Genomic DNA, 144179 nt, shown 5'->3' on the forward strand with positions numbered 1-144179 from the left:
AGTTTTCTATTAGGAAATTTAGATAACAGTCTATGCATGTGGAGGTATCATCTTCAGAAGAGAAAGTCCAGATTTGTTGCAAAATGGGTATTTCTGACAGCATGGCTGACTGTAATAGTCTGCATTATACTAATGAAAACCCAGCTCTTCCCATGCTGCCTGATAACCTGTACATAATGTCTGTCATGGGTTATTGCCATAGTGCCTGTCTACCCGAGGGTTTGATTACGCTCCCCCATGGTCTACCACTTTCCCTTCAGGACAGTGAAATCTAAGACCTAGGCACTTCAGGAGGCCAGGACAGTCCAAGGAGAGGCCAGGGAACAGGTGGTGACCCTATACAGCTTGGGAGTATATTATTGACCAGGGTCCAGCGCCAGATTGATTACTTTATTGTATTGCCATGAACCTCAGTGGCCAGAGACCTCTGGTTGACCCTGGCTGGACAGAGAATCACAGTGACCCTCACCTTAGGAAAAGAGTTATGTGGCTTTGACCTGCTCCCTAATGGGGAGGTCTTGACCTGCTCAGCCACTGGCCTGAGTAGAGAGCAAAGTGGGCCTATACCTCTCCCTCTCTGGTGTCAGCCTTGGTAATTTAGAGGCTGGGGGTAGGCCAAGGTCTTGTGGGGGCTACCTTGTTTTTGGACTGCCTGTATCCTGACTTTAGACCTTCCTCTGACCCACCAGTGTTCATTGTGTCAGCAGGATGGGCAGACCAAGGGAAAATGCTAATTAATCTTCACCAAATTACGCCAAAATGGTGGAAAATCAATGTATCACTATCGTATGTCCTCACTTCCAGCTAATGGTCCAAATAGATGACTTCTGGTGAAGGAGAGTGATAGTGTTTATGCAACACGGTAATGATAAAAAAGGGTTTTATTTATTACCAATACATTTAAAAAGGGTGTATGGAAACTACATTGAATTTTTGATTTGACATTCACATAGTAAATAAAGCCTCTCAGTGCCTTGTGTGCTGTAGCACTTCTTTGCTGAACGCCATGTAGACTAACCTTGTGGCCTGTATAAAGAGGGCAAGACAACAGGCAACACCGGGGACACAGCCTTTAACAGAGTAAATGCTGTTTCCCCTACCATCACTTCCTTCTTCCATTTAGCTGACGGACAGAATATCTGTCAGGCAGGTTTTTCCTGTGCACTGCAGCTTCTCGTCACAAAAAACAACCATGCTCTCATCAGGTTGGCTGAACAGTTTATATCTGAGCTGCCGATGATAAGCAATCTTGCCAATTTACAATGCAGATTTATTTTTCATCACCTTCTTTAGCACTTGTTTCTTCCCGATAAATAGGAGGCATGGCTGTTGAGTGGAGAGGAGCTGATTTGCTTTCTGTTTGAAGTGGATACTGTAGTCCTGTTCAAAGCAGGATGTAAAGGCCACTTTTCTTTAGAGCAAGTATCTCCTCACAACTGAGCTCGGTCACTATGAAAACCTCTTGTTGCATTTCTTTTAGCAAAGGAAACATTCAGTTAAGTGAACAGTCAACACTACCCAGTCACCCATAGTCATCATTGCCCAGGAGTTAGCCTAAGACCACATTTGGTGCTCTCGTATCGTTCTCACCTATTCAAATTAATGCAGCTTAAAGTTCAGCCTTGTAATAAACTAAGTGATTGTTATGCAGTGTTAATTCCTAAATACATGTTAGAGAGACCTACTTGCAGGTGGATATGTGTGACTCATGAGAAAAGTAGGGGGCTGGCTACATGAGACAAGAGGTAGGTTGTGTGTTTTATAGATGCTCCTTGCATACCTGTCCAAAGAGGGGAATGTATGACCACACCCATGCAACTGCAGGCGTTGCAGCTAATTACTGATAATCATATGGTGATGGGCAGAACAAACAGATGTTCCCCTCTGTACTGCCACCTCAACACGCACACACCATCGTTCTTCTTTTGTTGTACAAAACATTTCTTAACCAAGCAATTAAGCAAGCATGCTGTCAACATTACGCAACTTTCATTAAGTCCATGTACACCGTTTCTGTTGCTTCTGCAAAAAGCGCATCATGCTCCATCACCCACCCTCCTCTCACCCTGCCCCAATTAACACTCAGCCCCCATTAAATTGATTGGCAGTGGTGTAGTATTGGCTAGGTGGACCATGAACACATTGATCACATTGACCCACCATGTGAGCCATGAGAAAATGTTGAGCAGCAGATTTCTTACTCCCAACGAAGGAATACAAAAAATCCAGTGGACATAAAGCTGTTGTATACTGTGTGTATCTATATTGTTTGAGTGTGTGTACTTATATATATTTGCCTATTTGTATTGGGCGTGGCTGTGCTTGCTTGTGACAGGTTTTAGTACTTGAGCTTTCATGTGGTGTTTAGAACCTAATAGGCACACGCTGCATCTAAGCTTTATTCATCTGGGGCCTTCGCTATAGAAGTGTGGTCGGAGTGATAGGGGTTAACCCTACCCCCCCCCCCCCCCCCCCCCCCCCACACACACACACACACACACACACACACACACACACACACACACACACACACACACACACACACACATCTAATCCTGTTTATCACCTTGCATGCACACACACACACACACACACACACACACATCTAATCCTGTTTATCACCTTGCATGAACACACACACACACACACACACACACACACACACACACACACACACACACACACACACACACTCCCGTATAGCCAGTCAAAGGGCAAACCACTGCCCCACCTCCTGAAGGTGCACCTGGCATCTTCAAGTCCACTCCAATTACATCTCCCCAATTACAGGTTATGAACCAATTAGTCACCCTCTCATTTTACACTGCCCCTATCACTCCCCCTGATCACAGCTCAAATATGGGGGCATCTGTTAGAGATGAGGTAGAGGGTCTTATTATTGATAACATGAAGGAGGTTGCTGGGTATTTGCTGGTCAGGGTAGCCTGGGAGCTTATATAGTGTTGTTCTTTTTTTTCTTTTTTTTTTGAAGAGATAATGTTTGACATGTAAATCCCTCATTCAGAACAGCTGTCTGGCAGCAGTTGTCTTAGCAAACTCCAACATGCACATACATTGTAAGAAACACACACTGGGGATAATTTAAGCTGTCAACTTGTAATTTGTAGTGGCACTCAACTTGAACTTTCAGGGTGAGCCAGTTGGCCCTGCTCTAAATCTCACCTCCTTGCTAACATGTTTTTCTGTGTGTATGTGCAAGGAGGTGAGTAGAAACGTGGATGAGCAAGTTTGCTCATGCACACATGAATGAGTGGGCATTTTTTTATTGTTGGCTTGTGTGTTTTATGCTTTGTTTCTGTCTGTGGTATGTAGTGGATTGTGTGTGTGTGTGTTTGTGTTTGTGTTTGTGTGTGTGTGTGTGTGTGTGTGTGTGTGTGTGTGTGTGTGTGTGTGTGTGTGTGTGTGTGTGTGTGTGTGCGTGTGTGCGTGTGTGCGTGTGTGTGTGCGTGTGTGTGTGTGTGTGTGTGTGTGTGTGTGTGTGTTTGCAGTGTATATGTCTTTCCTCCCAGCTTTATGGCTTCATTCCCACTTCTATTTGGCATGTGTGAAGACTTTTAGCAATGCCCAGTACACTGGCAAAGCAGCCTGAGTGGAAACTCATTGCTCCATAGCAGGAATTCATTCATAATATGGCACTGTGTCTGGCTGCCATGTAGTCGCAGATTCATATGACATTACACATTGATGCGTGTGTGTTCACACACACAGTGTGGTGCCGAGCTATCAGCTTGGTGCTGTGTGTAGTATATTCCCTCATCATATGGGGGATTGAATGAAGCTGTCTAATGACCCAGGGTTAAGATTCAAAGGAGATCTTGTTTATCTTGTTTGCTGGCATGCTCTTTCTTTGTCAAAACAATGACATCATTAATTAAATGTGTATTAAATGTGCAGTTCTCAAGGACTATTAGGCAGCACTGAATCTACTGCCACAGAGTGAAGTTTATTTCCCTGCAAAATGTCTGATGGGTTTTGTTTTAAGTCATTGCATTAATATTATGTGGATATTATGCAAATGTGTTTTATCAATATTTGTATGGGGTCACATATTATCTACTTTGAAAAATATATTATTCCTGTGGTCATGTCTGTCATCTACTTTTAAAGATCTGAATAATGATATAATACTCTGTCTTCACTTAATGCAACCATCCAGATGATTTCAGTGTCAGGGTCCTGTCCTTTTTCCCACATTTGGAATCAGATTTTATGGTATGTTACGCATCTCTGCCAAAGATAACCTTACATCCATGACCTGATAGTTCTGTATTCGATACAGCACATATAGCAGCTGTATGCCCTTGACACATGCTCACTATGACAGACTAAATTAATGAATGTTAGGTCTCATAAAAGCAAAGCTGTGGTCTTCATGCTTCCTTTTTCCCTGCAAGAGACATCTGTCATTGGCTTGAGCCCCTGATCCTGAAGCTAATTACGCAGCAATGTAAATTACAGCAGGGTTGAGTTGAACCTGGACTGCTTGCACTGTCGCCTCATCTCCATTCCCTTTGTTCACTTTTCTGTACTTTATTCCCTTGTAATCAACCCTTACTCCACCTCAGCCCCCCAGCTGTCTCCTAGCTAAGCAGAACATGGCATCATATATTCCCATTTGTGAAAGCCCACAATCAAACAGCAGATGATAATTCTTTATCCTCTCTCTTTAGCTTCATTTGTCCCTTTTTCACTCTTTTTCACAACACTTCCCTTCAACTGCGCTCTCTTCCTGCCTTTGTGACTTGTATATCTGTCTGAGGACTCATCCCATACATGTAAAGCATGAATATATTTAATATTCAAGTACAGAACTTTTGGGCTTGACTGGTGGGTTGGCAGAAAACTGGACCACTTGCTAGTTTAATATGTTTACATATGCATACATCCAAGTCTAAGCAAAGATATGTGCCTGTCCTCTGAGGAATGTGTTGGTTCTCTTGCAGTGTTTGACCTTCAGACCCCAAACTCACGTGACTGAAATTCCACTCACATATACACACATATACATGTAGTGTGCTCACACAACACACATGCACTCAGCTACTTTTATCTCCTCACTCGGAAATAGAACCTACACCACTTAAAAACTATAATAATACCTACAAGCTCCCACAGCTCACAGATAAGAAAGCCCAAACATAAATAGCAGCAAACAACACCCATTTAAATTTTTTATTTTTATTTTTTGAGGCTGTTGATCCCAGTAATTGGGAGTCTTACCATGAATCCATGTAGCATGGGTGCTCTATTGCTCCCCTACCTAGCCTCAGCTGTGATACGCTGTGCTCAGCAGGCTGCCCAGCTGGGGCCCAGATGTGGCAGCCATGTCATGCGGAGCTGGGAGGCAGAAGATAAGAGGCCAATGTTGGGCCTCCTCCTTGGTCTTGGGTCTGTTGCGCAGCAGTTCAACTATATGTTGCGGTTGGTGCGATCTGAACTTTGACAGCCCATGTCATGCTTAATGCCTCACTTCCCAAATACAGCTTGGTAGGGCTGATTTATATCTACCAGGTGCTATAGTGTGCAAGCAGCTCTGGGATGAGAGGAGGCATGTGGCCATTTCATTAAGGCAGATGAACAAGGGCTGCAGTGTGTGTGTGTGTGGAGATGAGGGGCAGGAGGCTGGTCTTTCTCAAATATAGCTCCACACCACTGTAGCTGTCACAACACTCAGAACAGGCTTGGAGAGGAGAGGAAGAAGAGGAACTTATTAACACACTCTGCATTTCTTAAAATATCACACCAGTTTTTGCTCTCATTTGTCTGTTCCCTGTTTTTTCCCCCGAATTCAGAGAAATAGGATTTTTGAATGTGTTTTCAGCCCATGGGCATCTCCCTCCCCAAATCCAATTGCCCAAACACTTGTAGAGACCATTGTGCCACATTTTGGTGCATGAATTGAGCTGCCAAAAGCTTTAATGGTCATATATTTGTTGACTTTCTGTCAGCTTTCGAACAGGTTCTGCTGTGCAGCAGAGATGCTTTGACCCTGCCCTTGCTCTCCTTTTGTGGGGTTTGTCACAGATGGCTATGCCTGCCACAGAGCCTCATCTCTCTCTGTGCCACACAAACACCTTCCAGCAATATAACTCAGGGGTATACGTTATCTATAGAAACTGTTTTATTACTTGCAATTACATTTTATAATGGAGTTATTCTCTTTCAGTTGTAGTTTGATGGCAGCAGCTTTCCTTCAAAATTAGGACGGGGTCTCTCTGGAGGTCTGTGGCTCAGAACAGAACTTATGATTACTACTGCAGGCAGTAGTAACAGTTGTCTTTTAGTCACATTTAACCTCTTTATTTCCTGCCAAACAGCAGTGTTTTTCTTTACAAAGGGTCTCTGAACACTGTGGTTGGCTTTGTCAGTACTCAGTGTAGCTACAGAAATGCTGTTTGATGTTCCTTACACACTTCAGAGTCAAGTGTTGAGGTGTCTTTTAGCGTTGCCCTCCAGGCCACCTTGTTATACACTTAACAAGTTGTTTTCTTTTTGTTTTTCTTCCCCTTTTCCTCTGTTGACAGTTCCTCATCACTGCTCCACTCAGAAAGAATGCACATCACCTTCCAAGCTTTGCCTTTGCCTGAATCTGTCCTTGTAAACCATGGGGCAAGCACAGCTCTCCTTTTAAGATGACAATTGCATCAAGATCTGATTTATGAGTGTTCTGTTTATAAACCACATGTGTAAAGATTAGGCATCCCATTGGCATTTAAAGACTGAAGACACATTTCTTTTTCATCTCAATGAAATACTCTAATGAAAATGAGGTTTGTTCGCCACTCGCTCAATACATGATGTGGCTAAATGTGAGCCCTAACTAGTGATGTATGCCTCTGTGGCTCTAGAATAGCTATGTATTATAAGTCAGTGACATCCATTAAAATGGAGGACTTGTTAACCCTCCCCTTTGTCATTCTCAAATATGAAGCAGTCTTTGTTTTTAGAGTTTGAGACAATTGTCTCTCTTTGCTTTGTTTTTCTTGTGTTTTGACATCCAATGTCCCAAAATGTATTCTTTCACTTCCTCTTTTAAAAGACAGATCACATTATTCTTTTAACTTTATTAACTCCCATAATTCAGCGGGGTAAGGGGGCAAAACACTTTCCCCCTGCAGTTCTTTCCCAGGATAAAGGCTTCAGCTAAGCAGAGAGGAATTTGGGCCAGTCCTCATAAAAAACGTATTTGTGTACCAGAAAGATTTTCGCTTTTCCTTTCTAAATCTTTGTCATTAATGACTTTAGCAAATGTGAAGGGGGGAGTGAATGGTTCGGCTATGCAAGGTCTTCAAAGGAACCCTCTAATTATTTACCCAGGATATCCTACTCTAGAATTAGAGGCCAGGTCACCATTGGCTTTCATGCCTTTTTTTCTGAAAAGAAATAATTTCCACAGAATGGTTTCACTGGGACACCCTCTAATCCCTTCTCTCTCTCTCTCTCTCTCTCTCTCTCTCTCTCTCTCTCTCTCTCTCTCTCTCTCTCTCTCTCTCTCTCTCTCTCTCCTTTCTCTGCCCCCCCCCCCCCCCCCCCCCCAAGATCTTGAGATCTTGAGGACATGCATATTTGCATGGGACTGCACCACTCTTCAGTATGAGGTATATAAAGGAGATAGTAAGTTACTATTTTCCACACATAACACTGCATGACTTCCCACATCTCTGTTCTCACCCTAGACAGTTTTCACCCACATTACTCAGGTTTCCTGGTCATTTGGCCTTCACATGCCTTCTAAAAGGGATCTTATCACCCTACTCAGGTTTATACACTTAACTGAAGACTGGGCCTAACTCTCAGGCTTATGGCACTGCTTCAACATTTCACTGCTGAGCCTCTGTGTGACTTAACTTATCCCACCATACTTCTGCAAATAGTATTTTTGTGGTGGTTTTTTTTTTTGGAAAACACCACATTAATCCACGTATTGATGTCCTCTAAAACTTCATTTAGTCTTTTGCTAAGGAGGAGGAGGATTGTGTCCCTTTAAGAATGCTCTGCATTGGATTTTTGTCTAATTCCAGGTGCCAGTGGAGCCAGTGTTTTACCAGGTGCAGGGCTGGGTCATTACTAAGGTATTTGTTTTCCAGATTACACAGAAAGGCCCAGGATTATAGACATGTTATCCATGTCCCCTGTCTGTCTGTCTGTCTGTCTGTCTGTCTGTCTGTCTGTCTGTCTGTCTGTCTGTCTGTCTGTCTGTCTGTCTGTCTGTCTGTCTGTCTGTCTGTCTGTCTGTCTGTCTGTCTGTCTGTCGGGGTATGTTCCCTGCATGGAGCCTGGGTCCTGCTACACTGTATTCTGTCATGCCTGCTGGAGATCCCTGAGACCACACCCCAGAGCTACTAGGTTGTTCGGGGGGTGAGAGGTAGACCCCCTTCTCCCATCTCTCTGTCAACAGGGGCTTGGTATGCTGATCAGTGTCAGCTATCCTTAATGGAAGTAGAAGTAGTGGTAATGACATCTCCCTGTTCACCCCAATCCCTCCAATCCCTTGGGTTTTGGATTGCAGAGTAAGGGAGCAGGGAGGGGGGCCGCATCAAATTTAGCCGCAGCCCATGGACAGCTGATGGTCTCTCCAAAACATTTACATAAAGCCCCACAATTGTGATAATAAACCATTTTTTCATTGGGCTCCCAATCAATAATGCGGCTTCTTAAGGTTTAATATTTCAATGGTATTGATCATTTTAACAACTGTGTTTGTGGTTGGCTTGCCTTAACTGCAGCGCTGCTGGAGGACTTGTATGTGTGTGTGTATGGTACCATGGAGTCTTGCCTTTTAGGCAATAGTTCTCTATAATAACATGAATTAGTTTCCCACCTCAAAAAATTAGAGTAATTCTATATTTCTCATTTTACACAGCATTGCAGACCTTTGTACATACTGTTCTGTCCTTTACGTTCATAACACCAGCCTTTCCAAATAAGCTGCGGTCATTGGCTCACTTAACCCCCTATACTGCCCTCATCCTGTTACTATAGAACACATGAAATGGTGCAAACAGAAGCTATGAAAGCACTGTAGTTAGCAAATTTCACTTCCATCCTCTCTTGAGAAAACGTCTCCATCCCACAGATATAAATAGGGGCAGATTTTATAATTAGTAGAAATGAAGGTCCTGGGGCTCAAAGACTTTGATCAGCACATTTCCCCCTTATCCCTGACCTTTCATTGGACATGTGTCTTTAGCTCTCTCACTTTCTCTCCAACTCCCATCGCAATTCCACTTTTCGTATCATTGTATCTTTCTCTCTCTCTCTCTCTCTCTTTCTCCCTCTCTCTCTCTCGCTCTCCCTCGCTCTCTCTTCCCTGTTAACCTGCAAATATTAGAGAATGATATATATCTCCATCTGTCTGGGTTTTTTTTTTTAAACATTTTACATTTAGAAATCTTCCAGAGGATCATGACTGGTATGTTGTTTTCTGATAGATTAGTGCTAGTGTCAGACAGACCAGTGTACAGTACAAAGTATCAAGGGTCCTCTGTGTTTCTGCATTCCTCACTATGGGAAAGTCAGCACTGCATGATAAAGGATACAAGGTTCCATGTCAGACTGTTGCAAATCACTCAATATCCATGTCTGTTGGTCTAAAATGGCGATGTGTATCTAACTAATCTGATAAGTATTTTAAAGACACAGCTAGAAGTTATAGAAATATCTCTCTATCTCACTTTCTCTGTCTGTTTTGCTGTTTTACAGACTACCTACTGTGTACAAGTGTATACTGTGTATGTGCTCTGTGCACTGGGTTGCCTGGGGGCGAATGTTAGTCTGTGCCCGAAAGCCCATCTCTGATTATACATCAATACCTTAATTCCAAGGATAATTTATGCTCTTATAAATTACAAAGCTTTCTAAACAAACCACATGGGACATAACAGGAAAATAATACAGTGAGTCTTTCAGTATGGTCTGTAAATGAAGAAAGATGGCTTGTGGCTGCTATAATACTTTTGTAGTAATTAAAATACTCACATTTTAAGAATTTTGGTTGTTATTTTATTTTTAGTATCACTTTTATCACAAGTCTTTTTGACTTTTGGGACTAATGTGATTTTTGGAGGTTCTTTTTTTAAAACATTTTTTAACCATACGCAGTCTCTAAATGTGCGTATATTTAAATAATGTATTTTGTAGCTGCTCTCACTTTATCTCTTTCCCTGCACTGAGGTTTGAGCCTTCTCACACTTGTACTCCCAGTCTACCACACAAGCCCCCCCATGCTGGTTGCTAATTGGCGGGAGACTGGGAGCTTCCTGCTGTGTGTACGCTGCTTCCCTTTGCTTTGCCACCCCACCAGGTCTTTCACCAACACTCTGCAGAACCCAGTAATTAACCCACAGCTAATTAACTACTTCTAATTACACCAGCACGCTGTTTCTATCACACCCTCCAAAACTGAGGAAGCACTCTAGTGCCATGTGTAAATCCCTTCTGGAGGGTTCTAGAAGTTAGCGGAGATCTGATCAGATCATTTAATCAGTCTTCCCGGTGTATGAGTAACATGTAGGTCTGCACTGTGATTTCACTGCTGCTTTGTCTTAAATCACTTTTCTTCCGTTCTGCAACATGGAATGGATTAGCAGAATTTGATGGTGTTGCGTAAAGGGTAAAATCATTTTCAAGGTTCTGTTTCAAGTCTATTAACAAAGGAGGCAATTGATACTGCAAACAAATCAATTTTGCCTTCTCTGGCCAGTATCGCTAGTGCAAAATGTTTACTAAATTGAGTGCTGTGAAACTACAACAATCAGCACATTGCCTCCTGGGTATTTGAGTTCTCTCATATAGTAATCAGCCAAGATTATTTTAGCTGTAGTGATGCAGTATATTTGTTTTAACAGTAGATTTTTTTATGCATAAAGTACACATAAAAAACAACAGTAATGAAATCTGGAAGCTGTAGTCCAGTCTGTATAGTACCCCACGCTTTGTCTGTAACATGACAGAAGCTGCATGCCTCAGTTCTGCTATCCCTGAGAAATACTCACAGACATGCAAGTGACTGGCCCCCTCTACTCACACACACTCATGTAAACACACTGCACTGTTCTTCCCCGCCTCAGACTCAACACAGCCATGGCTATTTCTGTTCCACAGACTGATAGCTCCTACTGAAGATCATTGATTTTACGGGAAGCCCTGTTTACAGGCTGAGTGCCATCGACCTGAGGTGACTTTTTGCCTCCTGCTGTTGGAGCAATACTGGAGCACCCTTATGTCTGCATTAGCAAAATGGTAGACAGAATATTTACAGCACATAATAAACAACAATGCTGTACGACTACACATGGTTAATTGTCAGATTTACAGTGTTGTAGATCAAATAGAACACCAACTCCATGTACCTAATACAACTGTAATGGTCCATTGTCCAGCAGTGGTTAACAATTTGTTTGGCTCACAACTCCCAGACAAAGTGACCCTGAAACAATCTATGACACTGAAAGACAATATGCATCTTTCCCTTTCAGACTACATGAATTATTGACAGTTATTATTTCACAAAAAACATTAATCACACAGAATAACAACATAGCATAAGCACAGAGTAAAGCATAATATTCAGATTTGTACCTTCATTATATTATGTAGTGCTTAAAACTTTTTTTCTGTATAGTAAATCATCTTGTAACACCAGTCTGTCAGTTTAGGACCACACTTGCACAATGGTATGTAACAAGGTTATTCTTTTATTTGAACCTATTCTGACCTATACCTATTCTTTAGGTGTAGACCAGTAGGTTACAGTTAGTTTTGACAGTGAGCGGATTACACAGAAAGGTAGAAAAAAATTGCCAACTTACTAAACCATGTCAGGCATTTAAATAGACTTATGTTACACAGTGCAATGCATGCATGTCTTTATTGGTGATTAATTGGTACTAACCTAGGAGATAAACCTGGGCCTCACTCTGCCTGAGGACTACAATGGTTCCCCCATCAATGAGCATGTCCCTAGTGCAACATCAAAGCCCTTCCCCTGCTTTATCAATAAGAACCCTTCCTTCCCACATCTTCCTGTAACTTGCTTAGCTTTCACGTCATTGATTTTCCAATTTTCAATAAGCGCCCCTTACCCTGCGGTGGCTGGCCAGTCTCTGTGATAGTTCAAAAACCAGACACGGCCAGGCAACATCACTGAGGAACAACTATAAATCAGATCTTGTGTATTGTTTGGGGTCCTAGGCACACTAAGAAACTGTTTTTTTTCCATTTTAAAGAGGTGTTCCCTCACTGCTAAAGTGAATGCGGGTAGGAGTAAGGGTCAACTGCATCATGTCCATAGCCCAGCTGTATTCACAGAATCAGATCTAATTCCCTTAGGATCTCCCGGAGAGCAGGCTCCTCTGGAGGCAAGGCCAGGCCTTCAGGCAGGTGATCGGGCATGCTTATAATCAGATAGTTCCTTAGCCTTTAAGTCCTCCCTCAGTTGGCCGGTAAATCTCCCCTAATGAAAGGACCCATAACTTAAAACTTATCTCATTTACCATCCCTACCAAATGACATCCAGACCCACTCTCTGACAGTGTTCATTAGGACTGAGGCCTTTCTACAAGGCTCAACTTCATCTGCTCTGTTAGGGTGGTGGGAGGAGGTGGAATATGACTTTTTTATTTTTTTGTCAGAGGAGGGCAAAAAAGAGAAGGGAGAGCCTGGCATAAAGTCTTCGAAGGCAGGTGGCAGCAAGAGTGTGAGTTATACTGTCAGGATCTTTCCATCAGAATGCACTCCCTCAGATCAGCTCAGGAATCCTGCCTTTTCTTCCCTCTGATTATCTCTTATTGTCAACTAAGGCTTGTTGTGGCTGCATACAGTCTGCTTTTTGTCAACTCAGTGGGCCCACATTCAAAATTACGATACAAGTCAAGGGTAGAGGCCATGGCAAGATCTCTTGTTTAGTGTGGTTAACGGAAATACTAGCATACAAAAGAAAATGAGAATTCTTACACACATTATAGTATATAACCTGACATAATACCACTCAGCAGTAGTGCTTAATAACACAGTCAGCACACAGAGACACCGGCCTCCTCCACTTCCCCTCTTCTTCGACCGCGTCTCTTTGTCTGACTCCCGGACTTGTTTAGTGCCTCCCAGAGATTAAAGCTTTTCCTGCCTTAAACAGGTGTCACTGAGCCAGGCAGACCTCAGAAAGACAAACAGCGTTATATCAGTTGGCCCATCTGCGACTTGCCGACTCCAGACAATCCCATTGCTCATCAGTTACCACTGCAGGTTATTGAATTACACCATCTTGATTTTAAAGGGCAATCCTGTTTTCTGTAAGCAGTGGACACACCAAGCTGGCGCAGAGCTCCAGCACTGATCAAGAGTCATCGTGTTATCCTGTCTACTGCTAATTGCTTCAGGTATCTTACAGCAGTAATAGGAATGGATGGGTACATACCCGCAGTACAGTACACTGTAGCTACTCTGTTCAGACTCATCAAGGCAAAGATGAGAGTAGAGAACTTTAGAGGTCATTGTGAACTAGCAGTCTTAACTACTAGTTGTGCATATATGTTCAGTGTTTCCAGGCCTGGTTGGGACAGGCATTGGAATTTTGGGGAAGGGCTGTTAAAATAGATTACAGGAACAAGGTGCAAACTCTCTTTTTCATTTCATTTTTTAAATTTTCTGACAGGACAGAGACAGTCCTTTTAGAGACATTTTCTTAATTTTTAAATTGTAATTTTGTGTAGTTTATCCACATGCTTTCAGTTTGGAGAGCCACTGTCTGTTTGACATGCAGCATTTTTTTTTTTTGCACTACTCTCACTCCCCTCAGTCCATTTGTGTGAGATGGCTGTTGAGCTCATAGCCTCTTATTAATGGAGCAGATAATAAATACAGACCAGTAGGACTAGTATCCCCTTACTCAATATGGCAGCCATCTGTAAATCATGTCTGGCTGCATAAAGCAATCTTGTTAATAAGCCAGTCAGTCTAATATCTTTCATTTTATATGCAAAACAAGACAGGGGTCGTTAGGGTTAGTTCTGTAGAGTGTAAACAAAATAATCAGGTGAACCATTCAACAGAAAATATCTGTCTCCTGGTATTTATGACAATACTGACTACATTATCTTTGCAATATGCTAAATCTATAAGATTTCCTTTACATTTCCTTAATCAAAGACGTTGCTTTCATTGTAGTAATTCTTACTGTATTATAATTTTTCCCAATATACTACTATTTTTTATACTGAAGTCTAAATATACACATATTTAAGATGGGAGTCCATCATTTTTGTATAAAGGGTGCATATAAGATGGAGAGGTCTCAGGTATATGTTGTGTGTGAGGGGAGCTTCATCAGACATTCATGAAGAGTGAGGCAGACATTATCAATCTCTCCTCTCCCCCAGTGGTTAATATGTTAGGGTGTGGGGGTAGACTCCATTGTGATCAGAGCTGAAATTTGCATCCCTAAGTAAATAAGTAAATAAATCAAGTGCAAGCAGTGAATGTGCTAATCAACCGGGACATTGCAGTGAGCTTGGTGCTGGGAAACTTTGCTCATGTAATATTCAGCACTGGCAGGTTAAAGGGCAGCCCAGAGTTATTGGTTTCAGCCCGATTGCCCCCTTTAATCAATGTTGGCTGCATCCCTTTAATAAAATTATTAGCTCAGCAGTATCTTGCGTTATCATTTTATCTCTTCTGCACTCTAAATTGCAGGCCTGTGTTGGGCCTCTCAGATGCTCGGGGCATAGCCAGCTCCCGAAAGCTCGGCTCCCATTTATTATTTCAGAGGCGGAGGATGGCTGGACTGTTTGAAACCAGGCTGAGCATAGAGGTTATTGGATGCAAGATCTAAACACAGCTGTGGTGAAGTCCCAGCTTATGTATTTTGGGCTCATAGAAAATACTGACTTTATTCAAACAGATCTATTTCAATAATGCACATGTAGTATATGCTACTTGCATGTATGCAGCTTGAAGACTGAGTGATAATGGTAATACTGTTAAGAATTGTGTTTTTAGATGCATTTTTTGCTTTTTCTTCAAGTTATGTAAATGTTCGATGTGCTGATGGGTGGCTTCTCAGTGTCTAATTATCTCACAATGAATCTATTTGATCCATTAAGTTAGCCTGTTTCTCCTTTTTTCTGACTGCAAGTTAATTAAAAACGGATGTAGGATTTGCAGAATATAAGATTAGGGGTGTTGTTTGGAAGGTGAAGATAAAAGATGGTACCTTCCTGATATGGCAGGAAGATGAATCATCGACGGCTTATTAGTGCTTGTCTCAGGTATTGTGTTTAAGTACCTAATCTAGTGTAATGAGCACGGTGTCATTTTTCCAATTATATCTTGGAACTTTTGCTCTCACCCAATGTGCTATACATTTTATTTTCTGCTTTTAAGGTTCCTATACATAGTGTTTGTTTCATATTTTCTGTGTCTGATCTTTTCTTAATAGGTATAGTCATGCTTAGGATAATTTAGACATTAATATTTCCAACTTTCATATGGTAAATTAATTGTATGTGTTCATGTATGTGTGTGTATGTTTACATTGAACATTCCAATTACAACAATAACCTCTTATCTCAACCCACTTGTCTCTCTGCAGGCCTGGATGCGATGAACGCCTCATGTAGGCATCAGCATGGACAGCTGTGAGTCTCCCGTGGTTTCTGGGACAGACGATGGGCTCAGCTCCTCCCAGCAGCAGCAGCAACAACCACAGCCCTGGAACGAACACTCTAGCTCGCAGGTTCCTTGCACCAACCAGGTCCCTTCCCTGGACCCCCTGTCTCTGTCTGCTCCCTACCCTTCTCAACCCCAAAACCTTAGTGCACCTCATGACGGGGTGAGAGAACTACAGTCCCAGCAGCAGCAGCTAAAACAGACATCACCCCAGGCCCACCGTGATATCTCTGCCACAGGCCAGCTGCATTCTAGAAGAGAGGGTCTTGAGGAAGAAGAGCAAGAGGGAGTGAGCTGTGGAGAGGAAGACGAATCTGAAGACTTAGATGAAATGGAGATTGACAGCTGTTTCCCAAGTCTTCAACCCTTTCCTGGGGTGCCAATGGCTCCAGGGGGAGGGGGAATGCCCACTCTTTTGCATCATCAGCCCACACGACAGCAGGGAGTGCCAGAGAGTGGGAGTGAGGAAGGAGAAGAGGAAGAGGAAGAGGAAAGCAGTGATGTGGAGAACCTGGCTGGAGAGATAGTCTACCAGCCAGATGGCTCAGCCTACATCGTAGAGAGCCTCAGTCAGTTGATCCAAAGTGGTGGGGGCATGGTACCCGGCATGCTTCCCACAAACTCTCTCACCAGTGGGGGAAAACCGGGAGAATCTGCTGGGACTTCATCCTCAGTCTACCCTCAGATCATCAACACGTTCCACATAGCCTCGTCCTTCGGGAAGTGGTTTGGCAATTCAGACCAAGGTTTCCCCAATACCTCAACCATGGCAGGCCTAAGCCCTGTCCTGCACACTTTCCGTGTCTTCGATGTGCGGCACAAAAGCAACAAGGATTACCTGAACAGCGATGGGTCTGCCAAGAAGTCCTGTGTATCCAAAGATGTTCCCAACAACGTGGATTTCTCCAAATTTGATGGGCTGGCCCTTTATGGCAAGGGTAAGCCCATTCTCATGTGTTTTCTCTGCAAGCTGTCCTTTGGCTATGCGCGTTCCTTTGCCACTCATGCCGTCCATGACCACCGCATGACACTGTGTGAGGACGAGCGGAGGCTGCTAGGGGACAAGCATGCATCTGCCATCATCCAGGGCATTGGGAAGGACAAAGAGCCCCTCATCAGTTTCCTGGAACCAAACAATAAGAGCACTCCTCTGCCATCTACCCTACTCCCCATTAACTCTGGCCAGAGCTTCTATGGCACATTTAGTGGTGTCCATCTGGAGCCTGGAAGCAGCAGTGGGGGCAGCGAGACTCTCCTGAACAAAGACTCTGACTCTGGCCCCCAGCAACAGCAGCAGCAACAAACCCCACTTAGCTCTGTCCTCTCTCTTGGAGGGTTCAGCATTCCCAAAGCATCCGCTCTTACCTCATCACCCGGCTCTGCCAAAGACTCCATTGCCCTGCCCAAACAGGGAGGGAGAACAGAGGAGCCTGGTGGGAAAGAGTTGACATGCAAGGGAGAGGATGGGGGAACTGTGGGACATGAAAGCAAGCACCTATCAAGTCAGATGGGGGGCTCAGAAGAAGAAGAGGAACTGTTGGAGGAAGATGAGTTGGAGGCAGAAAGCACGGCAGTGGCCTGTGGTGGTAACAGTAGCAGTGATGGGGGTGAAGCGGGGGAACCAGCTGTCTCAAACCAAAGCATTTCCAAATCTCCTTTATTAATACCTAGTAGCGCTCTCCAGCCTTCTGCCTGCACCTCTGCGGTCAGTTCCACACTTAACAGCAAAGCCCCCGCTTCCACTTCCTGCTCTGTCAAGGAAGAGGGTTCAGCTGCAGATGGTGGGGGGAGGACCTCAGAGCTCCCTCTGATTTTTAACTGCCAGGGGCCCACTGTTCCCATGGCAATGGCAGCAGCCGCTGTCAGAAGGAGCGAGGATGACGCTGCTGGCACTTCCTCCTCACCTCTGTCCTCCAATGCTGCTGCTGATGAAAGTGCCAATCGAGATAGTGCCACAGCTCCAGAACCAAATGATTGCCCGGCAGAAGGAGAGGAGGAAAATGGAGCCTTTCTGCACCATCACCACATGCACCACCATCATCATCACCTGCACCTTTCATCTCATGGCCACACTCACCCCCTCTCCGGGGCCTCCTGTGACATAACAGGGATGGGCGAGTGTTCACAGAACCATGGGCCTAGTGGCAGCGGAGGAAGTGGGGTAGAATGCCCCAAATGTGACACCATTCTGGGTTCCTCACGCTCCTTGGGTGGTCACATGACCATGATGCATTCACGCAACTCGTGCAAGACATTAAAATGTCCCAAATGCAACTGGCATTACAAGTACCAGCAGACGTTGGAGGCCCACATGAAAGAGAAGCACCCAGACTCTGGAGGCTCCTGTGCATACTGCAGCAGTGGTCAGAGCCACCCTCGTCTAGCTCGTGGAGAAAGTTATACCTGTGGATACAAGCCCTTCCGGTGTGAGGTATGTAGCAAAGATATGTGGTGATTTTTTTACAATAACTTTTTTTTGTGATGTTGATTGATTGAGCCATTTAGATTAATGTAAGATGTAACTGGTATTTTAAAGTAATGTATTTAACACTTGATTTTCACGCAGCTCAACACATACTGTCTGATATTTTCCAGGTGTGTAACTATTCCACCACCACAAAGGGCAACCTAAGCATCCACATGCAGTCAGACAAGCACCTGAACAACATGCAGACACTACAAAATGGAGGCTCCATTGGTTCTGCGCAGGAGCAGGTGTTTGGACATGCCCCCGGAGGAGTGGTGGCTGTCCCCTCAGTGACCCAGGCTAGCAGTCATCACCCTCCCCATCACCACCCTACACAGTCCTCCACCCATGTGGCTGGACCATGTGGGGCCCCCTCGCCAACCAAGCCGAAAAGCAAACCTACTTGGCGGTGTGAGGTATGTGACTACGAGACCAATGTGGCACGGAACCTGCGTATCCACATGACCAGCGAGAAGCACATGCACAACATGATGCTACTCCAGCAGAATGTGACTCAGATGCAGCATGGCCGGCTGGGCTTGGGCGCCATGCCCTCACCCTCTGAGGCTGAGCTCTATCAATATTACCTGACCCAGAACATGAGCCTTCCACCTGGCCTCAAGATGGACCCAGCTGGAGCTGAAGCCCAGTTCCTCATGGGGAGCTTTCACCTGGATCCCAACATGGCTGCCTTGGCCCCTGCACTTGGTGAGCTGGGACTCTCCTTTTACCTCTCTTGCTTTCAGAAATTCCCCTTGTTGACCACAAAATCACCTAGTACAGTTCAGAGCAATTTCTTCAATGTGAATCAGTTTCACTTCAACTTGATCTTGAATGTTAATTAATCAAATTACAAGGCAACAGAACACTAAAATAATGTCATTGAGTTTTTATTGACTCAGCAGGAGTACCTAGATCTTATCTCTATACACTGCTATGTATACTAGGTATATCACAATTTTAAGTTAGGCAGCTGGATTTCTTCCTTTGCTTGAAGGTATGCCTGGCCTAGTGAACTTGACATAATTTTCCCATTTTACAAGCAGAGTGCCAGTGAAACATAAAAAGGGAGAGGGAAAGAAATCGGATCCATCTGAGACCCGTGTAAAGGGGGGCATACCCAAGACCCTCAAAATATTTCCTTACAGATGATGTACACGATAGTAATATACATGACAGTAGGTCTATGCTCATTGCTTTAATCACACGTCCACAGTAAAACCTTCTAGTGCACAAGACCAGTTTGGGACCAAGTAGCAGGCAGAAGCCTTCTCTCTCACACAATCCTTAACAGGACACCTTAGTGACATTATATCTAAGCAATTTTGACTGAAGTTCACTTTGTGACATCCAGTTTTTTTGCTCACAAAGGGTGAGTTACAGGGCCAACACTCAGTGTTCTCTTCTCGCTGCCTTCCCCCTCAGGCAGCCAGCTTCATCCTTTTTATGTCATTATTCCCAAACTGCTGCTGAACTTCACCACTGGAGTTCTCTGTTTTTTTCTAACTTTGTAATTGCAGCTATAAATTTTATCTTGGTCAAAGAAGGGAGGTTAGAGGGCCCGGCATGGGTAATTCAGCAGCATAGCAGAGTGTTTGGCTTGCCAGTTACAACCCCACAGTTTGTACAGACTTGTCTCCAACTGTCGCCAGTTCAAAGACACAAACAAGAATTGATTGCTGTGACTAATTCCTTTTTCCCTCTGCTGCCATCTGGTTCATTTTCCTGTGAGGTGAGTTTCTAATAAGCATGTTACAAGGGAGGCAATGATGACACAGTCTAGGCCCATAAACTACAGTAGTGTCATCCTTGGTCACACTTAAGGAACTCTTTGAGCCATCTTACACAAACACTCTGATATTAACTCTACAGTTTGAAACATAAGGTTCAGTAAATCTTTGAGAGAATCTGCCATCACAAGAAGATGTCAGACCAGACGGTTAAAGTGAGAGGTGCTCTTTCATACTCTCACTATGGATTTTGAATTCCGTATGTCTTGCTAAAGAAATAGATGACATCTGTTGACCTCACATGATCTCAGCCTCCTGGTAATCCTTGTTCCCATGACTCAGCTACAGTAGTGAGAGGAAGATGTGAGATGGAGTGCAAAAGAGATAAAGAGAAGGAAGGGGATGTGACATTAAGCCATTTGTGAAATAGTTTCTGAAATGTGTTGTCTGTCATTTACTGTGAATCAGCAGACAAATTATAGAACTATTCACTAAAGAGTTAATTTTGGAAAACACATAAACAAAAATGATTATATGTAAATATATTTGTGTAAATGTGGGCATGGATTGACATATTTACTTTTACAATATTTAATATAAAATAACTTGTGTTTCAATATAAAATAACATATTTGGAAATTGATGTAAAGCTACAAATCAGTCTTGGTCTAATGAATCAGAATTTAGTGAAGAACAGGATCCAGACTTGTCATAAATCATTGAGACCATAGTAACAGATCATGAGAACCAGATAGAAATAAGATATGTCAGGTGCAGGAAAAGACACGACTAGGATACCAGTTGTGTGTGTGTGTGTGTGTGTGTGTGTGTGTGTGTGTGTGTGTGTGTGTGTGTGTGCGTGTGTGTGTGTGTGTGTGTGTGTGTGTGTGTGTGTGTGTGTGTGTGTGTGTGTAAGAGAAAGTGTGTAAGGATCCATGACTGGGGAGCTGGGTCTGTGAGTGATTTCAGAGGGCTTCTCAAAGGTCTCCCTCTCCTGGCTATAAAAACTCAGGTAATGGAGAAAAGTCCGAGAGCAGGCTGCATACTGCAGCAATAAATAAAAAAGAGCTGCTGGAATTAATTTAGTGTAAAGCCAGGCGGGGTCAAACCTGCATGCTCAGTCTGGGCAGTGAAAGAATAAAGATCAGCAAGCAAAGGCAAAAACTCCGGCTGCTCCTACCTCATTTTTTTAGCATTCATTTTTAAAGTCAGCTTCCCAGACCATATACACATCAGTTCTGTGGTTGGTGTCATAGGATATGGGCATGCTACCCCCTGTTTACACTCAGTACCAAGCAGAATTAATCTGTTAGGTGTCCATATTGATTTAGAGGCAATCTGGAGAGAAAGCAGCAGAAGAATATAAGCAGAGAAGTGGATTTTGTTATTATTTAGTGAATAAGGGCGATTTACAGTAATGTGTGCTTGGGAACTCCTTAGATATTCAGTAATGACAAAATAACTTTTACTGTGAAGCTCTTGGCCTCTGGAGTTGATTTACAGACAGGTCATTAAAATGCACCAGCCCAAACATGGTGACATTTGCTCTCTGGATGAGTGAGGTTTTGGTCCCTATGGGAAAGTCCAGGATGCTTTTTCTTATTTTCCTAGCTACAACAAGGATAGGAATAGATCCATAAATACATAAATGCACATTATTCTCCATGCAATATCAGACTGACAGACAGGAGAGCATGTTTTTTGAAGTTGAGGATTCTTATTTTCCCTGAAATGTTAAGCATGAGAGTGGTTCAAACTAATACTTTCTTTGGGAAACACTGTACTTCCACCTGGAACAAACTCAGACTAATAAAATAATATTTGTCCACATCCTGAAGTTAATAACTGAGAGATAAAGTGATCTGTAAAAACTTTACAATTATTTAGACCGGAAGCTTGAATATGTCGAGCATTATGATAAGTGTACGTATGCAAGCATCTAAATTACTTTCTTTGCCCTTTTCCTCTTTCTTTCTGGCTCTCTTTGTGTCCCCTGCACATTCTAGTAGGTGGAGAGATCCCTATGGACGTGCGGCTGGGTGGTGGGCAGTTAGTGTCCGAAGAACTGATGACCCTGGGAGAAAGTCTATCACAAACAAGCGACCCCTCCCTCAAGCTCTTTCAATGCGCTGTGTGCAACCGCTTCACCACTGACAACCTGGATGTGCTTGGTATGCACATGGGAGCTGAACGCAACCTACCAGAGGAGGAGTGGCGTGCTGTGGTGGGCGACTCTCACCAGTGCAAGTTGTGCCACTACACCACTCAGCTCAAGGCCAACTTCCAGCTGCACTGCAAGACAGACAAGCATGTTCAAAAGTACCAGCTGGTGGCCCACATCAAAGAAGGAGGCAAAGGCAACGAATGGCGTCTGAAATGTGTGGCCATAGGCAATCCAGTGCACCTGAAGTGCAATGCCTGCGATTACTACACTAACAGCCTGGAGAAATTGAGGATGCACACAGTCAATTCCCGGCATGAGGCTAGCCTCAAACTCTACAAGGTTAGTGGTTTTCAAGCTCCTTCATCACAAGTACTACTCAACATGTCTTTACAGTGTACCACAATTTTCACATCATCACAAATATATACCATGGGGATAAGAGCATGCAAAAGAGATGGGATGTCTGACTTTTACAGGCAGCAAAATAGCCAACCTGTGGTATGTTAATGCTGTCTGTATTATCACATCATTTGAGGTGCTATAATATGACTGGAATAAGTAGTGTTTGTGTCATATTTGGGAATATTCATCATTCAATTGAACTACGGTGAATTTTACATAAATGGCCAAATGTGTCTTTAATCCTCTCCCTGCTAACTTGATACTCCTCCACAAGACAATAAATGTTCTAGTGCGTGCCCACTGCACTAACCTCGCTGCTCTACCAAGGCATGGATGATAGCTTTGTTGAGTAACCCTTACTTTCCCAGTAGTGATACAGAAGTAGTGCCACACTGCTGGCATGAGAAGAACATGGCAGGTGAAGCTGATTTGGAGGCTTAGGGGTGAATCACTTGGAGACGAATGAAGAAGTGTGAGGAGACAGAGGTTTGGTGCTAATACTCCTCGGAGCAGGAAAGACTGAATCGTTCTCGACAGCCGTATTGATTTTTGCTGGACTTGGAGCTTCACCTTCTCCTCTAATCATTCCATAATAGCCAATGGATGAACACTCTCCGAACAAATGGCCATAAATCTAACAGGCCTGATTCCACTTAGGTACCTATCCTGTGTGTCTGCGGCTTCGGCTACTCTGCGCTTAACCCAAACTGGCATAGCTGCTCACACACACATGTAGACACAAACACACACAACAAAACACATACAAACACTGAAAACACATACTCCTGGTAAGTTTACACTACATACACACCAACAGAATCTAAAATATAATCCACTGTGATGTGCACTGTCTCCCTCTAGTAGGTGTGGCTTTTTATTTACAGTAAGCCTACTCCATTATCAAGTGTTTGACTCTTACAAAGTAAACACAGAAAACAATTTAAGCTATTTTATTGCTTGCCATTTTTGTATTCTTTTATGGTATGACCTATTTTAGAGAGGAGGTATTAAAAGGCACATGAAAGGCACATGTGCTTCTTTAAGCATGGTGATTTTAATCACATGAAAAACTTAGGTGAAGAGGTCCATTTACTGTAAACCCACTCAAAAAGGCTGTCTATTTAAAAATCAGTCAGCATTATGAATAGTTCCTCAGAACCACTGACGTGGTAGAGAGGTTTCCTTTTTCACAAGACCTTTGTACTAAAATAACAGTGAAAGAGAGAAATCAATTTGCAGTGTTTTGTTAAAGGGGAAGGTGAGATGCAGGGCTCCTAGTAAAGTTGTTGAAGAGGGCCAGGGGACACAGAAGGTGTTGAAGGTAGTATGTATAGTTTGGCTTGTCGGTCTATGGTTTGCACAAGAGAGGACAGCAGAAGCATTTCCATATGCACAGGGCAATTATGGACACATACAAATATTCAGCATATATGTGAATGTGTTGAGTAATTTGTGAGACAGCAGAAAAGCATATGTCGTTGTGTTTTCCAAGCCCATGGTCATCCTCTCCTGGACATACCCTGGCCCACATTCCAATGACAGCCTCACATTAGACCAAAATAGACAGGCCCTGGCATCCTCTCTCTCCTCCTCACACCTTTGGAGGGGAGAGACTTGTTTTGTCTCACAGGATATGGTGCAGTTTATATTACATTATATGCATGGTTTCCACTTTGCTGTGAGCCCAAAAGGCAAAAGAGAAACAGCTTTTTTTCCTCCTCTGTCTCTTTTTCCGCTCAAGTTTTTAAGAGAGAAGAGACATATGTCATACTGCTGCTCAGGCTGTGGGGGATTAAATATGTACAACACATCCAGGCATGATCATTTTTTATGACTTAAGCCTCTTAAGTTGGCTCCATATTTCTTAAAACCAATTGATCTTCTGAGTAAGAGTGTGTGCATTTGTCCAGAAATTACCTGCTCTCTCACCCCGAAACACCCCAGTCCTCCTAAGCTCGCTTCATCCCAGACACCACTCAAAAACAAAGATGTACACTAGTTGACAAGAATTATTACAGAATTTTATGATTCACAAATGTGATTAGTGGACAACAAGTACATGGTTGTGAGGCTTCTTGGGAGCACTGGCTCCCCACTTGACAATGTCACAGTCTTCGCACTGCATTTAATTTACTATCCTGGTAGAGATACTGACAGGCAGAAACCCACAGTGGGCCACAAGCCTATAAACCCAACTTGGTATATTATGCAAGGACGGAAAAAGGAAAATCACCATTCATTTATTCCTCCCCAAATAAATCTGATGCAAATAGCACAATTTTTAACCTTTTTGGGGAGAAAATAAATCATCAAGTCAGCATAAACAGATGTATGATGTGGGAGATGCTTGGGACACTTCACCCAAATCAAACTGGTTTGCATTAAACAGGCCCTTTGTGTGCACAGCTCCATATAAATTGGAGCCTGTAATTACTGGAATTAAAAAGGAAGGTTTAAACTGAGGGCTAAACTGGATGGGATAATTTGAGAGTCTGTGGTATGTGGCCCATATTAGGGCTTTCTAAAAATATCACCCCCACCACCCCATGTATTGGAATGTTCCAAAAGACCACAGAAACATCCAGCAAGTCATCCTGACCGCTCAGACCACCACACAGTGGGGGGTGATGCTGTCTTCCTCTGTGTACTATGTTCTCAGCTGAGAGATACCCATTCTCAGCTCTCTGTGTTCTGCCAATACACCCCTGTGCGCCGAACACAACTTTCACCTTCTCTTTTTCCCATGGACCAAACGGTTTTAAGTGGCTCTGATGATAGCATGATGGTCACCCATCTGCCCCAAGAATGGTTTATTCACAAACACAAACAGATGGGCTCTGTTATGGTGTCCAGATTCCAACCTAAACGTTAGTTTGTGTACTTTGCTGTTAGAATACTCTCTTCAACTTGAATAAACCCACTTTCTGCTCTCATTTTATAGCTATTTATGTTTGTAATATGTGAAGATGATAGCCCTTATACCACCAGCAGCAGGCCTCAGTGTGGAGGTGAGATGAATGGAATTAATCCAGCTCTCAGGCCCTGACTGCTCTGGCCAGACAGAATGGGTGGGGCCTAAACAGACTCAGCCACAGGCCTCAGCTTCCAGTCAAGGGTAGGGCGAAAGGGGAGGAGCATTGAGGGGGGGGTTAGCTGGCTACCTTCCTTGTCTCGGGGGCCGGTGCAATCGGCGGTAATTGAGATTGATTGGATGTTATTTTTCCTCTTGCAAATGTAGTCCATTAGCTTGGCACATGCATAATCAGTTTAGAGCGCAGTTAGCCGAATGTAATCATGTTCCTCGGTGTCTGCTCACACAAAATCCACTCCAGATGCCGCTTGGCCACGAAAAGAAAGGGAGAAAGTGCCGTCACTATCAAATGGGGAATCTTTAACTAAGAAAGTCCTGACACCGCCCCGCCCCCGCCCCCCCGTCCTGGTCCAGCTCTATTGAGCACACACATAACTGTACAAACTTTTCACCTATCTCTTTCCTTGGCTTACACACAGTCAAATACACTCTCTGCTCCTTGCATATGAGAACAGGGCTTTCAATCATGTGTTCTACACTTTTAACTGCACCATCATAGTGTTAAGTGGAGCCCAGCGGCTGGACCATTAACGAACACAATACATCTGTATCTTGGATGGAGTTACTGCTCTTATTTTACCCTTCAGTGCAATCCAAAAGAATTAGTGAACACTGAGGAAAGAAAATGTCTACACTCTGCAGAGAGCAAATAGACGAAAAGAGGCTGTAATGTAAATGAAGGGATTAGTGGTTACTTGAAAAGGAATTAAGGTGTTTCACTGATGATCCTACTCAGCAGAAGCACTGCCTTCTCAGACTCAGGAATTCAAGCCGTGATGACCTCTCCACATTAATGAGTATAACTACCAGGATTGATTCCAATCCTCTTGCACTATACTATAATCTGTAGTTGGGGTACAACCACAAATAGGTTCCAGCTCTAGATAAATATTGCAGTTTTGCTATCAAATAAAGCTAAAGCGTAATTTTGCCTCAGGCAACAGACAAAGTCGTGTTTGGATCAGTTGTGGCCTTTTCCCCCTTGGGTTCTTTTTTTGCGTCCAGAGACAAAGACTTAGGCCAAGTGACTGCTAGATGATAAGATAGCTGATTTTGGTTTACCAGATAAGTTTAACACATCGACGTGATAGCGAATCTTCTGGCCTCCTGCTATGGGTCAGCACATCCATGTTTAAATCGTCTCCCAAGCTACTCAATTGTTCTGGGATGTCCTCATCATCCCTGTATGTTTTTTGGTAAATTATCCCAATTGTCACGCTGGCCAATGTCAAGACAAAAATTACGGCAGGTAATGTGAGATGTCCTCTGGCGAAATGATGTCTAGTGGGCGCCTGGCCTTACCCACTCACCCACCAGACATTTCTAAGAAGAGGAGAGGTAAGAGGAGGATGGAGAGACAGACAGGAGAGAGAGGGGGGGGGGGGACAGGAGGGTTGGAAGGATAGATACTCTGCTAATTATCATGGCTAGCCTATGATTGTTCAGTAATAGTGCTCAGTGGGAAAGGTTGCAGCAGTTCCAGGAAGAGCTGAGCTCTGATTTACTGGTACTACCGCTCTAATAAAGCGCCCGCTGCACATCCTGGGAGACAGCCCATTCTCTCCTTTCACATGCCCAACCGTGTGAATGCACACACAAATAGACACAACCCCCCCAACCCACTTGCACGCACGCACGCACACACACACACACACACACACACACACACACACACACACACACACACACACACACTAAACAATCTTATAATCGAAAGTGCTGGAACATGACAACATAAAGTTTATGAATGCCATTTTAAACACTCATAGAGATGTTCTTATAATATGATTCTATACAAGTGATGTACATGTGAGCAAAGGCATAACATCACATTAAGGAAGTATTTAAATACTGTTTGGGCCCCTGTAACACCTCTTCAGTCAACACAGCCGTGATCCTAAACCCAAGTTCCCCATATTTGTGTCAGTGGTTGCCAGTGGGGAATTAAACCATAGTTTCCTATGTCAAACAGATCTCAGTTTCTTTGAGTGGTGGGTGGAACAAGGAAAGAGTGGCATACAGCAAAAAATCAGGGTGGATTGCAGAAAGTTGCTGTCTGGCAAGTAAGGGGGGCTAGTAGGGCTTAGTGTTTGGCAGTGTGCAAGAATTTCACAACTATTCTAGCTCCCACCTCTTGAGAAGGCCAGGGAAAGGGTCAGGCTCTGACCCGTGGCACAGCTGCTGATGCTGCTGCTGCTGCTGCTGCCTCCGCTACTGGTTATTGAATGAGCAGTTGCCCTACTGTGTGTGTTGCTGGGACTTTAAAAGTGACAGTGAAAGAAGGCAAAAGAGGGTAGAGGAAGGTTGCTTAGACAAGGAAGCTTGCTCATTCTTGGTAATTTTCAACAGCTGTTTACCGTGACTGTTATGCCTAAAAGAGCCCAGTGCATTACAGACAAGATTGTCCGTACTGGGTCTGTGATGGAGATGGAGATGCATTTTCTGAGTTCCATCACACTGAGCCATTGTAGGACTAGAGAAAGGACCAAGAGGCTGTGTTACATTGTCGGAGAGTTACAGACCCTTGGTCATTGTGTTAATGATTATTTGATTTGATTTGACTTTTCTTTTTTTCTTTTTTTTTTGGCAGAAGCAACAGAGCCAATATTGCAAGGAAGCTGTTGATCTTGTTATCACCTGCCCAATAAGCTGAAAAGGCAGATTGGTGTTTGAGGAAGGGAAGGAAAAGGAGGCACAGATATATTAGTTTTTGTGACAGGGTTGACCACAGTTTAAGGTGAAGTTCCACTTAGTGTTGGCGATAGGCAATTATATATGTTGATATATATATATATATATATATATATATATATATATATATATATATATATAGTTATAGTTATAGTTATAACTATATAGTTATAGTTGATATAGTTTGTATCTACCACTAGATTCCCCCTTTTTACAGACAAGAAACAGTTTCTTAGACATTCCTGTCATACATGCTAGACTCTAAATCCTTCCACTCTGCTCTATCGACATTATTTGACTTTTTTCCACCCTTCTCTCACCATGTATCCTTTTTTGTTTCTCTAGAAAACTTCATAAACACAACAAATACACATCACCCACAATACAAACCAGTATGGATAGTGAAACAATGGGTGGTCTAGTCTGGTGATCTGCTTAAGGTTAAATATCTGTAATCTCAACTAAATTTTCATCTGCACCCCCATCCCACTCTCTACTTTTACCTTTAGTCTTAGCTTGTTTCTTGCTCCTCGCTAAGGAGCAAAGTACTGCTAATGTTATTGTCAACACACTGATTCTCTTATTGAATGAACTGATCCAGCTTCCATAAAAAAGAAGACACTTGGAGTTTTCCCAGCTTAAATTTCTCTTCAATCTCTCTTGTAAAGATGTTATTATAGCCACATCAGTCATGGTCCTTTCTTTTTTCCACAGTCTCTACAATTTCCTATCAACTTATCATGTATTAAGTAGTCACCCCAAATAATTAAATTGTGATGAATACCCAGATTTAAGTTATTGATAAAGACCTTTTCATTGTTTGCAATAACCAAACATCCCTGTTAAATACGTTTTGCCTGTGTTGTTTCATGATCAAGCTAATTTCTAGAATTATGGGTGGTAGTCTACAGGCTCAGGAAAAAAAAACATATACTGTAGTAGTACTAATACTGATATTCCTTCAATTACTAATTTAGGGCATTTACTAGTCTATAAAGCACCTCAATACGACCCTCATTCCTTGTATTCTTAGTTGTAAGATGAAAGCTTCTGCATGTGTTTCGAAACACTTAACTGCTCATATACTTAGTAATGTATAGTAATGTGAAAGATAAAGCTGTTATAAAGAGAGCCTTGCTTTTGTCTGGATATAGGTGTATTTTTAGTGCTTGCAAAGGAACTGTGCGGTCATTGTGACTTGAATGAAGTGTTGAACTGGTCAATGCATCCGGCAACCTGTGGCCACAGCACCTGAAAGACTAATAGTGGCAATTGGCAGGTAAACTCTGCTTTGATGAGGCCAGGTGGAGACTCCTGTGAATCTATATAGCGCCTAAGCTGAAGGGATGGAGAAAGTGAGGCAGGCAGGCTTACCAGCTCTGTGCCATCAACACATCAGTGGCTTAGCCACCAGATTAATGGCCTCCGAGTGGTCAGGGCCACAAAAACTACTCAGCTCTGATGTCTGTGTTCATTGGAGCTGTACATGAAAGCAAGCTAGGGTGAGACAGATGAGGAGAAGGGAGGAGGTCTTAGGTACCAGGATGAGTACACAGTGACTTGTCTTCTGTTTGGGTTTGGCCTACAGAGTAGAGTTGTGGGACAGATACATTTTACTGAATGATGGATATGTGGCCCTGGCTGTTGTTTAATTTCTGTTGCCTTGTAATGTTCCACTTGTATGACCAAAAGGATGTTTAAGTAGCAAAATGTCACAATAATGTAAGGGGTGTTAAGCAATTTTATATACAGGGCTTGTATTTAGAATTATGGTAATTGAGCACATTAAACATCTGACAACATACAAAGCTCTTTGCCTAACTGTCCAGTCTGTTGGGTTTGTTGTTTGAAGGCAGCCAGATTCTAATCCAAGCTTGATTTACAGTTCTGCAGCCATTTTAATTGCCCCTAAAGGCACAAAACATGTGCTGTTTTTATTTTACCTAGCATTTTCTTTGTTTTAGCAAATCTGCCCTTAAGGTCTTTCCATTTTGTACTCCATCAATTACTGTTGAATTGCAGAACTTCAGTAATTTCTCGCCTGGATTTCATTGGCTGTTTGTTGCTGTTGATGGGTCTTTGAGATGCTGATGCCTGCAATCATGCTTTCCTCAAAGTAGTCTATTTTGGATGGGTTATCTAGCACAAAATCTGACATGAAATAGTCTGTGCAGTGAAAAGTTAGCCTCACCTCTTTATGACCACTATTAAGGCTTGAGTGAAAATGAACCATCCACCATGTGGTCAATTCTCTGGGTAGAATGTTTATTTGAAGCAGTGAGGCCTCAGATGCATTTTCTGTTGTGCCAACAGAGAATATTCATCTCTTCCTGAACTTAATGGCACTGGTTGTCCATCCATGATTTGGCTAATTGCTGTGCGCTGGAGTCCAGGGTTAGAACTGGGAGCTGTAAATCTATCAGTGTTATGCAGACAATGTTTTCTCCAGATGTAGAAGAAAAGATTTCATCCTTTTGTAATTAAGCGGTGCAGCCCAGGGTGTCATGCGGTTTTTATTGGGGCCTCTGGAAAATATCATTTTGCACCTTGTTTTCTCATCATGCCTTTTATTCTTCAATACAAAAGATGGAAAAAAATGAAAAGATGAAAATGAAAAAAAGCAGCAGAGAATAGAATCTCTTGTTTAAATTATTATATGGAAATGACTACGTGGTGATGTAAGAGGTATGGGGAGTGTGGGATGGAAGCTCAAAGGGGACAAAGGCATAGTCTTGGAACCAAGGCAATTACATAGTCCTTCAGTTGAAGAATATCAGGAAAAAAAGTCCTTTTTTAACACCAGGAATGTTCCCAAATGTTATCTTTCCCACGGGTGTCGTCTTCTACACCTGTGTTCTACTTTAAACTTACTGCGGGAATAAGAGTTGGGGAAAGTGATAGTGACTGAAAGAGAGGGAGACAGCTTTAAGAGTTGGGGACAAGAATGCTCTTCAGCTTTTCAAGGGCGCCGATACTTTATGGCCTTCACATTCCTTCATGACAAACTGATGCCCAGAATAGACAGAGTGGTGTTGGAAGAAAAAAAAACTTTAACTATCATGCCTTTAAGCTCCACCCTCCACATATCATCTCCGTTCCTTGCTCACCTTCACTTCACCCTGATGTTTTTATGTGGCAAACCTCAGGGTCACACTGTCTGAAGTTTTTCTTTACTAGCCAAAGCTGGTGAAAGCGAAGGACTGAAGTGCAGGATTTTGTTCAGTATAAGCAGTTTCACACATTTGTGTTTTATAAAGTCCTCTTCAATCTCATGCTGATTTACAGAGGCCTCTTTCCTCTGAGATCTCTTCAGAGAAACAGACAGCAGAGGAAGTCTCCATAGCCACTGAACTCCGAGGCTCACTCCTAGATCATATACTATCCCTCACTGCCTTCCCTGCCCGCCCCACAAACTATTTTTTATAATGTCAACACATTCAATCAACACTGAAATTAAGGACTGCTGAATAATTCAAACTTGAATCCTCCCTTCATATGGCCTATCTCTGTCACCAGATAGGAATTTCCTTAATTTATGCTTGTTAGGTTGGAGTAGTCATGTTGAAATAATTTGAACCATAAGGACTGTCTGTGCAGCTACTGTTTAAATGAGAACTCTGGGAGCTGTTAAAGTTTGAACATGAAATTGTGAGATCTGGAATGCAAATTATTATTCAAATGATCAATGTATTAATTTGCATGCTGAAAGGCGCAAGGGGGGTGGAGAGAGAGAGAGAGAGAGAGAGAGAGAGAGAGAGAGAGAGAGAGAGAGAGAGAGAGAGAGCATCTTAATAAGTTCAGTAATGCAAAGTATTTATGTGTTGATGTTGCAGGAGTAAGGGTGTATTAATTTTGCAGTTGTGAGTTCCAGTGTGACCTAAATCTCTCTCTCTCTCTCTCTCTCTCTCTCTCTCTCTCTCTCTCTCTCTCTCTCTCTCTCTCTCTCTCTCTCTCTCTCTCTCTCTTTCTCTCTCTCTCTCTTTCTCTCGCCCACATACACGTATCTGTCACTAGCATGACACATTATCATCATTTCACACACATGCATTCCCTCTCTTTTCTAATATATTTACCCCTTACTGTACTTATCAAGAATAGTCTTCCCACACAATTTAGATATTTTCACCTTCATGTTTCTTGTTCTTTTTGAACTTTTGGGGAGATTAAATGTCAAAACAGCAGGAGTTATGGGATATTAAATAGACTTAAAACATACACTTAAGCCTTAAGCTGTTGAAACTGTTGAAGTGAGGAGCCATATAAAGGAAAACCCTTCAGAACATGAAATTACTCAGATCCCAAAACCTGGTCTGTGTACTCTGATTTTCTACCATCTTCTCTTACACATCAAATAAAGCTTATCATTCAGTGTTCCTCCATTTACAACTTTGTCTCCTTTTTCTAAGGCTCAGTTCCTAGTCTGCACTGTCATCACTGACTGGTTGGGTAAAAAGGATGGAACAATTCAGTGATAGGTCTTTTGGTATTTAGGATTATATTTGATCATAGGGGATTCTTGATTCTTTGAGTGGTCTATTTAAATCAGGAGATAGTTTCTGACTGAGCAGCCTACAAAGATGTGCACTGTAAGATGAGGCCTGATTGAAATGTCTAGATAACATAAAATGGGGGAGAGTGTACTGTATGTGTTGTCAATTTCATTCTAATAATTTATCATTTAAGTATCGAGTGGCTTATTGTAGAATACTAACCACGAGTAGTGCATGTAGTTAAGAGAGATCAGTTCTCACATCTGGAAGGGAGTTCAGGGCTTTTTAAATGAGAGATCCAGCATTGGAGTATTCCCAGTATTCAACTTAACTTTTAAATCATTAAACATGATGAAGCCATCTCCACAAAGTCAGGGGTTTATATACAAAAATCAAACCCCATCTGCCATCTCTGATCAGAAGCAACAGCCATCAGGCCAGGGTTACCAAGGCAGAACAGGAAAAGCCATTAACTGCCAATCACTGCATCGATCGACAAGCCAGTCCACCACTACCATCCCCTCTCTACCCCCTCCACCCCCTGCCCACAGACACACACATACAGTTTATCAGCTCTTACTGTACACTGCAAACACACACATACTCACACACATACAGACTTGCATAAAACTCAACCACATTTGGTAGAATTTGTCTCTTTCCCGTTTTAACCATATTATCTTTTAAATTATCTAGAGTATAGACTGCAGGATCAACATTCTGTTCAGTTTAGATAAAGGTTGTCTGACTTTTTTATATTGGCTCAGCAACCCCAATGTGTTACGTGAAGGACAGTCAAGATGCTGTTCAAAAGATATTTCCTTCTGAGCATAGGTTTGTAATCTCCTCATTACCGAAATGCATCTCAGTAAAGTCCATCGGCCTGTCAAAATGAGAGTAGTCACATTCTGCTCAGGCTCCCACCACATTTTTGGAGTCAACCCTCAGATAAAAAGGGAACTAATAGAGTCAGCGAAGGGCAAAAAGGAAAAAAGAAGATTGATTTTATTTTCTCCTCCATTTTCAGTGGTGTCGCTAGATCTGAGGGCCATTAGAAGAATATTTACCTACTTCCCAATTTAATAGAGATGTTGTATATCAGAATGATCTGGATCAGAGGTCAGGGCTGGGGGGAGCAATTAAAGCGTATGGATCCAGAAGCTCTGGGTCTGTCCCATTGTGTGTGTTGTAGGCAGAAACAGATAGGTGAGCTTAAAGGGAGGCAGAGGGAATATGTATTGAACATGTAAGTATTAATTTATTGAGCTTTGTTACAGATGAACTAGTGATGCATTAGTCAGGGGCACGAATGCATGCTTGTGAGAACAAACCACATAAAGCGAACAGTTACATTGACATGCATGTTTTTTCTCTTAATTATGTGCATATAGTGCACTCACATCATACTTGTATAACTATTATGCATCATTTCATAGGTTTAACCAAGAATGTATGCTACTTGTCTGTAATGGTGCCATATTTTTGTAGTTTTCCCTTTTATTCATACTAAATGCGCTGTCGCTCTTATTACTCGGTCTGGATAGGTCAGCCTTTTCTGGGGCCACACAATAGCCAGAGACAGAGCAGATATGATGGATGTGGCCTGGGGCCTATACTCTCGCTCTGCGTCTGCGGTGGCCTCATACACACATCAGCCACAGGGAGAGGGAGGGAACACAGTAGGGAGGGAGGGAAGGAGGGCAGAGATACAAACCAGACCAGCCATTTTCCTCGTTCCGCTCATAAATATTTGTGTGGCTGATTTATAAACAGTGGAGCAAGAGAGGAGATCAAAGTGAACTGTAACGCTTATATAAAACTGGGGCTTTTTCATGACACTGCCCTACACACCATGCTCATACCTATTAAAGACAAAGCTATATATCATGAGACATATTGGCAAGAGTACTGAATGGCCACTCACACTCTGAGAGCTTGGTCTTCACCCAGTTGTGAGTCTAGTTCTTATAGCGCTACCCTCCAAGGTTCTCAAACACTAGTTAAAGGCCATCAGTATGTGTTATAGATAAAACTCAACCTGCTCTCAGCCTGTGTAAACTCCCCCGAGGTCAGTGGCTTCTTAGATGGATTTTAAATGGCTGTAGTAATGCCAGGCAGTCATATTAAAACATAGCAGCGCATTGAAGAGTCACTGTGTCCTGATGGCGGTAGAGTAGTGTTCGTCACAGTAGACAGCTGCACATGCTGATTCTGGCAACCAGCTGGTCAGACGCAACACAAAGGCCAAGTCTCCTGTACAGCAGTGAGGAGGGATTAGGGTGGGGTGAGGCAATGTGTGTATACTGTGTATGTGTGTGTTTGTTGGAGTAGAGTACTGGCTTTGCATAACTTCATGTGTCCAAATACTGGCAGGCATACACACACACATCCACCGTTATAACACTTCAGGCCCACTAGGAGCAGAGACATTCTACACCTACAAGCAGTGTTTACCAAGTGCCCCCCAAAACATACATACACATATATATCTCCTGTCCTACCCCAGCCCCCACCCCTACCATTCATTCCCAGCCTGGGTGCAAATGTGGGGGAGCAAGAGGTGCTCTCTTCTGCCTCTGGCCCTCTCCCTGATTAATAACAGTTATAGCTGGCAGATGCAGAGGAGCGCCATGAAGATGGCTGTTCACTGACCTCTGTGGGAGGAAGAATAGTATGGGTAATGGGAGAGAAAAGAAGGCCTTTTTTCAATGGTGATTCCCCCCTTTGTCCACCAGCAGGACAGGGTGTGCTCAGTGTGGAGAAGCCTGGGACAGTTGCTGCTTAAACAGCCTGTCTCTCTGTCAGTCTGCGTGAATGCCAAGAGACATCTGGTTCTCTAGCTGTGGGAACACGGTGGCATTATTTTTGTAGGCACTTCACCTAGCACTTACGTAACACAGCAGTTCAGGTATGCATTTGCTCTTAAAGGAGGAATTTTTGCAATGTGCTTTTTTGTACAACTATGTGGTTATTTTAATTATTGCCTTATGTATTATAAAGATATGATTTGACAATGCCTATCTGTGTTTACAGGATGTATTTACAGTCATTGAAAAAATACATATCCAGATATCTTCCTATAGCCCTCTCCAGTAAAATAAAGGAATGCTGCTATAATGAATAGGAGTCAGATAGTGCGTCCCTTGTCCTGTATGCAGCTGTATTTTTCCTTAAAATATGTTGTATATATTGCATATGTTGTGCGAGTGTGATCAGGTAGGCAGACATTGTAGGGGGGAGTCGAGAGAGAGAGAGAGTAGACCAGATTATTTTACCCCTGGTGTGTCTGAGTTTGTGTGCAGGGAGTTCAAAGTCCTGCTGAACATCAGAGGGCTGATGCTGAGTGAGGCTGACTAACTGCAGCCTGTGGTCTGGGAAGGGTTACTGAATTATTACTGATGGTTCCAGGGGTAACTGTCCGACCACAGGACTGGGGAATATTAATCATTTATTTGATTGTCCGCATGTGCTGATTAATCAATTTGAGTAGGATCTGCAGGATTAACTACCCTATTATTACCCTGTAAGAACAGATAAGAGATAAGACTTTAAAATATCATATTCCATTTATCATTTATTTTTAGGTCCCTGCTGATGAAGGTGAAATAAAAACTGAGGTGAGATTAGGCAGAACAGCAACATGGGGAAAGTGTTGGCACAGGTGGATAAGAGAAAGAGGAACGAGGAAAGAAAAAGTTTCTTAACAGCAGATTTTACTATTTCAGAAGATAGGTGAAACATATAGCTTTGTATTTCTTCAAACATGGCACAGAAAATCAGGTTGTGCAGCTGGGAGTGAGAGAGCAGAGAAAAAAGGGGGGGCGGGGAGACAAGAGGAACAGGAAGTTGATGGGAAAGTGATAGCTGTCTCCACCTGGAGTATAGCCTGAGCTGTGTGTTAAGAGGGAAGACAAAGCAAGGGAAAGGAGGGAGCTGCTGCTGTTGACTCCTACCTTGTTCTCTGGTTTAGGTAAGTTTGGCTCTCATACCGAGTATAGCTAGCTGAACTGATCCAACAATAGCACTATTCTTGTTTACCCCACTCACTATCTATTCAGTCTATAAATTCTCAATCTGCCAACTGTTTAATGTGTTATGTCATGTGGTAATGCTTTTGATTCCAACATGCCTCCGTTTGTAAATACAAGAGGCACTCAAAAGGCTGTGGTTTCTTTACAAGCATGGCGCCCCCGGCGCTTTGGTCGGGAATGCACTGAGAGGGAGAAGGATTGAAAGAGTAAGGCAGGGAGTGAGAGGTGGTTAGAAACTGTATACACTTCCCGTTGCTCTTCTGCCAACCCCTCTCCCCTCTGCCTCTGGTTGCGCAGGCAGGCAGTGAGTGAGAAATGTGAGAGGGAGGAGTATATTCTCTCTCCTGGCTGAACACAGCACTGTAATTATGCACTTTTCAGCAGGTTTTACCTTTAACACTTTCCTCCCGGGGTTGAGATTAGTGCTCACCATGCTTGATTTACTGCACAATTACTGAACAAGAGCTCTGTCTAATCAATAAACAGGAAGGGGAAAAGTGGTAGGCTTTGAAGTATAGTTTGAGATGTTTTGCACGATTGAGCAGTGTATATGGTGTAGCCAGTAAGGACAGCTTGGTTGTGATGCCAGCCTGTGAAATATCTATTATATCAGGCACGCCTCTTTGCTTTACCAGCTCTCTAAGCCTCTTTACAGTGCTCAACTGCTGGAGTGGAAAATGACATCTTTTTTTTCTGACCAGTGCTTAACACAGAGGTCAGCAACAAATTGTCTAATAAGGACATTCCTTCAAAACATTAGATTAAAATCACAAGTTGTCCTATAAAATTGGGGCTTAATGTGATCTTATAACTTATGGGCACAAGTTACATGAGAAGGGATACAAAGCACTCTTGTGTAGTAGCTTGCTATGCCCTGTATTGGATGTCCCCAGATGAGGCAGCCAACACAATGACCTCCATGATGACACTTGCTAATGGCATGAGCAGTTATTTTAGGAAGCTCCAGTGAACGGCCATCACAAGTCTTTCTGGGGCTTTGTAAAGCTTTTTGCCAGCATGACCAAAGCAATGGGCCTCTTCCAATTAGTCTGGTCTGTGTTTGATTTTTAGTGATGACAACTATATCTCAGCTGCAATTATGTTGCACTGGGAATGATGAGGGTTTAGGTTATTGATCCTAAATTGATCAACCTGATCAATGAGCACTTTTGTTTCTTTTTTTATGAAAAGTGTTATGTTTTTTTTTTCCTCTGGCTAATGAGCAGACCCAAAAGAATGCCCCTGTAAATAAATCTGTGTTACCAGGGCCCATATGTATTAGTGATAGAAATGGTTATGCTCATGGGGAAAGGGGGGGCACTGCTGAGTGCACCATTTTTCAACACAAGTGCGCTACCTCCCTGTGGGCATAGGTCGAAAGGCTACCATGGGTCATATGAAGACAAAAAAAAATCTAAATTGGGCCCTGTTTGGGGGGGGGGGGGGGGGGGGGGGGGGCAGACATCTGTGTCTTTTCTGCATTTTAATTATAGATTTGTAACTCAAAAAGGCAAATGCTTAATGTTCCTCTTTCTGAAGAATGAACAGGAAGGTTCAGAGGATGTGTATAATGAAAGTTATTGAACAAAGATACTAACACAACATAATCCAAATTGTGAAAGCAATGGTATTTGTCATGCCACTTAAAAGTATTTAGCTTTTTATCTGTAGTTTATAGTCTTGTGGACTGCACTGACAGTGCAATGTCAGGTTTTCAGCCTTTAAAGTTGCAGCTCTTTAGTTGCTGAGTACAGAATAGTTGACAGTTGAAGCTGGTGGGTGTTTGGTGTATGAATTGCTTCAAGAACCCTCAATAGCAGTTTCACTACAACAGGGTACTTCATGTTTCATGCAAATAAGCCCATATATAGAACCACTCTATATTTTCACCTCCACTCAACCCCACTCATTAATTTTCATTTTAAGAAGAGGACCTCTCAAACGCCATGTCGCTCCTTTTGTCATTGCAATGCTGCTAATAAAGATATCTGTGTAAGACTGGGTTAAATATTGACACTGGCTAAGCACATCATCACTGTTCTTAATTAGCTGCTGTCTCTAGCGAGCTCATGCGAGGGAAGTGCATGAACAACTAAACATTTCCCATCACAAGATCTCAAACACCCTCTCCCCAAAACACATTTCTATGAATTTTACATAAAAAAGGATACAAGATAAGTCATAAAACATACAGTGTTACAGCTATCACAGCCTTATTGCGTAGCCTGAAGCAGCAACCAATTATGTGGTAATGAAATATTTACACTACCAAACTGAGAACGCCAGGGGTGAAAGCTAGATAATACAAGCCTGAGGAGACTGTATTCTGTGTCTCCTCTCTGCCGTTATGTCAGCAAAAAGGTGGAACGGGAGATCAGCTAATGACAATAGGCTTAGAAGAAAGAGCGTGGGCAGACCTGCAGATCAGCAAGCATAGCTTCTGGTCATCCATACCGCTAACGGCACATTTAAGGGCTTTTTTTCTAGGTCACAGTAACCAACAAAGTGTGAAGAGGACACATAACCGTAACATTGACTCCACGTCAGACGTATTAGGTTTTACCTGCAGTGTATGCCAGTCCTTTTGACATCTGATGGCTACTTCCTCACAACGATATAGCAATGAATCTGCATTCACGGCAGAGTGTGATGTTTGTTCTTGAGGACTAATTGTGTTTGGGTAATGTTCCTGCTCTGAATTTAATTCTCACTGACTGCATTAATCATTACAAGTGGTCTTTGCCTGTATCTTAATCCAACACCCTCCTATCCCCTGAGTCACCATCTCCCTAACTTTTATAGAGCTCATTCCCCACTGTCCTCTCCAAACTATTTTTCATCCTTCGTCTCTGCCTAACAAGCTTTTTGCTGCCCACATTCAGAGCTGCTCCGCAAGGCCATGCTGCCATTGTCTAGCTGGCAAGTGACAAATGGGAGTCAGTGAGGTGTTGGAGACTCTTGTCAACTGTGTGGGTGCAGGGCTGCCTCTGCCTTTACCCTACTAACACAGCAGTGACCTGCAGTACAGCAAAGTTCAGATCTAGGTAGTCAGTCATCTTGTTCTTATCTAGTATGCATACACACTTCTATTAACGCACCCTACAGTATATAGAGTAGGTCTGTTCAGACATCCAACAAGGTGTCTTTCATACATTCCTGAGATTTTCTTGTTAATCACATGGAAGTCATAGATGTGCAAGATGGCTCTGTTTGATTCATAGCTGTATGTGTTCACAAACTAGCATTTGATCAGGTGTTGTTTCGCTTTCCATTATAAAAATGATCTGTAGCAGGAAGCATATTTGAAAAAGCTGTGTACTTAAACATTCAATCCAAAGCATAGTAGTACAAAACTTGTGTCACATTACAGTAGATAGCTTGTACTAGTAGTACTTCAGATTTCAATCTTTTTTTGTTGGCCCAATTTCATAGCCAGAGGACAGGGAGTTGTTTTTAGTGTAATATTAGTGGCCTCTGGATGCAGTCATCTTTGTCTTTGACTACTCATATACTGGGGTGAAGTATTGAGAAGTTCAGTTGTTTCTGTAGCCTTTATTTTTTAGTCCCGGTCAGCCAAACGACATGTTACAGCACAAAAACCTGTTCCTTTCCTACTGGATGACATCAGATATTATTTGTAATAACTGATGCAATGCACAAGTATTCAAAGTCACAATCTGAACGCCTCAGCCTGGTCTGTACGTCCTGTTTTGCTGAAAAGAAAATCAAAAAATGTTCTTGTTGTCACCGCTGTCCAAAATGGAGGGTTGTGATGTTGACGCAGTGCTGTGGGTAATGGAGAGAAGGGCCAGGGCAAGTCCTGATTTGCCCCATTCAGCTTCCAGATGGTACCTTGCCAGTACACATGTCATCAAGTGGCTGTAACAGTTGTTTGGGTACCCCCATGGCTCCACCCTGCTCTCGCCTCCTGCAGGCAGACTTATTGTACTGCAATTTTGGCAAGCTCCTCCCAGCATGGCTTTCATAAAAGCACCAGGAGGTTAAGCTGTTAATTAGCTACTGAAAGAGGAGGGCAACAGCTTGCTGTTAATTTGCTTTACTCTTTTTTTTTTTTTTCTTATTTGGGGATTGACATCATTTCCTGCCTGTTTTGGAGTCAATGCTGTGTGTCACAAAAGCAGGGCCTAACTCATTACGAAGGGGGAAATGTGTTTATCTGGCTACGATTAGAAGTGCACATTATGTATGTATAGCCATGCTTATCCAAATGTTCTTAATGAGAGAGACCCTGGACGCCAGTGTGGGGCTCCTGTGGGCATAGGCCCAGGCTCGTTATCACCACACAGGGCATTGATCTCTCTACCGCCCGCTTGCTTATCCTCCTTCTCCTACCCTTTCAAAGACAGTGACTCGCACATGAATTATGTGGACACATTGATCAGCTGATTGAGAGCTATTGTTTAGATCCCTGGGTCATTATTGAAGGAGGGATTACCCAACTCTTGTTTTGTGCATGCGTATGGGAGAGTGTATTACTCAGCTCCTTGTCACAGTACATACTCCCCTTGGCTCACCTTAGATTTGCAACTGCTACACAAATGTGCACACGCATACACACTTAAATGCACACATACGGAGCACATACAACAGCCTACACAATCAACATGGACCAAATGACTGCCTGCATTGATTGCCTTCCCTCTGCAATTATGTTCCCATTGTTTACTTTCCAGCATCTTACTCATTCAAATGGAATTCAATAATTATTGCTTTATTTAATGTTAAAGTAAGTAAGAGTGGTGGGTGTGGAGCACCAGTAGCTGTATTGTCTTTAAGTGTCTCTATGACCCCTCCCAAGCTACTCTGTTTCATAGACCTGTGTTAAGTCATCCTCTCCAAGGACACCTAAAGTGATCCATCTTTACCTCGCTGCCCCCCCTTACGACACAGAGGTCCGTTTTGTTTCTCTCTTCCCTCCCAGAGACAAATATGCAGTCTGTTTTTATTCACCGCTAGTGATGGATCATTTCTACAGCAAGGCAGTAGAGGAAGCAACTTAGCATACTTGGAGATAGAGGGACAGGATGCGGTGGAGAGGGGGCAGGAATTTAGGAGTAAAGGAGAAGAAAGGACAAGGGTGGGGATGAGGTACAAGAAGCAGTAAGTAGGCAGATTGAGCCTAGAATACGCAGTCCTCTCAGCCACAACCTAACTTTCAGGCATGTTGCAGCTTGCAGTGGCTAATTCAAAGCAGCCACCACACTTGGCACCCAGTGGGGCCTCTGTGGTTGGAGCTGTTGTTCGTGCTGCTAGCAGACCTGGTATCACAGGCCAAACTGCAGACACTCACTGACTCCAGTCACTCTGCTTTGCTTTGCTAAATAACCAGCTTACGTTCCAGGGGAATCCCAGAGTGCAGATTTATGAGAATCAAGTCCCCAACAAATCTCTGCACATGTACAAATACACTGCTGCTGGGAAGAAAGGGGTCATTCGATTGAAATGTTTTCATTCTCTGGACCCTAAACCCAAACTTAATCCTCATCATTAAAATAAACTGTCTCTAAATTTAACCGTATCTTGATTTATACACTTTACAATTTGGCTGCAATTGGGCAGCTACCTTTTCAGATGTTCTATTCTTTTGGATTTAATTAGGATACAATGGCATAGTAATAAATACTGTACTGTACAGTACAGTATATACAAACTGTGGCCAATTGTCACACAGTGAGATGTAAAACTGTGTTTTTCAGCTCAAAACGCAAATTACATTGTCCCCTTAAGATCGAAATACAGTTACCTCATTGGTTGTAATTGCTGCCATGACATCACTGTGTTTGTATAACAAAGGTGTTTCTTGACTTATTCTAACAAGTCTTAAGCCTGGAACTTGTTTGTACATTTTTTCTCAGCTGATAGAGAACACCTGACTTCTACCTCTGTGATTTTAGAGGATATAATCTTCTCTGAACAACTGGTCTGCTCTATTGCAGTGCATTGCATGGCTTCAGGTGTGAATTGTGGTTTTATAACCTGTGTAAGCTTCCCATTGCGTATGTGTGCACACACACATACACACACACAGCGAGACACCAGCTTTTAGTGCAGAGAATCAGGGAGACAACTACAAAGCAATATCCAGGCAGATACTCACTGGCTCTCTCATAGAGGGAATTTAGCAGCTCTCTTAGAATTGATAGCTATTTAGCTCACAGATAGTCATCTGTTTTAATGCATTAATTTTGTATTAACAGCATTGCCAAATTTAATGGTGGAAATTAGGGTATGATCATAATGGAATGTGGCTGTGTGTGTAATAGTGTATGTGCATGTATGCATGTTTGTGTGCGTACATTTCTGATGTTCTTTTTGTCTATACTTTTGGATGTGTTTGTTGCATGTACATGCTGTTTTATACAGCTCCAGTGGGAGCCATTCTTTGGAATTACCGACTCTCTGTCTCCCTTCCACCCTTCCAGTAATACCCACCTCCATCTTGTGTTAGTTGGACTCTCTCAGCAAACACACTGTTTTGTGTTAAAGGTGCACTTTTACTTTGCATTTAAGTGGATGGAAATGTAGATGTATGCTGTGCTCTGGGTGGGTGGTGAAACTGATACAGGCATGTATTGCCCACTCAGAGGGCAAGGTGCACTGTAGAGTTGTGTGAGAGAGAATGGGGTGGTGCCCACACCGCCCCTGTCCCTCTTTACCTGAAAAAGCACAGAGCACTGCTTCAGCCTCCACAGAAAGAGACAAGGTGCTCTATTGGAAGAGAGGCTTGACAAATCGCCATAGCATTTTTCAACAGAAAAACCACTACAGTATAAAACAAAGCTTTGAAGGGAAGATCAAATTGAATATGTTTTAACACATTGAAATGTAATTTACAACATTGCTTAACATCTATAAAACAGTGGATAGTTGTAGTATCATTAAGGGACATCTAACCAACTCAGTTTTTACAGTAGCAAGCTAGCAAGGACAATGACAACTCACCAATTAAAGAAAATAAAATCAGTTGATGTATAAATTACCAGTTTGTAACTTCCTTATATATATTAAGAAAAGTAAGTATATTTTGGAAGCAATTTCTCCCTTTTCTCTCTTTAAACACATTTTAAGACATCATTCATTTGTCTTTGTAATCATATCTGTAAGATCAGACCACACATACAGTACATTCACAGGCATACAAGCATGTCTCCCATGCCCAATTGTTGTCACACTTGGCTCAACTGAATCCCCTATATGGCTGCTGTAAATTCCCAGACAGTTCAGTGGTGTTGAATCCATGCCACTGACCCAGCCAGCCCTCCCCCCATGCTCCACAGCTCCCCCTCTGTTGGGGCCTCGATATGGGTGCTTAGAAACCCCAGAGCCAGGCAGACCAACTCCTTCCAGCCCAACATGACTTTTTCATTAAGCCGCCAAATTCCTGCACTCCAGTTGGAGGTGATTTATCAACTAAGGGCTTCACTGCAGGTTCATAGGAAACAGACATAGGCCCTGTCTCATGCATTATTATGTTTCACATTCAAAGTGTGTACATATGCATGTGTGTGTGAACCAGAGAGGGAGATAGACTGCGACTGTACTGTGTCCATACTCTATTTGCGCTCTGATCCCAGTCTTTCTGGGGAATCCACTGAGAGTCTATGTTTGAGAAAGTTTGTGCGTGTGATGATCAGAGGTTTGTTGTTCTCATGGGCATAGTCTGCTTTCTCTGGCACTGTGTTGTCATTTTGGCTCAGTTCTAACTGGAATACTGAATGAGCAGGGGCCACCTCACCGATCACTCTTCCCTGGTTTGATCTCTTACCTCGTTTACTGACTCTGAAATGCCCCCGACTGCCTTGGGTCATGGCCAGTGCAGAGATGGTGAAAGTAGTGGTTTACAGGTGTAACCGTTTGACACTGTAGACAAATCTACAAGCAGTGGGGCAAGCCAGTTTTGGCCCTGTTGAGGCCATCTTCCTGGCCAGTCAGGTTTATAGTGAATTATGGCCGATTCTGGGGCAGGCGGTCTCAGGTTTACTCCTATATAAACCCTGGGCTTTTTATGGGAAACTATAAAACTCCCAGGATTTTTTTCTACCTCTTGAGACTAGCTTTGAAGTTTCAGTCAGGTGCTGTCATTTTTTAAACTTGTCTTCTTGTAGATTTTTGGAGCCTTGAGTCATTTGCGGCAAGAACTCTCTTTTTTTAATTCAAAACATCTGCTATGACTAAAAGCAGTTAGCATGATGGATTTGGTGTTATCTATAACTGAATCTGTCTCTCAGGTTTCTCTACCTTACTTCTGATGCAATATGTGTGCACAGAGGAAAAGGAGGAGGGCTCCCACAATATCCAGCAACACCTATTCATGACATCATGGATGGCTTAAAACGAGGAGAAAAAGGAGGGCACACAGAGACACAGAGCCTTTTACAATCACCTAATAACTCTATTACACCGAGCTGTGGGGCTCACAAAAAGGAGGTGGGAAAAAACTCCTATTCCTTTTCCTGGAAGCGGTGTCTTAATGCACATTTTAGATGTAGAAGAGAGAAATATGAAACCAAACAGAATGAAATACAATAGCTCTGAAAACCCCATAGCAATATTACAATATTGCCAGAAAATTAAACATTAGGAGAAAGGGACAAGAGCATTTTAGGGAGGTATAATATTGTTATGATTGTTTTTCCCCAGCCTGTCAACACCTGATTTAGATGTAATGTGGTTAAATGTCTAATGTTTCCAATGCCAGCCAGCCATCCAGTGCAAGACAAGACAGTTCAGTTTCTTCTTGATAACTCGTTGCTTTCCAACCTTTTAACTGAGTGTGTGGGTGATATATAAGGTAAATGATTACAGGGAGGTTTATACTCTTTTAATGCAGAATTGGTAATTAAATCCTGGTCCAGGGTCTCTCTCATTAATACCTGGTTAGAAATAGTATATGCTAATGTTTAGAGCATTCATTCACTGTTCAATTCCAATTATGTTTCATTGTTTTTTATTGTGAACAACAAATTACAATATGCTGTTCACTTCTAAAGAAATGTGTCTCACAGAGGACATGAAGGCCAAAAAGATTAGACTAACAACAGGAAAACTTTTGGTGACTGACTGATTGCAGCCACAGAAATCCACAGCAAGACTCCAGAGTTTGATGTAGGAGCAGCACATGACAGGAATGACACAAGTGGCCATACCGAGTCTAGGGCTTTTATTGTAAACATGTAGAAACAATCAGTGTGATGCTTTAGGATAATGGTCAATAACGCTGTTGCTCACACCAGGCCTAGCCATATTGTCTTGGCCTTGCATCATTGATTGAGCCATGCAGGAGGTAATTAGACTGGGGCTCTGTGGTGTGACAAGAGGTTGTGGTGGTATGGTGTCACTACAGGGTATTAGGCATGTTGTGACATTGCAGAGAGTGGGCTTAAGACTGGACTAGGTCTGCTGTTGAGTCGTGGAGGAAGTGCTGGGGTTGACAGGTCAATACTGTTGCTGATTTCCTGTCCTCTGAAGGTTGTCCTCCTGTTGCGGAATGTTCCACTTTCTTTCAGAATGCACTCAGTCCCCCTCCTGCCTCTTCGCCACCTGAGTTTGCCTTGCTTTCTCTATGAGAGAGCGAGGATTTAACTCACCATGATCAATATTTAGTATCCCATGCGTGAAACAGGCAGATGTTTGGAGTTTCCTTTTCAGAGACGCAAGGCTTCTGTTGAGTGAAGGGGATCAATGCTCCCTTCTGTCTGTGAGGCTGCAGACCCACGGCTTCTGAAGGGTGGCTGATGCGATTCCTGCCTGCCCTAGGGCTCCTGAGATTTGCTTGCCTCCCAGGCCTCTCCTGTCCTGTTAGCCCACTGATACAGACACTCACGCAGACAAAGTGCGCAGTCCAAACAGTTGTCCTGAAGTGGAAGAGGTCTGGATGTTAAACAACAGGGCTGTGATTGGGAATTGATTTGTTCATTTGCCAACTGTGTGAGTGAAAGTGAGTCGGTGGTGCCTAGCCAGCTATCTGCCATCTACAATAACCTCTTTCTCTCTTTTTCCCTCTCTCTTTCTGTCTCTCCATCCCATCCCACAGCACCTGCAGCAGCATGAAAACGCGGTAGAGGGTGATGCCTGCTACTACCATTGTGTGCTGTGTAACTACTCGACCAAGGCCAAGCTCAACCTGATCCAGCATGTGCGCTCAATGAAGCACCAGCGCAGTGAGAGCCTAAGGAAGCTTCAGCGTTTGCAGAAAGGCCTGCCAGAGGAGGAGGAGGACCTCAGTTCCATCTTCACCATTCGCAAATGCCCCTCTTCAGACACAGGTCAGAATTTGCTCCTGTGGCTGTTTTAGCATCTCTTTATGTGTGTGTTTGTGTGTATGTCTCTCTGTCTTTGCTTTTTGCTGATGATCTCTACTTTTGCCTCTCTGTCTGCTTTGCACACATAAACATACATCTATTTGTTCCATTGACACACTTATTATGCTTCAGTTTTCCAAACTGGTAATTTTTGACATTTACATCCCAATATATTCAACATTTATTTGAATGGATAACATCTATTTAGAAAATACAAAAAACTATATATTATTCTATATATTTCTCATTACTTTTTCTTGGTTGGTTTGGTTTAAAAAGGATCATAGAGGTGGTACAGCTATAACTGAAATACACAAAACCTAAAACTCAACTATACATTAGTATTTGTAGACACAAAGTATTTTTTAGACATAGCATAATGAAATTCTAAAAAGCATAGGAGGGATGACAACATTTCAGAGAAAAAAATATTTAATTAAAAAAAAAAGTAACTTTATTTTTCATATACATTTCCATAGAAATGTTCGGTATTTTAGGCTCATATAGTTTACACAAAAACAGCTACAAACCCTGCCTTCATCATTCAAAGCAGAGGCCCTTGTCAGTGAGAACTACAGAGCTGTCCTCTTTAGTCACTAAAGACATATTGAGACAGAGCATTAAGGCCAGAGGAGGAGGAGTCGAACAACAGCAGCAGCTGCAACAACAACAACAACAACACCAAACACCAAGAAACAGACACAGCTACAACAACAGTGGCATGACAAAAACAAAGTGCCCAGACTGCTCATTTATTATGGACTGATTAGGAAGACTGAGCTGTGGTCAATTAACACTCTTTCTTAGTAGAGATTTGGTTTTCTAATCACTTTAACTCCTGTGCCCTGACAAAGGGGCTCTATTGTGTATCCCTCCAAGAGGGAACCATTACTGCCCTCGCACACATACTTGCTGTCTGTGTTATGTAGGGAGAAAAAAAAAGGCCAGCCTGTGAAGACGCTTTGTTCCAAGGAGGCAGGGATAATGAAGCCAGCGGCCGGGAAATTGCGCAAAAGGCAGTCACAGATCTGAAGCAAATCATTAGAGAACATATTTAGCAGAGCAATTAGGGACAATTAAGCTTTCTGCTCGCTGCACTCCAAATATGTTAATGACTACAGTACAGTGGACAAGTGAACATGCAAAGGCAAGAAGAAGGGCCATTTAGGTTAAAAGGGTTGGGGGGTTGGGAATTTACTTTTTTTGTGTTCAGACAGGAGTGCAATTGTGCTGTTTGCAAATACTTTTTTTCTCTCTTTTTCTCAGCAGATGTGTTTATCAATCTTTTTTTCTAGTTTAAACTTTGATGTGCTAGATGCCCATTTTTGTACCAGGCAGGGGGGATGCAAGCCTTAGGTTAGGTAATGGGTCAGTGCAGAGAGGCCACTGTGTCAATGCATGTTCACACACATGTAGACAGACATAGCTCCCCTACAGACCTTCATCAAATTACAATAAACCTCACTTACTGAACAGCAACAAAATGTAAAAGGAACTGAATTTTAAGTTAGAGTTCAGAGTTCAGAGTTCATGTCTTAAAAGTGTGATTGTGTGTTTTAATGATGTCATGTGCCTATTGGGATTGCAGTTAATACCTTTCCCTTGCAGAAGTGCTGCATCTCATATACTGTTTTTTTGTACTATTAATTATATTCTTCATACCATAGATAAAGAAAATCCATTCCATTCTTTTACACCAAGCTTCAGACAGGTGATCAAATAAAAACAAATACATTAAATAGGACCATAATTATTTATTAGAAAAAAGTGTAAACAAAGTCAAGACTAAGCATCTTGATCAAATTATCCCAATAACAATCATACCTCTTCGTCTATAATCAATAACTCAACTAAAATTGCTGACTCCACACCCCCTACTTCTACACTGCCATTTCACACCCCGAATGCCTTGTTTCAGCATCATAAACTGCCCCAGTCCACTTCATAGCCCCACCCCTGCACTAGGGCTGAACCATTCCCTCCTAGTGTAATATTTAATTTCCTCTCCGCTAGCTCTTCTGTGGCACATGGTTCTTTTTTGTGGTTGAGGCATAGTTGCTAAAGTGGTGGAACGTTCCCTGGCTTGTTAAAACAAAGTTGCCCCTGGATTTCTGGGTCACCTAGACAGTAATTCCCTCGCCTGCTGCTGTGCTGTGATCCTGTGAGTGGTTCTCTGCTTGTGTTAGGTTCTGGGCTTGTAGCTTGCCTGGGATTTTTTTACCAAAACATATGCTGCCTCCTTTCCGACCCAAAAAGCTCACAACTATCATTAAAGACAACATTATACAGAGAGGTAGTATAAAATGGTAGCATGACATAATTCTTACTGTCAAGTAACTTTTAAAAAGTCTTCTGAACTCCTCAACTGGACAGCCATGAAATGAAATGAGGCTAGTTTACATGTGATCTGGTGTGTTTTATGTTTTACCTTATGAGGATGCATCAAACACAGACTGGGGGCTTTGGTGCTACATATCTCCTCTGGACTGGCTGTCTGAGGAGGAGAGCAAGGGCAGGAGAAATTAGGTTTCTTTCCAATTAGACTAACACAGGAATAAAAGGCTTGCATTGTTTTAACACTTGCTCATACTGAAAATGTGCTGCTTAGGCATGTTGCTCTGTGGCTCCACCTCCATTTGTCTTCTTTAACCCTTTATCTATGGAGGGGAAACAAAGGAGGCCTCAGAGGGAGCCCAGCCCCACACAGCTGCCCTTGTGCAGAGAACACTGACTAAAACCTAGCACTGACTTGAACCAATGCACTCTCTCTGCCTTGTTAAGGATATCCGCTCATTACCGGATATATATTTTAAAAAATACATAAGAGACAAATATGTGACAGACAAAGGAAAAAGGGAAATGTTAAAATTGCCCTAAAGTCTTGTCTTTGTGAGGAAAGTTGATTTGATAGCACGAGGACAAGATTAATTTTATGTTTAGAGGTTATAGAAAAAAGGTAAAAACCTAGTGTCATGTTGATGTCAGATGTCAGATGCATGGTTGCGTCGCTATGTGTGTCAGAGAGTCAAAGATGAGGACAATAAGAGAAAACAATGAGGAAGGGATGCAAAGGAAGTGGGGGAAACGAGTTTAGGGAACTTGTGTGTGAGAGCTAGTGTGACACTTGAGCATACGATGACCCTATTTCGTATGAATGATGTTCATCAGGGCATATAGCTCAATGACACATTGAGGTTTCTCATTTCTTAACATTTAATCGACTAAAGTTATTTTTTGAGCATAGAACAGAATGAGATCATGCTGTTAAAAAGGGCAAAGTTAAATTGCACTGAGGGGTGGATGCCCTCCTGCAAGATATATTTGCTTTGCTTTAGTGTGTGTGTGTGTGTGTGTGTGTGTGTGTGTGTGTGTGTGTGTGTGTGTGTGTGTGTGTGTGTGTGTGTGTGTGTGTGTGTGTGTGTGTGTTTGTGTTTGTGTGTGTGTGCGCGCATATGAGAAATAGGGAGAAAAGAAAGAAAGGGGGGAACATTTTATAAGGTTTTGTAAAATATTAGTATTTTTCGGTGGCAGAGTACATGTGTGTATTTATATGTATGTGTATGAAGGAAGCAAAGATGGAAGCTGACAGTGTGGATTAGCTCCTGCTGTAAATCTGCCACAGTCACAGATGGCAGGCCCTTGATCGCTGGGCTGTGACGGCTTGGCTCTCAACGCAGGAGGAAATCCCTGTCTCTGAGCCTCGAAGGCTGGGAAGAAGAAGGCTGGGGCTGGGGGCGCCTGGGCAGCCACCAGTCATTGTCTATCGTCTGTGTAGACATAGAGGCCTGGGTATTGAAGGGCAAAGACTGGTTTGGGCTGAGGTTGTGTGTGTGTGTGGGGGGGGTTATCATACTTTGACTCTGCAGTTGTTTCATCCACCACACCACCGAGAGCTTGTAAGTGGAACTTAAGTCTCCAGTTTAGATCAGCGTTACTTTTAATGACCAGTTTGAGAAACTGGGCAGGGGAGCTGTGTGCATTATTAAATGGAAATGAGATGAAAGGATGCATACAAATTACTGCATAATAGTGGTATCCAAAATGAGATCCATCGCTTGTTTTGCTAAAAGGGGTGCGCTTTCAGGGTCACACACCTAATAGCAAGTCCTGTCCTGACAACAGAAGCATTTCTCTTCCCTCCCCGCATGAGTCCCTCTCCCTCTGTGCCTCATACATAATTCTTGAGATACTCATGCAAAATGCGTTGTGACATGGAAAAATGCACTAATTACGGAAATGCAGAAAAGTCACTCATAGTTTAGGGTTTCCACAACACCTTGCAGTTCACATGTTTCCAATGGTGACTGACAGGATATGTCAACATTCAGGTTGTCAGAATGGTTATACCAAATGTACAATGCATTATATTGAACCATGCCTTCATCCTTTTGTCTCTGCTTTTAACCACTTTCATGTGGCATATTTATAGGGTTTTACCCTCCCCTGCTATCATACTTTAGCTATCTGCATGTCCAGTGGCTAGTCTAAAGCTGTAAAAGCCAGGTAAAACCAGAGGTGTGCCAGGCCACGCTCCCATGGCATACAAGGGCCATAGTCTGAACTTTTTCTCCCCACGGACAAGAGCAAAACAGACGGCAGCCATTTCTGGAATGTCCTCCTTTATTCATGTCTGTTAAAATGCAAAGTAAACCTTTCCAGAAACAGGATATTGTAGCCCCTAACCACCAGACCCCTTCTACATGCCACATTATGGCCAATCTGAAAGTAAGTTGTATAGACAGACACTGCTGCAATGCGCTTTTAATAAAGGCTGTTATTGCCGTGGTGATGCAGAGTGGATATGAGGATGAGGACTGTGCGGGCCTGGATGAGAAGGGCCCCAGAGGGCCTGCAGCTCAGTCAGGCCTCCGTCAGTCGCCTGCCTTCTAATCCCTGTCCGAAGGGCATCTAGGCAGCATAGGAAATTGTTTGCTATCCGAAGAACGTGCCAGGAAATTCATAAATACATTACTTTTCATTTTGAAAATATTTCAAAAGACCAGACGTTTATTAAAAAGCCAAAATGATGGCTTTATATATTTTCCAGTTGTGTATCAGCATTCATATGACCTGCTGCTCTAACTAACATAAGCAAGTCTTTTCTTCACTGTATCCACTGCTTTATGGACAGGCTTGGTTTGAATTATTCTGCTGGCTCATCCTGTGATAGCAAATTAACCAGAAAGTCACTACTCTATTCTGGGATAGGCTGTGAATGAAAATGTCTTGTGTCCAGATTTTTACTACCTCTCCTAACTGAACTCTCATTCTTAAATACAGCCAAGCTTTTCCCCTTGGGCTGGAAGGTTGGTAAAGTCTGGGTCCATGCTGCCAGCCTGCCCAATATGTCTGGCTTAAAGGAGAACAAAAACATAGACGGTCTATACATTGAAAGACAGAGCTGATCAGAGGAGTGATCAATTGAATGAGGACAACTTGAGTAAGGCAAAAAAGTGAAAGCAATTGTCTCTTTAAAAAGAGGACATGAAACTTTGGGTAGATTTGCTCATGTTGTTTTCTCCTTGTGTGTGCTCCGTATGTTTTATGCCCTGTGTGTGTGTGATTTCACTGTCATTTATGCCATGTGGGTGTAAATATGTGCCAGATTTTATTTTGCAAACTCGCATAGCCATAAATGAGCACACACATAGGTGTCTGCACTGAGAATCAGGCCGTGTGTGGGTGCGAGAGGCTCTCTCTGTCATCAAGCCCATTTTCAGAGGAGACTGGCAGCACATTATAATATTGGTTTCCCTCTCTCTTGTCATTATCAGACACTCTCCTTGAAAGCTGATCCAAAAGATAGACAGTCCATCAGGAGACAGTCATCTCATTTGTACTTACTAAACGTGTTAATGAGTTCTATTTTCAGGCCTGGAGGCTTTGCTGCTGGATATTGGAGCAGAGGTGGCGATCGGTGGTGTGAGGTGCCGGATTGCAGGATCAGGAGGAGCTCAGAGGGAGGGGATGGAGGTAATGCAGTAGCCCTGCTGCCCCTCATGTCACTCATATGGAGTGACCACAGCCTCCACAGGGGCTGCCAGTCAGGGCTGAGGGCGAGAGGTCTGTGGTCAGACAGTAACAGACAGTGGAAGAGAGAATAGATTAGGTGACAAAGACATAATGGTTGTGATGGGTTTAATTATAGCAGCCTGCACGTCACTGTCATACAGGTACATGAGGTGAAGGAGAAACAAGTCCATTTAAGACAGAGGGGCATGAGATGCTGACTGATTTATATAAAATGTGTTTGATAGAGCATCGGGCTAATGCATTAATGCATAATGTTCTGTTTTCATATTTAGCTTTTTATTTTTAGTGCAGTCATATGTGAGTGTCCAATGCAAGTGGCTGACTTTTCTTTTTAGAGAATATGATGCAGGTTTTTTCAATCTAGACAAATACTGTTCCATGAGTGTAACTTACATGACTCTGCTGACTCTTCTAATACGATTATAATCACAAAGAGCCAGTTGTGAGTGTCACACAACCATCACACCCACTTCGGTTGAATATCCTTGTCAAAGAATGCATAGCCAGCACATTTTATACACATATTGAACATGTTGGTAAATTAACTTGCATGTGGTTGCAACACCGTACAGATACATTGTTTCTCTTGGCTGGCTATTTTTTTTTACTGTTAATACATAGTAGTATTTTATTTCCTCATAAGTTTTCTGCACAGTACTTAGTTGGACTTCCCCACACATTATTAAGGCACACATTATCATCTTACACCCAGCACGTTCTCATCTATGATATTGATTGTAGTGCAAGTGTATGCCAGGTAGTCTAAGAACTAGAACCAATAAATTGTTAAACACTTAGATTGCTTCATTTGTTACTATGTTTTGGTATTGGGTGAACAGTGCTGCTCGCTGTCAGAATTAGGCAGCTCAATTTGACCATAGGCAACATCAGAGAAGAAGCAGGGGTAAAGTTTGGGAACTATTGAGTGGAGGCTAGGAAAGTTTTATTTAGTCATTTTTAATAAGACTGTTTGTGCCCCCTAACCCCGAGAGAGCTGGTGGATCAAAGAGCATGATCTGTGCTATGGATGAGTTCACCCTGGGCCCAGCAGAGATGGTCGGCCTTGCTGACAGCAAAACAAAACCAGAGAGTGAAGGATGCCCTATCCAGCAGCATGTTGCCCTCACACTTCGAAGGCTCCATTAGAATAAAGGCAGATGAAACAAAGACTGGCTGAAAGCACAGATGTTGTGATTCATTATCCCATCTCTGATAGATAGGCATGAGTACGAAATAGTGTGTGTAAGTGTATGTTTTTGTGTGTGTGCCAGTACGCGTGTGTATGTTGCTTTATCTGCAAATGTATGTGATGTTAGTTATATTTGAATAGAACATCCTTCCAGAACAAAAAACATCATACTGCACAACATGCTCGTGCATAGACACACATGAAGCACACACATGTGTCCATGTTTTGAGTGCATTAGCAAAAAGAGTCCCCTGCAGTACCTCAACCACATCAACTAAAAGCAGCCAGGCAGATGGCAGCAATGAGAGAAGTGCAGAAATAATTCAATAGTGAACCTTTCTAACCTTTACCTGTAGGCGTGAGCACCAGTCATTGATTCATGCTGTGCCTGACAGTACACTACACACCACCTGAGGATGGTGAGAGGAGGGTGGATGAAGAGAAATGGATGAGTGTAGTAAAAAACACAAAATGATAATATGAGTGGGTGGGAAGCTCAACTGTATGCTGGTGATGGTTAGTGTATGACATAAAAGGGAACTTTCCACAGATATTGGAAATTATTTTGGACTAATTTTCAGAAATACTGCCACCCCCCTCCCGTATTGGCCCCTATGTAGATAAGTGGGTATCATCCACAGACAGAGATTCTCACACCACCTGAGTCCCCAAGCACCACTCTGGGGCTTGTGTCTGCCTAGTTCAGGAGAATCATCCTGTAGACCTAAAGTATGGCAAGACAGTGGTGATCTGGGAAGTGTTGTAAATAACACTGTAGTCAATGAGCATATCTCTTGTTGTGTGGTGGCTGCTAACTGGCAAGCAATGAGCCCTGTGAAGTCAAGATATTGAGGGAGTCTGTTTAACCAGATGCAATTGCCTGTCTAGAGACAATCTGAGACAAAATAGTATTTGTTTTGTGACAATCTTCGACATTCTTACTGTTTGACTGAGTCAGATTTATGGTGTTCCTCCTGGTCCAATGAATGGCCTAACTCTCACAGTCTCTCATTGTCTGGCTGGAAACGCTGCTCTGAAACTACTGTTTTATTAGTGGGCTGTGGATATGTTTTTCCCACTGTGCATTTGGATGTTGGATGAGCATAGTTATGAATTATATTTAAGTGAGTTATAACAAATGAGATACCAGGTTTTACTTGTAAATGCACACTGAAGAGATAAAGTTAACCATTCTACCATGAAGGAAAAACACAATTTTAGTTCAACAATATGATTTGGACCAAACTCTGAGGTTTGGAACCATAATCAATCCCTCAAATACCGGCAGCAGATTTGTTTTATGGACTAGCAATATTGTTTAATTATTTGCTCACAGTACACACAGTAGAACTGTCTGTCTGGCAAGAAATGCATCCTGTGAAACAAACATAAATACAAAGAGTTAGCACGTGTGTATTGCTGGGTAACAGACATCACAGTGCTCATTTTACTAAAACTGAAACAGCAAAGTACCGGATAAGTAGCCCTCTGTGTACAGTATAAGAAAAAGGTATGGCCTGTGCACACTGGTGTACTGAATTTCCAGTTGCTTTACTCATTACATTCAAAATGATGACTGCATATTTAGTCATTTATTTATAATGATATATATTCTTTCTATTCTTTTCATTTAAAACCAGATATGAGAGAGAAGCAAATATGTTGGAAACAGCAGAAAAACCCACCCTGACCAATTTGAAGCATTAAGATGAATAATCCACTGTTTAGAAAGCCAGCAAAGGTCCATTTTCATGCTACTTGCTCAGTAAGCATACAGGAGAGCATATCAAGTCAATTCAGCTGCGGTGCACTGCATAGTCAAGAGGGGAGGATATGCAATTTCTGTCCCCTTTTGAGTTAGCCTGCTATGTAAGACCAAGTACTGCAATAAAAAGATTTGCCAGTTTTCACTCAGGAGGCAAATGGACTTGTGTTTTTTAAGTTGTAATGTAATATGCATGGATTTGTTTGTTCAGAAAGATTCAGGTGTATTAGCTGTTAGTTGCATGTTGTTGATAATTATTAAAACAGAGGTGTGTGCCGCAAAAGGTTCATTATTTTTAGCCTTTATTTAAAAATGTAGTGGTGTTTATTTAGAATTTTAAAAATTATTAATAATTATTATATAAATACTCAGGTAAAACAGAATCACAAAAATAACATATTAAGCGTAACCACATTGTAATTACACTATTTTTTAAATGTATTTTTTTAAATCATTTTTGAGGGACTGCTGGTATATGATCATTTGCATTTCTCCCTCATTTTTATCTCCATTTTCTATTACAAGAAGCACATTTTGAACTGTGCTTGTCTCAAGAGGACCTCGTTTACTGTAATCTACAATGAGCAGTGTCTTCCTGCAGCAGGAAACATATCAACTTTTGGTTGCACAGGGACATAAAATCTGGATTGATCTGTTCCTTTCAAAAAATCTTGGTATGTTTCTGTGAAAATCTGTAAAAACTGACAAAGGTGAACCTTAACTGTGCCTGATGACTGGGGGTGCTTTGGAAATAAGTTTCTCTCATTTATACGTTGAATATTTCAAGCACTTGGGAAAACTCAGATGGGGCACATATTGGTGTGTGAGGTGTATAATGGAGAACACAGTGGATGTGTTTGAATCCATGTCACAAGTCGTTGTCAGTCTAAGAGACAGCCTAGAACTCTGAGGTTGACTAGATTTAAGGTGGCACAGGAGCCAGTATGGCAGCCAAAATTAGAAAAAATGGGCTGTGTTTTTGTCATGTTAAGCTGGGCAAAATAATGTAATTGGTTGGGGATGAGCGAATGGCAATGCCTACTTTGTTTAAGGGCCCTCTGCAGTCACTTTGCAAGAGCCATTGTGAATCGACCACAATAGCTTTAGTTTTTGCTCTTGTTCTGGGCTTCTCTTTTCTCTGGCTTTCTGCAGTCAGCTCCTGTCCGTTCCACTCTGTCTCCACTCTTCACTTCCACGCTCCACCAGTGCTAAGGAAGGGACTCAGAAACATGCTCCCCATCATGACCACCTTAACCTCACCTCCTCTTATACTTTCTTACCCAAACATCACCATCATCATCATCATCATCATCATCATCATCATCATCATCATCATCATCATCATCATCATCATCATCCTCAATCATGCCTGGGATGCTTCCTTATCCATACTATTAAAAAGATAAAGATAATTAAAGAAAGGCACTTTTTCTGTTTTGTTTGTAGTCCACTTCTGCCCTGATAAGAGAATTGTCATATTTTCTTGTTATCAGTTTTAAAGAAGCTAACCATTCAATGATACATTATTAGGATGGATTAGTGTTGCCTCAAGGTTTTAAAAGTGCAATGAATGATTGGTAGTCATGGAAATTATTGTATTTCTAGCATCATAAAAACAATATGACAGGGCATGTTTTAAAGTTATTTCTCTTGCTGTGTGTCACTATCAGCAAAACTAAACGGCTGTAAATCTGAGTGACTCTTGATTATTGAATAGACCTTAACAGTGGAGTAACACTAAAAATGACTTTCAATGTGCAACCATTGGAGTATACCCCAGTACTTATAATGATTCCTCTCAAATAAGAGTTTTTTTCCCCATGTTCTTTTATCTAGAGATAGGGACCATCTTTAAATTAGTGCTTGAGCCATATTACAAAGAAGAGCACTTACCTTTCATGATGCCTTCTCAGAGCAATTCTCATGTTGCTTGGTGACCAAGCCTGCTACTTATAGTGGATTATAATGCAGAAGAGGTAAAATACATTAGGTGGTCTCTATATATGTTATATGTAGAAAGTGGATGTAAACGCTTATTAAATATTTCTAAATTCATATTTCTTGAAGAATATGCTACAATAAACAGTTTGAGAGTAGGTGATTAAATGAGGCCTCTCTACAATATGACCTACTGTAGGTTACAGTCTCACACTACCTCCAGCAAACCCATGTGCAAATTTGCATGACAACTAACCTCACTATATTTATTGCACTGCTAATGGCCCTCTGCCTTGTGAAGGTGTAATCATGCGTGATAAAAACCGGGCCCAAGTTACTAACCTAGGAGCAATCTTGTGTGCATTAAAGTGTCCTTTTTTTTGTTAAAAAGGTCATTCATAACTTGGTCATGTTGTTGATGTACAGTGAGAGATATTGATTGATTAATGCATTAAGTGCTCACAATCCATTAGTTTCTGTGAAAGGGACTGGAGAAAAAAGACTTGCTCTTTCTCTTACTATGTATTTTCACCTCTGCCCGTTGTTCAAAGGGCATAATTTTTGCTGGCAAAGTTTAAGGGACAAAAAACAGAATATCTGCCAAGTAATGCATTCAAAAGGACATCGGTTCTCATAAGTGTCAGTTCAATTACTCTGAAAAGCTTGACAAGGAGTTCCTCTTGCATTAGCCTTCTGCTCACCCTGACCCACAGAGACTATGTTGTTCACAATCTTCACCTACTGTAGAACAAGCATACTTCCACATCTGAAGTATGAAGTATGAAAAGGATTTACTGTATTGTCCCTGTAATTCTAGGAAAATAAAATGTTTAACATACAGTAGCTTCACTAGAATTATGTTATCTGCCACTTCTTGTTACTATCATAGTGACTGCTGTTTACAGTATTTGATAGGTAGAAATGGACCATAAGTCAAATCCATTGATGATAAGGATTAGTATTATTTTCATCCTTGCCACTGATTTTTTCAAGCCATGAACTAAGCCAGAGTAGACACACATGTTTTTTTATTTCAAATGATGTACTTTTCAGTATGGTTTTCAGAACCAATGAGAGAAAGGGTCACGGGGTAACTGCCTTACTACTTAGTGACAAGGAATAGGATACCTTTATCGCCTGAGCCCTAAGCAGGGAAGCCTGTGAAAGGGGCCTGAGAGTCAGTCATTACCTCAGAAACATGGGCTGCATTAGATATTCATAACAGTGTGCCATCTCTGCACCTTTCATCTCCACCAGGGCCAGCTCCATTAGGATCTTTTATCTTTGTGCTGATGGCTGCTCTTGATAATGGGGCTGCCGAGAAATCCCAAAAAGTAAAGACTCAACTCTGACACTACTGGCCCTCCTTCTTCAGTACAGTAGTACATCAGATTACAGTAGAACATATGCACACTTATTTGATGCAGCATTCATAAACAGTATACAAATATTTAATACATGGTTTATGACACACCATAATGTAGTTATACACACTATAATGTAGTTATAAGCAGATATATGGTAAGTTTATTATGTAAAGTATTTGTCATCAATTATAATTTATCCCATAAAGGCATATTTTATATTATTGAAACTGTGTTTTAGTATATTGTCATTCATTATCTGTTTATACATCAGCCTCCACTTATGTGTGCCCACAGGAGGAGTTATAGTTGTTGACAAATAATTAATAAATAATGTATCTGCTACCAACTGCAACTGCATTATAGTATATTGTATAAACCATTTATGAAATGGTTGTACACTGCTGATAAATGCTAAAAGTTTGGACTTAAAGTAAAGTGTTACTGGCATTTTTCTTAAGTTAATGCCCATTACCGCATTGGTTTGTGGCTTTACCACAACATAGCAGTTACTGTCCCTCTCATGTCCAATCACCCTTGACAGAGCCTACTGCAGTCTGATTATGGCAGTGATGATGCTGCCAAAAATGCAACAAAATTTATATTTTTTTAGTAACCGTTTCTTTTTTATGTATGCTATTAATCAGGGTGTCTCTCCTACATATGTAACTGGTAAATATTTGTAAGGTAAAGGTTTATTAAAATATTGCCATTATTCCTACTGATGCCCCCATGAAAATGCATTAATGATATTCCATGCAAAGCCTCATTGAAAACTTTGCTTTTGGGCAGACAAACACAAGCACATAATAGTATAGTAATTCATGCAAGCCAATGTTTTTCAAATGTTACAGTAATTATGAAAAATATTCTTACTTTCCCCCTACATAGCCGCAGTAGAGCAAATCTCATTTCCAAGGCAAAGCGGAGAAGGAACACACTGAATAATCATTGTGTTTAATGCTCTGGTCATAATCCCAGGTTTTATGATGGTTTTCTAATGATTTTCTAATGATGTTAAATATTAGTAGAGAGTACAGCCATAATTTGAACACAGCAGTCGTTTTTTCTATGCTCTATCAGCACACCCGATTGCAACTACAATGAATATTGCTCTGGGAATGAGATTTAAGAGCCATCCCTTTTGGTGTTTTATTTTGCCGTCTCCTCATCTGCCATAAATCCTCATTGCTGTGCTCTTGAAACCTCCGCCCTTGCCTGCCTTCCCCAGGTGGGAATACAATTAGGTGCAGGGGCCATTTCATTCAGTGCCACTGTCTGTCCACCGCAGTCATTCGTAAAAAACACTGGAGCTGTCCCAGCAGAGAAAACAGTGGACTCCTGGGAAATATAAAAAAACAAGGAAAGAAGAGGAAGAGAAACAGAAAAGAAAATAGTGGAGTGAAGAGCACAAAGACGGTAAAAAATCTCCAGAATTGCTGTCAAAGGAGATACAAGTTTGGCCTCTGATGAGTGACAATATTGAGCAAAATATGTATTGGAGACAAAGCCTTTGTCTCCTTCCTGTGCCTTTTTAGTGAATTACACCTCTCCACCCCCTACCCCCAGCTTTTTAATTAAATGGCTGCAGCTCCATCTCTCTATCCGTAGCTCCCCATTACAGAGGCTAGATAAGGGATTGCTATCTGTAGCATGTTAAGAAAGGCTGCTGGGCAGCCAAGCCTCATGAAATTTGTCACAAGATCTCATTTTCCTCATTGCCAGACGTGATGCTTATAATTGATGTGGAGGCAGCAGTAATTTATTGGCCGTCCGCAATTATCATCCCCTTCTAGCAGGGGGATGTGACTGCAATTTATAAGTGTGAGTGTGTGCGTGTTGTTGGTGTGTCTGGGGTTGGGGAGGGTGACATTGTATTGTATAAATTAACGCAAAAACATGTTTCTCCTTATCGGATGGTAAGTGTGTATGTGCATGTGTTTGCCACTAAAGAATGCAAATTAATGACAGGCTCCATATCATAAACAATATGAGGCCTGTAATGTAGCCATGTTTGGCTAAAGTCTGTCAGTGCGCCAGCTGGACTTTCACACACAGTCGGGGGGTGGAAGGGCAACCAGAAGCCTGGGACTTGGTGGGGGGGGGGGGGGGGGGGGGGGGGGGGGGTTCAAAGAGGGTGGGCCATAGGGGCAGAAGGGGCTGGTGCCACAACCTTTTGTCCACAGCTCCTCCTTATGTCTTTAGGGTTTGTTTTCACATAGTAAAAACAATTACCCTGGGGGTAGATTTTAAATGACAAGGCTGTCTGAATACTGAGATGGTCATACTTAATAACGCAGTCAGTAATTTTACTAGTGTATTATTTAATCAAAAATATATTTCTCCTGTTAAATTTTCAATAGCATATTCAGAAATGCACATTTACCAATATAACAGTCAGAAAGTAAACAGAAGGAAACTGTAAGTATTAAGAAGCTTCTTCCTTTCTAATACACACCTGGGGTGGCTTATGACTTCAAGACACCTCCCTAAATTTTACTTCCCATGGAGAATGTGGATTTCTCTGTGCTGTTCATACCATTAGAGAGTCAAAAATAATAGATTTTCACATTGCCAATATGATCTGCACTACATTAATAAAATCTGCATTCATTAACATAGGAACGTCATTAGTGGTATCAAGGCAGCACTTCAGCTCAAAAATTAGGCAATTCATGGCTTCTTTGTAATATATGAACTAACCAGGCAGAGGACAGTGTGCTACAGTCAGTGTTGTCCACACATCAGTAATGGTGGCTGGTATTTTCTTTGGTGTGGGTCTATGGGTCTTTCATGCACAGCACACTTGATTGCCAGTAGAAAGCATGACATTCACCAAAAGGACTAAATGCTTCTTTGAAGACATTCTGGTTGACAAAGTGGAGATTCACACTTGTGAAATAAAGATATGTTAGATTGTGTTTTCTATTCACTATCTGTAGCTTCACACAGACAACTGCTAACATCACTGAGGGGAAAAGTCTCATGTTCTGTTCTGTGTTCTTGCAGTCTTTTGTACACTCAGCTCTGTAGATGAATAGCAGGTTTAGTGGTGCACAGATTTTCCTGTTGCACAGCGGTGAGCTCCATGGTCAGAGTGGATTGCTGTCATGCCATGGTGGGGAAGAGAATGAGGAAGATGAGGGCTGTCACCAGCAGCCACTCCTGGAACCTGTTTGTTTTGTCTACCTGCACGCTTGTTGTGTGCAGTTGCTAAATTAGACTTTCAAATCAAGAAGCCAGTGGGAGACCAAGACTCTAGTTTTCTCCTTCCCTTTAATAATCATCCCTGTTTACTCTTCAGGGAGTCATCTATTTTTTTTTCTTAAATGCGCCCTCTAAGCAGGGAGAGTGTCTTTAATAAAGCAAGCAGGCAGAGCGCCATTCCAACATCTGAATTGTACAGGAGAGAATTGAGAGATGGAAGCAATAGAGGAACACCAGAGGAGGGGGAAGGGGGGGCTGCTGCACTGCACCCTTCATGCTATTATCTTTATGGCATAGCAAAACATGCTTCAGGCAATCAGCATGAAATTGTTAATTGCTCAGCCCACTTGTGCATTGCTCAGGGGACAGGGCCTTCAGGAGGTCCTGCATCCAGTGAGTAAGGGGTGCTTGACTAACTGCCTGCATGCCTGCTGTCTCACACAGCACATAATACTGTCCAACAAACATGTTCATCGCACTCTCACTGACCTTCACAGAATTTGCAGTGGCAATCACGAGGGGCATATTCCACATAGCATATTTAAGAATTAATTTTAGCTACCAAAGAATATGTCCTTTTTTAACAAATTTCTGTTCAATAGAATTAGCTGAGATTAGGATGTAAGGATGAGGTAAGATTAATTTAGTCTTTAATATGTGCATCAATGGTTCTGTGTGTGAAGTCTTAAATTATACTGTATATAAACGCAATGTAAAAACAAAAATATTATTGCATTATATAGCTATATAGTTCAATGGAATATTTGTCCAAGGGATCCGGTGTGCTGTCTTTGTATGCAGGCCTATGTCAGGTGTTTGTTACCTTTTAGTGAGGGACCCTGGATGTGATGTAATACTTTTTGACATAGGAGCCAAAAGTGAGTGAACACAAACCCTTTGGAAAAAAAAAATTGCCTCCAACATTATTCCATGCACACAAAAACAAATCCACCTCTCACCCCTGTTCCAATGCACTTCTCTCACCTTCTAAGAACTGGCTCCAGGTGGCTCAGAGCAGGATATGTAAGACATCTTTTCGAAATGAACACCACCCCACCCGTTACATGCTCAGTTAGAATATGATGCCCCTCCTCCTTGGCTATCAGTTTTGTTCCTGTTGGAAGAGAGGGAGAAAGAGCAAGGTTACATGGGGCGTCATATTAATGGGGCCTGTCATGCGCGTTGATCTTCTTAGACGTGGAGGAGGATGAGCGCTCAAAAGGTGTTGTCTTCAAATAGGATTTCTGCAAGTGAGACATCCTCGTTGGGTGATATCCCCCTCAGAGCAGCCACTTTCTTATAGAATGATCTGTTATTAAGCAAATGAAGTGCCGCGGGCCCAACGGTAAATCCCTCCACTTTGTCATGGTGTGCTCTCAGTTATCAAACCCTGCTCCCTCATTCATTCCTGATGTTTTACCCATTTCACCACGTTATACCATGGCATACAAGCCTTGTATTTGAAGTCAGTCGCCCTTTTGGAACATGCGCGACACAGAGAGGATTCCAAGTTGTAATCACTGACTTCTTAAAAGGTGCATTGATCTTATTTTTAAAAGGAAGTTTGAATCTGAGCAGGCTTTTCTTCCTGAGTAAAGTTAAAGGCACAGTCTGTGACTAAAATGTAAATAAAAAGGTAGACTTGCATTAGAAAACATTTTAATCTAAATATTTCATCCTTACCTCAAACTCTTTAATTATTTAAGTTATGTAGATTCATATACTTCACGTGTCTTTTTTAAAACTATTTAATTAGTAAGTATTTAAACTAATATCTGAAAGAAAATTGTGTGTGCAGTTAGAATATCACGACGCAGCTGGTACAGCATGTGTGTCAGATCAGTTAAGCTCTCAGTAGTCTATAGCTCATATGTTGTACCTCCTGTCTTTAATTTTAGGTCCTTAAATCCATCAGGCTACCGTTACCGGTGGCAAATCGAAGGAATGTTTTCTCCCACACTCTAACATCACCTCAGTCAGTCAACTGTGCAACAACCTCCACTGAAGGAACAATTAGAAAATATCTAAATAAAGTTTGGTTTGACATGGGGGTTCTGTCCCAGCCATCCAGATACATGACAGAGGAGGTAGAGGGGGTGATTGTAAAGGAGCGGGGTAGACAGGGGGAATGGCAACTGCTAGACAGGAATTGATTGCATTAATTGATATGCCAATATGTAAGCTTGTTACATCCACCATTGCTTAGGATGATGGCTAACAGGTCCTGCTGATCAATGGAACCAATAAAGGCCTCATCCATTAATGAGCAATGTGGTAATTAATGTTATCCCTAAACCAATTACCTCAGGCAGTGCATCTACAGGAAAACGCAGCAAGTAGTACAACCAGGTTATCTCTGTTATACTTATCTCCCTTATTTTCTCATACAGCCTCTTTATTGCTCTGTGAGTCAACATGGCTATACGGCTGCACTATAGTCCAGTCTGTGCACATCACATACAAAAAATGTTATTGTGGGTTGATTGAAAAGGTTAACAAACAAATTGAAAATACATTTTGAAAAGTGTTTTATTGAATATTGTATTTACATGATATCACTATGTATTGCCCCTGCCTTAGAGAACCAGCTAGCTTCATATTCTAACCTAATCCAATTCATCTTGTTACTTTTGCAAGGGTTCAAGCTTGTAGAGCTACTACACAGAGGTAGTTAGATGTCAAATGTTCCCTACTCTTACAGATATCACAGATGACATTGATATACCAGACAAGTTTGTTGGACAATAAACTCACTATATAATTATTATGTCTCTAATTACATTACATATAGTGTTGCTTATATGGTGATGCATGTTTCTGTAGAAAGTGTCCATTGCCACAAAAGCCTGATTGTTTTCACAGTTGCAACACAGACCAAGCCAGAAGTTTAGAGTCAAGACAACAAACAAGTCTCTTTAATAGACACAATGTCTGTACATGAATCATAGCAGGCTTATAAATCAGTACTATTGTTTTAATGTTTTAAAGTAAGAATTGTCTTACCTTGTCTTCATGGCCTCACTCATTGCTCAACATTTTCAATTATCTTGTCTTCACATGAAATGAAGCAGGGTTTTCTACATTTTATTGCAAGGTTATTGTTAAAAAGTATAGTGTGACCGCTGATGCTTTTCTATGAGTCTGACTTTGAAAACAATTGAGTGTTAAGTAAATGACAGTCACGCAGCTTGTCAGCCCTACCCTCTTCCTCTAGCCATTTACTGTAAATGCATTTCACTCATTGAGCATTACATGCCGGCTGCAGTTGGTTTCAATTAATTATGGAAGCTTGTCTGAAACTTGTGTTTGTTTAGTCTGGCACACATAAGTATTGTGATATGTTTTATATTTAATAAGTAACACCTAAATGCAGAAACAATACTGTTCATGTATGTAGACATTTGTAATGCAAATATTCATACATTTATAACTTACTTCTCAAGTTGGAAGGGAAAGCTCTTATGAACACATAAATCTATTAAAATACGGGGAGGGGGGGGGATCTATGGGGATCCATGCTTATCCTTTAATTATTCCTGCTTAAACAGACTAAACAAGATAAGAAATAGAACTAAGTGTGAGATGATGACTTATTAGTTGGGATAGTGCAGAAAGGCCCATCTGTCTCTCTGTCTATTATCTGAAGCCTTAATCAGGACTTACAGCAGGGCAGGCTAAATAAACAGTAAGTAAGTTGTCTTGGGTAGAGGAACGTCAATGCCTGCAACTTGCTCAAGCCTTTGCTCTGAATGGTTCTGTATTGACCCCTTAGGACCCCCTGAGAATTCCCTAATTGAAAATTAATATTGAATCAATGCCGCGGGCCATTTGCATATTGATTATAAACATCCAGGAAGGCACCGAGTATGTCTGGGATCAATAGGGCCCTTCTGCAGCAGGCCGAGTGCACTACATCACATGGCAGCTGCTTGCTCCTGAGGTTAATGACTGCTGCTTGTTAAGGAGCTCTTGTCAGGTAGAATCCAGCCGCAGGGTCTTTCTGCCAAGGCTGGCAGCAGGTGAACTGCGGAGGGTAGAAACGGGGTACTGATGGTGCTGATGAAGGGGAAATATGAGATTGGGCAACCCTTTATGTTTTAAGTGACTGAGAGTCTAAGTGTATCTCTGCAATACCTATTTTAGAGAGTTGTAAGCATCATTGTTGCTATGAATCAATATGAGTTTATATCCTCTTTTTGGTACCCTAATGTTAAACTCTGATAACTCTATAACACAGACCACAAAATTCTCCAACCATGTGTATTTATGTTGTATATGTCAGTAGTGAACTGTGACTCTTAAACCATGGCCCTCTGACCCCCCCTTACCTCATCGGTGGGAAAAAAAAACAAACTACTAGCCTTGCTTATTGTGTCTTCTCCTATAGTGCTTTAAAAGTTTACAATTCCAGCTCTGAAGCAAATGTTTTATTAGATTGGCACAGCCACCTATTAAATATATATGTTACAGTTTATTTGGGGAAACGGTCATAATGCAGAATTAATGGTCAATCTGTAAATTTACTAACTCTGCTAAATTGACAGATTGATAGGTAATTCTGCATAATGACCTTTTCCCAAAATATACCTTAGCACATACAAAACAGTGGCAGTGGCAACCAAAATAAAATATATATTTGAACTTTCATTCAAAGTTTATCTTAAAAACAGTGTGGATAATAAAGTCGCAATGATGTCCTACTCACTAGCGGCAACTTTACTCATGGCTTCCATCATAACCAACAGATTAGTTAGCTAGTTTATCTGTTGGGGGTTTATTTCCGCTAGCTTGTGATTGCCGTAACAAAGCCCACCCATTTAAAGGGAAGATATGATTGGTCAATTTTACTGTCATTTGAAATTAGTCTCATTGAATTACTATCACTTTGCCCTCTGTAAATTTATAGCTGGACCACCAATCATAGAGCTGAAAGCATAGCGTTTTCTTCCCAGCAACTGCAGTGTCAGCAAAATTCTGAAAAGGGGCTTCTTTCATTTAACCTTTCACACTCCAACAAAAACAGATTAGGCAGGTTTGAAAGGTTTATTTTCTCACAAACATTTTGTTTTGATGCTGATTATTTAATTATGAATTGATAAAATTAAAATTAGAACTGATGACTTTTTAAATATTGTTTTTTAAGAATATCATAGGCTGTCTCTAAGACCAAGAAGGCCCTGACAGTTCCCCTCTGGTATATGTGTGTGTATAAGAGAGGATAAGGAAAGAAGGCTGATCAAAGATAACAGCAACCATTTCCAGCCCCTGAAGGGAAAGAAAACAATACTAGGTAGATCAAAAAGGCCTTTTTTAATTTGAAATGAAACTTTCACAGCTTTACAAGACAAAGGAGACCCAGAATCCTCTACTTTCAGGCACAGATTAAGATTCAACACATACATTCCTCTCCCAAACCCCCCTTATAATAGTTTCCACATGTTGAAGAGATGTAAGAGGTGGAGGCAGGAGAGAAAGGATGGCAGCGGAGACAATGGAGTGAAAAGGTTAGATGCAGATAGATGGAAATGAAGCAAGAGAGCTCCATCAAACCACCTCCACTGGTAACCTCAGCATAGAATCCCACAGAAACCTGACTGGTTTAGTGGTAACACTGAAACCTGGTTAATCTAATGGAGCTCTCTAAAACTGGGTGATTCTCTGAACCCACAGGAGACAGCCGACCTGGTGTGAAGCACATGTGAGAGCAGTTTATCCTCCAGTCTATGAAAGGCAAGGTCTTGAATTAATGCCTCTGTGCAGTCTGTGTCCATTCTCCCCTTGCCACTGCCCCCCACCTCAACCCACACCCTGCACTGGGAGCTGGGGTCTGGAAACTGAGAATGGAGTGCCGGGCCCAGAGAACCAGGCTGCATCTGATTGCTTCATTACAGGCCCTTTCATTGACTTGGTTTCACTGAACTGATGAACTGAGGCAATGGACAAGAGCACATAATAGGAAGAAATGAATTCTTATCACAACCTTCTCAGGAGGCCACTGGTCCTAGCTGAAGCCAAGAAAAGCCATGGCTGAATGGAGAGGAGGGGGCGGTATCTGGGCCCATTCATGAGCCAGAAGCTGGATCTAGACTGTGGACATGATGGAGCTTTAGGATGTTGGATCAGCTCACAGGGGAGGAACCATGAATCCTCAGAGAGCCATATTACTGTAGCCAGCTTGTTTTAATGATTAGTTTGGTGATTAGTGTTTGCTTTCTCCTGGTAACTGACACCCACGGCATAACAGTTTTTCAATTGTTTATTCCAGCAGTCCTCCAGAGGCAGACCTTTGCTAGTTAGAGTCCCTGCTTCAGGCCCCAGAGCAGCACCCAAACACCAACCACTGAGATGAATAATTAATTTTGTACCTTATTGGGCTCTCACCCCTAACTCTCGAAACTCTACCTAATGAGTGAGAAGAGTCTTCTGCGGCAAGGACAATAACGGCACCCATTATAAAAACAACAGCAACACTAACAACCACAGCCATGCATACGACAAAAAAAAAACAGGAGATGTGATATAGCATCGCACCAATTTAGCAGCAGGCTTGGTCTCCATAGGGCAGGGGTTGTTAATCTCTGACCATGCCTTAGAGGCTAGGGACTACACAACTGACCTGCTGATTTCCATGTCTATATGCCCAGTCAGCATTCAACCGAGGAGGGTAGAAAAGCCTACCTTTTACAAATGCAGCAGATGTGATTCTTAGGCCATTAACTTAATAGCATCCTGTAAAAGTTAAATCCTTACCTTAAATCGTGTGATGTTGTGTCATCATAATGTTCCACGAATGTGCATAAATTAAAAATCAGTTTAGTGCAGTCTGCTGATGGGCCGATCAGGTGCTTCACCTGCCAGCACGCTCTCCCCTTTTCCTCTCTGCTTCCATCAAATCTCTCCCCTCCCCCCTCCTGCTCATACCTGTTCACTCGGCACAAAATGGATGCTGCAAAGCCATTTAATTGGCCTCCACTTCAGAATCCAAGGGCATTTGAAATGTCTCTTTAATAAAATCTCCCCCCACAGAGCTGTTTTTGACAGTGTTGGTGAAGAAGGCACTGCACTTGTGTGTCGCATGGATGTTTTGTAGCTAGCGGACATCACATGGTCTTGGTGTTCATCTTAAAGATGTGTTTGCATCAGTGAAAGCAATTGGGGTGTTGGGGATGCATTTTTTTTTTGCATGAGATAAATGTTACAAGAACAGTATGAGACACGCTCGTCATTTTGGTCATTTTAGAACAGCTGGCTCATGTTTTAGCCACATCATCAGTTCCATTTTTTTCCCTTTCCTGTCTATTCCTCTCCCTCTCCTGTGGCTGAGCCAAAGATAACTGAGAAGCAGTGTTTGACTGTAATCACTCCAAGTCTCTTTCTCTGGAGAGCAGCACAGCGGGCAGCACGGTTCCACCCCTCTAGGAGCTTTCAGCCCACTTTCACAGTATTATGACATGTTCTTGAAGAATCAGACAAAGAAAAGTTTGCTTACATACCATATCATATAATGCACAAGAACATTAAACTGTTTAGCTGTATGTTATTTGAATGGATAAATCTTAGAATTAGCTACAATCTATCATTGGTTAGAAAGAGAGAAAATTTGACCCACTCTGAAAGAGTACGCTTAACTGAACAAGTGGAAGAACTAGCCATTTAATAAAACTTTACAGCAAAAAAGAAGCCCTCATGCTGGGTGAACTGTGTAGGCCTGCTTTGTCAAGTGTCATTTTGAGGTATTTTTGAATCTCAGGTAAAATTGAAAGCCTAAAGCAATTTGGAATACTGATTAGGCTCAGATTAATGCAGGCCGGATATACCACAGAGAGCAGAAGGATAACTAGTTTCAATGATGGTTGAGTTGGTGCATTGCATCCCATCATCTGGCTGTGAGTCTATTTTGTAATTAAGGCAGTAAGGTGTGCACATAATCAAATAAATAAATAATGCTGGCAGAATTATGTGATAATGAATTAATACATTACAAGAAGTGAATAAAGGAGCAGCTAATCGCGTGAGATGAGTCTTTTTCATTAGCCTTTTGAGAGGAAATTTCATTATATGCATCACAAGCCATACTACCAGATGAAATCCAGCTTTAGAAATATGCAAATAGGGATAAAGTATTATGTTAGAAAAACCATAAGAATAACATTTGAATAGACATCTAGTTTTGATTCCCCCCTGCCCCCTTTAACCACTCTTCAGTCCAAAGAGACAAGTTAAACCGGAAAAAGAGGACTACACTGCGTCTTTAAAAGAGAAATGCCTCATAACCCAGAGAAAGGTGCTGACCTATGTCTGTAGACTCTGTGTCTGTGAGGGTTTGTAGCTTTTCTGTGGCATTTAGCAGAAGCCTTTTTGAGAGATATAGAAATGTACCCCTGAGTAAATACGTGTTTATTATCATTATTATTATTACTATTTGCATGCCTACAATACATCTTGTAGTATTGATATTTAGTTTTGTTCTCTCTTTCTATACCTAGTGTTGTGAGCAAAAAAAAAAAAAAACATGGTTAAACGCATCTCCAATAATTGTACTGCAAAGTTGGTTGATTATTTTGTACATAATTACAGTGAAAAACAACCTGTCTATTAAGCCTTTAATGGCAGTAATACAGAAAGCAATTATCATTACTTTGCTGCTCACACTGAAAATAAAGATTTCTCTAAATGAAAAGGATCCTCTGACTACTGCTAAGGCTAATTGTGTGGGGTCTTGTACAGACATCTGGTTGTACATCATTTGTAAGGGCTAAATGCTTCAGTTAGGAAGGCCTTTACAAGCTGTGTCTTTAGTGTGTGTTTTTGGGACTGCTCTGCTGCCAGGGAGTCTGATAGCTCTTGAATTATTTATCTATCAGGCTGCTGGACGGTAGTCACGGCGACCTAGGCCCCATAGTGGTTGTCTGGCGACATCTCCCTCCAACAGTAGCCATTAGCAGACAGGGGTAGGGGTGCTAATGAGCATGGTGTAGTGTGCATGTGACCAGAGTTTTGTAACCCTTCCTAACATACAGACCCTCCACGCTGAATAAATACCTAGGAAAGATTTACAAAGATCTGAGTACAGAACTTTTTACTTTTTAATTAGGGAAAAAACAAGGTTAGAAACAGAAAAAGATTGAAAAAGAAAGATAGAAACAACCACCCGTTTTCCTATTAAGGAGAAATGTCAAGCGCGGTGGTGAAGCAATAGTCTGTGTGCATCCCTTTGTTGTCCTCCCTGACATTGAAGGCTAATTTTTCATGGTTATTTGAACTGGAAAATGAAAGAGAGGTTTGCGATTATTTCCTATAAATGACAACACAATCGCATTACGCTTCAGTACAAACACAGAGAGGATATTGCCTTTTCATATTTCATGTGAAAGTAATGGATGGGCTATGCAAAGAGTAACAGAAAGAAAGACAAATGGTGAAAGAAAGCTCCCTGTGTTTGATATGTATTAGAAACTGAATGGATAGAGGTAGAGAGTTTTTTCAATAAGTGGTAGCACTCTCATGGATGTTTTAAAGTGCCTGTGCAGTGTAATCATTGAATTTCTTTAGCAATTAGCTATGAGCATCCAGCCGGGGTGGTTGTTAGAAGAAAAGCTGCCCAGTGTATCCACTCCGGCCTCTTCTAGAAAAATATATATCTGTAGTATGGTCCCCCCACACACTGTCTGTATATCTGGACATGTGTATAATGTAATAAATAAAAATAAGTGTAATAAATAAAGATAAAATATCAGTCGACCATCCTCCACCTCTCCTCTTAACTTATCCTAAAACATCTGAACTTAGCAGGTTGTTAAACTTTTGAGAGCAAACACACATCAATGATACCCTATATTTTATATTTTAGATAAAATTGATTAGCAAAATTGGTATTCATAACCTTGTCAGATTCTGTTTTATCTCGGTGTACGCTTTCATAAACAAACAGCCGGCCAGGCCCAGGGCTGTGGATGGAGACTGGGAGGCAGGATGACCATCGCAAAGGATGGCAAACCAGCCCACTCTGGACAGTCATGCTGAGAAATGTGTTTGTGTACTTTAAGTTTACAAAGATTGAAGGACTAGCAGGAAAGCCTCTGCCGGCAGGACTCATGTAAATAGGACCCATGTGGGAGCTGTGAGCCAGACTCCTAACACGCGCTGAGGTAGGCGCAACATACATCCAGCCATGGCAACATTGATTTTCTGAGCTAATACCTCCACAGAACAGTCCACAGGCAGATGGATGCACTACAAAGATATGCAAATGGTGCATTCGATAAATCGACAGGCAGAGATCTTTTTCAGACAGTCCACTGTACTGGTCTGCATTGCCTAAAAGGAGAGATAAACAGATAAGTACCTGTTAATGGATACACACATACACGTGTATGCACACTCACACAAACATATATGCACCTGCCTGTTACCTGGGAAAACTAAGATCGATAATAGAATTTCATGTTAAGCAGAACCGCTTCAGAAAAGCACATCAAATAAATGCTGGGACTATCCAGCATTACCTTTCAATATGAATGTTTTATTTTCAATGCGGCATGCTATATTTTTTAATTTTCAAGGTTTTCTTCAAGAAAGCTTTTTGCAGTATATATTCAGTATAATACCAAAACAAACTGTGGGTATAGTCATATTCAGTGCGCTTATTAGTCAGATATGAAACAAAAGCTGCTGGGTGTATGTCATATATAATAGATGTGGGCTGTCTTGTTAAGCCCAGCAGGCTGTATGTGGCTGTGTCTCTGTGGAGAAAGGCTCTGAAGCTCGCTGTACCTGGTAATTAAAGAGAGTTTGTGGCAAAAGCCAAACATCAGGAGAGATGAGCTATGAACAAAAGAGCTGTGACAGTTTCAGGTTATGTGATTTTTGTGTCCCTTTTTTGCCAAATGAAAAATCAATAAATTTTCCGGGTTATACATATTCAGAGTGTCCACCATGCTTCCGCCCTGATGGAGAGAGGGGCGGGGGACTGTGGGCTAGAGTGGGGGAGTTGCCTGTTTGCCTGTCATAACTGTACCATCGCATTTTCCAACCCACTGGTGAATATTTCAGAGTTGATGTGATTGCCCTTCGTGACAGCGGTGATGCTTTTTTTTCTCCACACACCCCTTCAGCCACCCCCACACTCTGCCAACCCACCCCAATTCTGTTTGGTCCCTTTGAATAGCTGCAAATAGGTGAAGGCATTGTATTGTGAGCTGGAGGAAAAAGAAAAAGATGCATTAATAAAAGGAGGTTGATTTAAGAGGAGGCAGCAGTGGAGGACGATAAGCATAAATGCATGGCGGGGGGTGGCAGAGATGCAGAGTGACTCTTTGTGCAGGACAATATCCCTGAGGCAGAGTAGATGGAAGAGCACTGCCCAGTGATGTTTTTGCCCCCTATCCAGGCTTTTAGCCCACCATCCTAGCAGGGAAAAGTACAGCCTGCATCTTCCATTGTGGACATAATATGTATTAGTGAGCGCCCATCATCCTGGACATTCAAGGAAGTCACAGTGTGTGTGTGTGTGTGTGTGTGTGTGTGTGTGTGTGTGTGTGTGTGTGTGTGTGTGTGTGTGTGTGTGTGTGTGTGTGTGTGTGTGTGTGTGTGTGTGTGTGTGTGTGTGTGTGTGTGTCAGCTGGGGCAGAAGAGTGAGCAGTCCCTGAATGCTCACTCCCTATGCAGCCACATTAACCTAGATCCTCCTCTCCTTCATCACTCAAGTAAAACACAAAGAGGAAAGAAGTAGAGCGGCACTCGCTTTATACTTGCTATTTGTAATGTATCTAAACATGCCATTATCACAAGAAGTATTTCTAATTAGTTCCATTTCCCATGAGATAACTCTTTAGGGGGAAAATGTAATACATCACATAGTACTCAATAACAGTTCTAATTTGATGTTTATCAAACAGCCATAAAACCAGAAAATAAGTAGTAGAGTGTAGCTTGTGTAAATGTTTTTCCTCATCTGTTAAAGTGTTATATTGTCATATACAAAAAAAAGACAAAAACAAAACTTGACTTATGTGTGACTCTTTGTGACCTGAACACACTGAGTGTCCTATAATATGGTAAATGACTTGAAAGGCAAAAGGGATCGACTTTAGTGTTGTGTGGGAGACCTATGGGGCTTGTATGATGAGCAGCCACTACCAGGAGAGTGGAGCGCTGGAGGAGGAGGTTGCTGCGGTATTGTTTTAAGGCAGTGTGAGCTATCACTGCTGTTTGTGATTAACTTGCCGTTTAAAGTTTTTTAGTTATTAGATGCCCTATCCCCATACCCCTCCTCCATCTTCTGCACCTACTCCTCCTCCTCCGCTACACCCCCCTCCTCTCCCCTCCTGCCCTCAGCCCCATGGAGACACAAAGTATTCATTCACATTTAGATCCTGAGGTCACAGCAGGGCCAGCAGGGAGAGGCCAGCGTGTCCCCCCATAGACAGGTCAGGAATCTAACACGTAACTCCGACCAGCAGCGCTGAGGTAGCTTACTTTTCTTTCCTTTCAAAATGTGAAAGTGTGTGGGAGAGAGGGAGTGACAGTAAGATTGAGAAAAGGAGAATGCAGAGACAGATACACTTTTATTTTTGTGTGTGTTGTGTGTGTGTGTGTGTGTGTGTGTGTGTGTGTGTGTGTGTGTGTGTGTGTGTGTGTGTGTGTGTGTGTGTGTGTGTGTGTGTGTGTGCTTTGATTCTGATGTACAATTACTTGTTTTGTTACTACATTTTCATTCATTTAAAATATTACTTTTTGGATTTTTGAATGTATCTCTTGTTCAAAATTGATGTTTATATAATTTAATGCAGTTGGATTATATCAGGACAATCAACATACACATCAGTATGTATTTTTATCAAGTCACTTTAAATGCATTTTTTACAGAACACATGTATCCACATTTGAACTCAGCTTTACCCTTCACAGTGCAGTGGTCAGTATGGTTACTGATAATACCATGTTGTGGTTTATTGGTTGTTCATAAGCAAAAGCCCCTCTTGTCTTCAACTAGATTGCGGGCATGTCTTGCTCTGTTGTGGTTTTATGAGAGGTAGCTCATGAGGACGCAAGGAGGGAGCTCGAGAGTGTGTGTGTCGGGGGGTGGGGGGTGGGGGGGTGGGTGGGAGGGGTGGGAGTGTTTTCCCGTGTGTTGTGCTTTAGAAGGGGGGTCTTGCGTATGGGGCGCAGAGGTGCTGATATGAGGAGCGGACAATGCATGAAAGCCCTCAGCATGGGTCTGTGTCTCATTGTCCCATGGTACCCTCCTGTCACTTTCATTTTGCACCCTCTAGTCCAGAGTCAGGCCAACTTTGATATAAGGAAGGGGTGCAAGGGATGATGGGGGGAGCAAGAGGGGGATTTTTAAAAGAAGAAGTAGGGGAGAAAGATAGAGTCTGTGAAGTGTGAAATAAGATTGCTTTTTATCTGACAGTGCAGCGCTAAAGAAAAGGAAGCTGTCCGGCCCTGGATAAAGCGGGGGAAGCACACCTCTGATTTACAGTGCGGTCCTGTGACACCTGGTTAAAATGATAACAACAGCCTCAATAATCATAATGAGAGTAATGAGAGCTTAGACACACAGCTCCGCACAAGAGCGCAGAGAGAAGCGGAGCTCATACCTCGCTCCCAGTACTTGAGAGCCGGGGAGAGGGAGAAGCTCAGCTCAGCCCCTGCACTGGTTCCCCAGGACTTACGAAAGCCAAGAGAGATAGACAAAACAGTGCTGTTGACTGAGAGACTGTATATACAACAAAAAGTACAGACTGTCACTTCTGTTTGAGGAACACTGGAGCCTTTCTCAGGTAGGACTGGAATTCTATACTTTAAGGGAGGCAGTTATCATCATAGCAGTGTATTCTGCCGAGGCCGAGGATGGAGGAGGAGCCTGACCTAGTGAAAGATATCTAGAGTGACTATTATTACTTGCTGCTGCTCTCCTCTACAGTCTGGGAAGGAATACTGGAAAGTGCAGTGGTTACCATCAATTATTTATTAGGCCGTTTGTGCTTGTCAGTCTGATTAGCATTAGTGTAATCACTGCTCTTCAGGGGAAAGGAAGGCTGCTATCTCTCATCTGAAGGTAATCTTGCTGTTTTCAGTGTCTCATCTTCACCGGACGCCTCTTGCATAGCATCTGCTTTTGTCATCTCCACATATTTCTTCCCTTTTTCCCCCAACCCCATGTGTTTCTCTCTGTTGCTGCTTGGCCCCTTCCCCCAGCACCTCATTAATGTGTGTGAGCAAGTTGCTCTCTCCCAGCTTGTATAGAGTGACACCTATGGGCCTGATTAAGCCTCTGCACTCACTGGCATAACACTAAGCGCCGATATGCTGTGTGAGTGTGTGCGTACGTCTGTGCACATATGTGTGTGTATGTCTGGGAGATGCTAGAACAGAGAGCCCATGGACTGTCCCCACTGAGTGACTGGCAGAGCAAAGCTGATATTTATATGCTCAGAATAGATGAGTGTAATCTCTGTGTCGGCTATGGGCTTATTCAGCTTGCATGATTAGATTAATGGAACTGTTTCATATCATTGTATTAGGATGGTTAATGAAGACAATTAATTAGAAGACAACCTTCAGGCTATTGTCCTTTACATCTCTGAGATTTGGGTTAGAAATGGCCTGCTGCCATAGCTTTGAGTGTTTCTCCTCATCTATTTTCAGAGTTAATCTATGGCTACAATTTTAGTGTCTCTTCCATTTGCATCCTACTCTTAGGCCACTCATGACCTTTCATTAATTATGGTCGGCCCAGCTTTAATCATTCTGTAATACCATTGGAGATGAGACGAGGAATAGGCAAAGCCATTTGCCACTTTAAGATGTAACACTGCTCCTGGAATTGAATGTCTGCATTTCTGCATAAATTATGGACGACGTTGTGTGTGTGCTGAAAGTGTCACACATGCAAATTAAACATCTAAATAAAGAAGTATTGAAAACGTGAGGAAGAAAAAATATATAATTGCACATATGAGCATATACAGTATGTGTACAGGAAGTTGGGGGTGGTATACAGGGAAGCTGAATAGCATTGGAATGTTGGCTGCCTATCACAATAATGTTTAAGTATAAAATGTGTCATGTATTTAGCACAAAGTGTGTATTAATGTGTAGGTGGGGAATTAGTCTCACTACAAGTGTCACATAGCTAAGAAATGACACCTTGCCCCATTTTTTAAAGGTGAAGAAATTTACCTGGGGATTATTTTGTAATCTGAGCACCTATGCAGCTGTACAGTATCCTAATTCGTGCAGAGTTGTGAAGATTTATGATGGCAGGAGTTAGATGGGATTTTGGGACTCTGCAGCATATCTCCGGTTTTGTGAGAATATTTAAGATCTGCCTCACCAGCACGGGATGGGCAGCACTGGATGGGTTGTATTGGTTGCCTTGGAAACATAATAAAAACATAGTTAAAAATAAAAGAATAAACTGTATTCATGTGTGTGGGATCCAAGGAACACTTAAATCTCCTTTTTACTAGGAGCAAGTCAGCCCTTTTAAATACTTTTATTTAAACACAGGATCATTGGATCACAGTATCAGCTTTTAGCTGTAATGTGTAACGACACAATCCATACACCAGTCACTCTGCTCAGAAAGCTGTTTCCTACAGCATTTATATCAGCAAGCAGGAAATGGAAGCAATTGCTTATGTCTTTCTAGTAATAAATCAGTGTTTCCCTTTAAAACCATATGTATAAGCATGCAGTTGTGTCTATAATAATACAATAACTGTTATGGTCATAAACATCTCTTATGATTTTGTTACTATAGTGTACATACAAACAACAAAATTGGTGTCTTAAAAGCAGCAACATATCTTTAACCTATTTCTTTTAAGCTACTGCAAAAAACAGTCAAATTTCTTTCTATTACACAGCAGATAATAAAATGTCAAATCAAAAACTGTAATTTCCTTTAAAGTATTTTTTCATTTATGAGCATGACTTATTTGCATAAGATGTCTAAATTTACCCACTCAGCAGAAAAATTGTGACGTTTGTGAATATTCTATTTCTGAGTAAGAATTGTAAGGGATTGTGAGAATAGCCATGCAGTTCAGTAATGTATGAGTGTTCAAAGTTTATCCATGATAATGACACGTACTGCAGTTCAAGAACACAATGTCAACTCTGTATCGAGTGTATGCAATGTTTCATAACTGACAGGATAAACAGTGAGTGTTGGGGATAATGTAACATCATAAAAGTGGTTTTGGCTGTGGGTAGTCATGTGGTGAGCTAAGATTGGATGTGTGATGACTGCAGGGCTGAATACTTGAACAGGATATTTCAGTAGCTGTTGTAGCATTGTCAATATATCAATAGCTCATAGAGTAGAGACCTGAGCATGAAAGCATTTTCAAAAGAGCATTTAAGTACTTTTGATGAGAATTAGCTGACTTGTGTAATAACTGATCGGGTCTATTGACTGTGGCCTAGTTTACTGTTGTCAAATCAATGCTATTGCATGCAAGTCCCACTACTTTTAAACAAAAGTAACAGTCAAAGGGGATATTCAGGGGGCACTGGAGGGAAATAAACAAGATTGATGCCCTTTTTATTATCTGTTTTTGCTATCTTTTCCTCTGTGTGTTACTTACAAATGGCATTATCGGATATCCATTGTTTGGACTTCAATGCTCCTAAATGGCCTGATATATCGAGCTGAGGCTTTTAAGGTGGTTACAGGGGATTTCTGCCTTTGACTTGGCATAAAAATAAAATGAATTGTGGCTCTGAAAGTTTTAAATATTTATGATTTTTTTTTCTTTTTTTCTTTTTTGCAATAGTAGGATAGAAGAAGTGAAATGAGGCTTGTATTGGTAAGTAACTTAGCAGATTGCAGCAGGGGACAGTAGTGTGTGTGTGTGTGTGTGTGTGTGTGTGTGTGTGTGTGTGTGTGTGTGTGTGTGTGTGTGTGTGTGTGTGTGTGTGTGTGTGTGTGTGTGTGTGTGTGTGTGTGTGTTTGAAAAACAGAATGGGGTCTTGTCTAGTATAAGGTCTCTCTCTTGCAGGATACTGCTCATACAATTATTTTTCCATCTGCCTACTTCAGACCACCTGTGCACACATTAAACGGTGGAAACCATATTTTTTTGTCATGGTTTTCAGTACATGGCAAATATAATAATACAATGAATGTCGCCCATATAATAATAATAATAATAATAATAATAATAATAATAATAATAATAATAATAATAATAATAATGACAATGATGATAATAATACTACCTCCTTTATAATTTGACTCTGATATTATAATCTTTGTCAAAATACGTTTCAAATTGATGATCAGACAGCATAGGACAGAAAGCAGAAAGCAGATTCTGCCCTCTTTGTCTGTGAGCCTTGCAACTGTGTGTCAGCAAATGTAATTGTTGCAAGCTCCTATAGAAAAAACGCTGCCGTCCCTTTAAGTGCTTCCACCAATTCTGATGGCGTGGTGATTTACATATCCCGTCCTCCCTCCCCCTTCAGGAGAGCTGAGTGAGGATGTGGAGGCTGCTAGTGAGACCACCACAGACCAGGAGGACCAAACCAAAGACAGAGAAAGTGGGGGGGAGAAGGAGCTCACCAAAGGGACAGGTAAGGCCAATATTTACACCACACACATTTAGGGAGCACTGTTCACAGGAAACATCTGGACCTGCACCTGAATAATGCTGCACATTAGGCCTTTTTTCTAATTTAATTAAACATATTTAAATAAAATATTAAGATTTTTTTTTACACTTTCATTCTTTCGCAGAACTCCCTTAATCCAATTCTAGTTTTCAGAGGCCGCTCTTTCATGCCGCAGGTTTCCAGGCATTAAATCCCATCAGATACAGTTAAGCTAAACTGTCAATTTAGGTTATATGTTCAGGTGACATGTGACCCATGTTTTGTCTTTACTCAATAGGTGATGTGAAGAGAGGGGCCTGCATGTGTAATTCCAGCTGAGCCATGTGTGAACACACGTGTGATAGAGTAGCACTGCCCCCTCCTCAACTTTTGCAACACACACACACACACACACACACACACACACACACACCCACACACACACACGCACGCGCACACACACGCACGCGCACACACACACACACACACACACACACACACACACACACACACACACACACACACACACAGCAGCAGCAGCAGCAGCAGCACCACAGACAGCACTTACCTGTGTTTAATGTTATCAGATCAGAATGGTTTTATCTTCGGTGCTCTTTATTGACAGTTGGAGGTGGTGACTCCAGTGAAGGGGTTGGGCATAGGATAAGGGGGAGGAGCTTTTGGCTTTAAGAATCTGTGGTCAGCAGGAAGCTGCATCTCCTAAAAACCTCTGTGAACATTTAAGGGAGCCCTCTAGAATTAGTTTTCAAATTAGGGGAGAACTTCTGTAGTGTGTATGGTTGAGCATGGATGCACTGACAACCATTAAGTTCATATCAGCATGCATCTGTGGTTTTTCATTTTCTGTTGTGGGGTCAATAATTACAATTACTGCACTACATGGTAAAAATTAAGCATTTTAAATACCAAAACCTAAACTTTGAGCGATGTTTGGTGTAACTGACATCTGTCTGTCTTACATTGTTATAACAGAGCTACCAGTTACAATAAGAGATGAGAGAACTGGATTCTTGTATCAGTTGTGGTATTATTGTTGGTGGTGCCTTAGCTGGAATAAGTACTTGATCAAGAACAGCTTTGGTGATGTTAATATCTTCCTTTTAACACAAACACTGTATGGTTGTCACCTTTCAAACTGTTCTGGCCAGCTTGATGTGCTCCACGTGATTAACACATGGTTTCAGAAACAAACAGACACAACTTTGAAGCAGGAGCCTAAAACTTTGGATTTTGTCCCACGTTTGAAGTATGTGTGCATCACTGGGATCTAATTACATATATCGCTGCTCACTGATTGTTTTCAGAGTCATAAAATGTCAGTGTAAATGAAATATAGTTTCATCTCCCTTTTTTATGCACAATTTACGTTCTGTGCCTGTGTTAGAACAACAATGCTGGCAGTTAAGACATCTCTTATCCAATAGAAGAGATTTCTGATAATGATGACATTGAACAGTAACATGCCTGGATAGATGTTTCTCACTTGTCTAACTTCTTGTGTTACTTCAGGATGTTTTGATTTACACTAGTCAGGTTAAAAGCTGGAAAACAATTCAGACCTTTTGCATACCTAAGTTTTTTATAAAGTGCAGGAAAAAAAACTTCATCATAGTGTTTGAAGCCCAGCCTTTGTAAAATGTCTTTGATATTTGAACTTCTATTTTAAATGAGGCTGAGTTGTTTGTGCTCTTTGAAAGGGCGACACTCTTCTTTGATGGAAGAAATAATGATATGCATGCCTGACTGAATATGGCTAAAAGTATGTTTAAGCACATCAAAATAAAGCACTTTAAAAAGCATTAAAATGAGCTGGCCGATTAATAATTCACTCATACCTGTGGTGCACAGGAAGACGACTCCTCGCATTAGGATTCCTCCTTTTTGAAAGCCATGCAATTTGATACAAGCATATTCAGTTCCTTTCCTCCCCTCTGTCAGTCGCTAATCACCAAATAAGTGTGTTTCTGTGTTTTCACAAAGGAAATATGTGCTTGCATATGAAAAATTTACAGCTTCCCAGCAGCTTATTAGAAACGCTTAGTTAAAAATAGCTTGTGCATTAGGGAACCAGGTCTGAGGTTCTGTTTGATGTCAGTGAAAAGGTGGGTGTGTAGGTTGTGGTTCAAGGCTGTGTTGTCAGCCAAAGGCAGACAGCTGTAGTTTAATAGGGGGTCTCTGTTTGTACTTCAAACTTTTTTGTGATTGATGAATACAATGCCCATTCAAAGCAAGTGCAGAAAATCTATCTTGTAGGAAAAAAGCTAGGAAGATCTCACAATACATTTGGTAAACAGAGGAGCACTTGTTTGGGCTGATGATTGTCTGAAGATGTTTGCACAGTGGGCACACACACAGATGATGTGTATGTTAGAATATGGTGTATGAGCATCTTGTCCAACCTGTTATCTGAAAGGTGTTCAGTCTCCCACTGTCTGAGGCTGAGCTGTTTCTAAGGTCCATCATTAGGACTACTGAAGTATTTCTTCTCATCTTTGTCATGTAGCTGTTGGAACAGAGCACAATTGTTCCTTTACAAATGACAGTCACTGTCAGACAGACAGCATAAAGCCACTGTCAATCTTATTTTCTCTTTCTTGTTCCACAGCTCCTCAGTATTCATTAAAATCATTTAGAGGTACATCAGAAGCTTTTGTAAAATGCATATGTATTCTGCGTGTCATTTTTTGAAAGATGCCTTCATTATTCTGGTGTTTTTTATTATTTATGTATTTATCTCAAAGATAACACATATGCACATGTACAGGCACTCAGACATATTTAAATGTCACATGCTTCCAACACTGCATAAAATATATGGTGCAACTTTTTGTGATTATACAATATTGTCTTACGTATATAAACATTAAGAAATTAAAATACAAATTTGACAGTAAAACACTGATTATACGTTATATACTAAAATCTTAACGTATCTCTGTAATTATGTTCATCTTGGCAGGAGATGCAAGTTAATCATCTTGCGTCATTAGTAATTCAAAGGGTCATTTTTAATGCTAGCTATGAAAAAGGTATAAATGGATAGCCATGAGCCTCTTTCCTCACACCTTCTTCACATGCCTGGCAAAGGGGAAAAGCTTCTGCACAGGATCCTTACCTTCATTAAAGCAGGTGGTGTATTTATGCAGCTGCTGAATGTATGGGGATGCAGCAAGGAGAAAGGAAGGAGGGTGGTGAGTGTAGGTGAGATAGGAAGGTGAAGGGAGCAGATCAAAGGAGGGGAATTGTTAATACATCTGCAGACTTGGACACAATGTGATTTGAAATATTTAACATAAATGTATAGGAAGGGTTGTATTGAAAGTTGGGGGCCTGCTGCATGTAGGGAAATGGTAGTCCTCAGAAATTGAGTAAATCATTCTTTTCATACTTTGTTCCTTACATTTAATTTATGGGAGCTGGAGCGAGGGAGGGGAAAAAAATGTTTTGTGCTTGGTTCATCCACATTCTGAGACCAGTAATGTCGTAGTATGAAGATCACACAGTTTGATAAGCAGACAAAAAAAATGACACTACTAAGTGAGAACATGGTGATTTTTTATTATTCTGTAACACATCATCTTTAAAAATTTAAATATTCCTACAAAACATACTAATACATAGTTTTTAATGATTTTTTCATATTTAACTTAAGTGGGTTTAACCTGGTGCACAGTATTTGTAATTTAACACATCTGTATTTACCAGGCTAATTTGAAGTGAATTTTTACTGTTACATGTTAAAACTGTGAAAACAGTTCTCAGTTCCACAGTATGTGTGTGCCTGTGAGTGCTTTTGGCCGCACATTCACCTGTTTATGTGTCTCTACATGCACATGTGCACATCCAGGTGTGCTGTGTGTGAGAGAAGTAGATATGTTGTGAACTGTAGATATTGTATTTAGTCTGTATAATGACCATGATGATTGGCATCCCCTAGATGCAGCACAGCAGCATTGCAACCTGTTCTAATTTTTTTCAAAGTTATGCTCTGTGTTGTGCTGTTGCTCATTCAAGAACAAGCGTATGAAATGTTATGGACTGTTCTCTGTATAACAGAGTATATATGTAGATTTAATATAAGCTGCAGTTGAAATTGGAGTTGCATGCTTATGGTTAGTTACAATCAAATTATTCAAGTTTATGTTATTGTTTGTCTGAACTTAGAGACATTCAGTGCAGTGGTGATTTGTTATTGCTTTTAAACCCAAGTAGCGTGAGAAATCAGGAGACAGAGAAGCAGAAAATGTTTGCAAATTCATATCACGTCCTTTGAGTGCTTGTCATCCCTCAAATTATAATTCCTTTTGTCTTTGAAGATAATAGGCCATAAATTGTCCTTGTTTGTGAGCCAACTCCCTGAAAGCTTAGTGTTTATGAGTTTTACCACGGGGTGTCTAATGGCTAAGCACCACTGCTGTGTCTCTTGAGTGTCCTGTAAAGGTGAATGGCATATCATCTTGTTGTTCAGTGGCCTGAAGATTAATAACGCTTCCACTAATTAATGTCTCCTCTCAATTTATTCATCTTGAATTTGCCTTTCTTGCAACCATGCATAAAACTTGCTGTCAGTATTTCACTCCCTCTTTTACCATACTATGTATACTATATACAGTTAAGTGTTTTGTTCAATAATAGAATAACTTGATGTTCTAAATAATAGGAAATTATTTCAATGATAGTTTCAATAATAGTTTTATTTTTTAAATTAATGCAGAATAATTACCTATGAAATATAAAATGAAATAGAAAAATGCCCTTTATTGCTCTGGGCAGTGACACAAGCTGTAGATTAAAAACCTGGATAGAAATGGGAAAAAGAAAAAAAAAGTTCAGGTATTGTTAGCATAGCATTAAAAGAGAATGACTTGTAGCACTTGGGGAGTTGAATCATCTCCATATTAATGGACATCTTCCTGAGGGAACAGAGGTGAGGATTTTCAACACTGCAAGGACGAGATGTGTGTCAGGAGCCCTCTGCAGTGTGAAGGTGAAAGGTTTAAGGGAGTTGGGGTATCAGAACACACACTATTCAGAAAGTGCACCAGTGGCAATCCTTGAGTTTTACTTTGAACAGGAATTGTGGGCGTTAGCTTAAGTTTTATGTGATTGGCAGAATGTGGCTGTTCTGGGCAAAGTGACAGTGAAGTTATGCAGCCTAGATGGCGTGGACAGACTGGATGATAGGTTATATATTTTTTTACAACTGGAGGCCTAAAACTGCCACAGTTGAGACAGGAACTGTGGTAATGAGGGGGCAGAAGCTCCGGAGATGATGAGGACCCCATATCATTCAGTCAATTGGAGGGGAATTCCCCTCCAAAAACACTGCAATCTTCCACTTCCATAGACATTGTTCACTATAACTAGTTAGCTGTGCTTTTTTAGAATATGAATATCTCCTCTCAAGGACAAAGCAGATTGATGGCAGCTGTGATTGCACTGGAGATTTCAATGTCAGATGACCTGTTGTGGTTAATTCAGTCTGTGCTGTGTCAGTCACTCTGTCCAGCAGGCATCTTTTTCCCCCCTTGAAAGCACAACAAGGCGGTGATTGCTCCAGAGACCGGTGCAGTGTGCTGACAGCCCCTTTGCTGCTTGAATAATACAGTCCAGCTATGGGAGGTGAGACAAGGTGCCAAAGTCCAATTCACTTACGGGACTCAACAGCACAAAAGCCTCTGGTTTACGGAAAAGGGGCATGAATTAATAATCACCAAATTGACTCTTAGGGGGGTTTTTTTCTCCACCTTCTCTGCCTTGTGCTTTCAAACAAAAGCCCAGCCTGTGTATCTGTCAGAAGAAGTTTAGTGTGGATGGGGGCTCTGTGTCTAATGACCAGGCAGAAGAAGTCAGGGCAACAGACAGACTTCTGAATAGGTCACAAATTGTAATAATCTTATAACATTTTAATAAATCCCTCAGGAAGCTCTTCAGGTTCTACTGTAGTAATTCAGGCAACAATTATGAATATCTAACTTAGTCAAGAGACTGCAATAATTTCAAGAAACAATCAGGAATTATTCCCTTTCTTTTGCATATTTTTGTAGCTTTTTTGTAACTGTTGCTACTTCTGCAACCTATTTTTCACATTTGCAGTGTATATCACCCTTTACTGTCCTTTTCTATTTTTTCCTGGAAGCACATGTGTTCTTGGAAATCCTATTCCCCTCTCCATCAGGACCCAATGTGTGGTCATTGGTTCTGACCTATTAGTATTGTAGATCCGTTTGTCTCACATGTTTGCACCTATGCTGCGATACCAGTGTCCAGCTGTTTGTATCTATGTTTCGGTCATGTTTTTCCATCATCCTTGACAACAAAAACAAGATACTGTAGTTGGATGTTAGTCATGGTGCTGGTGACGGTGTTGGGGTGTAGGATTCTTAAGAGAAAGCGATTGATCAGATTTATAGAGTCTTAATTGGGCGTGACAAGAGACTGCATCTGAGTAAGACTCACCGGTCCTTCATATATCGCCCTTTCTCTCTCCCCCCCCCCCTCTCTCTCTCTCTCTCTCTCTCTCTTCCTCTCTCTCTCTCTTACACACACAGACACACAGACACACAGACACACACACACACACACACACACACACAAACACACACACACACACACACACACACACACACACACACACACACACACACACACACACACACACACACACATAAATACACCCTGAGACAGACTGTGTGTTTGGGCCCTGCTCTACAGTTTTCCAGTCCCTTAGCATAAACAGCCACTTGTTTCACCTCTCTGGTGCTAATTGAGTAATTGTGGAAGTGGCATGTACTTGTAATCAATTATGTTTATCCTCTCAATCATGAGGCTGAGAGGATACTTGTGTCTACTTTATTCATGCTTACTTCCTGTACTCTATGCACTTAGTAGCTGTGGCATATTCCCTGTTACCTGCTCTTATGCTCACTTTAAAATAGTCTTAACATTTGTTTTTTTTAAACTGTATCTCTATTCATCAGTTACAAAAATCATTGTCAATTACAAATATGTAATTTGTATTAGCTGTTGTACTATTTTAGCAGCCTGATATTCATTTTTCACAAACCTCTGTTTCACAGACCTCTGTTTGCCTCCTCTGCTCTCCTTTTTCTTGTCCCAAGGCCTGTTTTTTGTTGAATCTTTGAGGAATATAGTGTGCTTTATATATTGTAGTGTTATCAAGCAGCTGGTGGAGTAAGACAAGGCATATGTGCAAAGACGTAACTTGTGTTTGAATGGGACTTGTATACCTGTTGTAGAGTGTATCGGATATGAAGGAATCAATAAAAAGTGTTTTGTTTTTTTTTAAAGAAAGAAATGTGTACACAGAAGACTGCCCTTGTTTTCCTTGAGAGATGAGTTCAAGGGAAGTAGGAGTGGACTGTAGTTGAGGAGGAGGAGAAATTGGAGAGGACAGTGCCATGACTGAGAGGTTAATGTCAGGGAATGGGAGGTTCCTTTTGTTTAACATTCCCTTTGTTTATTGGCGGATGTGTTTAATAGGATTGACTGTGACTGGACCCTAATAGGGCCTCCCTGACTGATCCCGGTGTCTCTGGGAGATCTCGCAGGCTGCTCTGTCCAAAGCCAGGTCCCCCACTTGGTAATCAGCTCAACTGCCCTCGTCCTGATTGGAGCTGACATTTTAATGTCTGGAGCAGGAGCGTGGTCAACCCCGCTTAACCTGACCCCCTGCCAAACCACCCCTCCCCTACCAATGCCCTCTGTTCTCAATTTGCCCTTCCAGGACTGTACAAATCAGGCAAAATGTAACTCTTTATGGGCTTGTTAGGGGTTAGCAAGATACCTCTTTAAGTTACTCAGTGAATTCTTTCCACAGGTGACAAAGCGTTGTGCTACTGCAGCTCCCCCATGCAGGCTCCATGTGGATTTAGCTCCACTGTGAGCCTGAGCTTAGTTGAGTGCTCAACTGTGATGCCTCTGCGTGCCATCTCTAGTTTCTCTTTCTCTCTTTCTTTATAAAGCAGAGTCGTTTTAAAGTGGTTTGCAGAGACTCTTGTGTGAGGCCTTGCTCTGCAGACACAGAAAGGAAAAGACTTGCTATTTTGTTGAAATTGGCTTTGTATGCATTCAAAAGGTTAGCCATATGGTTGGGTCTGTGAGTCAGCAAAACACTTAAGTCCCAATAGCATGTTTTAATGTCTTGAACATTTTTGAGTGAAATGAAAGCTTGTATTTGTACATTACCTACATTCAAGGAAGCATTGAGTTTTGTTCAACGGTTTAAAAAGAGGTTTAGGAGAAGGCTTAACAGGTTACAGAATACCAGTGAAACAGAGAATTTCACTGACATTCACCTGCTTTCGGAAACAGAGTAGAAGGATTTCTCAAATTGTGTCAAACTGCAGTCATTGCTTGATAAAAAAAGATTATTTTCTTGATCCTTTTAAAGTGACCAGATTACTCTTTTTTTCTTTTTTTTCATGAATACAATTTTGTCGAGAAACTCACCTATTTTACCTTTTTCCTCATTTGGTATCCAGCTTCCTCAGGAATCCTTGTAGATGTTTCTGTGACAACAAAGACAGTTACCTTTGTATATAGCTTGTACAGTAAAATGCTAAGAAATCCACAAGAACTGGTTGAAGACCTTTGTGTTAAATGTGGAGTAATATATTTATTTTGTAATATTCTTGCATCACAACATCAGTACCACTTTCAAGCAAACATTCACTATAGACTGTAGACAAGAAATTCTGTGAAATAGCTGACTGAAAACATTTGAATGTTCACTGGTAACAGATAGGTAAAGACTATCTGAGGAAAAGTAATTACAGAAACAAGTACTTTTTAAAGCAGAGATTAGACCAATGTGGATCTCTCACCATCCATGCTGCATTACATGATGAGATCACAAGATGTTTGTGTACCTTTGCTCAAGTTAAAAAAACTCATGTGGACTGAAAATAGGTGGTGGTTTGAAACCTAAATGTACACCCTGTGGCAAACCAATATTTATATTAGCTAGGTATGGTGTTGTATGATATCATGAGCACACAACAAAAAAGAAAGGGACATCCTATCAGAGCATATTGGCTGTGGGTCCCTTTGCAGCAGCGTGAGAAGAAAAGTAAAAAGTGTGTGGTATTTTTATATGAAGAGTTGGATAACAACACCTTCTCTCCCCAATTCCCATTAAAAGCAGTTATATCACATTTAAGAAAGACGGTCCAAAGCCCTTTATCCACAGTTATTGATTGACCTGTTCCCAGGCTGCCAAGTCCTCACCTTGTCTTGACATGTCTGCTCTTCTCTCTTTATCCCTCCCTGTTTGTGTGCATATGTGTCTGTGTAAATGTGTGTATGTTCAGAGGTGTCCGCCCAATTGGAACGGCACCAGTCAGATTCCCCGATCCCTTCCAAAAGGCCCTCTTCACGCTCAGAGACCTCTGAGAGTCCACTCTCCTCAAAGCGTCCGAGGACAGCTGAAAAGAGGGCTGCAGAGCAGGTGAGTGTTACAAACCACAGAATTTTGTTACCATTGATGCACTTAGATGTTCATAAAACTCTGTTTCTCAAACTCTTTGAATTAGGGACTCGGATGGTTAACTCATCCTCAATTACCAAGCCCTCATTATAAGCCAAAACTTACACATCAATTAAAAGAAGAAATGTAAAAATGTACTATTAATAATTTTTTAGTTAGTTATCCCACTGACCCTTTTCATACTATGCTTTTTCAAATCTACTCAGAATTATTTTAGCCTTTCTGCTGCAGTTGCACTGCTAATTGTGTATAAGGTGGAAAATCAATATAGTATTTGACAGATGAGATCACTTTGAAGTGGGTGCCAAGACTCAGTGGTGCTCAGTATTACACACTTGTCTGTGATCAGAGGAATCTGCCTGCTTGAGGGAAGGGTGCCCCACTCTTCTCCCTGATCTACAGCTCCTCTTGTCTCACAAAGCCATTTCACCCTATTAACCCTCTGTGGATCTGTTTCCCCCCTTCTTTCTCTGTTCCTCTATTCCTGTATGTTCTTTCACCCAGATGTACCAGTGCCCCTACTGCAAGTTCACCAACACTGACCTGAATCGTCTCAGAATGCACGTGATGACGCAGCACTCTGTCCAGCCCATGTTACGCTGCCCATTATGCCAGGACATGCTCAACAACAAGATCCATCTGCAGTTCCACCTCACACACTTACACAGTGTGGCGCCTGACTGCGTTGATAAGCTCATCGCCACAGTAAGTTATGTTCTTTGTGTATTTTATTGTTGGAATTTTTAAATTTCTCAGTCAACAATGCTGAAGTTGTTAAAGTTGTCTCTCTCTCTCTCTCTCTCTCTCTCTCTCTCTCTCTCTCTCTCTCTCTCTCTCTCTCTCTCTCTCTCTCTCTCTCTCTCTCTCTATCTCTCTCTCTCTCTCTATTTTTTCCAATTGACATGTATTAGCTTGGCATTGCAAGTACATATTGTTTATTCTGGTCATCCAGTGCCACAACAAATAGAATACATAAGTACTTATGGTAATGCATAATCTAAAGTGTCAATAAATCAGAAAATGTAGTGGAGAAAAAGCACAAGAGATTAACAAATGTATGGCCTTGACGCCTGAGTAACCTTTGTCATATACGTAGCATCAATCTAAGTTCTTATTCCAATGTATCTGTCCACTCTGTCCCATTTCGTGTCTATCATCATCTTCACAGTCATTTATATTTTGTGTTAGAGTCGAGGAAACCACAAACAGTCTTGTGCTGCGCTGAGTATTATAGGCCAAACATATTGCTACTAATACATATTACGACCAGCCAGATTGCAGGCAGTGGGTCAGGTCAAGGACCAGTGTAAGGATTCAGCAATGCCAAGAAGATGAGTCACTCGCTCTTATTCAATCCCTCACCCTGGAGTAACTGCTCAGCTGTGCGAACTATTGTTATTCCTGTCTTCCTTCCTCTAAATTGCCATCATTCAGTCCTTTATCAAACACCAAGAATGCTGTTAATTGTGAAATGGCCGGAGGTAACCCCATTGGCTCATTGGAAATGATTGAGCCTTGTTAAGATGCATATCTTTTTCTGTTATTTTTCATTGTCTTTATGCGCCTTTCATCAGAGCTCTCGTCTAATCACAGTCATTTGTGGGAGGGGAACTCATAATCTGTTTTTTGAATGATTTCAAGATAAGGAGGTCTCTTAGCTTCCAGTTCACATTTAGTTGACATTCATACAATGTCTATGATCACCTGTGTGCTAGTCAAAACAGAGCCTTTATTATGAATATGTTAAAATCATTATGACAGAGATTAATCAAAATTTAATCAACAGTCTCCCCTCTTTAAGAAATTCAAGTAGAGGCAATAAAAATATTATTATTCACTACTGACTACTGATTTAGCCAAGATGAAGTCACATATCAATATTGCATGTATAAAACACTGTGTTTTAAAATGCTGCATCAATTCTCAGCTGCACCACGGAAAAGAAGATATATAATTTGTAGTGTTTGTAGCATATTCATGTGGTCTTTGACTCTCAAGTCCTGAAGTCAGATTTATATCAGTTGCAATGCACTGGTGGACCCTTTTCTACTGAGATGGGATACCCTCCATGCTTCCTTTAATGCTCATCAAGAGGAAATCAAATTTTATTTGCCCTGTTTTCTTGTAAATCACTGAACAAATCTTTGTTCTGTTCTACCCTGTGAAGCTAAATAGCTTGCTGGACAATCACTGAGTAAAACATTGCTCTGTCTGCTGTCTAGCCATCTTCATCCCCCATCTAGAAAGTAAATGGCAAGCACATCAGTATGGTAGATGGCAATATTTATTTCTTTTATAGAGGTAGTAATATAGTGAACCACTACTAGAAGGCTGTGATAGAACAGCGATAATATAACACACATTAAAGCCAGCACCTTTTTATAACTGGTGAATGCAGATGGAAAGGTCCTTTTCCGTTCTACATGTCTAAGGAGAAGAGCATAATTAATTCTGAAATAGGTGACTTTTATTTCTTGCCAAGCATGCATAATGATGCGTTCACTCTCCCACCCTTCATCCACCTATCGTGTTTGCACTCCCTCTTCCCTCCTTTCATTCCCACCCCATGTCTCTCATGCCTCTTTGTCTCATACACAGTACCAATAAACATTACTGTGTGTGTGTGTGTGTGTGTGTGTGTGTGTGTGTGTGTGTGTGTGTGTGTGTGTGTGTGTGTGTGTGTGTGTGTGTGTGTGTGTGTGTGTGTGTATATATATATGTGTTTATATATACTGTATATATCCCATAGTTTTCCCTCTCTACCAGTGTTTCATTTTCATTTTCTGTCTGCATAAGATAGGGGTAATGAAAATAATTGTGCTTCATTAATTCTTGGTCTGGCTGGATGATAGCCATTTTGAACTATGTTTGCCAATTAGTCGGTCCAAATTAAAAGTGACCTTGGGATACTCTGCTCTTTCCTCTAATCGCCTAATGAAGCAGTTGTCTAGAAACAGTCCACTTTGTAATGTAAATCATCATTTTTTTTGTGTCTTATGACTTTTCATGTTGGTTGCATTTATTCTTTACTTTTAATTTTAAAGAGATAGATAGGAGAGATGTAACAAAAACAAAGAATAAAAATGCTTGATGCATTTTGACGAATTTGTGGCCAAACTAATCGTACAGTGTCGGACTTAGTGATGGGAAGTGTCAACTATTCTAATAAACCTTGAAACCTGATGACCAGGTGATTCTCACACTATCTTGCCTTTCAATACATGTTAAATCAGAGGTTTCTTTCAGTAATTGAAAGATCTACTGATCAACACGTAACGATCAAATCTGCTAATTTAATATAATTACGTATTGATTATGTTTATGTACTGCATGCAAAATACCTATTATGCACTTGCTGTCCATGATTTGAATTCATAAGGATTTTCAGAAGCTTTTTAAGACTGTTTCTCTGGCCCTTAATTACACAATTTATAGTATAGAGTGACAGGAGGAATGGGAAGAATGCCTGGGGAGAAAGAGAATAAAGACATGACAAAGGTCCTCATCCAGAGACGTCATACTAACAATGAAAGTGACTTAGGCTGCCGGCCTGCCGGGATACATTCTTTAAGATTGTGTTTCCCTTTTGTTTCTCTCATTTGAGACACCTTTATTTGATATTACTTAAAAGAACTACCAGGATAACCACAATAAGTATTTAGGTTAAGAGTGAATTGTGACTTAGTGTCTTAAAATTGAGGTTCAGCAGCAGAGCAGAAAGGGAAAAAGGAGAGATATGGGAAGTGTGAATTGAAATGCAGCATATAGAGCGAACCTGATTACTCTGTTTGGGAAGTTAATTGAAGGAAGGTGAAAAAGACAGGACCTCATCTTCCACCCTCTTCAAGTTTCAGCTGATGATTATTGTTAAATAGGTATCTGTTAATGAATGATTTTGATGAGTTATTAGGTTTTGGGAGTGAAATGAGGGTATCAGAGGGAGAAATAGGAAGACAGTTGGGAGAAAGCAGCAGGAATAAACAGGTTGCTGTCTTTCACACATGATTGACTTTAACCTTTTGAAAACAGAGGGAACAGGGGTTCCTCTCTGTACTTTCGCAATCAATACTTACTCGTCTTTGACATGTCCCAATTTAAAAAGTAGGGGAAAAAAACTTCTAATTTAACCCTTTCATGCATGAATTATGATATGATATCAGTCAGGATTTTTTTTTTACAAATAATTTTAAACTAACTAACTTTAATTTTTCTTTCACCAAATGATATCCTATTACATTATAATAACATAAATCAACTGATCTACAACCAAAAACATTACTGCAGGTTTAGTGGTGATGTATGGGATGACGCACTAGTGTCCACTGTGGTGGCTGAAGTGTAACTATGCCATCAAAATCCTTTCATACATAAGAAAACTTATTTCAGGTGGACAGCTATTCAAAAGCTGTTTTCTTATGTACGAAAGGATACTTTTTTTTAAATCAACAAATAAAGTGTTTTTTATTTTACTGTTTTTATAAAGGATTAAACAGCAAAATTTAACAGTTCTTCTTAAATCAATCATTTGTTTAAATGAAATTGGCAACTGTACTACTGTGAATTCAGAGGCAATCTATAAAAGTGTAAGAAGCACAGGCCTGAGAAACTTTTTAAAAAGAGAAAGGAAATAGTATGACTGTGATTGTGTGTATTTATGTGTATGTGTACATACAGACCTGTTCAGTGATTCATCAGAAAATAGCATTCAGTTCAGTTATTCTCATTGCATTGTAAAGATGTAACTGTCAGTAATGACCTGTCTTACCACTTGCTGGTAACAACTTGACTCTGTCTGAAGTTATTTTTTAATCATTTAAATTGAAATACACAATGAAATTGTCACTCAGTGAGATGATTAATACAATAATTCCATTGTGTTTTGTTCTTCTAGGTGACAGCAACTGATGTACTGCCAGCAAGCATGTTCATACCTGTACCTGGTCCAGAAAGAGAGTCCCAGAACACCCCTAATGCCACAGCCAACTCCAACTCTGAAGATACAAAGAAGCAAGTTGGTCAGTATCTGACTGTGTTAGAAATATGTGGCTTACTTTAGAATAGATCACTTTTTCTCAAATAAAATTATCTTAAAATGTTTTTGGAATTTAGAAAGTATATTAACAAATATGAGCATATTATCATTGGGTCATCATGGTTAAGTTTATTACTTTATAGTTGTGTAAGCACACACTGGTGCAACATGAAGTCACCAGGTTTCCCATAGACTGAAAGTAAATAATCATTCTTTAGGTATTTTTGGTCATTTTAGTTTTACAAAGCATTTTCTAGTAATCATACAATTGTCTGGTAATGGTTTCGTTACATTTTTCATAGACAGTGGGTCTCATGTATAAAAGTTTTCTTATTTTTCTTTTTACTTGTTCTTGCACAAAACAATAATAATTTGTGGGCGAGTTTCATTCACAAAAAGTTCTCAAAGAGTAAAAGCACAGCACAACTTCAAGTCCTGCTTTCAGAAATCAGAAGACAAACATACATTTAGGAGTATCAGTAGGAGACTTGAAACAATTATAAAATATGAATCCACCTGACATGTCACCAGAGCAGAGTGAATACGTTGACATGAAGTTAGATGCTAAAAACAGCAATATAAAGCACAGTACTCTGACAGTCAAATTGTTAATTTCGGTGTCATATTTGAACTCAAAATTAATTCAGATTAAGGCATTATAATTTAAGTTAAAAAAAAATGTTTCTCCTCAGAGAAGAAAGGCAGACATGATCTATTCATGACATGTACACCAGGCCTGGACCACTTGTAAATTCCATTGATACCTAAGAGAAAATTCTGAAGTACAAGAAAATTGATGAATGCCAATAGTGTTCTTACATTACTCATCTGCATTTTAAGAACAAATCTGTTCGTACAAGTGCTTCTTGCATGAGGCCAGATGTACTTTTTCATGCTAAGGCATTCATTCAAGACAGTAGGAATGGTTGGTTGGTTAGTTAGTTATAGTTAGTCATTGCTTTTTCATTGTAACAAATGATTTAATATCCTCATTGAGAACACTGAGGAAACAATGCAGGCACTTAATAAATTGCTCTCTTCTTTTGGTTTATTTTTTCTCAGATGCTGATCCAGAGAAGAGGGTGTCACTCCCTACAGAAATAGCTGAAGCTCGCAAGTCACCTTTTGAAGATCAACAAACAGAGAGGGATGATTCCACAGGATTCTTGTGCTGGAAGAAAGGCTGCAACCAAGTGTTCAAGTCCTCCAATTCCCTCCAGATGCACTTCAATGAAGTTCACAACAAAAGGCCTCAGTTGCCTGTTTCCGATCGCCATGTCTACAAGTATCGTTGTAACCAATGCAGCTTGGCCTTCAAGACTGTGGAGAAGCTGCAGCTCCATTCACAGTACCACGTGATCAGAGCAGCCACCATGTGCTGTCTCTGCCAGCGAAGCTTCAGAACACTACAAGCCTTGAAGAAACATTTGGAAACCAGCCACCTGGAGCTGAGTGAAGCTGATATCCAGCAGCTGTATGGAGGCTTATTGATGAATGGTGACATTATGGTCATGGGTGATCCATCCCTTGGTGAGGAGCATGGAAGTCTGGGAGAAGATGACAAAGAGGGAGATGAGAGTGACCCAGAGGAAAAGCAAAGCCCTACAGGTAGTGACTCTGGCTCACTGCAGGAAGATTCTGGATCTGAACCTAAACGTGCTTTGCCATTCAGGAAGGGCCCCAACTTTACTATGGAGAAGTTCTTGGATCCATCTCGTCCTTTCAAGTGCACTGTATGCAAAGAGTCTTTTACACAGAAGAACATTCTTCTGGTTCACTATAACTCTGTCTCCCACCTGCACAAGGTGAAGAGGGCTCTTCAGGAGTCAACTACTGGTCAGCCTGAGCCTACCAGCAGCCCTGATAACAAGCCATTCAAGTGCAGCACTTGTAATGTGGCATATAGCCAGAGTTCTACTTTGGAGATCCACATGCGCTCTGTTCTACATCAGACCAAAGCTAGGGCAGCCAAACTTGAAGCCGCAGGAGGGATCACTAGCTCTGCAAGTGTTACTGGTGCAAGTGGTGGAGGATCCAGCAATAGCACTTCAACGCCTAGTCCAAGCCCAGCCAGCAACTCAACTACTAGCTCTACAAACCACAGTTCTTCTGGGTCTCAAACAGCTCAGAACATTCCTGGAGGAAACCACATGAGCCAGACTCATAGTATTGAAAGCCTGGGGAATTCTTCAGTGAGCTGCCATTCCTCACCATCTGAGAACCATGACATAAAAAGGTCTAAATTTACAGACATGCTGTCTGCTAGGGGGCAACAACAACAGCAGCTTCAGCAACAACAGCAATTGGCACAGGCTCAAGCCCAAGCTCAAGCCCAACTTCAGCAAGAGCTTCAACAGCAAGCTGCTCTGTTACAATCACAGCTATTCAACCCGGCACTTCTGCAGCACTTCCCAATGACAACAGATGCACTTCTCCCCCTACAACAGCAGCAGTTATTATTTCCTTTCTATATCCCTGGAGCAGAATTTCAGCTGAACCCAGAGATAAGCATCAGTAACTCAGCACTAGGCCTAGCAGGATCCACCTCCTCACTGCTGGAAGATCTAAAAAACTCAGCCCAGCAGGCCCAACAGAGCTGCTTGCAGCAGCAACTGATGCACCACCACCTCCAACAGCAACATCAACAACAACAGCAGCAACAACAGCAGCAACAACAGCAGCAGCAACAGCAACAGGCTCACTCACAGGCTCAAGGGCAGATGGCATTGCTGCAGCAGAGTGCATCTCTCCTGCAGCAGGTTGAAAAAAAGAAGCATCATTCCTCTCAGAATGATAAAGACAGAGAAGTACAAAGAGAGAAGAACACAACTGAAAAAAATGAGGAATATGTTAACAAAGATTCTACAGACATCAAGCCAAAAGAAAAGAAGGACATCCAGCATATTTCAATAAATATAAACCATGATACAGGCTTACCTCCACCAAGGATTGCTTCAGATGCTCGTGGAAATGCAACCAAAGCCCTGCTGGAAAATTTTGGGTTTGAGTTAGTGATTCAGTACAATGAAAATAAACAGAAAGCTCAGAAAAAGACAGCTGGACCTACAGGATCAAGTGGTCCAGGTGGGATAACAAGAGTGGTGGACCCCATTGAGGGATTAGAGAAACTGGAATGTGAAGCCTGTGGCAAGCTGTTTTCAAACATACTGATTCTAAAGAGTCACCAGGAGCATATCCACCAGGCTTTTTTTCCATTTCGATCCCTTGAGAGATTTGCCAAGGAATATAGAGAGCATTATGATAAACTCTATCCACTAAGGCCCCCTACACCAGAGGCTGCTGCGGCTCCTCCACCTCCTCCTCCTCCACCCCCACCTCCTCCTCCACCTCCACCCCAAAGAGCTCCCACACCAAATATTCCTGTGTCTGCTGCCTCACTCACACCTCCAAGTGTATCTACTCCACAGCCACAAGTTACAATGGCACAAATTCCCATGTCAATGGATTTGCCCCTCTTCTCACCACTCATGATGCAGCCCATGTCTCTTCAGTCCTTGCCCACTCAGCTGACTTCCCAGTTACCATCTGTTGAGCCTAACCTGGCCTCAGACCTGGCCCAGCTCTATCAACAACAGCTCACACCAGCCATGCTACAGCAGCAGAACAAGAGGCCACGGACACGCATTACTGATGACCAGCTAAGGGTCCTGCGACAGTACTTTGATATCAACAATTCACCAAATGAGGAACAGATTAAAGAGATGGCAGACAAGTCAGGGCTGCAGCAAAAAGTCATAAAGCACTGGTTCAGGAACACCCTTTTCAAGGAGCGACAGCGCAACAAAGACTCACCATACAATTTCAATAATCCACCAACAACAACCCTAGAAGATACCAAAATTGACTCTAAACCTCCTTCCCCTGAACCTCAGAAACATGAATATTATGGGAGCAAGAGATCATCCAGAACTAGATTCACTGACTACCAGCTACGAGTGCTACAAGACTTCTTTGATGCCAATGCTTATCCTAAAGATGATGAATTTGAACAGCTCTCCAACCTACTCAACCTTCCCACTCGTGTTATTGTTGTGTGGTTCCAAAATGCCCGTCAGAAGGCAAGAAAGAATTATGAAAACCAGGGTGAAGGGGGAAAAGAGGGTGAAAGGCGAGAATTGTCAAATGACCGCTATATCCGTACCTCAAATCTGAACTACCAGTGCAAGAAATGCAGTCTGGTTTTCCAGCGTATATTTGATCTAATAAAACACCAAAAGAAGCTGTGTTACAAAGATGAAGATGAGGACGGACAGTATGACAGCCAAAATGAGGATTCAATGGATCTTTCCCATGAATGTTATACTCCCTCTGGGTCTTCCTGTCACACCCCAATGCCATCCTCTTCAAGTCTCTGCCCACTTCCACCCTCAACTTCAGCATTCTCACACCTCCCATCCACTGAAAAAGAGGAGGCATCACCAGCAACCACCTCAAACCTCTATGATGAGAAGCCCAAGCAGCTACCAGAAATTTCTGCTGATCCACGAGAAAACCAAACCTCTATTAAGCAGGAAATTGTGCATCAACCCCAATCTGAGGCACAACACCATAAACCTCAGAGAGAAGAAAAGATTCAAACAATTTCCAAGCCCATCAAACATTCATCTCCTTCCTTCTCTCAGCAACAACAGCAGTGTGGTCCCTCAGCCTCTCAGACAAGCCAGGCTCCATCTCAAAGCTCTCACATGAGCCTCAATGCACACCTGACCTCTGCTACACAACAGGCCCAGCAGATGATCCAATACCAGTGTGAACAGTGCAAGATTGGCTTCCCCTCTTTTGAGCACTGGCAGGAACACCAGCAATTACACTTCCTCTCTGTGCAAAATCAATTCATCCACCCCCAATTTCTTGACCGTCCAATTGACATGCCTTTCATGCTATTTGATCCCAGCAATCCTCTCTTGGCAAGTCAGTTACTCTCTGGGGCAATGCCACAGATTCCCAGCAGTTCTGCCACTTCTCCGTCCACTCCCACTTCCACTATGAACTCCCTGAAGAGGAAGTTAGAGGAGAAAGCTGGCACTAGTCCAGGAGAGAATGACAGCACAAACAGCGGAGAGGAGCCACAGAGAGACAAGAGGCTCAGAACCACCATCACACCTGAGCAGTTAGAGATTCTTTATCAGAAGTATTTACTGGATTCAAATCCTACACGTAAAATGCTGGACCACATTGCTCATGAGGTGGGATTGAAAAAGAGAGTAGTGCAAGTCTGGTTCCAAAATACAAGAGCCAGGGAGAGAAAAGGCCAGTTTAGAGCAGTAGGGCCAGCTCAAGCTCATCGTAGGTGCCCTTTTTGTAGAGCTCTTTTTAAAGCAAAAACTGCCCTTGAGGCACATATTCGCTCTCGTCACTGGCATGAAGCCAAACGTGCTGGCTATAATTTAACTCTCCATGGTATGTTATCTGAACCCGAGGGCATGCAAATAAAAATGGATGCTCTAGATACATCGAGCTACTCCCAGATGGCCCCTACAAACAGTGATGGACAAAGTTCTTCCATGTCACCATTGAATAGAAACATGGATTTGTCTCCCAGGGCTCTACTGAGCCCTTCATCCATTAAAGTTGAGGGAATGGAAGATTTTGAGAGTGCAGCTATATCCTCTGTGAACCTCAGCTTTGATCCAAGCAAACTTGATAATGACGACTGCTCTTCTGTGAATACAGCCATCACAGACACAACCACAGGTGATGAGGCCAATGCTGATAATGACAGTGCTGATGCAAAGCACAGCCAAAGTAGTGGTGATTACCTGTCTAAGTCTGGGGGTACTGCCCCTATCCTTGAAAATGATGACCAGATGTCCTCAGGGCTAGTAAGCCCTGCAACAAGCTATTATGCGAAGGACTATGAAAATGAACATATAATTGACCACAGTGAGACATCCAGTCTGGCTGACCCCTGCTCACCAAGTCCTGGAGCTTCAGGTACCAGGAGCATTGACAGCGGAGATCGACCTGGCCAAAAACGCTTCCGAACCCAGATGACTAACCTCCAGCTCAAACTGTTGAAATCCTGTTTTAACGACTACAGGACGCCCACTATGCTGGAATGTGAGGTACTTGGCAATGACATTGGACTTCCAAAGAGAGTGGTTCAGGTGTGGTTTCAAAATGCCCGTGCCAAGGAGAAAAAGGCAAAGCTCAACATGGCCAAGCACTTCGGAATAAATCAGACGTCCTACGAGGGGCCGAAGACAGAATGCACTTTGTGTGGTGTCAAGTACAGTGCTCGCCTCTCTGTTCGTGATCACATTTTCTCCCAGCAACACATCTCTAAGGTGAAGGAAACCATTGGCAGCCAGATCGATAAAGAAAAAGAATACTTTGACCCAGCCACTGTCCGCCAACTTATGGCCCAGCAGGAAATGGACCGCATTAAGAAGGCCAATGAAGTTTTAGGACTGGCACAGCAGCAGGCCATGCAGCAACAGGGGATGTTTGATAACCCTGCAATGCAGGCGCTGAATCTCCAGTCAGCCTATCCAAATCTGCAAGGCATCCCACCTGTCCTTTTGCCAGGGGTTGGCAGCCCCTCTCTTTCCAGCTTTAATTCATCTAATTCAGGTATGTCATAATTTGATATTTATTCACTGATATACAGCTAAAATTGCAGTGGCAGATGGGTTTTTCAACTAAACTAATTCACGCAATTGTCAGCTTTTATTACAATAAATATACTGTATTATATATTTACTTAAAAGGATAGTTTGCATATTTTGAAGCTGAGTTGTAGGAGGTACATACCCATACTCATATCATCATATTACTTTCAGTAGATGGCAGTCGGCACACCCCTAATTTGTAGAAGCAGGCAGGAGTACCAGTACAGAAGCTAAGCAATGTACTGCTGTGGACGAGGGCAGCAGCAAAACGTATTTCAACCACCAAAAAAAAAGGCCCGCCTAAAAAAATCAATATCAGATTAAGTGTACGCTGTATTTAGAATATTTTTAGCACTTTACCTTGCTATCAGACACCCCTTTCCTATCTTGTTAACCATAGAGTTTTCCATATTCCTACGCATACCATGCACTGTTTTATGCTGCAGATCAGCTCTTTGGGTTAGAGCTCCAGTAGTTTCTAGAAGAGACAACAAATACAAGAAAATAAGAATTATTATGACAACAACAACAACAAAATTCTGTTCATTGTGGAGAAAAATAGGATACCTTTATCTTTAGAAAGATAAACATAAAAGTGAAAAGTTAAGTGAAGTTTGATTCCAGTCTGATCTTGCAACAGCACTTTCTGACCCACACTTCTAAGTAATACAGTGTGTGGCACAGGCAGTGACATATGTTTTTTTCGAGTGGCCCTATCCACAGCAGTATATTGCATAGCTTCTGTGACAGTGAGCCGATCGCTATCTACTGTGGGTAATACACTGACTATGGATAAGTAACTCATACAACTCCACTTAAAAAATCCAAACTAACCCTTTAACGGTGAAACCTAGTAATAACAGTACAGCACAAGAATACAATATTTCTACTCTTCTTAAAATAATCTCCTCTCATCAATCTTTCACGTATAGTAATTTATACTGGCAATCATATGTAGAATGTGTAACATGTCAGGTTGCCAATGGCATACCTGTCAACACTGGACTTTGAAAATAAAGGAGATTTTCTGGGACCCCAACTGACCATAATTTTTACATTATGAAAAGAGTTTCCTCTCTCAGCCCCAGAGATTGAATCACCAGGCGCCTTTACTGACTGCCCTGCTATAATCACACAGACGGTTGTTGTGTTCTTTGTTGCACTAATGTCCACCCTACACACATTGCAAAATGCACGGTTTTCTATTATGCCTCTTGTCAGGAATGGGGGTGAAAATACAGGAGAAACCCAGGAAAAAACATTGACAGGTCTACCAAAGGTCATTGCTGACATATGCCACTATGCACATTACCTACTTTAACTTCCACCACTTGATTGTTAGACCCAGAAATGCCACAATAGAGTGAACAAATGGCTCAGTCTGACTTTACATAACAATTTTAATTGACCTCCTCTGTTTGTGTACTATATAATGAAACAGCTAATTGTTGTTGTAGTTAAATAACCTTTTTAACTAATAAGTGTATCCATCTATTAACTCTTGTTAATGTTTGTTTCTATTTGAAAAAATTCTAGCTTTAACTCCTCCAAAACCTTCAAACCTCCTGAACATGCCTGGTGCCAGTGTTCCCTCACCTAGCCTCCCTACATCTGGATTACCCAACAAACCTCCCTCCTCATCGTCTCTGGCCGCATCCAGCTCAGCCCAGACCAACACATCTGTTTCCCACTCAAACCCCACCTCTACATCCAACTCCACTTCCTCAACCACCCAGTCTGGCTCCCGGCCTGAACTCCCCAAAGATCGTGATGCTGAGAGATTAAGAGAAAAGGAGAAGTCCAGGGAAAAGGCAGAGAAGCCCTCAACCCCATCGTCAACTGGAAGCACCCCTGCCCCATCCACTTCTGCTACCAGCGCCAAGAAGGAAAAACCAGACACCGCTGTACCTGCCACTTCTATGCCCACACCTGGAATGGAGTATGTGGTAGACCCTGCCCAGCTTCAGGCCCTGCAGGCTGCTCTGGCATCAGACCCCACAGCTCTCCTCACGAACCAGTTCCTGCCCTATTTCATGCCTGGCTTTTCCCCTTATTACACCCCTCAGATCCCTGGGGCTCTTCAAGGGGGCTACCTGCAACCAATGTATGGTATGGAAAGTCTCTTCCCTTACAACCCAGCATTGTCACAAGCACTGATGGGCCTGTCTCCAGGGTCCCTGCTGCAGCATTACCAGCAATATCAGCAAAGCTTGCAGGAAGCACTACAGCAGCAGCAGCGGCAGCTTCAGCAGATCCAGCAACCCAAGGCAAGCCAAACTCCAGTTCCCCCTCAATCCTTGGGGGATCGCAAAGAATCTGCCAAAGATCCAGTGAAAAAAGAGGAGCAAAAGGGCAACTCCCATAGTGAACCCCCCACATCCTCCTCTTCCTCCTCCTCCTCTCATAATAAAGTACCCTCTGAGCAGAACGAGATGGATGGCAAAGCTGTGGATCACCATCTAGACCAATTCATCGTCCCCAAGGTGCAGTATAAACTGGCATGCCGCAAGTGTCAAGCAGTTTTCACCAAGGAAGAAGCGGCTATTACCCACCTTAAATCTAACTGTTTTTTCGGTCAGTCTGTGGCAAACCTGCAAGAAATGTTGCTGCGTGTCCCCAGTGGCGTAGGTGCAGGAGCTGGAAGTCTCTATGACTGCCTGGCTTGTGACACTACGTTGGATGGGGAGAAAGCACTCAGTCAACACCTGGAATCGGCATTGCACAAACACAGAACAATCAAGCGATCAGCCAGAAATGCCAAAGAGCACGCTACTAGTTTATTACCTCACTCTTCAGCCTGCTTCCCCAATCCTAACACCGCATCTACCTCGCAGTCTGCCACTCATCCCATCAGCAGCCCCCCTACCCCGCCAACAACATCAGCCACCATGCCATCCTCTGCTGTCTCCTCTTCCCTGTGCTCCTCCTCGACTACCCTACTCAACACCACAGCTGCCGGCAAACCCTGGCCCCAGGCCCCTTTCTCCAGAGCTTTAGCTGGGAAGCCCAATGCCAGTCCCCCCTCTTCTTCCTCCTCCTTTCCACCAGTGTCCTCACCTTCAACGGTTACCTCAAGTTCATTGAGCACCTCAGGAGTTCAGACCTCGATACCAACAGACGTCTTTACCGACGAGTCTGATTCTGACAGCAGTCAGAAGTCAGCAGACAGGCTGGGCAGGACGGCAGAGGAGCCGCAGCAGCCTGGCTTTGTCAAAGACAGTAGTAGTTGTAGTAATCTTGCTAGTGTAGGAACAGACTCCATCAGATTGTAAAAGAGCTTTCAGTGATGGACAATATTTAAAAAACACAAAAAAGACAAAAAAAATCACAAATGGAAAAAACATAAAAAGCAGCAATGTTAAAAATACATTAAAAGTATACAAACCAATTTCAGAAAAAGATGTGTAAAGACTAACTGCAATTCCAAAGCTTGTAACCAAAAATTTAAATGTTAGTGGATTGTTTTCCCATATCAACATGCTGGTTTTGTTTTTGTTTTTGTTTTCTTTGTTTTTGTTTTGTTTTACTCAACTGAAATACATGCATACTATATATGAGAATAGAAAGGATTGCTGCAGTTATGTTTTGGGTTATGGTAGAGGAACGCTGTACTGTATGGCAATGGACTGCCTCAAAGTTGACAAATGGCCCAAAAACCCTTTTGAAGAAATACGAGTCAACAAGCTGTCCTTTTGTTTTGTAATAATTTTTACTTAATAGCACAGTCACAAAAAGCCAGTATGTACTGTATGGGAGAATAGTCTATCAATTTTCTTGCTATTTAAGCATTCAGATACCAATGGCTTGCAAAAGTAAAAGAATAATGTAATGTCTATTTTATTCTCAGGTCAACAGCTCACTGATGTTTTTCTGTTACAGAAATCCATGTTTTACACCTTTTGTTTCCAACAGGAGATAAGCATTTTTTTCCTTTCAGAACTTGATTTCATATAGAAAGTTTTGAGTTGAGTGAAATTTTAATAAGGCATTGTTTCTGGGCATTCAAAAAGGACAAATGATTTGCTGATTTTATCATTATAGAAATCTGTTTAAAGGTGGGGAAATCACAATTCCATGATACCCAGACAAGGAGAGCATTGCAGACATAAGAACGGGCGATAAAAAAAGTTTTGATTAAAAAAATCAACCTTCTGTATTTATAATAGATATGAACATTTTTGGTGTTAAGTAGATTGTTGCATTGGAAATGAATTTAAACAGTATGGTAGGTTGAAAAAAAACTTTGTGTACATTTAGCTTTTGTATTGTCCAACTTTAAGACGCTTCATTTGATGTTGTCTTGGTCATTCCGATAGACTAGATTATGGACAGGTAATTTATCTAAACTTTATTTCTGTCTTTTTCTCAACTACTTGGGAAACATTCACCCAGATGCCCCTCCTGACAAGGCAGGATCCTCTTTTAGAATTATTTAAATTTTATGATTTGGTTGGTAACGCACCAACCAAAACGAAAAAAATTCCTGGGTGAAATATTGAAAATTTAATTTAATTTAATATTTGTGTTACCTTTGTGCACTTATCACTGTCTGACTCCTATTTCTCGCTCTACTTGTTCCTCTCTTCGCACTTATTTTTCTCAGCTCTCCTGTGTTTGTAGATATGTACACTACAAAGCAGGTCTTTTGTTCTTCATGTAGTGTGGCTACAGTCTTTATTTTCATTTTGACATTTTTGTTGTCATAAGTGAAAATGAAAAAAAGAATACTAATAATAATTCTCACGCTTTAAGACAAAAAGAAAATCCAAAGACTAAACACTTTCACCATTGGTGCATAAAGATGAGAAAAGAGGCTTCTTTATACTTGAGAATTTGTTGCTGTTTTTAGAGGAAAGAAAACAAAGTTTTAAAAGATAAAGGAGTACGCATCAGAGTTGCCGTTTTTGCTTCTTTGCAAGCAAACAGGTGGCTTTTTTACGTAAATACCAAAAACCAAAAAGGGCCCTTGTCCTTGCATTGTGGAGTAGCACCGTTACAGAGCCATTGCAGTTTGTAAGATAGAGGTTATTAATCTTTGTTTGACTCTTTTGTCACATTCAAATGTCCATTTTTTTAAGAAAATGTATAAGGTCTGGTCTTCGAGGACATACGTTTTGCTGCTAATGTAGAATTTTGAAAGAAAAAAAAGAGTACCTAGATGCATGCTCATTTTGCTTTTGGCTAAGCTTTAACTAAAACAAACAATAAACCAATTTCTTGCCTCTGCAACACCTTTTTTTTTCTTGTTGCAAAAACGGAACTTTGAAGACTGTGAATATATGTTCCAAAGGACATTTTGCCGATTTTTTTTTTTGAACAGACCAATGTTTAAAGCCAATGATCTATGACGTTTGTAAAGAACAGTGCATTCCAAATATCACAATGGATTTTTCTTAAGCAAGGACTGATCCTATTTCATTTAATTGCTTTTAATTGTCACAATCTATTTTTTTCCTCATTTTTAAAGTGACTGTAAACTGTTGTGTAAATTTTTTGCATCATTGGTTACTGAACAAAGTGACCTCCACATGTCATTTTGGGCTGGCATGGAACATTGCTGAAAATCCCTCCATCCAGTCAAGGTTGTTGCTCACTTGTTAAGCAAGTAATAGTGGTTACCAAAAAATGTATATAATACATCTGGTACTGATGAGTCTCATAGGTTTAGTAACATTTATGCCAGTTAACAAACAACTAGTCTCAGAAGGATATGATGGCTGTTTAGCTGAGGTGCGGTTGCCCCCTTCCTGGGAAATCCACCAGTGACTTGTCCCACGCATATGCAGGGTGTCACTTTTACACATAGATCACAGGTTCAGAGGGACGTCTTCATTCCAAAGCATTATTTCTGGAAAAAGTAGGAGGTTTTTTGAAGATGTCCCTTTGTTTCAAATTGTTAGGATACTTTCATGTCCAAAGAAGTCACCCACTTCATCTTATTGCAATGGAAATGGTTGTGCATAGGTACCCCCTAACCCCCCTCACTGATTAACTAAAATTCTTATTTTTTAAAACCCAAACCAAGACATATTTAAATTTGTGAAGAACTACGTTTTGGCCACTATTGTATAGCCAGTATATTCACCCTAATGAATACAAGGCACAATCTTAGAAGTGTGTTTAAAGTGCTACGTCTTGCAGAGCAATGTGATTTGGTGTTAATACTACAGCATGCTGTTGAAAGTCAGTAGATTTGGTCTGCAAGCTTGCTACTTCTCTAAAGTTCAGTTCCCTGAAATACTGTCCATAATGTACTTTCTTATGTTGGAAAATTCTTAAGTTGTACAGTTTTTCTCAGATATGTTTGCTTTATTTTAATTTTCTGATAATGTCAGACATTTATTGTTATTTTCTTATGAGTATTTGTATTTTATTTTAGTTTCTGTATATTACTTTTATCATAAATTAACACTAGCTTTAATTTGAATTGCTGAAATTAAGAAACAAAACAAAAAATATGTCCTGGCCACTTTATGGTGTGATAATGTTCTTTCTGTTCATTGTCTAAATGATACTGTTCTCTCTAATTTCCAAAGTGTAATCTTTTGGGCTCTCTTGTGGAAGACAAATTTTAGGTCTCTACATCAGATTCAGCCAGCCAGCATGGACTATGTGTGTGTGTGTGTGTGTGTGTGTGTGTGTGTGTGTGTGTGTGTGTGTGTGTGTGTGTGTGTGTGTGTGTGTGTGTGTGTGTGTGTGTGTGTGTGTGTGTGTCATTAGAGCCAGCATCAATTCATTTTCTTTTCCCTTGTTTGCCTTTTGTTTTTTGTTTGTTTGTTTGTTTGTTTTTGTGTTACACACCAAAACGAACTGAACCACAAAGCTGGATTATCAATAACTAAAATTTACAAAATCAAATTTCAAAGATAATGATCAGAAATTAAAATGATGATACCGAAGCACTGAGCAGTTTTTACTTTGATTGAATATATGAATGTGGCCAAAGCTTTATGCAGTTGAAACAAAAAGGAAAAAAAAATTACAAGTTGTGCCCCAGATAAGTGTATATTTTATTGTGGCACAAAACGCTATTGTGGATATCTGCATCCACCAACTTACATTGGGATACTTGATTTTAATGGACATTTACAAAGAGAGAGAGATAAAGACAAGGTTTTGCTGTAGAGGTCATCTTTTGCCCACTGTGAAAATGAACGTGTACCTGTATACAGATATAGATATATTTAAAACAAGGCATCGACTTTTTTTGTTTCTAAGATGAAGAAGGACTGAAAAGAAAAAAATGACTCTGGGAAGCTTTGGAGATCTTGTTAGGAGGACATGAGAGGCTGTGGGCACACCAAAACTGGGCATGGGAGCCGAAGGCCAGCTCGAAACAGCTTTAAAACCTCCTCCTTATTTGATTACTGACAACTCTGTAATGGGAATGGACTCTGGAACCAATGGACATGTGTGACACAGAGAGAACTGAACTTAAGTGGCTCCAGCTGCCTCTTTCTCCTTTCTGTCTGTCTCTTTATTTCTCCAGATCTGCCTCTGCTTCTGCTCTTTGATGGACATTTTCCAAATTTCAGGACAGGATGGACAGAGATGCTTGCTTCATTTCTCCCAGTTCATGTTGCTACCTGTTTCATTTCCTTGTGCTTGTCTCTGGTTGACAAGTGAAGCTCTCCAGTCAAATGGCGGCTCACCCCTCTCTCTGTTGATTACATAATCTAAAAAGAGGAATGAACAGAGAGAGGGGACGGGTTCTCAAAGCTGTCATTCTTAAAGAGGCAGTTATACACTAAAAAAGCGTATTAACCAAAATTAACAACCAAACTAACAACCAAACAACCATTTGCTCCAACTTCAAAGATGAACTGTTACTTGGAGCTCTCTGTTCCTTTTGTGACTTCTGGTGCCACAATGTTTTTTTATGCTTTTAGATTTTCTTTTTGTTTCCTTGAATTACTCCTCCTTCGAGCCTCATAAGCATGGCTCTGTGGCTCCAGGCAGCCCATCCGAGGGTAAAAAAAAAAAACAGCCTTGCAATGTACAAAAAAGAGCAAGTTAAACCAAAAATGTTGTTCTTGATGTCTTTTCTATACTGTAGTCTTGTTAGCTTTTTTGTTACTGTAATTATATGATGAAGATTTCCAAACTGTACCAAATTACATGGAAACTAACATACATACAACCACATGGAACTTCAGACTTTTAAAGAAACTTTTGTCACAAAACCTTGTTGTCCTAGTTAAGTTGATTGTAGATGGTAATTGAATATACTCCTTTGAAAATATTTCATCAAGTATGTTTCTTGCTCATTGTGATACATTAAAAAAGTATGAGCATAAACTGCACTGGTTTGGACTCAATTTTTGAGTGTTGTGGGATTTGATCACTTGCTGTCAGTGGATTACTACTTTGGCAAAACATCAAGGCACAATCAGTATTTCTTTTTAGATTTTGACCAAATAAATTGCAAAAATATATGTTCACATTTAATATATGTACTGTATAAGACCTAAATATTTGGTTTACTTCCCATGTTACTCATTTGTTAACATTAGTAGCAATACAGAAAGACAAATAAATACATTTAGTGGTTCTGTAGTGGTATGTCAATTTTTAAATGAGGTTTTTTTTTTATAATACTTAATCATAAGTGTTAACATTTCAGTTGTCTTCATAATTCCATTAATGGCTTATTGTATATATTTAAATATATCTAAATGTACAATATATATTTATATCTAAATTTTACTTAATTGTTAGGAAACACACAATGTTTACACAAGAATCAGAAAACAGCTCAAATATGATTTTTTTTTTTTTAAAGATAGTGTCTATTTTCAGTGATGACACAATTACAATTGCTGAATATTCTATTCTGCTTCTACACAGTTTAAACAGTGATCAGTAAAACAAAAAACTGATGTTTGGACACAGCTAATGACCGCCTTGGTAAAACTAAAACAGAAGCAATTGCGTAGTTGCTTCCACACAGACTCTCTCGCTCGCTCGCTCTCTCTCTCTCTCTCTCTCTCTCTCTCTCTCTCTCTCTCTCTCTCTCTCTCTCTCTCTCTCTCTCTCTCTCTCTCTCTCTCTCTCTCTCTCTCTCTCTCTCTTTAGATAAATTCACTTACAAATTTCAAGCTTACCAGCTGTTAGCTAACTGATATTATGCCTAAGCAAGAAGACCACAGCTGCATATCATAGGTGTGTAGGCTATATTACTTAATATATACACTCTGGTAAAACAAAGTGTGCAGTGTATAGTTCAGGGGGCCTGGGAGTTTGGACTATTCCCAATGAAAACAGAGCTGAGCCAGCTCTGCCTGTTCAGCAAGACTGAATTCTCAGCAGACATTGAGGTAACAGAAGGACTGGCATTGATCAGCAACACTTCTGAGTTCCCACTGATATGTTACGGTTAATTTGTACCAAGAGCTAGTGAACATTACTGATTGTACCTTTAAATCTTCTTTGTGTGTTATTAGAATTATACTGTCTTAACACTGTTTTAATTAATATGTAGAGTGATATTGTCAGATCCCTTTAGTCACTGAAATCCTATCTGCCCTGAGATACATCATGCGTTAGATTTAGATCGCTGCTAGGGATTGTAAATGTCTTAGCCTAATTAATATATTAAGCAACAACTGAACTTCTTCTTAATTAGATGTGGCTTTGTGCAACTAATGTAATCTGAGGCACTGGCAATTAAAACTTGGAAGAAAGAGAAGAAGAAAACTTAAGTATGACTTTGGGGAGGTCTCAAAAATAATATTTGATCAACATTTACATGCTGCAATGGATAATAATTAAAATCTTATTAAACTGCAATAAGAAAAAACATCCACTATACTTATTCCCACAGTATGTCAGATGAAGATGTTATGAAGAAACAGGCTCAGATTTCTCATCAAGTGGTAAGATATATTTCTGTATTTCACTTTGTAATATTTGGTATAAGGCAGCACTAGCCTCTGTGTCCCTTTTTGAAGATGTCCATGGTTCTGATACATTTTTTGTGTGATTTTGCTGATTATAAAACAGAAGTCTGAAACAATGATTATACTGTATTTCGTAAATATTAACTTTTTGTAAGGCCAGAGACTTTTTATATGGAAATAGGAACATAGACATCCATTTGTGTTACATATTTTTAATATGTGAGCTAATACAATTGCACTGTGATCTTTGAACTGCTATTTTGCTCATAAAATATAGCTGAATTGCATATTTTTTACATGAGGAAAATTCTTACAACCTTTGTTTAACTTATGCTGCTTTGTAAGAATATATATGAAAACAATTCAAATCTGAGGAGCAGAAAGTTTAAGAAAGAGGCCATCCTGTCCTAAGCAACAGGCGAGATTCATTGGCCATGTTGAGCCAATTAACACGCAAGGGCACATCCCAAATGAATTAAAAACAGCCTAATCCGATCAGTGTGAAAAGCAAGGCCATTTCCTTCACAAGCCTGGACCAGATGGTACTCACACTCAGAGGCTGCATTGAAACAGGCCAGGCCCAGTCACACAGTGTGAAATTGGGTTAGCGCCTGAATCTAACATAGGCCCTGGGCAATGTGAGCTCCCAAACCCATTCTCCCCTGGCCTAAAGGTAGAGGGCCCACCTTGTCAATCTTTGGCCCCATATTTAATTATCATTCTCAATGCACCCCACTAACTCAGTCATTTCAGTCAGTAGTGGGGCTGACAGCTTCCTATAGTCATTTTGTCTCCTCAGACCACTCAACCTTTTACATATCCCAAATAGCCCCTGGCATACCACATAATGTTCTCTTTTGTAGCACAGAAGATGAGCACAGCTATGCTGGATAGAATATCACAGACTCTGTTCACTCTGACTCGAGCTGGGTGGTGTTACCATGCTGAGGTCCAACCCCTCGCTTTGTTGGAATAATGGGTTGTTGGGGCTTCCAAAGCTCTTGAGTATCAGCTTTTACCCTTTGCAGGGAATAAATGGTACAAATGTTGGTGATTCTCGTCAAAATGACTACAAAAGCTGTGGTTGTGCTATGTCATCTCAGGATTTGTCTTTAATAAAAAAACATAGCTATCTAATAGTTGTTTGGCTTAAGGTTGGCATTACCCCTTGACACCACAAAGGCAGAAAATGGGGAGCAGAACCTGTAAGAAAAACCACACATCCCAGCATCCAATTCCACGCTGCTTTGGTTAAAGCATCCTGACTCCATCCTAGCCAACAGAGGGTAGTCATCCCTGCCAAAGAGCCCTGTTCCTCAAACATCCAAAAATTTGATGTATTTGAACTGTCCATCAGCATAATTTGAGAGAAAATTTGATGCAAAGTCGCGAAACTATGTAGACTTTGAGCCAAGCGCTGTCACTAACATTAAACCTGTTGAAGACTTTAGGAAAGTGTTTAATGCATATTTGTGTGTAAACTGTTCTGAACTGCATTGAAGTAACAAATTGGAGTGTGTCACCAGCAGATACTGAGGACATACTGGATAGATTTGCGACTAAGCCAATGAAAGACCTTGCTAAGCTGGGCTGCTTTGCACATGAACAGCTTGCACTGCCACTATCGAGGATTAACCCCTGACAGGCAGTTTGGTGAAATAACATACTGTAGATGACCGTGAAGAACATGAATTTCACAAACAAGCCTGGAAGCCACAGAAACCTTTTTTCACATCACATACCTACAGCTCTTTCCCGACATATACTGTACCTCTTTGCCGCCACATTGTCTTCTTCCCCTATCAATGTCAAAAGCAAATTATGCTACAGCCTTGAGGACAGATTGAACTAATTCAATCTAATCTTTCAGATAAAACAATGGGTGAATGAGGATCAAAGAGAAATTGAAAGGAAAAAAACTTAAAAGAACTTTCACTTCTTTTGAATTACAGTCTACAGTTTCCTGATTCAGAACAGACTGACGCACCTTCACATAACATCACATCACATCACATCATATCACACTATATGCCCAAGAAAAAAACTGCACAATACTAATATTAGTTAGCTGGTTAAGTGAGTTGATAAACTGTGCCGATAAACCTCTGTGCCTAAACTCCACCTAGCTCACTTCCCACCCATCTGGGATTCAAGCTGGGGAAGGTGTGGAGGCGTCTTGGCAGGCCGTGGGCCTTGCCGCAGCATTTCCCGTCTCCTAAACACAGGATCAGGTGTCGCCATTTTCACAGCACCTTCTGGTTCTGTTTAACAGGAAATGAGGTCCATCAGAAGAACTCTGACCAAAACTGAGCCAGAATGGGCCCTGACAGGCAGGAATATTAGTCTGGGACGGCAGTCAGTAATTGAATGATCGCCCCCCACCCCCCACTCATAATGAAGAGAATATGTGCTGGGAATGTGTTTGTCCTTCTCTATCCTTCATCTGCCCCTTTCCTTTCCTCTTTTCCCCATTTTTGAACCCTTAATAAATCATTTGTGGGGGCATAAATAAGGGATAATTTTACTTCACTTCAAAGTGCTTCTCATGCATGGTGTCATTTCTGTAACCTCAAAGTGATGATGCATTAAAAAGGCTTCAGGTTAACTCTGCCTGAGAGTGTTTTTGCCTTGAAACAAAGCTGTGCTGATAGTGTTGTGAAAGCGTGAGCTGAAGTACATGAGAGATCAATTATCACACCTCATTTTGTTCTCATATGCAAAATGATAATGGGTGGACCATGTCAGACCTGAACCATCAGGTGGTGTATCCTTTCTCCATAAATGTGTTTCACAGATTGTCTGAAGGGGTCTGTTAAATCCCTTTATAAGTTAAAAAGCTGAAGGGAAAGAATTTGGCTTCTCCTTGATCTGTCTTCAAATGTCCCTCAGCGGACAAGATTTAAGAGTGATAAACCAACAGAATAAACCTAACACTCAGTATGATACAGTATAACCACACACTTGTAAACGCTACTTTCATATTGGAGAGTTTGTAAAAAAATTAGCATTGTATTGTAGTATTGTAGTTATTGTTGCATGTTTTTAATCATGTGTATCTATGTCTGCTTCAGAGGGACAAATTACATCTGCCACAAAGGAGGCTTGGGTGAGGGAAGGTGATGCTGTTATGGAGGCGAGAGGCACAGCTTTGAGGTGCAGTGTCATATTTCACATAGCTTTGGGGAGAATGTCGACTCTGAAAAGGATTCTTAATACTATAATTGTTTTGAGACTTGTTCTTATTAATATTTCTCTGACTTCGCTTTTGTATTTTTTAAGCCTTAACCAAAATCAGTTGTAGTGTATTGCTGCTGGAATGCCTGTCAGACTGGGCCCTGACCCTGAGCTGGCTGCTATAATGATGGGAAGATGAAAGAGCCAGGCCCATTCCCAGGCTGCCCTGTTAGGGGGTGCAAGCCTGTGAAATGGAGAGATAATGGAGACCAGGTGTGCTGTGGATGCCTGAGACACTCCTCAGTCAGTCTGAGAGCTCCTCTCAGTGAGAGGGAGGGCACACTACCACTGTTCAAAACAAGACTGGGTCACAGTCCAATTCCTGCAGTCTATATTATGCACACACATACATACTGTATAATATTTATGTTAAGTATAGATTTAGTAATTACTTCACTATATATACCTAGGTTGGTGAAGTTGGACACCTGCCAAGAGGTGCACCTGTATTTAAACTGTTGCTGTGCTGTCTTTCTCCTATATTTTGCTTGAGTTATGTGTGTGTGTGTGTGTGTGCGTGCGTGCGTGCGTGCGTGCGTGCGTGCGTGCGTGTGTGTGTGTGTGTCTGTCTTTAAGGTACTCAAACATGATAATTTGACCATTCAGAACAACTATTTTTGAGCATTTGCCCCTTGTATCTCCTGTTAATTTAAAGTAAGGAAGTTTTATAAGAAAGGTCAGGCAGACTGGCTGCAAAAGTGTTTCTAATTGGAACAGACAGGCTTGCATAGCTCTGCTGTAATTACTATCTAATTAGCAGGTAGCTAGCACAACATGCCATTTAACATCAACAATTTAACCCTTAAGAGGAACACTTATTTCAGAACATATTTCAAAGACTATTTTGAATCCCGTGGGAGAAACAGTATGCCCCACTTCTGTCTTCTACAGGAGGTCAATAAATGTCAATTGGAGTGAGAGATACAAATGTTGGAGAGGGACTCAAGTGTAGATCAGTCCTCATTAAAGCCTTCTCCATAAGAGCTTGTTGAATGATAAATATTAAACATTGATTACATACAAATAGGAATGACTCTCTTATCATTACTGACTATTGTCTTCCTGAGATTATCCCATAATTAAATCGAACAGGGTCCTACTGAGGCCTTTTTGTCAAGTGAGCAAATTACTCATTATTCCCGCATGAATAAGGAGTAATCACAGTGCCTGCCATATGAACAAGCATTCAAAGGTAGTCAATCCATGAGAATAGGATAATATTGCAGATTCCTATTTGATTTATTCTATCCGGCTATTAAAAAGGCTGTCACTCAGGGTGGCTTATCTTGAGAGCTAAAATGTGGTTTCACATTTTGGAATGTAGCTTTTCATATTGTATAAATCAGTCATTATGTTTACTGTACCTGATAATTTTTGAGGAGTCACAAAGGTCTGCTCCAAATGATTTGAAACTGAAAGTGCGTGTAAATACCTTGCAAGCAGAATATTTTTCTTTTCTGCAGATGCAGGTTTTTCAGTCAGGTGTAACCCCGTTGAATGGGATCTCAGAGACTGACCCATTTTACTTGGTGAATAGGTTTTCAGATGAACCTTTGGCCATTTTATTTGCTAGTTAAGTGGCTGATATTTCATTTAAATTCATTCCTCAAGAGGTGTCAATGCATCTGACCATTCAGAGCAGCAAATTATAAAATTAAAATAAGTCTGCAGATAAAAATGCTAGAGTTTTGTTTAGAGGTGGCTGGAGTCATGCATCCAGTCCTCAAGTCTCTGTGCTCTCTATTGAAACATGTCCATGCCTCAGCTTTTGTATGTCCTTCTAACAAATACCACAAAAAAAAGTTAAAAAAAGAAAAAAGAAAACATAAAGTCTAATGAGAAACGCATACACCTACACCTTTACACCACCTAACAGGAGTAGGTAAAACAATGCAGAGGAGTTTGAGACTTAGTGTCTGTTGCGATATAGTTCCTACAGTTGTGAATCATACACAATTAATCTGCAGCATACTGCCTCAAGACTGTCCCTACCCCCAACACACACTCACTCACACTAATTCACACACGCACACACCCTCTCCTTTGGTCTGCCTCTTTATCCTTCTCATTGTCTTCCTCATGTAGACATGACACACTCACCGTATCAAGCCAAGGTCACTGAACATCCATTTCAAATTGTTGCCCACTGCTGCAGCTTGAAATTAATAAGGCCACCATTTAAATGCTATAGTTATCCAACCCATAGCAAACGCTGGGCAATCTCACCACAGCGCTCTCTCTCCCTCTCCTGTGATATATTAATTTTTGACCAAACATCCCCACTTGACTACTGTAACGAGGTATGATGTATTGAACCTTGGCTGTTGCCATGGAGACAGCAGTCCCCTCTTACTTGTCATTGGAACACAAACAAGCACTGGCATCTAATGTCATTCCAGTCAACATGAGGGAGAGCGATGAGAAAGGGAGAGACTATGTTGGATCCCTTACTCCATTTTTCTCAGTTTGAATTGGTTTTTGTGTGGAGTATTTGGATTGTACTGGATGTTATGGTCCAACATACTCTGTGCAGGAGCATTGTTAGGTCATATACCTGGGGGGAGGCATATTTACTGTTACTGTTGTTATTTGTTTTGTACATTAATTTTCTCTACTTTGGATTAATTTGGTTGTCTTTTAGAGAGGAAAATGAGAAATGTTAGGCAGGTGTTTGTATTCAATATCAATCTTAAAAGGAGTTAATTAGGATAGTGTTGATAGAAGTTAAGATAACATCCTAGGTCTGCAATTTTCCATACTATTATAAAATTATAGCATGGTTGGGTTTGAGTAAAAGTGAAGACAAATGCACATCTTCCATCCAACACAGGAAAAAATAAAATGCAACATATGAGTCTCATCAAAATTGTGAAAATGCTACGCAGTTTTCTCTCTGCAAGTATCATTTTAAGCTTTGGTAAGATAATGACATTATATATTAGTAATAGTAGTGCAGCAGCTTTGGAATATCACAGTCTATTTCCATTTAAAATAAAGCTTTCTACTTGTTGTCTCGGCATGAAAGTGTGCTTCATTTTCAGATGTTCTCTCTCTTTCCTCATTTCAGTTTTAATCAGTGGTTGCTTTCTAGTCTGTTTCTAGTTTCTAGTCTGTTTGAGGTGAAAGTGTAGCTGTATGCCTCCCTGTCTTTTCTCTGATCATAATCTCTTCCTCACACAGAACAATAATCCTACCTTATTTTCTCTCTCAGTGTTGGTCTTTTATTACTTCCAGGTGTTAGGGTCATGTCTCTCTCGCAAGCAGATGTGCTAGGGGAAAAAATGCCCTTTGTTTGGAGTTGTGCTATTTCAAACTGAATATTCAGTTGACTATGCTCTCTGAAGGCAGATGACAGGGGGAAAAAAGACTAAAATAAAAACTAGGTGAATGAGTATTTGCATTAAAAAAATAACAGTAAAATATGTGGGAGATAGAAAGAGAGACAGAAAATAGTGGTAAAAGGAACTGCGACGGGAAAAAAACAGACGGTAACCAAGGTAAAGAAAAAAAATAGTAGAATAGTTTCTTGTTAAGGCTACAGTGGGTTCAGTGATTCATGACAACTACTAAACACCACATCTGTTAGTGAGCCTTCTGTTGACTGATCAGTTTTTGCATGGAGATATATCAGTTTCATCTGGTACGATCCTTTATAAGAGGTTTTTAATATGTTCTTACTTTTACTGTATTCAATTCCCTTTTGTGAACATTTTGCTTGTTACACAGTAACATTTATACACTGGTTATCTTAATACTGTTGTATATACAACATTTGGACATTGTGTAATACCTAGTTTTCTTGATATACACCTACCCAAGAGTAATATTAGATTTTGCAGACAAGAAACACAGAGCCTCTAGCAGTTGTTATAGAGTCTCTAAAATATCCATTTTGGACTTTCTCCTTTTTCCTGTAACCAGCTAAACTGAGATCACATGTACTTGCAATGAAAAGTGACAGGAAATTGACTAAAGCATTGGAAATCAATGGAAAGTAAATGTGCTCCCTAAGTACAAGTGAACAGCTGATAGCTGCCTTCTGTCTGCCTCTCTCTCTCTCTCTTTCCCTTTCTATTTCTCTTTTCCTCTCTCATTTCTTTCTTTTCCCTTTCACCTTCTACAGCTCTTCTTTCACTCACTATCATGCTGTATTCTCTCCAACTCTCCATTTGCTGAGCCAACATGTACATACTCAAAAAAGAATATATGATTTACTGTGTTGTGGTGTGAGTTTGTCCAAATGAAGGAATGCAGACAATGTATTATCTTCGTCTGTTCTTAGAGTAGATACTGTGTCAGTGTAAAAAACACAGATTGAGTGCTAAGCAAACCTTTCAAGTGGTGTCACACTTTTTTTAGTGTGACAGCCTTTGAACAACAACAACAAAAAGGTTGTGCAAGTCGTCATCTGAAAACATGCAGTTAAACTAATTATTTATGGTCTCTATTTGATCTCACAGATTAATTACTAAGAAAAGATCATCATTAACAAAAAGTCAGCTCACCTCACAGCCAATTACCATTTTCCCCTAGTAAAATCCAAATTAGATTATATTTTCAGATATTTTCAGAGATATAGTTTTGGACACTTGGAAACGTTGATGCTGTGGGTTCCTGAGACAGTGTTGGAAATATAAATTATTCTCCCCAAGTTTAGACTAAATTTGATCAGCAGAGCAGAGAAATAATGCACAATGGACAGACAAATGAATGAACTCATAGAAGGATGCCAATTTACAATAACTCCACAGTGATGGTTTCATCATCAATGATCCTATACAGTATGAAGCAAAATAAATAGAGCTGAAAGTATCTTTGTGGAACTTCTACAATTTTTCAGATCTTTAGACAGCTGGCAGTTGGTGGCAGTAAAGTGCTGAAAGGGAGAAATAAGGCACAACAAAGAAAAAAGCCAAAAAAGAGGAGAAAAAAAGGCTGCAAGATGATATAAACAAGGCAGGAATTAACCAATATTTAAAGTCTTAGTAGATGTTTCTGGATTAGAAAGTACATCCAACATGTTTGTATGACCTCAAAGTATTGCAATTTATGAGTCATTTTGAACTCCACAGCTGCCTTAAAGTTACTAATAGGGTGGTGGTGGTGGTGGCGGTGGTGGTGGTGGCGGTGGGGTGGGGGGGGATGTTCGGGTGGGGACTACAAGACATTAAACTACAACAATGAGGAATTTGGTGCCAGTACATTCAAAGGAAAATGTCATATTTTGGTAAAGCCCTACTAGTGGTTTCAATTCTTTCCAACTCCACATCCCCAGATCATTTTTATTTTGAAACTAACAGCCTTCAGCCCCAACCAACATTGTGACATCACTTGAGGTAGTTTATCAGGCTTCGCACAGCCCCTCTGGAGCTACAAAAGGCATTTTATGATATATTCTTTCATATATATGCAGTAGTGCTTCCCAAGACCTGTTAAAAGACTTTGATGTGTACAAATGGCACAAATACCCTTCAATGTACCAAAGACAGAATAGCTTTATGGAAACTGGATTTGTGAAGCCAATACCAACATCAATACATTTGAGAATTTGTAACAATATATTAACTGAAATGCATTTATTATTAACCTGGTGTTAATAAATTACTGATTTTTGGCATTTCAATACTTTCATGTTTCTTAGACACCATATAAGCTAATACTAATATATCTGCTATAATGTATATCTGACTACACAAGTGTTTGGTTTTATGCTGACAGACAAAAAACAATTTCCTCAGACGTAGCTCAGCATACATGCAGGCAAAAATAGAAAAGTACATTTCTAAATGTTCTTACTAACTTAATGTTGTCACTGAAAATTCCCTGAAAACAATTATGGAGGAGACTGGGCAATAATTGGTCTGAATAACATTCTGAAATGTTGTCATCTTAAGGGAAATCATGTTATGGGTACTAAATATTATGAAAAAAGGAAAAAACTTATTTGATTATGGTTTTTTTTTTTTGGGGGGGGGGGTTCAAAAATAATTATTTTAATTGCTGTTAACCTCATAATCGTTTAATATTCAAAGCTTACTTGACATCGACTTTGCTCTCCTGGCTTTCAATATGAACTAGAAAATAATTTTGCATGTTAATATCTAACTTAGACAATTATTTTATATTTTATATTATTGTGTTCCTATAATGAATCAATTCTCTTCAAAGTCAATTTACCAAGCTTGAAGAAAAAAGGTGTTAGTAATTATTTCATGATGTCAGGTCCCAAACAGGCTTAGAGAACATTAATCCCAATCTAGACCTCTTTTCCCACAGGAGATCAATAGCTGAGGTGCCAAATCAATAGAATTTCATATAAATCTCTATCAGTTTTCCACTGTTCACCAAACTGGCCTATGATCTGTCTCTCTCTGTCTGTAGCATTTAACCACACCATATCACCTAGTGACTCAGATGAACACAATTAATCTCAAAGAGCCTGTGGCATTTTTCAAAGAGAAGTAATGTCTTGCTATAAGGTATATCATAATATTTTGGAGGAAAAAGAACATTTTATGGTAGTTTTCAAATTATGTTTTCCGTATTGTTTTATTTCTTTTTAAAGAGCAGCACAGCTCATATGCTAATTCTAGCTGTTATGCATGAGAACATTTACTTTGGTGTATATATTATGAATGAAGAAGAGTTACTTGCCCAAATATGAGGATTGCTTAAAGAGAGAAAGGGGATTATGGGTAAAAGAGCCCTGTGGATTTGTTTTTATGGTTCTCTTGGTGAGGTTCCTGGCTACGTTACAACTATATGTTCTACTTTATGTTCTTTGTAAAATGGAGTCATCACCTAGGGAAATCAAGGTTTAGGTAAAATATGAATTTATCAAAACAAATAAAAGGCAGACATGTAAACAAAGAAATATAAAAACAAAAGGTTTCTCTCTATCTCTCTCCCAACCCACACCACCCACCCTCTTTCTTCTTGCACAGACTGGTGTGAGTATGACCAGGCAGGGGTTAAATCCATTGCACCATAAAAAAGAGCTGTTCATAAAATGGAGGAATAAGAAGCAGAAATAATATTTCAAGTATGATTAGTTCATCCGCAGGGCACCTTGTGCGATTGAGAAAGGGGGTGAGAGTGGGAGGGGGTATTGTGCACGGCAAGCAGTAAATTATATCTAGCCTTTGAATGATTCCTGCAGATCCTATTACGACAGTGAGGGGGATTGGGGAATGGTGGGGGGAATGGGGCAGTTGGGAGAGAGAAAAGCAGCAGAACGAATCGGATGAATTCTGTTTCCAGCTGTCCGAATGATGGGGGAGATGGGGGAGATGGGGGGGGGGGGGGGGGGGTAGAGGGAGAGAGGAGTGCAGAGAAAGGACAATAAGACATTAATTTGTTCTCCACTCTAAAACACTGTCGTGTAGACATGCAAGCACACAAACTCAAAACATTGCTTTTTTTCACCTTAACTACAGCCATCTGTCTCCCCAAATTTTACACCAAATCCTCTTGCCAAACGGGGTAAAACATCATCACTGATTATCACCCCTGCACTATTCCACCCTCCCTGAATTTTTGAGAGGTGCTTGTCTGCCATTTGTCATTTTGACTGGTGATATAGTAGCTGATAGTGGCATTAATATGCTGCCGCTGCCGATAGTCCTCACAGGGAAACAGAGATGCTGAATATATTCACTCAATGCCTCCGTTTTGACACTGGTTACCAAATATTGTACATCAGTCTTTTTTCATTCTGGTTTGTTAAAAGGACAAAGATACAGTACTCTGCATCCGTTAATGTATTATTGTTAATGTGTAATCTGTTGTAATTTGCCATATTCAAAACTTTCATCACAGTCTACTGAATATTCTTTAATATCATTTTAAAATACAGATTATTCACATCCAAATAATGGATATAATCCATGCTTTACTGTTTAATATACGCATAATTGTTGGAAGTGTAAATTGCAAATTGTATGTTCAAAGAACCCCCTTTTTTATCTTTGGTAATATTCCACATGATTTTTCATGATATTTTTTACTACTTGAAAAAAATTCTTTGCATGAAAATACATCTAAAGATGCTTCCACTCTCTCACCTAAACAGATTAACTGTCTGCTGACTGCAGCCTTCGCCAGGAGGTGATGTCATCAAACGGTGTCCAATGTTCTTTGGGTGTTTCGACACTGAACCTTAACACCCTCTTGTGGCAGGTCGGAAGTGATGGCCAAATCCATGCCCATCTCCTCCTTGCCTCCAGCTTAACTCTCACTCTTGTTCCATAACCTGCAAGAGGCTCTTTCTGCTGCCTCCCCCAACCTGTAAGCAACTATTTTCCTCCCCTTTCCTGTCATTCCAATGGCTATTAGCACTCTCCACACTGACTGTGCAGGGAATTCTCTGCAGCCGACCTTGACTGCGAAAAGACAAGCCTGCCATCGGTTCTCCCTATAATCTTGCTGCAGGTCTTGATATTTTGATTTCTTCCTTTTGAAGGCATGGTCACAGGCATCTTCCCACAGGATTGTCAGTTTGATTAGAATGATATTTTTAGCCTCTCTAGACCACAAGGCCACATCTGGCCTCAAGGTTGTTTGGGCGACCTGGGGAACTGTAGCCTTCTTCCACCCTCATCTCCTATGATTGTGTTGTTTGCAATACATTGTTGGTTTCTCACCCTCCCTTACAAATATGAATGATGGTATGAGTCTCACATTGGTTGGGCACTTGTTCTGTCTCCTGCTCCAATGACTTTGTCATTCCTGCATGTCTCACTTGGGTGAGTGCCATTTTACACTCTGCCAGGATATGTGCCATGGTGCCCTTATCTCCACAAAGCTTGCTTTACAGATCCACCCTTATGCCCACCCCACTTAAGCAGGTTTGTTGGAGTTGGGAGTGCGTTGTACACTGAACACAATAGGAAGGAGATGCAGAAGGGTTCCAGCTTCCATGGGTGGAGCACCCATGTTATTTTCCTTTTGGGGAGGCACCATTTTGTCCAGGTTCCTTGGGATGCAGGCTCCACGGTATTTGATCTCCATTGCTACTCAATTCTCGCTTCACCCTGGATAATGGCTCGCATCTCATTTGTTTCTGTTTTTCCTACTACTGGCAATGGTTGGTTCTGAGGCCCTGTCTTCCAGTGCATGGATTTCCTAAGTTTTATCATGTTCTCTGCTTGGGCCACTGATGCACTGACTGCCCATTTGCACTCAGATCTTATGGTGCCTGTGTCTCTGACTTGGTTGTCCTGGGAGTCTCTGAAAGTCAACATGACCCTGCACTTTTCCACTTTGAAACCCTCCATCACAGATGATAGTGGGAGTTGTAGCTGGCTGGACCTTATGTACAGTCCTATTGATGCAATGTTTTTAGGTATTCCTGGCCTCCTACAAAGGTGCTTGTTAATTTTCTTCTCCACTCCTTCCACACATGACATAGCTGTCTGACAACTGACTCCATTCTTAGCCCTCTGGCTTCTTTCCCAGCAGCCGTTGTGAGAAGGTTAATTCCTGTGATGAATAGGCTGGGGGAGATTGTACAGTCCATCATAATTCTTGCCACTGCATTGTGAACTGGTTTGATATGAATCGTAGCTCCTGTATCAACTAGCTGAGAATCCACTTGTGTTACAAGCATCCAGAGAAACCTGGAATCCCACCTTTCTGAATAGATGTACCCATTCTTAGTCGTGTATGAGGTCATCCTCCATCCGCCAAAAAGAAGATCTTGCACTCTACACTTAGGACTGACATTGCTCTGAGCTTGATAAGGAGTCTTTTTCCTTTGGCACAAATCAGCCTTCTGCCTTTTTCCAGCTGGATGGAATGGTGCCCTTCTTCTACACTCTCCAGAACAGCCTTTGGAGAAGCTCTGGGCACTTCTTATATACCATGTTGGGTATATTGCTCAGACCTGAGGCAGACCCTGTTCTGGCCTTTTTCACTACCTCTTAGACCTCTCTCCAGGATGGTTCACTGGTGTTGAACTCTTTTTTGCAGGTGATTTTGCTCCTGATGCTGTTGACTTTTGGGTTGACACCCAGGGCTTGATCCCTGGAACTGTCATTGTGAGTCTCTCAGTATCTCCTCCAAGTTCTCTTTCAGGATGGTTAACCTCTGAATTTTTGCTTCAACCAGCTGTGTTTTGGTCAACCTGAAAGGGTCTTTGATGAACCGTGCTTTTCTGTTCTCCTTCTCCTTTCTCTGTTTTCAAGTGTTCCCTGCCCTACTTAGTCTGCAGTTCCAGTGGTCAAGTCCTTAATGCCTTCCCTTTCATCAGCAGAAGTTCTGTTAAACTGCTTGTTCAGAGACTTGAATCCTTTCCTCAGGTGATGGATCACCCTTCCTCTTCTGGTTGGTTGCTTTGTAGAACTGGTATTCACCTCATTTTCCACTGTACCAAAGCATTTTTTGATTGTATATGATTGTTGTGAGTGTGCTGACATTTTGTTCAACTGTCGCAGCTAAAATGGCTTCTAAAGCCGGATTTCCACCGGGTCCTTCAGCAGCACGTTATGGCTGCGCCACAGTTACCTCCGTCCTCTGCCCAGTGTCAACTCAAGCCGGATTTCCACCGGGTCCGTCAGCAGCACGTTATGGCTGCGCCACAGTTTACCTCCGTCCTCTGCCCAGTGTCAACTCACACCGGGAGCGTTACACAGCGGAGCGGTGCCTTGCGAGCCAGCAGTATTCGCGCGAGACCGCGAGATCCCACGAACTGGGTGTATAAAGTCAACAACAAGAAACAACTGGTTACTTTGCTTCTCGGACCAATTCTCCGAGACCCTGTGATCGATTGACTGCTGACCTGGGGCCACAGGTTATGACGTAATGTGGATGTGAGGTTGTGATCTGCGCATTGTGTTTTATTTTGAAAGGGGACGGAAGTTTTATTATGCCGATTCTGTGTCTGACTTCCTGTCTGGTGCAATCTGCTCTGTTGAGCTTGTCGCGAGTTAGAAACGTGTCCGTGAAAAATAGAAATGCTGCGGATTGATAGTGCTGCGGCACGGAGAGCCGCTGCTGGGACGTTGCTGAGATGTTGCTGACACGCTCCTTGTGGAAATACTCTCATTGATTATAGTGGTACCTATGAGCTCCGGTGACCGCGGCGCAGCTCTAACGTGCTGCTGAAGGACCCAGTGGAAATTGGCCTTAACACTTTGTCAAAGTTGTGATCTGAGAGTGCTGAGAGATCTCCAGTACTTTGGGGTGGTTCCTGCCTGGAGTTCTCCTGCGTTTCACCAGGGGTGACCACTGTACACTGAACCTGTGTCTTTTCTCATCCACATTTGGTTCTGGCTTGGTGTATTTTCAGCCTTTTGCATTCTTGCAGGTTTTCTCGCAGTGGAACTTTAATTCCAATGTTGTTCGTGTGAGCCATTTGTATGTCGATATGTCATTCCTCACTGTTACCATTGTGTCCATCCAGTTGAGTCTCTCACAAAACTCTGTGGGGATTGAAAAATTGACTTCTTCTGTAGCTTGATTGGTGCCCTTTTGTGAGTGCTGTGCCTGCAGTTGCTGGCCTCATGCACCCATGCCAGTCTTTCCTGGAGGTCATCTTTTCAGAGTCTCTGAACTTCCTCCATTGCCATCCAGACTTTCCTGGAGGTCACTGGTTGCTCAGAGAATTTGTATAAAAATACAAAATGCTTCCACGTCTCTCACCTAAACAGATTAACTGTCTGGTGTCTGCAGCCTTGGCCAGGAGTTGATGTCATTAGACATTGTCCAACATTCATCAGGTGTTTGACCACAATGGACCCTAAATCTAGCCTAATTTAAATGGGGTTGAAGTTTCAAGGGCTTAATTGATTAGAAAGAAAATTTGAGAACATAAATTAAATGAAAGAAAGAGCAGTTTATTGCATATTGTACTTTCTTAAGCTAACCTATATATTCAGAAGATTGAAGATGATTTTAAGAAATAAACATGATTATCAAATAATATATAAGCCATTTCTAAAATAAAAGTTGTACATAAGGAGTAACAACTTAAAGAGTACACTGAACTATTTGAATTGAAAACACGATTTGTGGAGATGTTGTGCAACAGAACATGTAAACAGTATTAATTCTGTGGCAGGTGGTAAAATGATTCACAGTAGTAATTTACTGACAAGTTTTAACACCACCTAAAGCTGAAAATATGGATGTTAGCCTTACAAACAGATGAAGTGTGGCAGATTTATCATCATAAGTCACCTGCTTATCAGCATTGCATTACAGTCTCTGTCGTTTACCAGTAAAATATATCTTGTGAAAATGATGTCATGCAATCCATTAGTTAAATATTACAATGTCTGAATTGACTAAGATTAAAAATCATATTATTAAAAATGCTCAACGTGATTTTTTTTATCATGTACTAAACACTACATGCAGCATACAATAACAGCTATTTCAGTTCTTTTTAACATGATGAGGTGTATATTATCAATTACCTCATGAGATGTCCCTCTAGTCCAGCATCCACATTCTAAAAAAGCTGTTTGATTTACTATATGTATGAGATCATTAATTAAGCCTCATTTTGGCAAACTGTGTTGGATGGTGCGTGAGTGCCAAAGCAGAGAACAGAGGACCTGGACATTTAATGCAGAACATTAATAATAACAGAGGAGGAGGCAAGGGGGAATTAAAATGAAAAGAATTCTGTACCCAACCTCCCACTTTAATTGCAAATTTAAATTTCCTGTAATGGATTCTGACATCTCAAGTCACCAAAATCCATCATTCTGAAGGGTATTATTCCTCAATTAACCTGTCACCCCCACCACCCTGCGTTTTTCTGCAGGGCTTCAAAAAGAAATGAAGAATTCTAATTACTTTCAAATATAAAGCAGATTGATAACCCAAGTCTTCTTTCACACACACAGATATAAACCTACAAACCATAGATTCCCGGTAACTGAGCAGGCTGAGGCGATAGCCTACACAAAGTATAAGGGCAGAGAATGATGTGACCACACTCATAGGTGGAATGAAAAGCCAAATGTCATATAGAAGGGGAAGACACAATATTGTTTAGGATAATGCTGCACATTTGCCTTAAGCCATGACATACTTCCAAGTGGGCATGTACATGGACAGCTACGGACACCATGGACAAACAGTAGTTCTGTTTTTACTACTTTTTCTCAGTCCACTTTGAGGGCACGTTCCATACATGTGCATCAGATCAGCATTGATTGATTGTAGCGTAGTGGTCGCACGGTCACAACAAATTACAGATATGTGGATGTCCGCACCGAGTCAGTGATCTTTTCAGCTGCAGTTCCTCTGATGGAGGCTAGATTCTGGCTCTAAAAACAGTGACTGTGTGGCAGGAAACATCTAACTTTCCCTCTTATGAAGAAAAGCCATAATTTTTCCACAATGTCTCTGTTGCAAATTTGGGAGTTACTGTTCAATTGGGGAGATATTGAGGATTAAAGAGAGCCATGTTTTCAGTTGTGTTGAGTTCACCATGAGTTCAGTAAATAGGTGTTATCAGTTCACGTCAGTCCCATAGATATGGACTAGTAGGTGCCTACTAACCTACTAGTAGCTTAAAGAGGCTCCTACCACCCATTTATTTCAGTGGTCCAATCTTAGTAGGTCACTCTCAAAGCAGTTTGTGAAATAGTCACGAAATTTAATCTATTGATTCGTATCTATTGAGTCAAATCGGGTGGCTCCTCTCACCTAACCTTAGGCAGATGTCCACAATTGTGTGATGTATGAAGGCATACGACATAGTTCAAGCCTTGTATTGTCACTTTACAATTATTCAAAATTGCAACACCACAAACACACTAAACCTGAACTGTGTGCACTACAAAAATTACAGCACATATATATTTGCTGGCACAAACTATCCATCTCCACCAACACCAGGGAGGTGGATGAGAGACAACTGTATTCTAAAAGTACTGAAGAGAGATGTTCAAACTAATCTTCAAACCAATTGATCACCATGTAAACAAAGCAAGTGGTGGGAAAACAGTGTTTCAACAGAGGGCACCAACAGAGAGAAGTTGCAGGCTATGGCTATAAAGAGTTGTGTGCAACAAATTGGGTACAACATTAAAGTTTAGATTACACACATCTAGTAAGTGGGCATGACTCAGAAATTCACCTGCTTTATTCTTCCATCTCATTTATTGCTGAACAGCCTCCTCATCACCATGATCAATGACACAAATCCTTGATGTTTTATCTCCTAGTGATCTCTAAAGCTCTGTTGATGGCTTGGACATTCACACTTTGACTAATAAATAGAATATCTATAGAAAAATCAGATTTAGAATCAATTTTAATGGCTGGTCAGTTATTCAGTTTACTTGAATGCAGTTTCAAAAGCAAACATACAGTGAGATAAACAAACATAAAGCTGATATTGTATGTTAAAGTGAATTTACATTTGAGCAGTAAATGTATTTTACATTTTGAACAAGTGACCATGAGTATAGCTATTGCACAAACAGAACACTGTGGTTGTTGCATAGTAACAGCAGGGATTTTAAACACAACCTAGGTTCAGAGTTTATTGCTGAGTTAACTGTTTATGAGTGTAATGGCCTGTGAGAAATTACTACTTGCTTTGGTGCATGGTGGTCTGTAGTGCCTGCCAGATGGAGAAGTTCAGTGAAGTTGTGGCCTGGATGTGTGAGGCCCCCTATGATTTTTTCTGTCCGTTTCTTAGGTCAGAAGGCGTTCAAGGCCTAGAGTGTGTATGGGCAGGGTGGCAGTGATGATCTTTTCAATAGTCCAGATTTACAGTTGTAGCCTGCTCTTGGTGGGGTGACCTAAGCCAGACTGTAACTGCTAAATAAAATAAAAATACATAAGCTGGGAATTTTCTATCGTTGAGGCTATGTCCCATCTACTATCTGAGGAGTTTTAGATCACTGAAAATTTCCATGACCAATGCTACTATTGAGTATGCTAAGTGGGGTTGGCATTGTGGGACCCCTCACCTTTACCTTGTCAGCTATAATCTCTACCTGTCAGTGTCAAACTGACAGACTGTATTAATTTATATCTATCTTGTAGTGTTTTGGGGACTGGTATAATAGCAAGACGGAACTTCACACAGCTCCATGGTTGTGGTTCCTGTGCCAGGAATTAATGGGTCACCACTGAGTTTCAGACAGAATGCCATCTTGGCCTCATGCTTTACTGGTCTTTTGTCTCTGAAAGATTTGATGTGTCGTATTACAGGCCTTATTTGTGTACAGGAAGAGGATGAGGAGGCTGCTGCTGGTGTTGTTGGTTGTGCAGTGAGATAGAGGAGGTGGGAGGTTTGTGCCTGGGCTTCTCAAACCAGCAGTTAAGGACAGTCAGATCATGACTGTCCTTAACTTTCTGTAGCTAGTGATTTAGAGGCCCGTCTACACTTTGGTGGGACCATTGGCTTAAAAAGACTTTTCTGTGTAGATTTCCTTGGTTGCTTTGGTTTCCCTTGTGAAACAGGGTTTTGTCCCCATTAATGATATTCCTATTTTAATTCTTTATTGCCACTTTTCCTGTGGCATTCTGAGGTTATATACTATGGCATGTGCTGCACAGTGTTCTTGTGTGCCCTGCTGTTTTAATTTCTAGCTTTCAATAGCACAAGAGGATTAAACAACCATTAAAAAGTTACATTGACACCACTTGATTTCAGCATGCCGATTCAGTTAACTACTGCCACAACTGCCAAACTTTTCAGTGTAAGGGCTGGGTTATGCTTGAAAAGAAAAGGTTCATACAATATGTTGTCCAACCTCCTCAGAAATCAAATGTGGGATCCATTAAGAACAAGTTAGTGGTATGAACAAAGCAGAACAATGTCTACCTCTGTGCTTTGTGGCATTTCACTCCTTGCTGGGGTAGTGGAGTTGACATACTGACACACATTTAATGTGATTCATAGGTAGCTTTTACATGTTAATAAATCAACATAATTATTTACAATGAACAAAGCACAAAGAAAGCAGGCCCGCTTCTATTATATCCTAAGAATGACCCATATCTATTATTCTAGACTATGCCTTCCAAACCAATATGATTTTCAAAGGACTTATATGAGTAGGAAAATATGAGTTATTTTTGTGTGTTCCTATCTGAATTTGTAATTACTGTGATTCCTCTTCAAATATGATTGTACGGTATTGACATACAGTACACCGATCTGGTGTGCAGTTTGTACCCTCTCCCCTTCATTTCTAGCTGTCATAGGCACAAAAAGGATTAATCAACAATTATTTAACAATTATTTTACAAAAATTTGACATGACTTGCTTTTAGCATGTCTATCTCCTTAACTACCAACACAATTACTGAATTTTTGAGCGCAAGGATCCATTAGGAGCAAATCAGTTAGAAGAGCAATCTCTAAGTCTGCGCTTTGTGACATCCCTTTCCTTATTGGGGCAGTGGAGTTGACACACTGATTTCTGTTCTATTTAGAGTCATAGTTAAGTTTTACTTTAATAAATCAACAATGAACATGTTGAGATGAAAGCAGGCGTTGTTCTGTTGTATCCAAATGACAGCTCATCTTAATTAATCTAAATTGTTTGCCAAACCATTATACTTTTCAAAAGACTCTCTCTGCTCTCATAAATGTCACAATGAAATTAAGTATTTTGGGCAATCTGACTTATAAACCATCTCAAAAATACAAAGGAATGTGAGACCACAAACAATAAGACTAGTAAATGTCAACATTGTGAAGACCAACAAGCATGCCAGGGATCTGTGAGCATGTAGAAAAAAGAAATAAAAAAATAAGTCATCTGCCTGCTGGCATAATGCAGTTCTAGCTGGCAGTCTTGTAGCTGTTGACTGTTCTGTAGTTTTGTAATCATTCAAATTTAATTAAAGGCTTAAGGGGAACATGGCCTGAGCTGATGGTATAATGAGCTGCCAAGGGACATCTTTTGTTTGTAACAAAGATGTTGCCAAGTCATAGTCACATTATGAGCCTTGCATGGCCATTTTCACTGGCCAGATAATTCACACCTGCCCTAAGGACTGCAATCCTTTCCAAAAAATCCACTGACTAAGCTGATGATTTCATTTCACCCATCAGTATTACTTAACATCAAGACACATAAGAAATTTAAAATCAAACAACTGTCATTATTGTTGTTGTTATTATGATATTATTTCCCCCTTTCTGCAAGAACTACATTTATAGCCTGTTTCACAACATGTGCTTTGGTTTCAGTTGGAGGCCATGTTGAAAGCTACATAATTATTCACATGTCTGTTTGAAGATGGCCACAATATTCACTTCTTTCTATAAAATCAACCAAAACAACAACAACAAAAACACTTTTAAATGGTGTTAGGTAGTCATAACACAATTAGTCATACCAGATACAACACAATCAATATTTAAATAAGAAAATATCAAAGAATGAGTAAAAGACTAAAAATCTGTGCAATAATTATATGCTTGACAAATTGAGTCAAAAAAACTTTGAAGTTCAACAATCAGCCCTAATATTAACATCCACAGTAGTTCCTCATGTTTGAACTACAAATAGTATATTTGCCATGCTAATATAGTTCCTGGGACAACTGACCACCTTGCCCAGCATCTAATGGGAGAACTGCCACTGAAAGTACATTGACAATGCACTCTATTTTGTCTATTCAACTAACCTCTAAGACTTTTAGATGAACTCTGTGATGTGTAAATGAACTCCACATATTTAATAAATGCTTTAGCATGTCCACTGGCCAGATATACTGCATCTGCTGGGCTTAGAGATGGGATTGGTGCCGATCCTTTCATCACATACTGGGTGACAATTAACAGCCAATAACTATAAGCAGTCTTTAATGCACAGCATGATGCCAGGGAAAAGACCAGGCCAAATATTCCACTGGCAGATCAACATCTGATAGAATAGAAATATTACAGAGATGACAGAGAATTTACAGATAATTTATTTTTGGTGAATCCCACTGAAATACAAAAATAGATATGGCAATCATGCAGTATGCTTTAAAGTGCTACAAAAGCAGATTTCCTCAAAAAAAATTACATATTATATTATATATAATATTGTGCAGTTTACATGCAGTGTGCAAATTACATGTAATATTTTAAAATACACATTTCTGGGCCTAAGGTTTACAGTGATTAAGTGAGAAAGCCTTTGCTAGCCCTCCTTATTAATGTATCTGCCAGTCACTTCACCTGTGTTGTGTTTTTAAGTTTCCATGGAAATCAAACCTCTTTGCCAGTGAGGAAATAACTGGGTTTACCAGTGCGGAGCTGCCTTCCTTGTGCACTGACACAAAAATGGAGCCCATTGTCTTGAATGTTCAAAGATGGCCTCACCTGTTATCCAGTTTGTCATGGAGTCAAAACATCTCTGATGGACTGCACACAATCTGTTTGAGGAATACAAAACAGAAAATATTAGTCTTGTAAAAGTTAGATATGGTCAGTTTCAAGTTGTACAATTTCACCATCAGCGCAAAAAATTATAATTTAATAGGCAAAGGAAGGCATGTCTTGATAAAACCAGGGGACACAGCAGTAAACTGAAAATCCATGAAGTCAGCTGCTGTGGTTATATGCTGCGTTCCATTTACCTCGGAAGTTGGAAGTCAGAGATGGGAATGACATCACACCTGAGTTTGATTTGTTCCAGTTAAAAGTCAGAAAACCAGTTCTAGTGAGATTAGCCATTGAAAGCAATACCAGTTGATAAAAACGCATTGTCACTGTATTTTGCTCATACAAACAGCATAGCAACAAGTCCACAGATATAAGTTGGACGGTGCTCTGTGTACAACTGATTTAATGAAACACAAATATGGAAAAACTGCTAATAAACAGGATATTACTACAACTTTCACACTGTTGATGCACGGGGGGCCACCACCTGGACTTTGAGGTCAGGGCTGGTGGGGTTTGTTCAACTTTCCAAGTTGGAAATCTGATTGGGAACTCGGAAATTCCGACTTCCACTATAACTGGAATGCACTATTTCCCACGTTTCTATATTCAATAATCTTGTAAATTTGTTACAGGAAATGCTAGATATTGGTTCTATATTTGTAAAGCCTGAAAAAGTGATTTTAAAGTTTGTGACTGCTGTAAAAATACTAATGTTACTGTACTGTTCAGTGAATTTAGTGAATATATTTGGATTGGGCTGTTAGTTGAACCTAAATTATTTAATAGACAAAACATTCAATCTCATTTGGAAAACAGGCAGATGAGTCGATAATGAAGATATTTTGTAAGTTGCAGCCACCTCTCATTCTGTAATTAATCGGAACTAAATACATATTTATTTTTTTTACTGTAAATGCTAGTAACTGATATTTTAAAGTCTTAAAAGATTGAAATCCTCAGAATTGGCTATTTTTATACAGTGGGAATTGGTCAAAAGTTTGCCATATAGTTCAGAATTAATGAGGGGAAAAACATACATGGTTTAAATTGCTTTAAATTACAGATAATGCAAAGTGAACTGTCCTTTGACAACACTGACCACTTCTAGCAAGATTTTCAGATTCCTCAGAGACTCTTGTTCTGCTTAAACCAATTTTTTCACCTGTTTCCCAACCTAACAGCTCCTTTCTTAAGCAAGCAAAGATTGAGGAAATTTGGGGGTGGGTATTGTACAGTGGCGGCCGGTCAATGCGGGGCGCTGGGGCGCCGCCCCCATCAAATATCTGGCCAAAATCTACTTAAACATATTAAACATAAATGAATTAGAAAATGCTAAATAATTATGAAATAAATAGTATTTGTTTGCAAGATGGTCCTGTTAGCCTCTAAGCACCTGTCATCATTCATTATAAATCGATTCCAAATGGTATTTTATTAATTTCTATATGTACTTCCTGTATGTGGGGCGCCGGACTAATGGAAGTCAATGCAAGCCCTCAAACTTTTGACAAGCATGTGACCTGAGGCTGCTCTCTCATTGGCCTGCGTCACGTTTCCCACGGGGCGCAGCTCAGTGCGCCCCGGACACGCCCACTTTTATTGGCAGCGAATTGTTGTTGTTTCATGTTTTTTAATCTACTGTGATTGGACAGTTCCGGCTGTCATTCACGCCCTCCCGTCAGCTGCTGTCACCCAAACTCCTGCTTACGGTAGGTTCAGGAGATGACGTTAAAGTGGAGCCGCGGAAATTAAAGAAGATTATTTTGTAATTTCTCTACAAAAAAATAATTTCACAAGACTTTAACTAGAAGAGAGAAAAAGGATAAAGCAGCAGCAGGTGATGGAGGAGCTGAGAGTATCTCCTGCTGCTGTTATGATAAACGGAGCTGGCTAGCTGGATGCAGTGTGAGTTATTCCTTTTATTGCTTAATCTGTTTGCTGTTTCAAAGTGTCAGCACCGAAACGTTGTGGACAACGACAGGGGAACGAGACCTAAAACATCTCTCTGAAAAAAATCAAACAGAAAGCTGCAGCCATCGAGACAATAGCATGGAGCTAAGTTGTTTTTAGCAGACTTAGCATTGCTGAGCTCTTTCTGCAGCTGTTTCACCACATCTGGCCACATGTAGACCTCTGCTATGCCAAGCTCCAGAAGAGGAACATAGATTCAGTCAGTGGCTGCATCCAGCAGCTCCAACAGGACATATAAAAGATCAGGTAGTAGCTGCATTGCTGTTATTAATATTGTAAAGTGTTAAAAAATACTTTATAAAAGACATAACTATGAAATGTAAAAAACTAAAATGCATAAATGCAGGATAAGAAATGATGGAGGTAATTTTGACTATTACAGTTGATTTGGGTACATTTCATTATTAAAGTTAAATAAATTATGCCTAATCACAGCAGTGTATAGTGCTTAATGCGCCATCTATTGTCATGTTTAGGTATTGCAACAACTAACAGATAACAGTGAAATCAGGACTGAAGACACAATAACTAAAATATAGGTGGTGTCTCTTTTTAAGCATATTACCTTATTGGTAACTCTGCTTTAACTGCTGGTATCTTTAAGTGATGTGAGTGAAATGTGCATTTTATCATATCTGGTTATAATTTTTTATTCCTCTCTCTGTGGGTCAGAGATACCATACTGGGACAAACCAGGGGACATTATAGTGTGTTGTGTTGTTTTTAGATTCGTTTTTCTTTCTTATTTATATTTTTTTGCTGCGGTATGAAGTGGTGCTACGGCTTATTTGACACTAACCCTAGGACCACCAACCATCAAACTGCGCCCCCCCAAACATTTTTGTCACCAGCCGCCACTGGTATTGTAGCATAGTATATGAATAAGCACGTTTAGTTAAGAATTTCTAAATGATGGGAAATACTTAAGCTTCGCATTATGGACTATATTACACCCAAGTATAGGTTAAAAAACTTGCATCCACCTGAACTTAAAAGTTATTGATTTACTGTAATGCACCACCCGGCCAACACGTTACATTACGCAAATCCAACACACCCACATCGCGCTGCCAACAAGTGCATCAGGTCAGGCCACAACCGAGCTCGATCATCCCACAGGGACTTTTATTAAGGTATTTCTGCTTCTTTGACGACACCTGCTGTAGTTATTCATTGTCCAAGCCCAAATGTGTGTACTATAAATAAAATGAATACTGTCAAACTAAGTTCGTCTTCGTATTTGCCTTGTGATACCGATGAGAAAAACATATACAGTACGTAGCTAACTTAGCCAGCTTTGAAAAGCAACGCACCCATGACTATTATCCATTTCTACTTGTTACACAGGACAACAGGTGATGCTACTGGGCTGACTTTGACAGTAACACAACTTGGAGCCACAACTTGATCTTGATCCCAGAGAGTAACCCGTCTTTCAGGAGTCTTCTTGTAGCGCCACTACAGTTTGATGCAGGCCATGTAAAAGCATCAGAGCAACACTACAAGCAGCAGAAACTCAGGTACTCAGTCAGTACTGTGTGTTTTTTAGAGATAATTATGTCTGGTGTGTGCCAATGTATTTAATATAAGGCTGCTCACACTTTTATGATAGCCACTGCAGTAACCCCCCAAAATATGCGATGTACACAGTGGCTGTGTAATATATAATATTTTATAGACGCTATTAGTGCAAAATGTGTTTCATTTATTTAAGCCATGTTTGGTAGTTTTAAGTTTGTTTGCTCAAGACATTATGTTATATGGTGTGTTCATAACTTCATAAATTTACTACTTAAAATTCCTTGCCTCCTTTTTGCTAAACTCATAGGCATCTTACAGTGGTTTTTAGAGTTTTCAAGGTTAAAAGCTGATATTGGCCATTGGTAGCAGAAACTCTGTTGGTCTGCACACCTTCCTGTCTATCAGCTAATACTATCATCTCAGTGGGATCGCTCTAGTCCAGTCCCAAATATATTACTTGGTCCTCACTGAGATAAGGTATATCAGGAATGTTGGTAGTATCCATATGAATTAAATGGACAGCAGCTCTATCAAGATCATCCTGCAGGTCAAGGCTACTCTGCAAGAGGATATGATGTTGCCAAACTGATTTTATCCATAAAGACTACCCTTTACCCTCACTCTGAGTTATCATCAGCCAACCACAGCAAGAGAAAAAAACACCCCCATGCCAGTAGTATACATAAGATCATGTGCAAATTTTTTGGCAGGTTTAAGCTATTGTTTCCCTCTAGTAAGATCAAGAATAATGAAACTTGAAGTTGCACAATTTATTATTTTATATCCAGGATTCAATGTAACATTTTTTCACCACTGGCCCACTTGGCCAGTAGATCAGAGTTTTACTGCCCCCCTGTATATTTTCACCCAGCAGCCAAAAAATTAAAATAATATATTTTTTTCCATAATTTTGGACATTTATTATACATACTGTGTTCAACAGTGACATTTTCTTTAGATTTGGTTGTTTTCCTTTAGTTATTAATATGACATGTTGATATATTACACAGAAATATGAAATATAAAATGAGGCACATATTGATCAGTAAATGAATGGTGTGTAAATGTAGGTGTATCCATATTTTGTGTAAAGCCAAATAATACAACATAATGCAACATTTCAATAGCGATAATAAATTCAAACAAGTCAGTGTTAACTGTATCAACATTAACAATTAAATAAATGCTGAGAGATCTGTGAATATAGTAACAGTGAACTGTGAGAAAAAGGACAATGCATTTGTTAGTTACTTTAGGTTTAAACCTATACTAATAATAGTTAAACAAATGCAGACAGAGCAAAAGCTTTAGTATATGTACCTTAGCAGACGTTTCTTTGGTAGATGTTGACAAAGCTGGCAGGAGCCACAGTGTTGAAGGCTACACCTCGATAATTTCATAAAAAAAACCTTTCTGGTGATCAGCAGCAAAAATTTTGTTGGTTTTAACTAAACTGTATACATTGTCGTTAGGTGATTAACACTGAAACAGAGAGCTGTGGGTCACCTGCAGGAACTGCTGCTGTCAAAGTCACACAGAAGCACAACTATGCATTGAGGATGCTAACTGGCTAGCTAGTTAGCCGGCAAGTGGTACCAAACATGCCGCAGTTGCTATTTATTTCACGAAAGCATAAAGCGCCTCATTCTTTTCATGGACTCATAAGTTTCTTTTGCAGACATTTTTTTGTGCTTAAATTTCAAATTATTTGAGCTTTAGCCCAATTTACAACTGACGTTTTAATGTGTGTTAATGTGTTCAGCTTACCGAGAAAGTATTAACATCGAGGAAGTATCTTAATGTGATGTTTCCTCAGTTTTTTTACTGGGTTGCTTTTTGTTTATGTCTTGATGTGTAAGTGTGTGGAATGTTAATGGAAACTTTGTGTGTTTGTATTGATAGCACATGAAAACACATCCTGACTTTCCTTCAGTGACCAGTGCTATTTTCACAATGTCTGGAGATTCAGGAGTGCAGTACATTTAATTTCTGGTCTGACTGATTTGGATGTTTGCGTTCACACATACCGCTCCTCTGGATAATGTCCTGATATCTTCAGGGTCGCAGTGCAACATCATAAAAGAGTGACAGTGGGTCTGCTTGAAAGATGTAGCATGTCAGCCCTTACAAAAACCATATGGATGCTCCACCATCTCAATGGTGGTCACATTGGGATACTGCATAGTTTCATCCATGATTTATTTAAAGGTTCTTGAAAGCATGCAAATATGAATTAAAATTAAAGCTGCGAGCAGCGTTGGGCGGGACCTCGCCCCCTTGCGCACGTCGGGCCGCGGCGAAGCGGAAAGGTTTCCGTCGGGTGCATTTAGACGCATTCAGACCCGGGCATTTATCGGACACTGCAATAAGTAGATACACGTTACACACACAATCTCTCTCTCTGTCTGTGTAGATATTTAGACTGAGCAACTGAAATGAACTGCCACTTTGATGAGTCAAACAGGAGAGGAACTTATTTCCAGTGAAACCTGTAGATAGGTTTGTAGTTCATGCTCATGTAATTCGTGTTTGATTTAGACTTTGACAGCAATGTCAGTGAAATAGTTGACAGACTGCACAGATATCTAAAATCATAATAATACAGTCAATAAACTTGAACTAGAATCAAAAAACTTCCTTATCAGGTATCATGACAAGTTTTCTCCACTGGGTGGCACACTAAGACCACAAATGAACTTGGCTCAGCCAACACACAGTCGTTGCCATGGTAGTTAACGACTGCAGAGCATTGGCAGACTGGAGATGTGGGATTGAATGGGAGAGGAACAGGGTGCACATGTGTATCCGCAGATCAAAAAGTGTAAAACATAGCCGGACCAAATTACACACATCTATAGATGAGACTTGTGGCTACATTTCGACGTTTGAATGAAGTCTATAGCTGAAAGTATGCAGGAATAATATATATATTTTGAAAAAGCCTGAAAAATCGTCCAAAATCATACATTTAAAAGGCAAACTGTGCACTTCCTGTTGGATTTAGGTCAGTGGTGTCAGCGCGTGATTTGTACGTCTTGATAAGACAAACAATTGAGTTTTGGTTTGATCTTTCTACGACATTCCTATCAGGCGTAGTGGCCGTTTTACTGTTTCTAGGTGGCGCTAGAGAGTTCGACGTTGTTTTTTTTTCCATTTTATTGAACTTATGGCCAGACCTGATGTGCATTCCACATTTGGTGAGTTTTGGAGCAGGTTTAGGGGGTCAAATTAAGGCGCAAAGAGACGGTTGAAGAAACAATAATAAATGGCACACTAACCTGGCTGAGCCAGCTGCATACACAAACACACACAGTCGTTGCCATGGTAGTTAACGACTCGAGCACATGAGGAGAGAGCATGGGCAGGCAGAGTGCAGATTGAATGGGAGAGGAACAGTGTGCGCATGTGGGTCCACAGATCAAAAAGTATAAAACATAGCCAGACCAAATTACACACGTCTATAGATGAGACTTGTGGCTACATTTTGACGTTTGAATGGAGTCTGTAACTGAAAGTATGCAGGAATAATATATATATATTGAAAAGCCTGAAAAATCGTCGAAAATCCCACATGTAACGGCAAACTGTGCACTTCCTGTTGGATTTAGGTCAGGGGTGTCAGCGCGTGATTTGTAGGTCTTGATAAGACAAACAATTGAGTTTTGGTTTGATCTTTCTACGACATTCCTATCAAGCGTAGTGGCCGTTTTTAATTGTTTCTAGGTGGTGCTAGAGCCGTTTTACTGTTTCTAGGTGGTGCTAGAGAGCCCATTTTGGCACTTTTGGGGTTAATTTTTCCATTTTATCAAATTTATGGACAGGCCTGATGTGCGTGTTGAATTTGGTCTGTCCTGGAGCATGTTTAGGTGGTCAAATTTAGGGTCAAAGTGGCATGAGACATTCCTCCCATTCATTGTCTATGGGAGCGTTTTGGCGAGGGTTTTTGGGCACTTGACCTTTGAGGGCTTCTAAAATCCAAACCGGACGAGAAATGGAAAAGTTGTTCAGATCGTTTGTGCAGCAGGGTGTGCTCAGTCAGCTATTTAAGTTTGAAGCCGCCACGATGAACGCCCTCGGACAAGATAGCGTTTGTAGCAGGCCAAGAATCATCAAAAATCCCACATGTAACAGCAAATTGTGCACTTCCTGTTGGATTTAGGTCAGGGGTGTCAGCGCGTGATTTGTAGGTCTTGATAAGACAAAAAATTTAGTTTTGGTTTGATCTTTCTACGACATTCCTATCAGGCGTAGTGGCCGTTTTAGTGTTTCTAGGTGGCGCTAGAGAGTTCAATGTTGTTTGTTTTTCCATTTTATCGAATTTTTCGCCAGACCTGATGTGCGTTCCGAATTTGGTGAGTTTTGGAGCAGGTTTAGGGGGTCAAATTAAGGCGCAAAGTGTCGATAGTATAATAATAATAAAAAACGATACAAATTCAATAGGGTCCTTGCCTCCAGGCAAGGGCAGGACTCCTCTGGAGTCCTCGCCCTCTTGCCTTTCGGCTCGGTCCCTAATTAAAGCTGCGAGCAGCGTTGGGCGGGACCTCGCCCCCTTGCGCACGTCGGGCCACGGCGAAGCGGAGAGGTTTCCGTCAGGTGCATTTAGATGCATTCTGACCCGGGCATTTATTGGACACTGCAATAAGTAGATACACGTTACACACACCATCTCTCTCTCTGTCTGTGTAGACATTTAGACTGAACAACTGAAATGAACTGCCACTTTGATGAGTCAAACAGGAGAGGAACTTATTTCCAGTGAAACCTGTAGATATGTTTGTAGTTCATGCTCATGTAATTTGTGTTTGATCTAGACTTAGACAGCAATGTCAGTGAAATAGTTGACAGACTGCACAGATATCTAAAATCATAATAATACAGTCAATAAACTTGAACTAGAATCAAAAAACTTCCTTATCAGGTATCATGACATGTTTTCTCCACTGGGTGGCACACTAAGACCACAAATGAACCTGGCTCAGCCTACACACAGTCGTTGCCATGGTAGTTAACGACCGGAGTGCATGGGGACAGGGCATGGGCAGACAGCAGGCAGAGTGCAGTTTACATGGGAGAGGAACAGGGTGCACATGTCGGGCCACAGATCAAAAAGTATAAAACATAGCCAGACCAAATTACACACGTCTATAGATGAGACTTGTGGCTACATTTTGACGTTTGAATGGAGTCTGTAACTGAAAGTATGCAGGAATAATATATATATTTTGAAAAGCCTGAAAAATCGTCGAAAATCCCACATGTAACGGCAAATTGTGCACTTCCTGTTGGATTTAGGTCAGGGGTGTCAGCGCGTGACTTGTAGGTCTTGATAAGACAAACAATTGAGTTTTGGTTTGATCTTTCTACGACATTCCTATCAGGCGTAGTGGCCATTTTACTGTTTCTAGGTGGCTGAAAAATCGTCGAAGATCCCACATGTAACGGCAAACTGTGCACTTCCTGTTGGATTTAGGTCAGGGGTGTCAGCGCGTGATTTGTAGGTCTTGATAAGACAAACAATTGAGTTTTGGTTTGATCTTTCTACGACATTCCTATCAGATGTAGTGGCCGTTTTTAATTGTTTCTAGGTGGTGCTAGGGCCGTTTTACTGTTTCTAGGTGGCGCTAGAGGGTCCATTTTGGCACTTTTGGGGTTAATTTTTCCATTTTATCAAATTTATGGCCAGACCTGATGTGCGTGTTGAATTTGGTCTGTCCTGGAGCATGTTTAGGTGGTCAAATTTAGGGTCAAAGTGGCATTAGACTCTCCTTCCATTCATTGTCTATGGGAGCGTTTTGGCGAGGGTTTTTGGGCACTTGACCTTTGAGGGCTTCTAAAATCCAAACCGGACGAGTAATGGAAAAGTTGTTCAGAACGTTTGTGCAGCAGGGTGTGCTCAGTCAGCTATTTAAGTTTGAAGCCGCCACGATGAACGCCCTCGGACAAGATAGCGTTTGTAGCAGGCCAAGAATCGTCAAAAATCCCACATGTAACAGCAAATTGTGCACTTCCTGTTGGATTTAGGTCAGGGGTGTCAGCGTGTGATTTGTAGGTCTTGATAAGACAAACAATTGAGTTTTGGTTTGATTTTTCTACGACATTCCTATCAGGCGTAGTGGCCGTTTTACCGTTTCCAGGTGGCGCTAGAGAGCCAATTTTAGCACTTTTGGGTTTGTTTTTCCATTTTATCGAATTTTTCGCCAGACCTGACGTGCGTTCCGAATTTGGTGAGTTTTGGAGCAGGTTTAGGGGGTCAAATCAAAGCTCAAAGAGGCGGTAGAATAATAATAAAAAAAAAAAAAACCGATACAAATTCAATAGGGTCCTTGCCTCCAGGCAAGGGCAGGACTCCTCTGGAGTCCTCGCCCTCTTGTCTTTCGGCTCGGTCCCTAAAAAAAAAAAAGAAAAAGAAACGATACAAAAAAGATAGGGTCCTTGCCTCCAGGCAAGGGCAGGACTCCTCTGGAGTCCTCGCCCTCTTGCCTCTCGGCTCGGTCCCTAATAAGCCTTGGTTTAGAAAAGCACAAACATAGAAATTTTAATAAAGAGTGCTCTGTTCTATACTGCTTTAAGATCATTAACTTAACATATCATTACCTTAACATTTTTTAGTTGGATTAACAAGATCTTAGCTGTTGATAATATAGTAATAATATACTAATATCACTTTATATAACTTTCATTTATTGGATATAAAGTTTCACACTTCCATGGCACTTAGTCTTACTATTGTCTTTCAAATATTTGCTTAAAGACCTAAACAGTACACACATACAAAACCCTACACACACTCTCTCTGTCTGTCTTTTTTTCTGACAGAGAGAGGCATACAGAGAGAAAAACTAAAGTTTCAAAAAACTGAATGACTCTTTCAGAAATTCATTTATAATAAGCATTATCTTTCAACAATCTCAAGGAGCTACATGACAAAATCAAAAGCATAGGTAAGATTAAGATTAAATGTTTTTTTTCCTAATATATGTATGTTTTTTTTAATAAAACAAAAAAAGTAGTATTAATATATAAATTGATGCTTCAGTTTCCTTGTACGTTGTACTTTCAATTATCTTAGGCAGAGTTAGTCTCTCCAGAAGGCAATCACCATCTAAGCAGCTCTCTTGTTGCTCCTTTCTGGGGACGGACTAATGTCGAAGGGATCATCCACCTGGTCAGCAGTCAGTGTGCTTGGCTCATAGCAGAAGCTGTCTTAATGCCTTCAAATACAGAACCACAGAACTTTTCAGTCCGTCACAGAATCTGTAAGAAGAACACAAAACAATTGAATTTATTTTTCAGAATTTATTTAGGTTCCTAAATACACGTCATGGCAAGTGTCATATTTCAGCCTCCATCTTGACCACTCATGCCGGGGTTGCCGTGCTGCTGTGACGTAGCTCTGAAAACAGCCAGTGCAAGTTAAGCCATGCTGCCATAGATAATACAGTAGCTCCTGAGATCACAGCAGTAGAGCTTCATGCAAATCTGTACAAACCATTATGCATCAGATGACAGATATCTATAGGGCTAAATTAAAATGTAATCACAATCACAGGAAGTGCAATATTTGTTAAAGACAAAATGTGTTTCAAAGTACCATTTTAAATTAAATATTAATTTAATATTATTATTAAATATAGTGCTACAGAGATGTCCAGGCCTACTCATTATATTGTATAGACTTAAGAAAACATTGTTGTATATTACAGATCCCTGCAAAAATCACCCCATATTCATTTTTTGGTTTACAATGAAAATTAGATTAATAATGTAAAACTTATCATTCCCTGTGATACCGCAAATCATATTGCAACTGCAATAATTTTTTTCACAC

At 41.0% G+C, this 144179-nt stretch overlaps 1 protein-coding gene across 1 annotated transcript; it reads left to right on the top strand.

Annotated features, from left to right (window-relative positions):
* Positions 1–15643: 15643 nt before the first annotated feature.
* zfhx3b (zinc finger homeobox 3b) lies at positions 15644–105463 on the top strand. Its single transcript, XM_062415447.1, has 10 exons — positions 15644–18115; positions 18280–18859; positions 21888–22384; positions 46805–47036; positions 80047–80154; positions 89526–89662; positions 90206–90406; positions 94593–94746; positions 95796–101327; positions 102902–105463. Exons 1-10 carry the CDS (start codon positions 15644–15646, stop codon positions 104635–104637), a joined length of 11649 nt encoding a protein of 3882 aa, XP_062271431.1. The 3' UTR covers positions 104638–105463.
* The last annotated feature ends 38716 nt before the right edge of the window (positions 105464–144179 follow it).

Source organism: Scomber scombrus, chromosome 1 (genome assembly GCF_963691925.1).
Source record: "Scomber scombrus chromosome 1, fScoSco1.1, whole genome shotgun sequence".
NCBI classification, from domain to species: domain Eukaryota; kingdom Metazoa; phylum Chordata; class Actinopteri; order Scombriformes; family Scombridae; genus Scomber; species Scomber scombrus.

Bases quoted from the DNA above. Each gene is read 5' to 3' on its own strand.
- zfhx3b (XM_062415447.1), top strand. From the start codon at position 15,644: ATGGACAGCTGTGAGTCTCCCGTGGTTTCTGGGACAGACGATGGGCTC. The intron at 22,385-46,804 runs GTTAGTGGTTTT...CCCATCCCACAG, and splicing joins CTAGCCTCAAACTCTACAAG to CACCTGCAGCAGCATGAAAA. The intron at 89,663-90,205 runs GTGAGTGTTACA...TCTTTCACCCAG, and splicing joins AAAAGAGGGCTGCAGAGCAG to ATGTACCAGTGCCCCTACTG.